Source organism: Ammospiza nelsoni, chromosome 26, assembly GCF_027579445.1.
Source record: "Ammospiza nelsoni isolate bAmmNel1 chromosome 26, bAmmNel1.pri, whole genome shotgun sequence".
Classification (NCBI taxonomy): Eukaryota; Metazoa; Chordata; class Aves; order Passeriformes; family Passerellidae; genus Ammospiza; species Ammospiza nelsoni.
In genome coordinates, this window is record NC_080658.1 from 4,240,294 (window position 1) to 4,372,292 (window position 131,999).

At 46.5% G+C, this 131,999-nt stretch overlaps 3 protein-coding genes across 5 annotated transcripts; 2 read left to right on the forward strand and 1 right to left on the reverse strand.

Moving 5' to 3' along the window:
- The first annotated feature begins 317 nt into the window (after window positions 1-317).
- WNT3 (Wnt family member 3) lies at window positions 318-28,921 on the forward strand. Of its 2 annotated transcripts, none has more exons than XM_059489381.1 (4): window positions 318-397; window positions 17,688-17,929; window positions 27,595-27,860; window positions 28,442-28,921. In XM_059489381.1, the coding sequence occupies exons 1-4, from the start codon at window positions 318-320 to the stop codon at window positions 28,919-28,921; spliced, it is 1,068 nt and encodes a 355-aa protein (XP_059345364.1). The 2 variants fall into 2 exon arrangements, with proteins under 2 accessions (XP_059345364.1, XP_059345365.1); XM_059489382.1 differs by lacking the exon at window positions 318-397 and adding an exon at window positions 17,055-17,062.
- Window positions 28,922-32,793: 3,872 nt separating this feature from the next.
- Window positions 32,794-105,953, reverse strand: NSF (N-ethylmaleimide sensitive factor, vesicle fusing ATPase). 2 transcript variants are annotated; one of them, XM_059489367.1, is made up of 21 exons: window positions 105,866-105,953; window positions 91,176-91,261; window positions 85,948-86,047; window positions 83,157-83,196; window positions 80,310-80,476; window positions 78,424-78,531; window positions 77,813-77,888; window positions 73,302-73,457; window positions 61,544-61,743; window positions 57,958-58,123; window positions 57,453-57,527; window positions 56,237-56,424; window positions 52,992-53,087; window positions 52,139-52,295; window positions 50,483-50,616; window positions 49,068-49,134; window positions 48,799-48,878; window positions 40,210-40,344; window positions 39,308-39,421; window positions 34,686-34,741; window positions 32,794-34,149 (listed from the first exon to the last, which is right to left on the reverse strand). In XM_059489367.1, exons 1-21 carry the CDS (start codon window positions 105,875-105,877, stop codon window positions 34,131-34,133), a joined length of 2,232 nt encoding a protein of 743 aa, XP_059345350.1. In that variant the 5' UTR covers window positions 105,878-105,953; the 3' UTR covers window positions 32,794-34,130. The 2 variants fall into 2 exon arrangements, with proteins under 2 accessions (XP_059345350.1, XP_059345351.1); XM_059489368.1 differs by having other exon boundaries at window positions 32,794-34,335.
- A 5,424-nt stretch (window positions 105,954-111,377) lies between these two features.
- On the forward strand, window positions 111,378-131,258 carry MEIOC (meiosis specific with coiled-coil domain). Its single transcript, XM_059489326.1, has 9 exons — window positions 111,378-111,569; window positions 113,807-113,833; window positions 113,900-114,025; window positions 118,353-118,510; window positions 118,640-118,744; window positions 120,512-122,351; window positions 124,210-124,344; window positions 126,903-127,083; window positions 129,893-131,258. The coding sequence occupies exons 1-9, from the start codon at window positions 111,378-111,380 to the stop codon at window positions 130,180-130,182; spliced, it is 3,054 nt and encodes a 1,017-aa protein (XP_059345309.1). The 3' UTR covers window positions 130,183-131,258.
- The last annotated feature ends 741 nt before the right edge of the window (window positions 131,259-131,999 follow it).

Consider the following 131,999-nt stretch of genomic DNA (forward strand, 5'->3'; position numbering starts at 1 on the left):
GCTGAGCCTCATCCCTCACCTTGGGCCATGCGGTCTGATTGGCCGCCTGCTGACATCCCCGAGCCCTGCACTTTTTAATAGAACGCTTTTGGATGATCTACGGGGGGAAAGGCTTGGAGAGGTGTTTTTCTGACAAGCCAGGAAAAGTCACCCGAGCCACCAGGGACTTGGCTTCACTCTTTTTTACCCCCCCTCTTTTTTTTTTTTTTTTTTTTTTTTTTTTTCCTTGGGAGGAGGGGGGATTTCTTCATTTTGGCACTTCATGTTTTTCTGAAAACTTCGCGGCGATTTTTTCCCCCTTGCACCAGCCTGGACTGATGGATTACCACCTGCTTGGACTAATTCTGTCTTTTCTCTTCAATGGCACAAAGGTCTTAGCCGGTTACCCAATTTGGTGGTAAGATTCCTTCCTCCCCTCGCCCTTCCTCTCCCTATGATTGATTAATGAATTCATTAATTATTAGCCATGGGAGCTGTGTGTTCCCTTCCTTTTCACCCCTCGCCCTGCGGAGCTGCATGCTGGAGTCGAAGCGTAATTTCTTCAGATTTGACCTGTAATTAATGAAATCTGTGGAAAAGTTTGGGGGTTATTTTGAAAGGGCCATGCCTGGGTTTCCCTTTGCACAAATGGAGGCTTCCCTACCACTCTTTAATTTCTCCATTTTCGGCACTGTGGCAATGGGCTCTTCGTTCAGATGTGAAAGGATGCGGTTTTATTTCCTTGTGCAATGGGAATTTTGTCTTTCCCATCACTCTGCCACAGGGATTTTCTTCCTTTCCATGAAACTGCAATTAATCCTTAAAAAAAAATAATTTAATTCTATTTTCTGTTTGGTTGCTGCGTTTTTTTGGACTTCTTTCCCTTCTTTTGTTGTATTCTGTCATGTGAATTTAGTCCGGCGAATAACGCAAATGGCACCTGAGAAAACATTCATTAGGAAAATTGCTCAAAGGTGGATTTTGTTCATTTTAATTATGGAAATGTCGTTAATTTCCTTGCACCAACGAGAAAAATAGATTTTAAAAGAACTGGTTGTATCTTGTGATGAGGCTGGTAAGTAACCTGAGTTACTTATTTTAAAAATAAATCCAACTCTATATAAATGAATACAGTAACAAAATGCAATTGGAAGCCTTTTAGAACAAGAAATATTGAATTAAACATTCCAGGTCATTTAAATCCAGCAGCCAGCAAGTTGCATAACAGAATAATTCAGTTTATTTCTGTCTTTATGTAGGATTTCTTGCTGGAATATCTCTTGTTAAGTTTCTGTATGTGCCAGGTAGGGGCTGTGAGCCTGATGATCCGTAGGGAAAAGAGGGAGATGGTGGAATTTGGTGCTGCTGAGATTCTTGGGTTATTTTCGCCTTTCCAGAAAAGTCTCTCTTCTTTATTCCTGAATTAGATCCTTTCAGTGCCAACATGGAGATGGCAAGAAGTAGGTGGGAGTGAACTTGGGAATGGACTGCCATATCTGGGAATATTTAGAATTCAGGACGGGAAAATACGAATTTTTTAAATTTTTTTTTAATAATCCATTTATTAGCGTGGACTTTGGGATGAGAATTTGCCTTTCCAGAGGAGAAAGACAGAGAGCACAATGAGAAGTCCCCGCTCAGGAAGCGTTTCAAAGCTCCGCAGGTTCATGAAATGGCTAAATCACAGCAGGTTTTCCTGGAGAATTAAATGATTTCCTCGCCCTGAGCGTGGCTGCCCAACTTCAGGCCCTCAGCCCTGGCCAGGGGAGGCTCTTGAAACACAGAGAGCAGCCCTTTGATTCCTTCCATCCCTTTTCTGCCCCACCTGGGCGCCACTGGGCACAGGTCGGGATGCCAAGGCTGGCTCTGAGCTGCCTGGGGCAGGGACACCTCACCACGGCATCAGCTCATCCCACTGAGCTGCCTCAGGCTTTGATATGAACCAGGATTTAATGCCCAAATCAAGGAGGGTTTCAAGTCTCAGAGCGTTTCAAGTCTCTTTTCTTTTCTCCGTGAAAAGGTCTCGTTTTCCCCCCGTGAAACAAAAATATCCCCCATAGAGCAAAATGTCTCCTGTGCCCGTTTCCAGGAGCAAATGCTGCTGCACACAGGTGTGTGCCCCTCCATCCCCTCCTGCCAAACCCCTCTGAGCTCACCCCAAAGGAACAATTACAGAGGATGTAGGGCACGGACAGCAGGGGCATGGCAAGCAGCATCCCTGGGAGAGGAGGGAGTGGAGCACACTCCGCACAGAATTTCCTCCACAGATCCAGGTTTTGTGTATTTTTATGTATTTTTATCGATTCTGGCAGCACCAAAGTGACAGAGAGTCTCTAGGGATGCGAGGAGTGCCCCATGTAGGGTGAGGTTGCAGATGCTGTGGGGTTTTAGGGGTTTCTTGAAGGCTGAGGGAGCAGAAGGGCAGAAATACTTGGGCCACAGTTCAGGGAGAGACAATGCTCCCAAAGCACAGAAATTCAAGATCTGCTTTGGTACCATGGAAAGATTGCAATATCTGCTCTGTGGAAATGGGGTTTATGTGGTGGATTCTAGCATGGTGATATCTATGCTCTTAAAAAAACATCATTTTCCAATTGTCTTCCTGATCCTCTGCTCCTGAGGCCGTCACAGAGGAGGCTTTGGGGGATGAGCCCAACTTGCAGGGTTCAGCACACCCCAAAACAGGGCAAGGAGAGCAAAGGTGGGGCTCAGCATCAGCGTGGTGCCCTGTGCTGGTGTCCCTGGGCTTCCTTACCCCCAGTTAAACCCATCTCTGCTAAACGCAAGACTTTCAGGGGGCATTTCATGTGGCAGAACCCCAGGCAGTGCCCTGTCCTGCTGGCACCACCTTCCTGCTGGATTTTCCTGCTGGATAGGGAATATTTTGGCAGCAACATCCAAACAGATCCTTTCTGCTGTGGGACAGAAAGGAGAAAATTTATTTATTTATTCCTGTGGTGGGGAAAAAGCGTCTGTGTGTGCCCTAAGAGAAGGAGAATGATGAGAATGGGGTCTGATCACCTTATAAATGGGTTTGGAATAATCCAAACCCATATATATATGTAATCAAAACCCATTTATATATAATATAATATAATATAATATAATATAATATAATATAATATAATATAATATAATATAATATAATATAATATAATATAATATAATATAATATAATATAATATAATATAATATAATATAATATAATATAATATAATATAATATAATATAATATAATATAATATAACATATTATATCATATCATATCATATATAAAAATATATACTATATAATGCATAATACAATTATATCATATATAATTCTATAATTATCTATTAAATAATATCTATATAATACAATAAATATATATAATAATGGCTGGAATAGTCCTGCTGCCCCACTGTGAGCCAGACAATGCCAGGAGCTGGCAGCAGTGGCAGTGCAGGGGATAAAGGCAAAGGGATGGAGCTGCTCAGGGTTTGTGGGATGTGTTTTACTGAGGGGCTGGGAAGGTCCTTGACATTGTCCAGAGAGAGGAGAGCCCAAGTGCAGCCCTGGAGCTCTTCAGGGAGGTCCTGCCCCAGCTCCCTGTGCTCCAAACCCAGAGTTTGGGCTCCAAAGCCACTGGTGCAGCAGGATGGAGAAGCCAAGAGAGGATTTCAGCCCTGCTGGGATGTTGGGAACTCCCTGACATCGCCCTGTCCCCATCCAGGCAGCTCTGAGTGAGCTCCAGGGGTGGCTCAGGCTGTGGATGCAACCTCCAGTGAGGTATTTTGACACAGCTCCAATGCTTCTTCACATGCTGCCGTCCCATCAGAGCCCTGAGAGGGGAACAAACGGGGCACAGATGGGAAAAGGTCACTGAAATGCTGCCTGTGAGTGCTGACAGGAGGAGCTGGGGCCAACAAAGCTCCCTCAGAGACGTGTCCAACGCTTTCAGTGCTGCTGAAAGAGAAGGAGGAGATGGGGAGCTGTGGTGGGGCCATGCAGAGCAGGCTGCTGCTCCTCCTGGTGTGGGCATTGAGGGGCCACGCTGGGCCCACCTGGGGCTGAAAACAGCCCTGAGTACCTGGCTGGCCACAGGTGTTCAGGATCTCATGGCTCTGAAGGGTTTTGTGGCCTTCAAGGTATTTTTCAGCATTTTTCCCAGCCAGGTTTTAGCTGGTGGGTGGGATGGGCAATCCATGCCATGGAAAGCAGAGTTTTGGAGCTGGGATTGAGGTGGATTCCAAATCCTGACCATCTCAGGAGCTTCTGTCTCTGAAGGGTTTTGTGGGCTTCAAGGTCTTCTTCAGTGTTTTTTCCAGCCAGGTTTAGGTGGTAGGAATCCATGCCATGAAAAGCTGAGTTTTAGAGCTGGGATTGAGGTGAATCCTGAGTCCTGACCAGCCCCAACCACTGCCAGAGCAGATCAGTGAATAAAACCAGCCCTGAGTACCTGGCTAGCCACAAGTGTTCAGCATCTCGTGGCTCTAAAGGGTTTTGTGGCTTCAAGGTTTTTTTCAGCGTTTTTCCCAGCCAGGTTTAGCTGGTGGGAATCCCTGTTGGGTGGGATGGGCAATCCCTGCCATGGAAAGCAGAGTTTGGGAGCTGGGATTGAGGTGGATCCCAAATCCTGAGCAGCAGGACTGCCCCAACCATTGCCAGAGCAGATCAGTGGAAAAACCAGCCCTGAGTACTTGGCTGGCCACAAGTGCTCAGGAGCTTCTGTCTCTAAAGGGTTTTGTGGGCTTCAAGGTTTTTTTCAGTGTTTTTCCCAGCCAGGTTTAGCTGGTGGGAACCCCTGTTGGGTGGGATGGGCAATCCATGCCATGGAAAGCAGAGTTTTGGAGTTGGGATTGAGGTGGATCCCAAATCCTGAGCAGCAGGACATTGCCAGAGCAGATCTCCAAGGAGCTGGCAGAGGGCTCCAGGTGACATCTCCTGCTGGTTTTGTCCCTGCCCAGTGCAGAATCCCAGCATGGTTTGGGTTGAAGCTCGTTCTGTTCCGCTCATTCCAGTGGAGTCCTGAGCCCAGCAACAGCTTCAAAATGAGCATAGCAGCACAGAGCAATGAGCAGTGTCACGCTGCTGGCCTTGAGGAGGTCTCAATCCCTCATAAATTAACCCCTTGTGTCTCCAGGACAAGGCCAGGGCAAGCCTGGAGCCACTGGAGCCACGGGAAAAGGGTTCTGCCTCACTCAAGAGCCTTTCTGCCCTTAAAACACAAATCTCTGTCCTGTAAGTAAACTCAAAACTAAATTTAAGTGGCCAGAAAGAGCTCTGAAGAAGCCACTTAATTGCAACCAGCTCCTTATTTGACTCCTTCACTAAAAGCAGTGTTTCCCACTTGCCAAAGGCACCCCAAGGATGAGCACTGGGAATTCAGGGGGGATTTTTGGCCACCACACCCTCTCAGCTGGAGGTGCTGGGATAGAGGAGGCCACAAAATAGTGATTTCCCATGTCCTGCACTGCCCCATCACCCTGCTGGGGTCAGGGAGGAGCTCACACCCTGGGACAGAGGCAGGGCAGCCCTGAGAAGGCTGAGCTGGAACAGACTGGACAGAGCTAAAGAATAAAGCTTTTCTTGAGAGCTCTAGGTGTCAGAGGTACAGACCCAAATCTGACTCCACCATGGGTTTGGGATGAACATGTTTTTATATTTTATCATTATATAACTTACATTTTAATTATTAAACTTACATTGTTCTATTGATATTACAATATCACAATACAATGTTTTATTACACTGTTCTATACATTGATTCCATCCAAGCATGGGTTTCTCATGATCCCCCTCAAACCCCTAACACAGTTTCTCATGATTAAACAATAATTATAACTAATCACATCTAACAATTATATAATTTTTCATATAATGACTACATAGGTGCAGTTTCACATGATCTAGCAAACACAAGATCATGTGAAAAATACATTTACACTTTTACATGCATTTTTTTACAAAAATACAAATACATTTCTCAGGGCCTACTAAGCCTAACTTTCTTTCTAGCTGTCCAAATTTAGTGATTTTAAAATCTTTTACTATCAACTCCATCCCCAGGGCACATTTAATGGGGGCTGTGCCATTTGTGTCTTCACTAGGATCCCCAGAATCTCCAACCCAGGTGCAGCCCAAGGCTCCAGTGGAGCCCCAGGACAAACCTGGAGGTCCCCCCTGTGTCCCCAGGGATGTCACAAACTCCAGGTCAGGAGGCTAAAAGCATCAACTTTATTGCAACTTCTTCTTTAATATTCTGATCTGATACAGACGGACCTGACTGGTCTTGTAATCAACACATTTCACATTTCATTCTCTAGCTGACACTCAGGGGGTGTTTGATTTCTCCTGTGTCACTGTCACATTTTCTTAAAAATCCCTTTGCCAGGATTTCTTCTCCTGGGAAGCTGAGAAGCCTCAGAGAAAAATGAAAACAATATTATCTCATTTGTTTCTCCTGTGTTTTGCTGATTTGGAAAGTGGCTGGAGATTGTTTATCCAACATGTGAATTGTTTTTACTTAATGACCAATCACAGCCAGCTATGTCAGACTCTGAGGAGTCAGTCACCAGTTTTTAATTATTGTATTGTTAGGCCTTCTGTAAGATCCTTTCTCTATATTTTATTATAGTTTCAATAATATAATATAATATAATATAATATAATATAATATAATATAATATAATATAATATAATATAATATAATATAATATAATATAATATAATATAATATAATATAATATAATATAATATAATATAATATAATATAATATAATATAATTCTGGTTTTATATTAATTTTTAAAATATTAATATTTCATATTATTTCCTGTAAATTAATATTATTCCAGCTTTTAAAATATTAATTCCAGCTTTTCCTGGAATAAATTTTCCCTTGGGACAGAGGGATTTTTGAGATCCCCCAGCTCTCCCACTCCATGAGCCTTCTCTTTATGGGACCATACCCAGGACTCCTCAGAAATCCCAAATTAACCCCAAACCAGGTGTTTGTTTGCACACCACGGGGTTCTTTGCAAACCCTGCTCATTGCTTTGGCTGGGATCTTTTTTACAGAGGAGTGTTTCATTTTTTAGTGGCAGTTTTGTAATTTTTTAAAACTGTTTTTTATATAAAATGAGATTTATTTTTTGATTCTGTGAAATATATATGTTAAGAATTATTATTAAAATTATATTTTGTATATAATTTTTATGTAGAATAGTAAAATGCCACCCCTGGAACATGAAAGAACCACACTCTGAAAAGCAAATTTGCCCTGATAAAGGAGCCAAAATCTCTTAATTCCATTTCTGAAGATGAGTTTCCTGATTTGCTAATTTGCTAATTTGTCTTGTTCACAATTCACTGAACCTGTCTCCTTTTAATTAATCTTACAAATCTAATCAAGTCTAACTGGCATCTTTCCCAGTGCTCATAATTTTAAATGAGAAACTTTCCCTGCTGCTCTCCAGCCCCACCCTGGCTCAGGCTCCAGATCTTCTGCCCCCTTTTCAACAAAAGGGTGATAAAACCTTCAGGGTTTTTTATTCTGATCCCATTTTTATGTCACGAAGTCACCCAAATTTCCTGCAGTTATTTTCTAGAGATTATGGAGGTTTATATCTGAGAAATTTGCAGTGAATGTCACAGGAGTTTCTTGCAGCCAGAGGCACATTTAAAAGGAATGTTTTACCTGCAGAGATCTCTTAGATGTTTTTGGGGAGGATTTCTTGTTTGTTTATTTGTTTAATTGTTGCAAAATATTTCAATTGTTGTTTTAAATTCTGATTATTGCTGAAGCCTGATTAGGTTTGGTAACAACCAACTCCCTTTAATAAACTTAAAAAAACAACTTTAAAACTAAAAGTTAAACTTAAAATTAAACTTTAAAACTTTAAAACGCTTTCAATGACATTCACCTGTTGTCTGTCTGACAGGGAGTTGATGCAGAACACTAAGCCATGGCTGTCTCTATATCTTTAATTTTCCTTTGAGTTTGCTCATTTTTACCCCTAAAAATCTAAAAATAAGCTCTTCAGATACCAAATCCTCATGTGTGGGTTTGGTGGGGCACAGGCTGCTGCTGCTGTTGGTGAAGTGAGGATGTAAAAAGAGTGTAAAAGAGTGGATATAAAGAGATTCTTTGCCTCCAGCAGTGGTGCAATGCTCAGGAGCACAGTTTTGAAGGAGAAAACCCAAAAGGAAACCCTTCCCTCGTGTGCTGGGGCTGGGGCTGTGATTTTCACATCCTTTTGGGAACAGTGACACCTTTGTGACAATTGGGAAGAGCCAGACAAGAGGGTGACAGCACCACCATGGACATGCCCAGAGGCTTTGGAGGTTGCCAAAATCAACCTTTGGTGCCCAGACGACACAGATGAGCAGCTCAGAAGTGCTGTGAGCCCGTGAAGTGGAGATGTTTCCTCCCATCACAGCCCTGCTCTGCAGGAGCTGCCTCTGTCCAGCCCAGTCCAGTAATCCTGGTTTTAATTTTAGTCCTAACACTATCCATGGTCCTTGTGTGTTGGATTTGTGCGGTGCCCTCATGGCAGGAAGGGATGATGAATGTGACTCCATGTTCTCAGAAGGCTAATTTATTATTTTATGATACTATATTATATTAAAGAATGCTATACTAAACTGTACTAAAGAATATCTAAAAAGATAATAATGAAAATTTGGGACTTTTTCCAGAGTCTTAACACAGTTTGGCCCTGATTGGCCAAAGAGTCAAAACAACTCACAGCAGAATCCAATGAAACAATCACCAAACACATTCCACATGAGCACAACACAGGAGAAGCAAATGGGACAATTATTGTTTTCATTTTTCTCTGAGGTTTCTCAGCTTCCCAGGAGAAGAATCCTGGGCGAAGGGATTTTTTCAGAGAATGTGAATGCCACACTGTCCTACCCCTGCAGGAGCCTCATGTCCTTTGCTGGCACCTCATGCTTCCCCCTGCCTGTTTGTCCCTCGTTCTGACAGAGAATTCCCTCTGCCCCCTCCTGGCGTGGAGGAATTAGTCCTGGATTAGGTCATTTCTTGTGGGGAAAAAACAAATTGAATCTTGTAGAAACTAGATCTAGAATTAGTCCTAAATTAGGTGGTTTCTTGAGGTGAAAAACCAAATTCAATCTTGTCCTAGATTGAATCTTGATATGGAATTAGTCCTGGATTAGGTGGTTTCTTATGGGGAAAAAATAGTCTTGTGGAAACCATATCTAGAATTAGTCCTGAATCAGGTGGTTTCTTATGGTGAAAAACCAAATTGAATCTTGTAGAAACCAGATCTAGAATTAGTCCTGGATCAGGTGGTTACTTGTGGCGAAAAACCAAATTGAATCTTGTAGACACCAGACCTAGAACCAGTCCTGGTGGTTTCTTGTGGTGAAAAATGAGGTGCGTTACTACTGGGTCCTGTTATTCTCTTTCCATGGCGAGCAAAGCACTTGGAGTGGAAGGTTCTGGAAAGGTGTGAGGCACAAACTGCCAGAAATATTGCAGGAAAGATGGAACCATGTGCCACCCTGGCATGGAGGGGACAGAGGGGGCAGAGAGGGCAGTGGTCAGTGGGGACAGAGATGGATGGGATGGGATGGGATGGGATGGGATGGGATGGGATGGGATGGGATGGGAATGGGATGGGAATGGGGCTGAGATTGGAGTATGGGATTGGGGATGAGAATGGAGATAGGGATGGGGATGGGATGGGGATGGAGCTGGTGCTGGGGATGGGACTGGAGCTGCTTCTCTGCAGGAATGTGAATGAAGTTGCTGCCAAGGGACTGGGAGTGCCCAGGAGCGGGTCCTGCATTGTTCTCCCCCCTCCAGATAGAAATGTTCTGTTCAGCAATGCCTGCTCAAAGCAGCGCCACTCCCGCCTGGAAAACACAATCCACTGATTTGCCATGGCTGAGGATCTATTCTGCAGAGACCGTGATAATATTATTCCACCCGGAATTTACATAAATGCATACGATTTGCATATGCAAATGCAGGCTTCCAGGCTGTGACCGCAGTAAACACAGTGAGATTTTCAGTGCTGTAAAAGCTGTCCTCCAAAGAGAGACGCTGGGGTTTGTTTGGGTCCTGGCAGGGCTGTGATCCTGCTGTCCCCTCGCTGCCACTGCCAGCCATTCCTCTCCTGCCTCCTTCCCAAAGCTGGCACTGGGGAGGGAAATGTGTCCTGCAGGGACAGGGGAGAGGACACTGGGACCAGAATGAGCATCAGAAATGCAGGGAAGGAAGGAGCAGCTCTCCACTGAGGCCAGTGAGGGTGCTGGTCATCTCCCACTGGTCAGCCAAGCCCTCCAGCCATGCCTCCAGTTTGGGGAGTACCTTTGGGGAGGCAAACTCCACTTTGGGGATGCAAACTCCAGTTTGGGGAGACAAATTCCAGTTTGGGGAGTCCCTTTGTGGTGGTGGGTGGCCTCAAGAAGTGTTCGGTGCCAACTGTGCTGAAATCACCCAGGGTGAGTCACAGTTTGGCACTGGGAAGTGGCTTCCCAACACCCAAACATGATGGAAAACACCCCGTGGGTGGGAATTGCCACATCCACTCAGCTGTGGCACAGCTGGGGGGGGGGGATCTAAGGGGGATCCCTGGGCTGCCCCTCTTTGGGGAGTCCTTCCTTGAGCCCTGAGACCAGGACTGAAATGCCTAGGCTGGTTCTGCTCCCATGAACAGCCTGGGGTTAAACAGGAAGGAGGAGCCTGGCAGGGAGGGGACAGAGGGGACAGTGGTCACTGGGGACAGTGGTCAGCTGGGCTGCCCATCCTGGGCACTGTGGCTAAGACTGAGACATGGATTCTGTCTGAGCTGGAGGAACTGGGCCTCAAAGTGTCTTGTGTCAAATCCAGAACGGAAAAACCAAACTGAATTTTGTAGAAACTAGATCTAGAACTAGTCCTGGATCAGGTGGTTTCTTGTGGGGAAAAACCAAATTGAATCTTGTGGAAACTGGGTCTAGAACCAGTCCTGGTGGTTTCTTGTGGTAAAAATTGAGGCTGCTTTACTACTGTGTTATTCTTCTTCCATGGAGAGCAAAGCACTTGGAGTGGAAGGTTCTGGGCTCTGGGAAGGCGTGAGGCATAAACTGCCATGGATTTTGCAGGAAAGATGGAACCATGTGCCACACTGGCTCTGCTCCAAAACTCAGTGTAGGTGCTGCTACCTCCTTCCCAGGAACCTCAAGGCAAGGGTAAAATTTGACTTAGCTTAGTTCAGGTGCCACCAGGGATTGGATGTGGGGTTGATGCCTCAGGTTTGAGCTTTTCTATTTTTCAGGTTCCGTGCTGCTTTAGTGTGTAGGTCTGGGTTCACATTATGGGATGGTGAGCTCTGTTCACAGAGCAGGGAGACAAAACAATTCCTGCTCCAGGTGGGGACCAAGGACAAATGATCCAAATCTTAGGCCCAAGAGCACAAACACTGTGGGCTGGAGAGAGAAAAACAAGGATGGGGCTGCATGGGCTAGAGCTGGAATTGGACAATTAGCAAATTGCTAATTTGGACAATTAGCAACGTGCAAATGGAGGAGAACTTATAAAAGCGAGAGACCCCTTGACCAGTGGGGCATTTTGTGACCATTTTGGTTCATCTTGGGTGTAGCCCTGGCTGGGCCCTTGTGCTGCCCAAGGTGGATCCACTGAGTCCTTTTAATAAATCCTTGCTTTATTCTTTAGCTCTGTCCAGCCTCTGTTCTAGTTCAGCCTGCACAAGGCATCAGTCAGGGCTAGAGCAAAACCACAGGCTGGGAGAATTAGGGCTGTTTAGCCTGGTGAAGAGAAAGTTGCATGGAGTCATAACAAGTTTTTCCCTACAGAAGCACAAAACGAAGAAGAGAAAAATAGTTCTTATCTCTACTTGCTACTCCTGTTATTTTTACACATGTGAAATGCGCTAAGGAAATTATTTACCTGAAATAATTTAGTTAATTGAACAGCAGTAAAAGTTATTTTATTGCCTTAACCAATTAAATAAAAGTTATATCCTAAATTAAACAATCACAAATTTTTCTTTAATGTATAGTATAATATGATGTGATAATAAGATTGATATGATATGATATGATATGATAGTATGTGGTAATAATATAATGTAATATAATATAATATATCTCTTTATTATCATTATAATATATCTCTTTAACATAACTATAACAAATATAAATATAATATAATTTTAATTTAAAAATTATTCAGCCTTTTAAATCAATTACCAATCATTCCCTACATCAAATGCTCCCTAAATACAGTAGGGAACCTCTGTCCTTCCTCCTCCACCACCAGGGAGCCTGAGATCCCTGTGTGCCTTCCAGTTATCACAGTTATTATTTGAAATTTGAGTTGCCTTGGACTCATGGTGTGCCCAACTCCTGTGCCCTGGCCATGCCCTGCAGAGCTCAGGTGTTTTACCAAAGGCTGCTGGAGGACTTTAACTTCTGTCAGAGAATATTGATGTATTCAGGAATATTGATAATATTGATCCCCACACACACAACAGCCCCTGTGCCGTCCTCCTCTGCTAGCACAGGCTGGATTTGGGGATACTCAGTGTAAGAAAATCTGCAACAAGTGTTGGGCACTGGTATTTATTTTGAGATTTGTGCCTTTGCACCTCCCGGTCTGAATCCCCTCTCAGCATCCATTGTCCTGCCCTCTCCTGCTGGACACAAAGTCTTAATCTTCCCCTTCTCCCCACTGTAACTAAACAATCTCTCAGAAGTCTTTCCAATAGACTGATCAAACTGTCAGCATAAGCCACTGCCTCAGCTCGCTGCTGTTGCTCCTTTGTCCCCTGCCCGTGTTTAACATCCCATTTACAACAGGGAGGAGGCTTAAAACCACCCCAGCTCCTATAACAGAGCCTGGGTGAGAGCTTAAACCACCCCAGCTTCTATAACAGTGTCTGGTGAGAGCTTAAACCACCCCAGCCCTGAAGCAGAGCCTGGGTGAGACAGCACAGCCCCAGCCACAGCTCCACAGAGCAAACAGAAGGACAGAACTACCCCGGACATGTCCAGGAGGAAAATCCAGAGCTGAGGAATCCAATTCCATCAACACCACCCTGTCCTCCTGCCCCTGGATGTCTCTGCTGGGTGTCAGGGGGTGGCTGCACTCCCCTGGAGATGCCACTGAGGCCGTGCCACGCCCTGACTGCTCCCAGAGGTGACATTTGTGGCTCTCACCCTCAGACACCTCACCAGGCTCCTCTGGCAGCATCTCCTGGGCTTTGCTCAGTGCCAGGGGGTCACGATGGCTTTTTCTGCCTGGCAGCTCAACTTGGAGCTGGTCACTCCTTCCCCAGCTCATCCTGCCCGGTGCTGGGGGAGAAGAGAGGTCCCTGCTTCCCCCAGGAGAGCATTCCTGATCCTCTGGCATCCCCCATTCCTCTTGTCCTTTCAACAGGAATTTCTGAGCCCTCCATGTCCCAAACACAATTCCAGTTCCAAGAGATGGACTCTGCAGCTCAGGGGTCCTCTGGGGGTTGGTTTGACATCTCTTCAGCTAAACTCAGCTGGTTTCCACCCAATGGGCTTTGATGCATCAAGGTCAGGGTAACAATTCCCCCTCTCAGAAGGGCTCAGACCTGCAGCTCCATCTCTGCTCCCTTTGAGGACACTCAGTGTGAGAGAATCTGCAACAAATGTCTTGGTTTGAAATCCAGGTGTCTGCTGAGGAAGGCAGGAGCCTCCCCTGAAATGGAAAATGTAAATGCCTCTCTCTGAATTATTATAATTTTTAAATTAAGGGGCTCTCAGGCAAAGGTATGGGAGTAAGAATAACAGGTGTTTATTAGGAAAATCAAAAATACAAATGCAATAGGACCAAAAAAAAACCCAAAAAAGACACACAGTCAGAGCAGGAGCTGACTCCCTGTGTGCCAGGGTGGTGTCCCAGCCCCATCCCAGGGGGGCTCAGCCCTCCTGCAGTGCCAGCTGTGGCTCTGCTGCAGCAGGGATCCTGCACAAGGGGGGAGTTTTCCTCTGCAGCTCCAGGGCTGCTGCAGATGGGCCTGGGCTCCCTCTGGCAATGCAGGCCAGCAGAAAGCTGCTCCTCTGGCAATGCAGTGGGCAAAGGCTGCTGTGGTGTCCCGAACCCCAGATTGTATCCAGGTAGGAATGCTTGAAACCTCAGATTGTATCCAGGTAGGAATGTTTGAAACCTCAGATTGTATCCAGGTAGAAATGTTTGGCTCCTCCCCTGGGCGGAACATCTCCCCATGGGATGATGGCATTTGATCAGCCATGCAGGGACACTCACTGGCCATGGACAGAAGATAATTAATAATTAATGGCCCATGAACAGAAGAGATCTCCTGGAGGGAGGATGGGTTGTGGAAGAGATAAAGAAAACTGAATTAAACATTCAAACCCCACATCCCATTCCTGCCCTTACCCTGGCTGGGCCATCAGTCTCTAATGTCCTTTTAAAAAATGAATTTTTACTCTGTTTTGCTGACCCCTGAGGACTACAGAGCTGGGTGGGGAGTCTGTGGTGACACAGGTGTCACTTCTTTGTAAAAGTTCCAACCTCCAGACACGCTCAGAGGGGGATTCCTGAGTGAAAAGCTGCTTTCCAGTCCCTCTCCTCATTGGAATTCTGTCAGGTTTGGTCTGTTCCCCAGTCAGTCAAGACCTGACATTTCCCCTCTCAGATATGAACACCCATTGCATGCTTTGACTTGCAAAATTTTCCCTGCTGCTGCAGTTGATCTTCAGGCAATCCCAAGAATTTGTGTGTTCCCCTGCCCACGAAGGGCTGCAGTCAGCAGAGCACCAGAATTAAAATAGGAGTTATAGAATTAAAATAGAATATTACAGCAGGTGTGATGTTGAGTTTCCTGGGGTCGCCAGGACAAGGTGAGATTTCTCTCTCAGCAATGTCTGCCCTGTTCCACAGCATTTCCAAGTCAGCATTTCTTGTGTCCAGGTTTGCACCCTGTGTGAGCCTTCTGCCAGGCTTGGAGAATTCCCTACAAATCCGTATCCCACGCCCCTGGGCATGGTTGGAGCAGGGTTGGGGTGATTAGCGGCACCAGGACAGGGCATGGCCAGGCATGGGGGTGTTCCCCAGCCCTGCCACTGTCCCCTATTGATGTAGGGTGATCCTAATGTAGGGAATAATGTGCTCTGACTCCATGATTGAGAAGGTTGAACAATTGCTTTATTAAGCTATAGTATATTGCACTAATACTATACTAAATTACATACTAAAGAGACACTATACTAAAGAATACTAAATACTAAATTACATACTAAAGAAAATATTATACTAAAGAATACTAAAGAATGCTGTCTGAGACAGTCAGGACACAGTTTTTTGACTCAGTTAACTAAGGAATCAAAACAACTTTCACTAGTGTCTAATCAACAAATCACTGTAGGTAAACAATCCCCATAACATATTCCACATTTGCCAAATAACAGGAGCAGTAAATAGAAATAAGAATTGCTTTCTCTTTTTCTGTGAGCTTCTCTGTAAGAGCTGAAATGAGGGATGCAGGACTCCAGGTGGCTCTTCAAAATGCAGTTTATTCCATCCAAGAGGTTCCAGCAGTCCAGGGTTGTGGCTGACAGAGCTGTGCCTACAGCTGTCAGCTCCAGAGACCCTTAGCTTAGGTTACAATGCATTCTATACTTTTCTTTTGGTTACAATGCATTCTATACTTTTCTTTGCTGAGCATCTTCATACAGTAGAACCAATCTACACTTTAACTTTTATCTCTAGCCTATCATAACTACTGTAATTACCATATTCATGTTACTGTTCTCCAATCCCTGAAAGTCAGTACATTACAGTTTAAGCTGGGAGTTGTTTTTCAGTTTTCTTGCAGTGGAAAATTCTGAGACCTTTTTTCTACTTACAACTTGTTTTGTTTGCCTGTGCTATCTTTGTGCTTGGTAAAAACATCTTCTTGTTTGGGGTGGGTTTATCCTTTGCTCTAATTCATAAAAACCCCTTCTAATTAACATACTGTTAGGAAAATTAATCTACAAATACCAGAGGTTTATGTCCAAAAAGGAGACAGAGGAGTCCTTTGACTTTATTCCAGTAAAGGGAGAGGCCATGGGGCATTTTCCTGGTATCTCTCAAATTTTTGGAGGATGCAGCTTCCTTTTGATCCCAATTTCCCACATTTCCCTCTCTCTTCCCCAATGGCTGAGGTACTTGAGAGGTAAAAAATTCCCAAAACACCTGATACCAAAGATTTCCCTCAAATATATAACCCTCCCTTTAAATTTTTAATTCTTATGGAATTTAGGGGTTTTTCTTCCCCATTATTTCTTCCATCTTTCAATGTCTAATTTCATTTATCAGCAAACCTAAAGTTTATTTGTAAAACCAAATATCTTTTTCCATTCATCAATCAGTGGAACCCTTCCCATTGTTTCTTCTATCTCCCAGTGCTAGTTTTATCTACCAGCAGACCCACAGCTTGTTTGTAAAGACAAATCTGCTGCTCCTCTCAATACCCTTTGCCTCCTTGGTTAGGGCTCTGTCACAGACACATTTTATGAAAAATCCTTTCCGTAAGATTTTTCCTCCTGAGAAGCTCAGAGGCCTCAGGAACAAAATGTAAACAATGGTTATCTGCTGCTGTGGAATGCAACAGGTGCATCTGGGATTGGTCTCATGTGGTTGTTTCTAATTAATGGCCAATCACAGTCAGCTGGCTCAGACTCTCTGTCCGAGACACAAGCTTTTGTTATTAATTCCTTTTTTTTCTATTCTTAGCCTTCTGATGAAAACTTTTATTCTATTCTTTTAGTATAGTTTTAATATAATATATATCATAAAATAATAAATCAAGCCTTCTGAAACATGGAGTCAGATCGTCATCTCTTCCCTCATCCTAAGACCCCTGTGAACACCATCACAGGGCTCAGCAATTCTTTTCTTCTATATCAAAACTTGCTTTCATTCCTATTCCTTCTTCAGATTTTACATTCCAAAATCTTTCTGCCAAGCACACACATATCTGTGATACCTTTTTGTCAAACCTTCATCCTTCCCAACTGTAGGAGCGTCGGGGGTAGGACGGTGGGGATGGATGGAGATGAGAGATCTCTGCAGCCAGGTTGTGGAATTTGGGGTTTATTTTAAAGGGTCAAGTGCAGGGCCCTGCTGGGAGCTGCCAAACACAGCTCAGAGCAGGCTGAGAGAAGAGAGGGGGAGAGAGGATGAGAGGGTGAGAAAGTAAAAGGGTAAGAGAGCAAGGTTCCCATTCCAATACAATAAATCTTCTTCTGTGTTGAATATTCTAATTCTCACTAACCAATCTAGTACAAGATACAAATCCTATAGCATTCACATACAGCCTATAAGAATCACTACATTACCATACTGTGTTACATTTTAAACCCTACAAACTCCTCTTTGGGCCCCTTCTGCCAAGCTGTAGGGTCTGCTCTGACCCTTGGGCCTGTCTGCAAGCAGAGGATGTTGTTCCATCAAAAGGGAATCACCTTCAGCCAGCCCCACCATTGTTTTCCTGTTCTTCAGTAACTGAGGGATCTCAAAGCTTGCTTTCATTTCAATCCCAATTATAGTTTCCATGTTCTCAAAATCTTTTGCCAGACAATCATATTTATAAGGCTTTTCTGTTTCATCTTCCCCAACACCCAACACTTCCTACTGCTTTCCCCTAAGAGACGCCCTTAGGACCTGGTGCCTGCTGCTCTCAGTGACGAGAGCTGTCCCTGTCCGTGTCCCTGCAGGTCCCTGGCCCTGGGCCAGCAGTACAGCTCCCTGGGCTCCCAGCCCATCCTCTGTGGCTCCATCCCCGGCCTGGTGCCCAAGCAGCTCCGCTTCTGCCGCAACTACATCGAGATCATGCCCAGCGTGGCCGAGGGGGTGAAGCTGGGCATCCAGGAGTGCCAGCACCAGTTCCGGGGCCGCCGCTGGAACTGCACCACCATCGATGACAGCCTGGCCATCTTCGGGCCTGTCCTGGACAAAGGTAAACCTGAGGGGGCAGCTGGGCTAGGGGTAGGGCTGGGACAGCTTCCCTGGGTTCTTGGGGTGCACCAGGATTGTGTACTGAGCTCCTCTGGGCTTTGGGATGCACCAGGATTGTGGATTGAATTCCCTACAGCTTCTCTGGGCTTTGGGATGCACCAGAATTGGGCATTGAGCTTCTTTGGGCTTTGGGGTCCACCAGGATTGTGTACTGAGCTCCCCTGGGCTTTGGGGTTCATCAGGGATGTGTACTGAGCTCCCCACAGCTCTTCTGGGCTTTGGGATGCACCAGGGATGTGTACTGAGCTCCCCTGGGCTTTGGGATTCACCAGGATTGTGCATTGAGCTCCTCAGGGTGTTGGGGTACACCAGGATTGTGCACTGAGCTGCCCCGGGCTTTGGGTACACAAGATTGTGATTTGAGCTCCCCTGGGCTTTGGGGTACACCAGGATTGTAGATTGAGCTCCCCTGGGCTTTACACTGGAAAAAGTGAGAAAGGGCCCCAAAACAGGTTGGAAGGAGAGGCTGGAGGAACAAATCATAGAATCACAAAATTCTCTGAGTTTGAAGGGAACATCCAGCCCAGCTCCTGCCCTGCCCAGACGCCCCAACAATCCCACCCTGGGCATCCCTGGGAGTGGTGTCCAAACCCTCCTGGAGCTCTGAAATTCCCTGGGCAGTGCCAGCACCCTCTGGGGGCAGAACCTTTCCCTGAGCTCCATCCTGACCCTCCCCAGCACAGCCCCATGATAATCTCAGATGCCCCAGAGCGCAGATGAAAAAGGCATCCCCACAAAACTGAACCAAGTGGTGAATTAAAAGCTCCCAGTGGATAAAAATCTCCATTTTCTCCCGTGGATTCTGTTCATTCTGTGCCACATTCAGCACAAGGGACATCCACAGGTGATATCTTGTTTTCACAGCTTCATAAACACAACAAAAATAATTCCCCCTCCTCTTCCTGGGTGTTGACACCACTGGGTCCCTGCAATAATTTCTTTGCTGCACAGAAATTATTGTTTGCAGTGATGCTTTGGAAATGGGAATTTTATGGTACAGACTTCAAGGAACTGGAGAAATTGGGGTGAGAGCAGAACTTTGAACTATTTCCCATCAGTCCCCTGCAGAATTCAGGAGTTCTGGTGAATCTTTCCTTCAAAGCTCCAAAATTCTGCAAAGAAACAGTTCATAAAATCCTTTTTTTTTTTTTTTTTCAAGTTTCAGCTTCCCAGTAAGAGTAGGTATCGTTTCAGATCCCAGAAATGTCAGTTGAGAATTTCAGTGAAAATTATTCCTTTGTGTTAATGTGGGATTCTTTGCAGGAGCCAGGATTGTCAAACCTTATTAAAACACTAATAGGCACCATGAGATTCATTCCCCCTCTGTTGTGCCAGGCTGTATTTTGGGGTAACTCTTATATTTACTACCAAATAACTTATCAGCAGGGCTCAATATACTCTGATTTGTTGCCTAATTAAAGCCTGTCCAAAATTTCAGCACTTAAAAGATCAGAAAGTTTTAATTTTCTTCAAAAATGGTCACTAAAAACCCGTCATAAAAATTCTAAACAAGTCATGAAAGAACTGCTCAAACATTGAGACACTGAAAATCTCTCAGCACCATTTCTGTCAGCAGGAAAGCACTTAAAGATCAGATTTGAACCATCCTCCCTGTAATGAGCAAAGTGAACTTTGAATTTATGGAGAATATTTTAAGATTCTTTTCGGCTGCAGGGGCTCGAGCAAAGCCTCAAGTGTGGACTTGCCTCAGCATCTCCACATACCCCGAGCTGACAAGGTAAAATATCACCCAGAGCTCTGAAAATCTTCTGACAGATGGAGAAAAATGAGTGAGCACGTTGGATATATCCTTATTTTCCCACTCCAGACAGCCCTGCCAGGCTCCCAGGGTGGATTTATCCTGGTGTCTCACTCACCTGTAAGTGGAGCAGTTAAAAATAAACAGCATCATCTGCAAAGGAGGACACATCAAAGCCCAGCCCATCTGATGCTGGGGATTATTCATATTTTTTTGAACCGTTCTTGTGTCTTTTCCTTGCTGCCTTCAAAATTAATGAGCAGATTGAGGATGGGACTGGTGGCACTGAGGAACACAGGGAGGCTTTGAGATTCCCAGAGTCTGCAGCAGAGAAAAACCAGAGTCTTTGTAGGGTTTGAGGGAGGAGAGAAGGGGATGTGATTGAGCTCAGAGGTTGGTGACAGAGCTGAGAGGTCCTGGCAGATGTGAGGAGGGTGGGAGCAGCTCTGCTGGTCCCTGACAAGGGCTGGAGTCTTGGAAAGGCAGGAGTCTGCTAAGGAAGGCAGGAGTCTCCCCTGAAATGGAGAATGTAAACCCTCTCCACCCCTCTGAATTGCTATAAATTTTAAATTCAGGGGCTCTCAGGCAAAAGAATATGGGGGCAGGAAATAACAGTTCTTTAATAGGGAAGGGGGAAAAAAAAGGGTAAAATAAACAATGCAGTGCACTAGAACAACACTGACAGAGTCAGAACCCAGCCTGACACCCTGTGGGTCAGGGTGTTGGTGGCAGTGCCATTGGAATTGTGGCTCAGCCCTCCTGCAGTGTCAGGGGTGGTTCTGTTGGAGCAGGGGGGATCTGCAGAGAAGGATGTATTCTGCCTCTGAAGATCCAGTGGAAGGAGAGGCAGCTGCTGTTCCTCTGGGGAATCCAGTGCAGAAAGCCGTGCTGGTGTCTCAGAACCTCTGGATTATATCTGGGCAGCAATGCTTGGCTCCTCCCCCTGGGCTCACATCTCCCAATGGGATGTTATAGTTCTTATCAGCCATGCAGGGACATTCAATAGCTGTTATCAGCAATGTCCCCTCCCGAGGGAGGTGTGAATGTGGTCACTCAAAGAGAGAGATAAAGCAAAGATAACCACTTTGATAAAGATGATCTGCCATACAGATGGTAATAGAAAACATCTTGCACTGCAATCTTCAACAGCGGGGGACACTCCTGGGCCTTCAGAGGGACAGTCTGAGCTGGAAAGGACCTTTTAAAGAGCATCTGGTGCCACTCAGCTTCTCCCTTGGATGGGACAGGAGTCACAGATGGGGTTGGGTTGTGTGGTGGTGTTCACAGGGGTCCCAGAATGAGGGAAGAGATGAGGATCTGACTCCCTGTTTCAGAAGGCTGATTTATTATTTTATTATATATTTTATATTGAAACTGTACTACAAGAATAGAAGAAAGGATTTCATCAGAAGGATGAAAGAATAGAAAAGGAATTATAACAAAGGCTTGTGACTAACTGAGGCAGTCCAGACAGCTGACTGTGATTGTCCATTAATTAGAAACAAGCACATGAGACCAATCACAGATGCACCTGTTGCATTCCACAGCAGCAGATAATTATTGTTTACATTTTGTTCCTGAGGCTTCTCAGCTTCTTGGAAGGAAAAATCCTAAGGAAAGGATTTTCCATAAAATATTATAGCTACAGGGTTGGGTTGGACAAAGCCCACCCAGTGCCACCCCTGCCATGACAGGGACACTTCCACTGTCCCAGGGGGCTCCAAACCCTGTCCAGCCTGACCTTGGGCACTGCCAGGGATCCAGGGGCAGCCACAGCTGCTCTGGGAAATCCATTCCAGGGATGGATCCCACAATTCCTAATTCCCAATATCCCATCCATCCCTGCCCTCTGGCCCTGGGAGCCATTCCCTGTGTCCTGTCCCTCCATCCCCAATCCCTCCCCAGCTCTCCTGGAGCCCCTTTAGGTGATCCTAAAACCAAGAGGTTTGGGCCCATAATCTGGATAATAATCCATAATTATGGATTCGATTCTATTCTATTCTATTCTATTCTATTCTATTCTATTCTATTCTATTCTGGATCCTGTGGCCACCATTGTCACATTCCCTTTTCCTCACCTCCAGCACACCCAAACCAAACCCAAACCCAAACCCAAACCTGGACAATCCCTGTCCCAGCTCACACCCTGCATTTGGCCAACAAAGGATTGTGGTTTCACCTCACAAACACCTGGGGGAAATCCCCTGTCAGTTCTCACTTGGATCATCTCAGCTGCTGCTCCCTCAGGTGGATTGAGGCTATTTTGGAAAAGCTTCAAAGGTGCAGCTCTCACTACAACAGCATCAAAAATTTTTCTATTAGAAATGATTTTTCAAAATCATTTCTAATAGAGGCTGAAAAGAAACTGAGGGTAATTTCATTTTAAAGGAGCTGCAAGCTTGTTAACCATGGTCACATCCAGTGGAGGAGGGCTCAGCTGAGCAGACCCTCATGTCCAAATGTGTGTCCAACCCTCCCTGGGGCATCCTCCAGGCTGTGAGCTCTGCTGCCACTGTGGGGGCTCAGGGCTGCCCTCCCTGAATGGGGCTGGGATGGAATTCCCAGAGCAGCTGGGGCTGCCCCTGGATTCCTGGCAGTGCCCAAGGCCAGGCTGGCCAAGGTTTGGAATCCCCTGGGACAGTGGAAGGTGTCCCTGCCACGGCAGGGGTGGCACTGGATGGGCTTCAAAGTCCCTCCCAACCCAAACTGTTCTGTAGTTCTGTGATTCTACATTTTCTTTTTTTGTGTCTTATTTTCTAACCCAGGCCATGAAAAAAAACCCAAAAAACCAACCCCTGAATGTTGGGTAAGCTCATGTTTTCACAAGCAGATTCTCCAGGATGATTTATACTGCAGGTGTGCGGTCTGGGATGAGGAGGGAAGAAAAACAGAAAAACCTGCTTTGCCCTTCCCTCCTTTCCCTTTTCTTTGCAAAATAAGGTCAGCTCTTATCTAAAGCCAATGGCTCCTCCAGCCAAGCCCTGTCCCAACCAGGGCTGAGCCAGCAGCCACACATTGCTCTGGGGGGAACAATCACCATTTTCTGGGTAGGAAATCCAGGATTTTGGTTAAATCTGGCCAAAAAATCTGGTTAAAAATCTGGTTAAGTAAGTGTGGCCTGAGAAGAGTAGGTTGAGGACATGAGAGAGGAGCAGCTCTGCAGACACCAAGGGCAGTGGAGGAGAGGGAGAGGGAGGGGAAGGGGAAGGGGAAGGGGAAGAGGAAGAGGAAGAGGAAGAGGAAGAGGAAGAGGAAGAGGAAGAGGAAGAGGAAGAGGAAGAGGAAGAGGAAGAGGAAGAGGAAGAGGAAGAGGAAGAGGAAGAGGAAATGCTCCAGGCAGCAAATCTGAGATTCCCCTGCAGCCTGTGGTGCAGACCATAGAAGAAGGATGAAGAAGGATGGAGGAAGGTGCAGAAGGATGGAGGAAAGTGAAGAACGATGGAGGGAGGTGAAGAAGGATGGAGAGAGGTAAAGAAGGATGGAGGAAGGTGAAGGAGGGTGAAGGAAGGTGCAGAAGGATGAGGAAGGTGAAGAAGGATGGAGGAAGTTGAAGAAGGATGAAATAGGATAAAGGAAGGATGGAGGAGGGTGAAGAAGGATGGAGGAAGGTGAAAAGGGATGAAGGAAAGTGCAGGAGTCTGGAGGAAGGTGAAGAAGGATGAAGGAAGGTGCAGACTGTAGAAGAAGGATGAAGAAGGATGGAGGAAGGTGCAGAAGGATGAAGGAGGGTGAAGAAGGATGAAGGAGGGTGAAGAAGGATGAAGGAGGATGAAGAAGGATGGAGGAAGGTGCAGAAGGATATTCCCTGCAGCCCATGGAGCACCCCAGGGATGAAGGAAGATGCAGAAGGATGGAGGAAGGATGAAGAAGGATGAGGAAGGTCACAAGGATGAGGAAGGTGCAGAAGGATGGAGGAAGGTGCAGAAGGATGAAGAAGGTCACAAGGATGAGGAAGGTGCAGAAGGATGGAGGAAGGTGCAGAAGGATGGAGGAAGGTGCAGAGGGATGAAGGAAGGATGAAGAAGGATGAAGAAGGTCACAAGGATGAGGAAGGTGCAGAAGGATGGAGGAAGGTGCAGAAGGATGAAGGAAGGATGAAGAAGGATGAGGAAGGTCACAAGGATGGAGGAAGGTGCAGAAGGACGCTCCCTGCAGCCCATGGAGCTCCCCAGGGATGCTGGTCCCCACTCCCCTGTCCCCTCTGCCCCAGGGGATGCTCCAGGCCAGGGCAGGTGCAGGGTTGGCAGCTGGGCCCGGGCTGCCCTCGGGGGTCCCGGTGAGCTGGGCTAAGCCCCTGCCACGAGCTGTGAAAAGGCAAAAGACCCGCACCACGATAACCCGGGGCTTTTCTCAGCCATGACACCCGCAGTCATTTGCATCTAAACAGGGGTGTGTGGGATCAGGGGGCCGGCTCGATATAAACTCAGCAGCTTAACGGGAGGGGGGGAGGGAAAAGCAGAGAAGGCAGAGAGAGAAAAATAAGCTTATAGCGATGAGAAAGAGCTAAGCTTCCTCCCCTACTGTGAGGCAGGGCGAGCGATACCATCGCAGCGCCGCAGTCGTTTCAAATCGCTGCCGCATTCACACGCCCTTTAGCCATTCTGGGGGGCTGGGGAGCGCCTTCAAAAGGGATTTCCCAGCCGGGCTGGCGGGATTGGAGGGTGACGGCAGGACAGGGGAACATTGCCCCGTTGCTACGAGGTGCTCCTGGGGAATGCCAGCGCTCTGTGCCGTGGGTACGCTGGCCGGCGGAAACATTCCGCATTATGCGGGTAATACAGTGTGACACCGAGGGAACAATGGCAAATTGAGTGTCCCAGCAGGTAACGGGGCTGGCTGGGAGACAGTCGCAGTGGTGCACTGTCAAGGCGGCTCTAATCCTCCCTCGCCAGCCCCTCCCCTGGTTCTGGGAACGCCGCTCCCGCCTTTCGTCTCTGGGAAATTCTCCCGGCTCCTCGCCCGGAGCCCGGCCAGGGTTTCAAGGCACCGAGCGGTTTGGGGGTGGCAGCTCGATCCCCCCCTGTGCTGGCACCGAGCGGGGACACGGGGACATGGAGGGTACGGGGGGCACGGGGGACACGAGGGGCATGGGGGGTACAGGGGGTATGGGGGATATGGAGAGCACAGGCGACACGGGGGACACAGAGAGCACGGGGGCACAGGGGACACGGTGGGTATGGGGGACATGGCGGGCACGGGGGACATGGGGACACGAGGGGTATGAGGGACACGGGGGACCTGGGGGGTATAGGGGACATAGGGGACACAGAGGACACGGAGGGCATAGGGGACACGAGGGGCATGGGGGGTACAGGGGACAAGGGGGCCATGGGGTACAGGGGGCATGGGGGACATGAGGGGCATGGGGGGTATGGGGGGACATGGGGGGTACAGGGGACACGGGAGACATGGGGGACACAGGGGACACTGGGAGTATAGGGGGCACAGGGGACACGGGGGGTACAAGGGGTACAGAGGACACGGGGGGCACGAGGGACACAGGGGTTACAGGGGGTACAGGGGACACGGGAGGCATAGGAGACAAGGAGGACACAGGGGACACGGAGCGCACAGGGGACACGGGGACATGGGGGGCACGGGGGATATAGAGGGCATAGGAGGCACAGGGGACATGGAGGACACCGGGGTCATGGGGGCTATGGGGGACACAGGGGACACCGTGGGTACAGGGGGCATGGGGGCACAGGGGACACGGGGCAGCTGCAGGAGCCGTGTCCATCGCGGCCCTGCCAGGAGGGCACTGCCAGCCCAGCCCAGCCCCGTGCCCATCCGCACCTCCCAGGGCCAGCAGAGCCACATCGCTCCCGTGTCCTCCCCCTGTCCCCCCGGGCTGTCCTGGGCTGGCTCCTCTGCTCTGCTCTGCTCTGGGCCACCCAAAGAGCCTTGGTGAGGCTGGAACGCCCCACTGGGGCAGGGACCTTCCAGCGGTGCCCACAGCCCCAGCGGTGCCCACAGCCCCAGGGATGCTGGGGAGAGATCCCTGAGGATAACCTGGCTGGTTTTCCAGGCTGGATCCCTGCTGGCACAGTGAAGGAGGGAAGAGTTGGAGCTGAAAGCACATGAAAACCTCAGCAGGGTGCTGCCAGCACAGCCAGGACTGAGCAGCCCTGCTTGGAGATGCCATTTGGGATTCCCACAGCTGGCAGCCACCCACAGCCACCTCCCCTGAGAGCCTGGCATCAGCCCAGCTTGGCAAAGCTGGCTTTTGGGTCTGCAGAGAGGCTGAGGCTGGGGCCAGGGGCCTGCTGTCCCCAGGCACAGGGCAGGGATGCAGGAGACAGCTGAGAGATTGCTCCAAGGTGATTTTCTCAGCAGAAATTTCTCCCCGTTATCTGACCACGCCAGACCCAAGAGCAGTCAGAGCCCTCCAGCCCAGACACCACAGCCCCTGAGCTCCAGCCTCTCCTGCACCCTGGCACAAGGTTGCATTGACCCCAACATCTGCTCTGGATTTAGAGAAGTCTCTATATGAGAAGTCTCCATGTTTAGGTGGGCTGAAGCAGCCTGGTGCCGCTGCCCAGGGAGCTGCAGGTCTGCAGAGCTCTGAGCCCTGGTGTCCCCAAGGGGAAAGGTGGTTCTGAGACAGAAACAGTGCTTGGGAGAGCCTGGGTGAGGCCAAGGTCAAGCCCATGTTCTCCCACAGTGTGTCTGCATCATCCAAAGCCTTTCCCCAGATCAACGAGCTCCTCCATTTCTAACCCCTGGCATGGAGCCCCTCTCTGGGTTCCCAGGCCAGGAATTACTCCAGTAACTCCCTCCTGAGGCCCCTCAAGCTGCTACTGATGCCTTGTTTACCCCTGAGCACCCATGGATCAAATCCTGGGCCCTGTGTTTGGGAAATGCTGCAGGGAGCTGGAGTCACACCCTGCCCCACCTCCTGCTCCAGGAAACCTTCATTAACAAATTAACAAAATAACTCCTTTCCAAATTAACAAAATCAACCTTTTCAGCAAGGTTTAGGGGCTGCTGGGTGGGGCTGGGAAGGAGAACACTGTTGAATTTGCAGGGTTGAAGGGAGAGAATGGTGATTTTGACTCCATATTCTTAGAAGGCTATATTATATTATATTATATTATATTATATTATATTATATTATATTATATTATATTATATTATATTATATTATATTATATTATATTATATTATATTATATTACATTATGCTATACTAAAACTATACTAAAAAAATAGAGAAAGGACACAGACAGAAGTTTTAACAAGGATGATAATGAAAACTCGTGGCTGCTTCTAGAGTCCCTGTGATGGTGTTCACAGGGGTCTGAGGGTGAGGAAAGAGATGAGGATCCGACTCCATGATTCAGAAGGCTTGATTTATTATTATATATATTCTATTAAAACTATACTAAAAGAATAGAAGAATGGATTTCATCAGAAAGCTGGCTAAGAATAGAAAAAGAAAGAATGATAACAAAGGTTTGTATCTCGGACAGAGAGTCTGAGCCAGCTGACTGTGATTGTCCATTAATTAGAAACAATCACATGAGACCAGTCACAGATGCACCTGTTGCATTCCACAGCAGCAGATAATCATTGTTTATAGTTTGTCCCTGAGGCCTCTCAGCTTCTCAGGAGGAAAAATCGTAAAGAAAGGATTTTTCAAAAAATATCATGGCTACAAGTCCCGACACAGCTGATGGTGATCGGTCATTAGCTTAAAACAATTCCCATGTTGAATAAACACATCCCAAAGCAGCAAAACACAGGAGGAGCTGAGGATTCTCTGCTTCCTAAGAGAAAATCTCGGGCAAGGGGTATTTTTGCGGGAATTATAACAGTGGCAGCCCAGCAGTGCTCTGTGTCTTGCAGCCACGCGCGAATCCGCCTTCGTGCACGCCATCGCCTCGGCCGGGGTGGCCTTCGCTGTCACCCGCTCCTGCGCCGAGGGCACCTCCACCATCTGTGGCTGTGACTCCCACCACAAGGGGCCCCCGGGGGATGGCTGGAAGTGGGGGGGCTGCAGCGAGGACGCCGACTTCGGGGTGCTGGTGTCCCGGGAGTTCGCGGACGCGCGGGAGAACCGGCCGGACGCGCGCTCCGCCATGAACCGGCACAACAACGAGGCTGGCCGGACGGTGAGTGACCACTGGGGACAGGCTGGGTGACCACTGGGACAGGCTGAGTGGGCACTGGGGACAGGCTCAAAACTGCCCCCAAAACTCAAGGTGAGGCTTCCCAGACTGAGTTTAGAGCAGACATTTAAGCTCAGGTGGCACAGGTGGGTGATGGAGAGCAAACCCTGTGACTGTGTTCACGGGGCTCTGAGGATGAGGGAAGAGATGATGTTTCATGAAGGCTTGATTTATTATTTTATGATATATATTATATTAAAACTATACTAAAAGAATAGAAGAAAGGATTTCATCAGAAGGCTGGCTAAGAATACGAAAGAAGGAATGATAATGAAGGCTTGTGGCTCGGACAGAGACTGTGATTGGCCTTTAATTAGAAACAACCACATGAGACCAATCCCAGATGCACCTGTTGCATTCCACAGCAGCAGATAACCATTGTTTACATTTTGTTCCTGAGGCCTCTCAGCTTCTCAGGAGAAAAAATCCTCAGGAAAGGATTTTTCATAAAACATGTCTATGGCAAAACCCTGTGTTCCATTCTGTGGCTGTTTCTGCTGCTGACTCTGCTCTGTCCCACACAGACCATCCTGGACCACATGCACCTCAAGTGCAAGTGCCACGGGCTCTCAGGGAGCTGCGAGGTCAAGACCTGCTGGTGGGCCCAGCCCGATTTCCGAGCCATCGGGGACTACCTGAAGGACAAATACGACAGCGCCTCGGAGATGGTGGTGGAGAAGCACCGCGAGTCGCGGGGCTGGGTGGAAACCCTCAGGGCCAAGTACGCGCTCTTCAAGCCGCCAACAGAGCGGGACCTGGTGTACTACGAGAACTCCCCCAATTTCTGTGAGCCCAACCCCGAGACGGGCTCCTTTGGGACGAGGGACAGGACGTGCAACGTCACCTCGCACGGCATCGACGGCTGCGACCTGCTGTGCTGCGGGCGCGGCCACAACACGCGGACTGAGAAGCGCAAGGAGAAATGTCACTGCATCTTCCACTGGTGCTGCTACGTCAGCTGCCAGGAGTGCACGCGGGTCTACGACGTCCACACCTGCAAGTAAAGCACAGGTGGGGCTCCACTGGTGGAGGTGGCTCCAGAGCAGGGCCCCAGGGGTCACTCAGACCCACATGTGGCCTCACACTGCTGGAGGATGGCACAAAAATCCTGGTGGCCCCAGCCAGGGCACCGAGAAGGCTCTGGGCAGCTCAAGAGGTAAGGTGGGACTGCTGGTGCCTCAGGCTGGCTGGGGAGGGCAGGGATGGGACAGGGAGGGCAGGGACAGAGAGAGCAGGGACAGGACAAAATGCCCTGGAGAGCAGGGACAAGACAGGGAGAGCAGGGACAGGACAAAAACAGGGACAGGGAGGGCAGGGATGGGACAGGGAGGGCAGGGACAGGGACAGCAGGGACATGACACAGAGAGCAGGGACAGGACAAAAGCAGGGACACAACAGGGAAGGCAGGGACAGGACAGGGACAGCAGGGACAGGGACAGCAGGGACAGGACAAGAATAGGGACAGGACAGGGACAGCAGGGACAGGACAAAAGCAGGGACAAGACAAGGAAGGCAGGGACATGACAGGGAAGGCAGGGACAGGACAGGGACAGCAGGGACAGGGAGAGCAGGGACATGACACAGAAAGCAGGGACAGGACAAAAGCAGGGACAAGACAAGGTAGGCAGGGACACGACAGGGACAGGACAGGGACAGGGACAGGACAGGGACAGCAGGGACAGCAGGGACAGCAGGGACAGGACAAGAGTAGGGTCAGGACAGGGACAGCAGGGACAGGACAAAAGCAGGGACAGGACAAAAGCAGGGACAGGACAGGAAAGGCAGGGACATGACAGGGAAGGCAGGGACAGGACAAGGAGAGCAAGGACAGGACAAAAGCAGGGAGAGCAGGACAGGACAAGAGTAGGGACAGGACAGGGAGAGCAAGGACAGGGAGAGCAGGGACAGGACAGGGAGAGCAGGGACAAGACAAGGAAGGCAGGGATAGGACAGGGAAGGCAGGGACAGGACAGGACAGGCAGCAGAGACCAGGGACAGCTGGGTCCCAGCAAGGCACAGCCCCACGAGGCAGAGCTGCTGCCACAGCAGCCCCCAAGCTCCCAGCTCTGTCCTGCCCCACAGGCCCAGCCCCTGCAGGCACCAGCACGGGGGCTCAGGTGGAAACGGATTGGGTTGGGTTGGGTTGGGAAAGCTCCCCCAGCTGCTGCTGTCCTTGCTCTCAGCACTTGCAGGGGGGACAGGAAGGAGCCCCCAGCCCAGCCCAGCTCCCTCCTCCCTGCTCTGAGGTGATGGTGGAGAACCAAACCTGAGCAGACTAACAGAGCCCAGGGGTCCCTCTGCTCTCTCTGTTCCCCCTCCCCACATCTCCCATGGAGGATTTCAGCAAGGCAGAGCCCTGAGCTGACCCTGGGGCATCTGGCCAGGGCAGGAGCAGGGCACAGGGCACTGCTGCCACCTCCCACAGGCGACCACACTGTCCCATCACCTCCTCACCGTGCAGCTGCCCAGGAGAGGATTTAAGGATCATTGACTGAGCATTCCCTAACATGACTTCACATCCCAGGGGGAGCTCAGGGTCTCTCTGGGGACAGGTTACCTGCCAGGTGAACAGGAGAGACTTCAGGGAGAGAGGAAATCTCTGTCCCAGCCTCCTTGTGAGCCTTGTCAGTGCCACAGCACAAAGCCAGGCAGAGCCTTCCCCTGCCAGGATTTACTGAGCTCTCAGCAATCATCCAGAAAGTTCCATGAGCAGGGATTTAGGCTCCCCCTCATCCCATGGAGCAGAACCAGTGTTTGTCTCCTCCTGCTCCCCAGGCCATCCCCTGTTTACCTTCTCCAGGACTGACCTATGAAATTAATAAAATAAATATTCCCTCTGTCCTGGTGGGCTCCAGCACCAAGAGCCAGGCTCAAACCCACCCCAGGCAGTGAATTCCAGGGAATGGTGGTCCCTGGGGCTGGGGCTGCTGCTCCAATCTCTCTTTTCCTGGGAATGAGCAGCCCCTGGAGCTGCACAGAGCAATAAAGGGGAGAGACAGAGCCTGACAGAACCCCAGGTCCCTCCCGTGCAGAGTTCCCTGCAGAGGAGCCTTTGCTCCCAAAAATTCAAACCCCAGAGAGCTTCAAAAGCCTCCCCAGCCAGAGCCACGCCATCCTCTGATATGCATCTATTTAAAATATATATTAAAGACTCCCAGGACCCGACTTTAAACAAAATCCCTTCTTTGTTTGTTTGTTTTTTAATCAAGAAAAGGTATTTAATATTAAATAGAACATTTATTGCCTTGTAATTATTTTACTGTAGCCAGGTATTCTAGCACTGAATGGAAGATCTTTTTTCCATCAATCTGCTGTATCCAAAGTTTTGTATAAAGTTGTAGAGGTCGATTTTTTTTTATTTTATATTCAGAAAATTTCTCTTTTTATAAGCATTATTTATTATACAATGTATATACTTGAGTTAACTAAGATTATATATTATATAAATATATATATTTGGAGAAAAATATATTTCAACTTCCATTTTTTTTTGTGGTACATCATTAAAGAAAAGGTAAAAAATTCAAAAATATGCACTTGCCAGCTTGTGTGGTTTGGCTCTGAGGGACAGCCATGGAATCATGGAATCCCAGGGTGGTTTGGGTTGGGAGAGACCTAATCAATGGATTAAGATCAAATTAATGAATGGATCAAGATCAAATTAAGCAATAGATCAAGATCAAATTAAGCAATGGATCAAGATCAAATTAAGGAATGGATCAAGATCAAATTAATGAATACATCAAGATCAAATTAATGAACAGATCAAGATCAAATTAATCAATGGATGAAGACCAAATTAAGGAATGGATCAAAATCAAATTAAGCAATGAATCAAGATAAAATTAATCAATGGATAAAGATCAAATTAATCAATGGATCCAAGCAGGCTCCAGACTTTGCACACTCCCCACATGTCACAGGCTGTCTCTGAATCCCCTTCCAACACTTTGGGCAGACCAAACTCCACATTTTCTCATATAAAAACCTGTTCTCCTGTCCATGAATAGTTCTGTGGGTGTTTCTGCAGCATCTCCCTTGCATCAGCAATGCTTTTAAGTGCACACAATTTTCCACTGCACTGGCCTCAAATGTACCTGTCTGAAGGGCAAAATAAATATGGCATCACTCAAATTCTTGCCCTGATCCCCAAATTACTCACAAAGCCATCCCATGGATCCACCTGCATGGCCAGGGTGTCTCTGCAGGTGCCACCATCCCTGGCATGTCCTACCTCACCAGAGCACCTGGCCCATGGAAGGTTCTGGACTCCACAGCTCTGGGGGTGAAGCTCTCCCCGTGTGCCCACCTGCCCCAAACCTCTCTCCACCCCTCACTGTGCCCCCAAAACCCATCCCTGCACCTTCCAATCTGCCTCTGGCCAACAACTCCCCTTCAGGGACACATTTCTGCAAAGTTCAAGATGAAACAGGGTAAGGAAGGGGGTGAAGAATCCAATACACTGAAAGCAATATTGTGTATTTATTATAGATTTTAAAGGAGGAGCCACACAGGTGGTGAGAAGGTGCTGCCCTTCCCTTGTGCCACCTGCAGGGAACATCTCAGATCTTGGAGCAAAGCTTGGAGTGGCTCAGGTGTCACACCCAGCAGCCCAGCCTGGTTTTCCAGCCTTCCCCAGGGGTGGGATACTTTCCATGAATCATGGAAATTAATAATTTCCATGGATATCCCCACCCCACACACACCCAGAGCCTCCTCAGCCCTGCAGAGCCCACACATCTCCAGAATGGGCTGGAGCAGAATCCTCTCACTAATTTCTGTCAGAGTAAGAGCTGCTCAGGGTGGGCTAAATTCAATCCATCCACACTCTGAGCACCCCTCTGGCTGCACACACACCAGGAGCAGACACAGATCATCACAAGGAGTTGTGCTTTTTATTGAATCCATTGAATGTGCAATTAAACCAGATATTTATTATTCATCCATATAGTTCTGGACACAGACACGATAATGTTTACATCATTTACTCTGAAATATAAGTTACTGTGTGCTGCTGTCACCTGGACTGGCAGAGGGGAAGGGAGGAACAAATAAATTCACAAGATCCTACACAAAAAAATGAGAGGGAGCCACCACTGGGACTCACAAGAGCATCACAACACAACAGCACTGCCAGAGGAGCAGAGTGGAGTGCCCTGAGCACCCCAACTGCTGTGAGCACACTGAGGACAACAGGACCTGGAAGGACATGGGGACCCTCTGGGAACACCCCCTGCACACCCTGCCAGCCCTTGCAGTGGGGCTGCTCGAGGTTGGGGAGCTACACTGACTAACATCTGCTAAATGGCTTTGATTTCATGCCCCACCACGCTGAGGTATGTTCCAGGAACCTTCTGGAAGGAGTGGAGCCTCAGCATCTCCCTGAGGCCAGGGGAGCAGGGGAAGGAGCGTGGAGCAAAGGTTTGATACATTCCTTTATTTCAGTGCAAAAACATGGCAACACTCATCTCCTGCACCTGCAGAGCTTGGCCTCCTCTCTGTCTCTAAAGGAGGAATTTCAACCTTTGGTAACATGGCAGGAAAAAGGGATAAAATGAGGCTGGAGGATACCAAAGCTGCCAACTACAGAACTCAGGAAGAGCTGGAGGTTGGAACCAGCATTGCTAAAAGTGTTGTTGGATGAACAACAAGGTTTGATGCCTTAAATACTGGATTTGGAAATTTCCTCAACTCTGATCAACACTTCCCTGCCCTCTTTCAGTGCCCAATCCCACCAGGCCCCAAAACACCTGGATTTAAATGAAGAGGGTGCAGCATCCAGGCCCTGCTGGAGCTCTGTGTGTGGGCATGGGGCTGGCTCCACAAAAAGCCTCCACCTGACCAGGATCACACAGAGCAGTGCTTCAGCTTCCCTCCACCAGACTGGCAGGTTTATTAGGAGCCAGGATCTCTTTCCTACTGCAGGAATGCTGGACACAAGTGAGGGTCAGCCCCAAAGCTCCCAGCACATTCCCCCTGCTCACCCCAAAATACAGAGACAGAAGCACAGGGCTCCAGGGGACACTTCCATGTGACATCAGGGTATGAGAGACAAAGATAAAGAATAAAGTATTGCACTACACATGCAGGTTCCACATGGGGCTCTGGGGATCAGGGGAGCATTTTCACTTTTGTCCAGAAGAGTAAAGATCCCAGTGTTTGTTCTCCAGGTTGGTCACTTTTCCAGCTGTTGATCTTGCACTTGGTCCACCTTCAGTCTAGGGTAGGGACTCTTGCAAAAGAAGCCAAATCCATCAGGAAAGCATCATGCACATGTATAAAGCATCAAGCACACACTGGAACCCACTCACATGGAGCCAGGATAGATAGTTTGGTGTGAGTTTCCCCAGCACAGGTACTGCCCTACATGATTAGAAAGTCATTCTGTCCCACTGGGCTCAACTACTCCCTGTGGCACCTATGGGGAAAGAGTAGGACATCCTTCTCTCAGACAGCAGACACAAGAAACCAAAATTCCAAATTTTTTTACTCAAGCAGAATCTCTTTTGATTTACTTAAATTAAATTTTGGCCCAATATCTCATGGATAGTTTAAAAGTTAAGGGTAAATTCAGAAAAGCAGAGAATTCAGGCATGCAGCTTCCCAAACTTTCAGGAGCTCCCCCCTCCCAAACTGCTCTAAGAACTGATCAGATGCAGCTCTGACAATACAGAGGGGCCAACAAGGAGAGCAGATCCACCCCACTGCAGGCTCATTTCTGAGCAGAAAAGGAGAATTCAAGAACTGCTTTAAAATAAAAGTACTTACGTTCCTTCTTCTCTCAGAAGAGCCAAGAACTTCTTCACCCGATACTCAGGATCCATCTAAACACCAAAGAGATCCCAAAAAAAGGAAAACACACAATCAGGAATGTCCAGAGCTGGACAGGACCCACAAGGATCATGGAGTCCTGCAAAAATCCCACCCTGAGCATCCCTGAGAGCTCCACAGACCCGTGAGGTGAAACCTTAGGAAAGTCATCACAAGCAGGAAACAACAAAGGTCCAGCCAGAGAGTTCTGCTAAAAACCCAGTATTGACCTGACACAGTGAGACAAATCTCTTGTCATCCTTAAAAAATCTGTTCTAAAGCCATCAGTTGGAATTCCAACTTGCCAAGGCCAGTGTCCTGTTCCCAAATGGAAAATGCTGCTTCCCACCCCTCTGAGTCCATAACTGAGACCATAACCTGGGGAGACACAGCATTTACCTGCACACACAGCTCCTTGTCCAAAAGAATACAGCTGGAAACAACTGCAATTTGAAAATTTGAAAACTCAGAGTTGATCAAATCACTGATTAAAAATGCAGGCACAAAGCCCAGAGGCTGATCTGCTCAAGAGGGAGCAGAAGCTGGAGTGGAGCAGAGGTGCAGCAGGGTCAGGACTGTTGGACACAGCCTCTGTAAACAGAAATTCTGCTGCCAAACTAAGGGGGAAATTCTCTGGAACAGTAGTGTGGGGCCTGACAATGACAGAGCTCAGAGAGGTGACAAGAACATGGATGGTGCAGCATCCCCAGGACATCCAGGACCCTCCAGAAACAAAGGAACTGAAGGGAGGTTGTTAATCTCCAGTCCAGAGAAGGAGATCCTCCACCAAGATGTGATGAGCCCCCTGAAAACTTGCCATGAACCCCAAAGGTGCAGTGTTTGGTTTAAAATAAAGCAAGCAATATTCTATGGTGATCTTTCAAAGCTCCCAGTTATGAAAATTAAGATACATTAAAGACAAATAGCTTAGATTAAGTTTTATTTATGCTGATTAAGCTTTATTTATGCTAAACAGAAGTTACCAAATCAGGAAAGCCTGGAGGTGCCAGAAGGGGTTTTTGGGAACATTTCCTGACTCATCCAGGCTCAGGAGGAGATTTTGGCTTTGGGAGTGCTGCCAGCAAGGTCCAGGAGCAACAACACAGGGAGAGGAAGCAGGAGGAACCATGGAGAGAGCAGCCAGGGCAGGGTGAAGCCCAGGTGGGACCCAAGAGCACTGGAGGTGGCCCTGTCCTGCAGCCAAGGGCACTGCAAACACTTGGGGATTCACATGGCAAATCCTAAGTGGACCCAGGGATCAAAGGCACAGAATAATTCCAGGATACTCAGCGTACACAAAGCCAAGAACACCAGTAACAGAGTTTGGGGGAAATTAAAATTGTGGGGTTACACAACTCATAAACAAGATAATTCACCCAGGGCACCAAAGCAGTTCAGGTATCCCAAGAAAGGATTTTGATACTGAGGGTCTGGTTCTCTGTGAGTTTAGTGTGAAACACACTGGAATTTATTTGACCAGCTCAGGAATCCCTGCAGGGAGCTGAGGGTGGGGTCACTGCTTTAACAAAGCAAAACCCACCACTAGATTCAGAGGAAGACACAATGTGCACATTTTTTACAAATAATTCAGTCACCTGGCATCTTATCAGCTGAATTCTGAGAAATTTCATCCATCACTTGGAATTCTTAAGTGATTTCAGACTGAAATCTCCTTCTGAAAAGCTGTGGTACTGTGACTGTTCACAGGGATCTTAGGATGAGGGAAGAGATGAGGATCTGACTCCATGTTTCAAAAGGCTTGATTTATTATTTTATGATATATATTCTATTAAAACTATACTAAAAGAATAGAAGAAAGGATTTCATCACAAGGCTGGCTAAGAATAGAAAAAGAAAGAATGATAACAAAGGTTTGTGGCTCGGACAGAGAGTCTGAGCCAGCTGACTGTGATTGGCCATTAATTAGAAACAACCACATGAGACCAATCCCAGATGCACCTGTTGCATTCCACAGCAGCAGATAACCATTGTTTGCATTTTCTTCCCGAGGCCTCTCGGCTTCTCAGGAGGAAAAATCTCAAGGAAAGGATTTTCCATAAAAGATGTGTGTGACAGTGGTACAGCTCACTGAAAACAAGATGCAGTGCTGCATTTCTTACCCAGTGCAATTGTGCTTTCCTGGCAGGGCCTGGCAGATCCCAGCTCTCTGTGGGCTCAGTGCTCAGATCCCAGCTCTGCTCCCTGTATTTATAGCAGTTCAGCAGATGGAGTCATGGAAACACCTCAGACTGGAATGTAACTGGTTCATATTTAGCTGCCATATGCTGCTACCTCTGCTCTTACACAAGCACCTGAAGCCAGTGCCAGAGCAGGAACCACCCTGCTGCCAACCCTCCACAGGCAGCAAAGGGACACCCCCAGTGGCCCTGGGGACAGTGACAGCACTTCATGTGTGATGTTCAGTGTGTGGGAAAGGGCACATGTGGTGTTGTGAGGTCCCCAGGATGAGGTGAGAGATGAGAACTGACTCCAAGTTCTAAGAAGGCTGATATATTATATTATATATTATTATATATTATTATATCATATATTATTATATTATATATTATTATATTATACATTATGATATATTATATTATATTATATTATATATTATACCATATCATATTATATCATATATTATACCATATAATATTATATCATATTATGTTATATAATATTATATTATATTTTAAAACTATACTAAAGAAAGAGAAAGGAGTCATCAGAAGGTTTAACAAGAATGAATAATAAAAACTCATGACTGACTCAGAGAGTCCGACCCAGCTGGCTATGATTGGCCATTAATTAAAAACAATTCACATGCTGGGTAAACACTTCTCCAAATCACATCCCAGAGGAGCAAAACATGGAGAATCTGAAGGGTTCCCAGCTTCCCAGGAGAAGAAATCCTGGCAAAGGGATTTTTGATAAAATATCAGAGTGACAGGCATAGTCCCAGCTCTGCCTGGCTGGTCCTGCACTCACCTACACAACAATGGTCTGCTGGAAAAATTGAAACCCCAGAGCTTGGCTGCACAGCCTCAGCAGAGTGAGGATTCTGTGTCACTGGTCACAGGATCATGGAACATCCTCAGTGGGAAGGGACCCACAGGGATCATCCAGCCCAACCCTGGAACTGCACAGACACCCCAAAATCCCATCCCTGGGAGTGGTGTCCAACCCTCCTGGAGCTCTGGCAGCCTCAGGGATGGGACCATTCCCTGCCCAGCACCCTCTGGGGCAAGAACCTTTCCCTAATATCCAACCTAAATCCCCCATGCCCAGCTCCAGCCATTCCCTGGCTCCTGTCCCTGTCCCAGAGCAGAGATTGGAGCTGCAGCCCCACTGAGCTCTGCCCTCACTCGGCTCCAGCTGAACAAGGGACCTCAGCTGCTCCTCCTCTGGCCCCTCCAGACCCTTCCTCACCCTCAGCTCCCTCCTTTGGACAGTCTCTAGTTCCTTTCCATCCCTATGACACTGTGGTGCCCAGAACTGTCCCCAGGAATGGGCACAGGGCTGGGTCAGCATTGCCACCTCAGAACTGCCCATGATTTACAGAACCTCCACCTTCAGCTTTGAAAAGAACCAGCACTTCAGGAGAAAGCAGCACAAGAGCATGTCCTGAGTCAGAAGAAGGGAGCCATTGTCAGGGCTCAGGGAGCAGGGCAGCCCCTGAAGGGCAGCACCCCTTAAATCCATTTCATACATGTGAGCAATGACTTACTGACTTGCCTCCAGGTATGGAATTAAAAGCCAAGGAAGAAGAGGAAAAAGTAATCTAGATAAATGACTTTATTCCCTGAGGTGACATGCAGTCAGAGCATATCCTCAGAGCTGAGCAAGTTTTAACAGAATTGTGAGGAGTGAACAGAGGGGTACATGGCTCTGAGCTCTCAGCTACAAGTCTCTTCACTTCTGAGAGGGAGATCTGAGAACAGCTCACTCAGCTGCACTAAATCCACTTGATGGGAGCAGAGGGGGGGGCTGGGGGAGCACTGGGATGTCAGGGCAGGATTAGGGCTGCACCCTCAGCCCGTGTCAGCATGAGCAGGAGCTCCAGGCATGGGTGCTGCTGCGGGGGAGGGCTCAGAGCTGCATAGTTCTTACCCTCTGCAATTATTTTCTTTAAAGTGCTGAAAGTGGTAAATAAAGAGAAGAGCAGCTGAACAGCCTGACAGATTTATCTTCTTCAGGGAAAGAGCACATACACCTGCATAGGCACCTTCTTCTTTAAAAAAAAAAAAAAAAAACAAAAAACCTGAGGTGATTGCTATCTGCAATCTTAGCATGCTGGGTGGAGAAAAGAAATTCCATGAAAGATGAGTTAATCCAACCCCTCCCATAGCCAGATGCTCTGTAAGTGCAGCTCTGAACAGCCCATGGGCACGAGGAGGGGATTTACAGATCTCTGTGGACCAAGCTGTGGTGATTTCTTTGTTCTGAACATTTCCCCTCACTGCATCTCTTTTCCAAATGAAACCAATGCAAAAGCTGCCACCAGCACCAGGGCTCTGCAGAGAAGGGAACCTCCAGGAGTGCTCTAGGAGCTCAGTCCTTCCTCCCAGAGCCATTCCTACCTGTAAGGACATTTCTATCAGCATCAGCAGCTTCTTGATCCCGATCCACACTGGCTTCCCTTTGACGTTCTGAGCAATCGTGCTGCGCTCCTTGTCTTTGAAGTTACCCAGGAGCTGGGGGGAAAATCAGTTTAAAAAATCAACAACAGGAGGCTGAGAGCAGCAATAACGGTACCTACCTTGGGCCAAAGGCAATGGGAAGCTAGAAGCATTTAGTAGCTAAGAGGGAAAATTTGTTGCAATGTATCTTAGACAAGGCAAAAGACACAAAACCAAAATATTTAATTCCCTCATGGTTTTTTCCATAATATCCTTTATCCAACAGTTAGTGCTGTGCTTTTATGCTGTACTCCAGGTCTTCTCCAGACCAGGGTCTACAAGGAAACAATGGTTCAAGCCACAGGGAGTTTCCACACCTGCTGCAGGAGTGTCTCAGGTGTGTCCCTGCGTCTCTGAGGCTTTGGTGACATCAACACTGGGACAAGTTTGCCAAAGATTTGCCTGTTCAGTTTATTTTAACAGCCTTCAGTATTCACTACAACTCCCACTAGGGCACTGAAGACAGGAATTTATAAAGAACTTGTAATTCCTCAGCACCAAACACCTTCAGTTGATGCTGTTCCAATCCACCAGAGCACCCTCTGGGCACATTCAGTTTAAGTGCCCCAATTATACTCATTACCCACTTCCCTGCCCTTGGAATGTTTTAATCCAAACCCCAAACCCTTCCCCAGACCTACTGTTCTCTAATTTTGCCTCAATTCAATTCATTAAGAAGCAAATTTAAAACCTCAGAGCTGCTCTGTTATGACACGATGACAAGCGGGATGGAGTTACCAGACACAGCTACTGCAAAATCCCTCAAGTTTGGAATCTTTTGTCATCCTTGAACTTTTGCTCACCTCTAAAGCCTCCATGAGCTGCTCCCCTGTGGCAATGTTGGGCACGTGGATGGTGGTGCTGAAGGCATTCAGCATCTCCATCTCCTGCAGGACGTCCTTGCGGCTCGTGGTGCCAATGATGAGGAGCTTCCGACCCTGTGCAGGCAAAGGAGCCACAGTGAGGAGAGGAAAACCTGCAGAGAACCAGCCTGGGGAAGGCTCAGCTAACTACAAATGATAAATGGCCATTTAAAAACCCACTTCAAACAAAGTTAATGGGATTAAATGTGTCAGTAATTGAAGGGGCCAAGAGCAGCCACAGGAGACAGGATCAGCTCTCCGAGCAATGCCACCAACAGGGTCCAGGAGTTGTGGTACACAAAGCCCCACCACACTCCCAGCTCCTTCTGAACCCAGCTTTATAAATAGCTGGATCCTCATTAAATTTAAAAGCCTGAGCAAACTCCCACTCCCAAAAGCTGAATTACAAATGACTTCTCCGGGGAACGGCCTGTCTTCAGGAATCTGTGGGTACAGTGAACTCCCTGCTCCTGCACAGGCAGTTCCAGTGGATTTCCAGCTCAGGCTGTTGAGCAGAGGCTGCTGTGAGTCCCTGAGTTCCCCCTGTAGCTGTCCAGGCCAGTTCCACTCCAGCAAGCTCCAATTCCCAATGCAGAGTGCACAGAGTCCAAATTATGAATAACAGAGCAAATTGTGGAAAAGAGCTGCAAATGCAAATCCACTGCTGTTTGTTGACCTTGCAGAGCCCTTCCCATTGCTATTTGAATTGCCCTGTGCAGGGTTTGGACACTGATCAATATTGGCTGATAGCTGGATTATCAGGCAGGATCATCAGTCCCTTTTCTATCCCAATGCATATGGGTTGGGAGGGCCTGGCTGGCCAAGGAACCCCCTCAAAAATTTGGCTGAGGCTTCAGGAGTGAAGGGAATGTCCAGTGCCCATCTAGAGGTGGCCAAGGACCTCCATTTTTTGCTGTCCAAGGAGTTTGGTGAGCTCAGGAGTGAAGGGAATGCCCAGTGCCCACCTTGAGGGTGCTGCCCTGGGCACTGCCCAGGATCCCCAAACAGCTTCACTGCCACACAGCTGAGGTACCAGGGCACAGAGGAAGCCAAGGAGAGATTCCTGACCAGAGCTGAGACCTCCAAAACACAGAACAACCCCTCCTGCAAGTGCTGGAACACTCAGACCTGTCTGCTTCACAAGACCGTGAGGACCACAAGTGGTTCTCCTAAAAACTTGTTCATTACTGGATAGAACTCTGAAAATCCTGAACAGTTGGGCAAGGGGCTGTGTTAATAACAGTTCCCCATGAACTATGAGCATCTAAGAGGGGAAAAAACTGCTCAGCTGCACCCAGGCAGTGTCTGTTCCCCAAATTTAGCTCCCAGCATGTGTACAGAGCCTGGCACACTGATCAGGCATCAATCAAGGGATAACTTCCTCAGAGAGGCTGCCTGAGGGATGCTGCCCTCAGACATTAATGAAATCTGTGCCTGATTACAATAAAAATGGAATTTAGCTTGGAGTTTCACCAGGAAAGGACACAGGAATGCCACAGTGAGGGGGGTTTTACCTGCTGGCACTTCAGGTGTCCATGACTGATGTCACTCTCAGCCTTTCCTTGCCCAGATGACACATTCCTCCTCCCAGGAAAGCTGCCCACCCTCTGGACTCACCCCAAAAAAAAAAATTCCCTAAAGCATCAGTTCAGAAAAGAATCAGTTCACTGCTAACCTGGGCAGTGCCACCCTGAGCCAGCTGCACCCAAAGGCAGCAGGGCTGGTGGCAGCACACACAGAAAGGGCTCTAAAAACACTGAGGGAACCACTGGCATTGCTCCCTGTGGGAATTCTGTGGGAACAGCAGCTCAGTCTCACTCTGTGTGTGACCACTGGGACAGATTTAGAACAGGAAAAAGAAGAAAACAGGATCATCATTGTGCCATGTGGATCCAGGAGTTCCTTCATGTTCCAAATCCAACTTCAAATCCATCATTTCTGAGCTGGGGGTGTTCACCTGGAGAAGGGAAGGGCCTGGGGACAAGGGGGAATGGATTCCCACTGCCAGAAGGCAGAAATGGATGAGATATTGGGATAAATCCTTCCCTGGGAGGGTGGGCAGGCCCTGGCACAGGGTGCCCAGAGCAGCTGGGGCAGCCCCTGGATCCCTGGCAGTGTCCAAGGCCGGGTTGGACAGGGTTTGGAATCACCTGGGACAGTGGAAGGTGTCCCTGGGGGTGGCACTGTGGCTTTAAGGTCCCTCCCAACCCAACCCAACCCATTCCATGTTTCTGTGATTCTGTTTAGTTGGAGAAATCAGAGAAAGGTCAGAAATAGGGAATAACTTCCCAAAATAGATCCTTGGTAAAAACAAGAGAGGTTTTTAAATTCATAGCTGGTGTAGAGGGGATGAGGCAGAGACTGCTGCTCATCACTACAGAAACCAGGGAGCACAAGAAGGAATCTCAACTATCAAATAAACTGAAATAAAGGGGGTTTGCTCTCACCAACAGCTCAGCTGGACTCAGGCACGCACATTGCTAAGAATGGAAAGGTTTAACAAGGTTGAAAAGCACCAGGATGAGTTTCCAGAGGGCAGATCCATCAGCAATTTTTAGATAGCTCTGTTAAAATCTATTCCCAGGTCCCTGAACCACTGACGTGGCTGGGAGCTCCTCAGAACAGATGGCTACTCCTCAAAAGTGCTTCCAATTTCTAACAGCTCCACCCAAAAGATCCTGATTTTTCCCTGTTTTCCTCAAAAGAAGCCATGCCTTCAACTCCCTGCTTTAAACCTGACCCCTGGAAAGCAGCCACAGTGACCTGACAGGGCAGGAGTCCCTCGAGCTCCTCTAAATTTCAGAAACCCAACAAACAAGTGAGAACCCCCAGGGCAGCACTGCCTGCCCTAGGAATTATGGAGGGAGCAAGGAAAGCCAGCAAAGTGAAAAAGCTGCCCTCAGCCAGCTCCTCTGTGATGATTTCCTGAGATTTGTTCTGTTCCAGGATCCCAGGGTCATCCCACAGCACACAGCACAAGGTTCATGTACTGATCATGCAGTCCCATTTTCAGAAAAATTCACTTTTTTCCTCCTTCATTTCCACAGCAGCCATGGTGAAGGCAATGTGCCACGTGTTCAGCCCACAGAAAATCAGCATTCAAGCCAAACTCCCAAAAATCAGGCAGAACATGGGAGTAAACCACCAAGGAAGGAGGAACAGCTTGAGATCATTTGGTGTCACATTCACAACCAGGGCACTTCCAGCCCAGTTCTTCCATCACCAGAGATCACACACAGGCACAACCTTAGGCTGGATTAATACTGTCCATTTTTAAGCAAAATGCCTCAATTTGGAGCCCAGGATCCCTCTGTGCTTCTAGAAGAGGATGAGCCCTCTGCTGCAGGGTTTTACCTGACTGAAGGATGCTCTCATGCACACAATTGTGGGGCTTGAAGAAGCCTCTGGAACCAACTAAATTTTCCAGGATGGATTCCCCTTCCCCACATCCCTGCCAGGGGCAACCAGACCATGACACAGTTACAGACCCTGCTGAGAGCAGCCTCAACACTCAGTGGAGTCCCCAAGTACAGAATTTCAGCAAATCCAGCCAGCCCCAGGCCAGGGGAGCCTGAGCTCTGCTGGAACCAGGCCCTGGTGACACTGAGGTGCCTCTGTCACCCACCAGCTGCTCAGGACCCTTGTACACCTTTATCCTTGTGTTTGGGGTCGTGGGAATTCCTCCACAATTCCCCAGGTTTGTGCACAAAAAAGTAACATCACCGGTGACTGGAATTGCTTCCAGTTCACCCAGAGTGATGTGGGATCAGGAATGCATCTGGGATTGCATCAAACAAGATTATCCCCCTGTAACTTCCAAAGCCTTGCGTCCCAGTAAGAAAAGGGGCTGGGGAGCAGTGGAAGGACAGCTTCAGGAGTGGGTTTCCCTTCAAGAGAAGGGCTAGGGACTCTGGGAGTGATGGAAGGACATCCCCAGGCATGCATCTGACTTTTCAAGTGGGGCTGGGGGCTCAGGGAGTGATGGAATGGCAACCCCAGGAGAGGGTTCCCTTTGAGGGAAGGGGCTGGGGGCTCTGAGGGCAGTGGAAAAGCAGCCCCAGGAGAGGATCTCCCTTCAAGGAGAAGGGTTGGGGGCTCTGGGAGTGATGGAAGCACATCCCCAGGCATGAATCTGACTTTGCAAGTGGAGCTGGGGGCTCAAGGGTAGCCCCAGGAGTGGGTGTCCCTTGGAGGAAAGGGTTGGGGCTCTGGGATCAACAGAAAGGGCAGCCCCAGGAGCGGGTGTCCCTGGAAGGAAGGGGGCCCAGGGGCACTGGGTGTCCCCTGGAGGGAAGGGGCTGGGGGCTCAAGGGGCAGCCCCAAGGGCAGTGGGTGTCCCCTGGAGGGCTCCCTGCCCGGCACACATTCCCTGAGCCTGCCCAGCCCGCTGGGGATGCCGAGGTGCCTCCCTCCCTCCCCGCAGGCCGATTGTTGGAAGCAGCAGGGAGGCACATGTGAAACCTCTCTGGGGCTGGGCAGAGCCTGCAGGCCCCGTGTGACTGTGCATGTAGATGAAGCAGCCCCGGCCCTGGGAGCTGCTGCTGCTCAGTTCTCAGGGAAGGCTTTTTCTGCTGCCTGGCTCCCTGCTGAGCCAGCCCTTTTCAGCCTTTCCATCCCCCAGTCCCTGCTCCTGCACAACTTGATTGAATTAAAGACCCAGGAGAACGTGGGTTTATTTTCTCCTCTTCAAGGCACTGCAGAAAAGATTTTTAATTGGTTTAAAAAAAAATATGCTGAACAAAATGCAATGGTTTTCAGCCCTCTTGAAGCAGCAGTAACAGATAGCACTATTTAACACTGCTGAGTGGAACCACAAGCAGGAGCTGTGACTGGCAATTTAAAGCAAGCTCAGAGTGGTTTCTGGTTTATTTAAAGCCTAAAGTGTTTACCCTCAAAAGAAAACCAGAACCTGCAAGTGTTTGCCCTTCCCACACCACGTTCCAATAATGCAGCCTGGGAGGAAGAGTGGAGCCTGGGAGGCAGCTTCAATTCAACAGAGACACGCACCTCGGTGCATAATTAATAACATTTCATCCCAGAAATGCTTCTCTTCCACACAGAGCCTGCAGTGATGGCAGGGAGCTGCTTGCACATCAAGAATATCCCTGCAAGTGACGTGTGACACCCCAGCGAATTCATAATCTGGGCCACAGCAGTGGTGACAGGACAAGGGGGAACAGCAGGGACAGATGGATATTGGAAGGAAATTCTTCCATTTTCTGCAATAGAATTCCCAGAGAAGCCCTGGATCCCTGGAAGTGCAGGGGTGGAATGAGATTGGCTGTAAGATCCCCCTCAATCCAAAGATTCTTTGAAATCAGCTCAGAATTTCAGGTGCCCCCACAAGTGAAGCAAAGGGTAAAAGGCATTGTCCCCTCAAGAATTCCTCTCAGCACATAATTTTTACATGGAATGATGCTAAATCATGATCCCAATCCCACAGAAACCCAAAGTGCTTTGTCCCCATGCAGGTCAGTGCCACTGATGCACTTAGAGCCTGTATCTGCATCCCAAATTCCAGTAACCCCTGATATCAGCCATTCCCTCCAAAAAAATTGCTCCTGAAGAAAACTTTGTAATCTCAGAGGGAACTTGGAAGGTGTTGATCAACCCTCAGGATTATTTCCTGAGGGTTAGGTTTTGATCAACCCTCAGGATTATTTCCATCATGGGTTCCTTACCTGTGTTCAAAACCCTCAAAGATTCTTTGTGTCAAAATCCAAGAATTCCTCTCAGCACATCATTTTTACATGGAATGATGCTGAACCATGATCCCAATCCCACAGAAACCCAAAGTGCTTTTCCCCATGCAGGTCAGTGCCACTGATGCACTTAGAGCCTGTATCTGCATCCCAAATTCCAGTAACCCCTGATATCAGCCATTCCCTCCAAAAAAAAAACTGCTCCTCAAGGCACCCTGTAATCTCAGAGGGGATTTGGAAGGTGTTGATCAACCCTCAGGATTATTTCCTAAGGGTTAGGTCTTGACTAACCCACTAACCCTATTTCCATCATGGGTTCCTTACCCGAGTTCAAAACGCCCAAAGAGTCTTTGTGTCCAGATCCAACATTTTTACAGTAAAGTGTCACAGCAGAAAAAGCTTTCCCTGCACAACTCAATTTCTTACACACAGCTGTGGGTTTTTAAATGCCCAAGATCCCCACATGCCATGGCTATGCCAGGCAATTCACTACAAACACACCAGGAAGAGCCAGAATTGCCAGAGCAGGGCAGCCCAAAGTCCTGATTCCCACAAAGCCAACAATGGACACTTAAAAAAGAAAAAAAAAAGCAAAAAAACTCCACATGATCAATCAACCAGTGACATTTCCTCAGCAAACTCAGTCCTCTCTACCCTCCAACAATTTATGGCTTAAGCCACCATAATATTGGCTGTCAAGGCAGAGTCTCCCAGCCCCCAGGGCATTTCAAACCTGCTGAGCACAAATCTCTGCAACAAGTGCAAACTTGGCAAACATCTGTGAGCTGCAGCCTGTGTGAGCCCCAGGTGCCACCCAAAGGGCAGGAAACTGAAAAAGCTGCCCTCAGCCAGCTCCTCTGTGATGATTTCCTGAGATTTGTTCTGTTCCAGGATCCCAGGGTCATCCCACAGCACACAGCACAGGGTTCATGTGTTGATCATGCAGTCCCTTTTTCATAAAATTCACTTTTTCCATCCCTAATTTCTACAGCAGCCATGGTGAAGGCAATGTGCCACGTGTTCAGCCCACAGAAAATCAGCATTCAAGCCAAACTCCCAAAAATCAGGCAGAACATGGGAGTAAACCACCAAGGAAGAAGGAACAGCTTGAGATCATTTGGTGTCACATTCACAACCAGGGCACTTCCAGCCCAGTTCTTCCATCACCAGAGATCACACACAGGCACAGCCTTAGGCCTGGATTAATCCTGTCCATTTTTAAGCAAAATGCCTCAATTTGGAGCCCGGGATCCCTCTGTGCTGACAGAGGGACAGAACACAGGTGTGGTCCTGCTCTTCTGCCTTCTAGAAAAGGGATGAGCCCAGAGCTGAGCCCTCTGCTGCAGGTGTTACCTGACTGAAGGATGCTCTCCTTCAGCAGCAGCAGCACACATCCAGGATGCAATGGGCAAATGGACAATTTAATACTTTAAGTTCATTTGAAATCAAGTTCTGTTTTCCCCACTGATTTTTGGGAACAGCAGGTCAGAGATTACAGGAGATGAGGGGACCAGGAATGGCTGTGCTGCTGCAAGCATGAGATAGAATTTGGATGCTGTTGTGTTACAGGCTTCACGTGGCCTAGAAACTGAGAAAATCTTTGTTCTCCCAGGCTGACACTCACACAGGCCTGTGGCATTACAATTTAGTTCAAAGTGCTGGATTTGAAAGGTCTTTTCACCAAACTCTCTAATGAAAACAACACACACACACTCCTGTGCCAGGATATTAAACATGACAAAAAAACTGACTTCACCCACACTGAGCTTCTGTGCTTTTTCCTGACACCAACTTTCAAGGTGTTCTTGTTAGGATGTTATTTATTCATGCAGATCTCTGACACACAGAGCAGAAAGGCAGTGAAGGACAGGAAAATGGCAAACAAGAAAGGAGCTGCAGAACCCTCAGCACTTGTGATGCTCCTAAATCTCATCAAGCCACAAAGTGCAAACAGACAGGATCAGCATGAGAGACAAGATCTTAAGCTCCCCTCAATCACTGTAATTAACACCTGATCATTTCAAGTTAAGAGCAAATTAAACCCCTGACAAGCACAATCACAGATTACACAGAACTCGATCTATAAATAGGGAGGGAGCACATGGCTGAGCCAGGGCTGGCACAATTCAGCTTAACATGGTGAAGGTTAAACTCCTTTCCTCAATCAGTATTTTTAGGACTAAGAGCAGAAGATCCAGCCCCCAGTAATCAGATATTTCAAGCTGAATCCCTTGTGGTTATCCTAGAAATGTCCAAGTGAATGAGGAGCAGCAGGCTGGGATTAAAGTGGCTGATTCAGACAAAGCATTAACAGCACTGGCAGCTCTGAGGCAGCCACAGAGCTCCCACTGCCCATTCCTGCAGGGACAGGGACAGGGACAGCTCCCAATGTCCATCCCTGCAGGATCAGCTCCCACTGTCCATTCCTGCAGGAACAGGAACAGGGACAGGGACAGCTCCCACTGTCCCATCCCTGCAGGATCAGGGACAGGGACAGCTCCCAATGTCCATCCCTGCAGGGACAGGGACAGGGACAGGGACAGCTCCCAATGTCCATCCCTGCAGGAACAGGGACAGGGACAGAGACAGCTCCCAATGTCCATCCCTGCAGGATCAGCTCCCACTGTCCATTCCTGCAGGGACAGGGACAGGGACAGGGACAGGGACAGGGACAGGGACAGGGACAGCTCCCACTGTCCATCCCTGCAGGAACAGGGACAGGGACAGAGACAGCTCCCAATGTCCATCCCTGCAGGATCAGCTCCCACTGCCCATTCCTGCAGGAACGGGGACAGGGACAGCTCCCACTGTCCCATCCCTGCCTTACCTGAGGTGGGGCTTTCTTCAGCAGCACCAGAAGGGCTTGCAAAACCAGGTTGGAAAATCGAGGTCCAATTGGGACATAATCTGAAAGGAAAAATTCATTTTAATATCCATGGAGCAGGTGCATATTTAATCCATTTCACTGCAGCAAAAACAGTTCAATGCTCCTGCAATAAATGGTTCCAGATAATTTCCAGTTTGCAATGTTTCAATATTGCAAATGCATCAATATTTCTGCAGCAGCCAGCACAGCTCTCCCTCCTCCTGACTCACCTAAAAGTCGCTCAATGTCGTCCACAACAACACAGCTGAGCTGGGACTTGTAGGCATCATCAAAGATCTGAAACACAGTGAAATATCTCAGAGTTAAACCTCAGCCACAGGACTGGGACAGCCACAGCTGGGCCTGCTGATGTGGGTTCAGCTGAACACAGCAGCACTGAGAGGAATAATCTGAGAATGAAACAGGTGGGGAATGAGGGATCAGGCTCCCTGCAGGCAGTAAACCACTGCCATCTCCACAAATTTGGTTTATTTATTCATTTACTGCCCTGAGGCTCACTGTAATCCAGGGAGAAACCAGCACCATTCCTGTGTTTTAGGAGCTGGGGCAACACTGATAATGTGACACACACACACAGAACCTGCCCAGCTGTGACACAGCTGTGAAGCTTTTCTCCTCAGGCTACTGGGCACTGTGCAGAGCAGCCCTGCAGGGAGAAGGGACTGACCCAGGGCTGGATCTCAGCCCCAGAACAGCCCTGCAGGGAGAAGGGACTGACCCAGGGCTGGATCTCAGCCCACTCACTCTTCCTGGAGCAGCTCTGGGTGTGAGCAGGAGGCAGCACTAAGGACAGCAGGTTTGCTTCCAGCAAACCCTGATTCCAGTGAATCCAAAGGCTCCTTTTGGAACCCAAGTCACAAACTGGATCTCCACTGCTTCTCCTAAGAACTTTACTTCCCTTACAAACTCTACAGCTCTGCACCAATGTGATCAGAGTAACATTCAGTTCACATTCAGTACCATTTCCAGGAAATGAAAATGTTCCACTCATTCATATACCCTGGGTGCCCAGGTTGTTAAACCTCGTGTTTCAATAAAAACCCCACCTCAGAGCAGGTCCCAGTCCCACTCAGGCAGGATCTGCCCTCCCCAGGTGCAGCCCTAAGCCCTTCCTGGCTCCCCATCCACAGGCAGAGCTCCAGCCCTGGTCAGCCCAGATCTGTTCTGCTGCAGTTTGGCAGGATCTCACACCAGAATTGAGAATTGAGACACTCAATGCCACAAAAACATTGGGACAGGAGTCTGGTGTGACAGGACAGGAAGGAATGCGTTAGGTGAGATATTGGGAATTAGAAATTCTTCCCTGTGAGGGTGAGGGGACCTGGCACAGCTGGGGCTGCCCCTGGATCCCTGGCAGTGCCCAAGGCCAGGTTGGACAGGGATTGGAGCCACCTGGGACAGTGGAAGGTGTCCCTGCCATGGCAGGGGTGGCACTGGGTGGCCTCCCAACCCAATCCATTCCACAATTCTATGATACATTCAACCTTATAAATAAATATATATAAATGCAGGATTTCCAGACCTAGAAAGAGCAGAAAACCATCCCAAGGATAATTCACCTTTCCCTGCAGGAGAGAACCCAGAACTGGGCTGTCACCAGGCACAGGGGGTGACACACACTTACCTTCTTCATGGCCTGGCACTTGGCTGTCTCAGAAAACCCAATCATCTTATCAGGAGAGCAGATCTTGATAAAGGGGAAGTTGGATTCCTCTGCTATTTTTGCTGCTAAAGCAGTCTTCCCACTGTGGGGGGGGCCTGCAGCAAAGGACAAACAAGGAATAAACAAGGGAGGAAACATCTCTGACAATGCTCAGTGTGAATGATACCAAGGGTATGTTTATAATTCCATCCAGAGGCATCTGCAGTGTGAAATGAATGTTTTTCCTGCTTGCAGAAGGAACACATTAACTCCTGCTGCAACCCAACCCTCCACATGAAGGCAATTAATGGAACTGCTTGAGTATATGCAGAATGATTTGCCATGACACAAAATATGGCATTACACTTTCTGTAGGAGCAGCCATGGCATCAAAATGTGTTTAGGATAAATTTCTTGAGCTTTTGTGCTGCCTCAGCATGATTTCTGCTGGCACCTTGGCAAACAAGCCAGCAGCAGGCACACTGAATTTATTATTTTACTGTTATTTGGCTGAATTCAGGATAATTCAGAGACCAAAGGCACACCTGAATCCATGCAGCCAACATGAATCAGTTGGGAAGGATGGAAAAAATTGCTGGGCAGTAACACAAGGAATTACTCAGGGTTAACTCCAAAGCTACAGAGGTAATGCATCTTTTTGGACTTTGGGAAAGGAAAAAGGGAAGGGATAAATAACAAATACTATTCCAATATAACAAATTCTCTTCCAAAACCTCTAACACAAATACTGGAAGCAGTTTCCAATATCTGAAAACTCTCCTTAGGCAGTCTGGATAGAGGAAATCACCTTTAACTGACAGAAACACCCAAATGTGGCTGCTTGAACTCAGCTAATTGCACTGATGAGCTCTCCAGTGACTTCAAAGAGAATTCAGACAACTGACTCAGCTAGAGACATCTCCACTGTAAACCAGCCAAATTCAGGTTACTCACTGGGTACATTTGGGTTATTTAGTGGGTACATTTGGGTTATTCACTGGGCACATTTTGGGTTATTTAGTTAGTACATTTTGGTTATTTAGTGGGTACATTTGGGTTCTTCACTGGGTACTTTTTGGTTTTTTAGTGGGACATTTTGGTTATTCACTGTGTACATTTGGGTTTTTCACTGGGCACATTTTGTTTATTCACTGGGCACATTTTGGGTTATTTATTGAGTACATTTGGGTTATTTAGTGGGACGCTTTGGTTATTCACTGGGTACATTTTGGTTATCTAGTGGGTACATTTGGGTTGTTCACTGGGTACATTTGGGTTGTTCACTGGGTACATTTGGGTTATCTAGTGGGACATTTTGTTTATTCACTGGGTACATTTGGGTTCTTCACTGGGCACATTTTGGTTCTTCCCAGGGCACATTTGGGTTATTTAGTGGGTACCTTTGAGTTATTCACTGGGTACATTTTGCTTATTCACTGGCCACATTCCCTTCTCCCTTGTTCCAATCAAAGGATCCCTTTAGCTGAGCAGTTTTAACACCCAAACCAATTTCACCCAAGCAAACTCAAAGAGCCCAGCTCCATTTCTCCCCCAGGGTGTTTCCTGCAGGTTCAGGGTGTCAGAGGTTGGCAGAGCAGCCTCCAGAGGCATTCCCAGGTGTTTTTTCCCCAGCTGTACCTTCCAGCAGCACGCTGACCAGGGGAGTGCGGTCGCTGTTCTTGGTCTGCTGCACCAGCAGCTCCCCATCATCCAGCACCCTCGTCACTGGGTCCCCCCACTTGATGATGCCATTCATGATGTAGCTGGCATAGTCCTCCTGGTTGGTTCCAAATGCCTGTAGAAGACAGGGAATACTTTTTTTACCACATAATTTTTCATCCCATTGAAAAATCGTGAAATAATTAAACCAAAATGACCAGGAGGAAGGTTCTGAGAAGTGAGACAGTCACAGCCCCTGGTGACTCACAGCATTCCAACATTCAGAGGGCTGAACACAGGTGGAGACCAGGCATGTTCAGAATCATCTTTTCATAGGCCCTCACAAGCAGTTCCAGTCAGTGCAAGTTGCCAGTGGGTTCTGACTCCACACTGTGCAGAGACAATTCTCAGAAATGAGGTTTAAACCTCCTCCTACAGCCCAGGGTAGAGCTGTCATTGCAGCTCCAAGAATGGCCAGGTCAGTCCCCATCCCTGCCTCCACCTGTGTGAATTCTCTCTCCCAGAGGACACCCAAAATTCCTTGGCATCCTGTGCATTGACATCCTTCCAAATGCAGATCTCCACTGGTGACCTTTGTCTTTATACCCCCAGGAAATGAAGTGGCCAAAAAGTGGACAAGGAGAAGAAACCCCCAGCTGTCCTTTACCTGTTCTAGCTCTCTTTATGACTCTCTGAGCAGCAACAGAGAGCTCAGAGCTCTTCACACGCCAGCCCATGGGTCACCACTGCTGTGTGACCCCAAGGGAAGTGTCCTTCCCTCCCATCTGACTGCTCTGGTGGCTGCTCCTGCAGCCCCACAGTCCCCACTTACTGGTTTGATGTCATTCTCCAAGGATGCAAAGAAGTCTCCTCTGGTCACTCGCAGGCTCTCTGCCTTCTCCATGTCCACCTCCACTTTGTTGCTGGCCTAGAAAGGCAATAAAGGCCACACTGTGGGGTCAATAATAAAAATCTTCCTGTGAGGGCATTTGCTGGGTCCTCCTGGAGCCACTCAGGGCAGCTGTCCCACCCCACTGTGATATTTTCTGGAAAATTTCCTTGCCAGGATTTTTCTCCTGAGAAGCTGAAAAGCCTCAGAAAAGAAATGGAAACAATAATTATCTGATTGCTTGGAATGTGGTTTGGAGGTTGCTTCCCAACAGGTTCATCTTTGATTGGTCTCATGTAAATTGTTTTTTAATTAATTACCAATCCCAGTCCAGCTGTGTCAGACTCTGGTCAGTCACAAGATTTTATTATTCATTCTTGTTTAGCCTTCTGATGTCTCCTTTCTCTTTCTTTAGTATAGTTTTAGTCTATCATTTTCATATAATATAATATCATTTCATTTCATTTAACATAATTTTGTATAATTTCATATAATTTCACATAAGATAATATAATACGATATATAATATAATATAATACGATATATAATATAATATAATACAATATAATATAATATAATATATAAATTTTAATATCATTTCATGTAATATGATATTATATATTATATATACTATAATTATATTATATTATATTATATTATATTATATTATATTATATTATATTATATTTATAATAAGTGGGGTCAGTGTGGGACTGACCTCAGCCCAGTTCAAACTTCTAGAACTTACTGGGATTACACAGATACCCTTTGGAGAAGGGAAACTAAGACAAATAAATTACATTTAACCCTCAGAGATGTGTCTCAGACATTCCCCTCCAACAGGGACCTGTAAGAACAGAGTGCACCAGAGCATGGGAAGGAAAAATAACAATAAAAATAATGACATGGGGCTTGTCTAGAGGAGCTGCATTTGCAAGCACAGGACCCCAGCCTGGGCAATCCTACTGTGCCAGAGCATGGCTGAAATGAGAATCCCTTCTCCCAAAAACACCACCAAGCACAAACACACAGCCAAATCAAAAACTGAGGGAATCTTTAGTACAGATAATCACTCTTCTGTTTTGCAGAGGGAGATGAAAGCACCTGAAACACTCAATAAATTCCTGAAGTTGTGTGCACACTTAAAACCAGGAGGGCTCTTACCTCCCCAGCCTTTAATGAGCTCATGCTTTAATTTTTCACACACACACTTTGAGAGATGATTTAAACTCTTGTTTAAATGATTCAGAAGACAATGCCCCTTCATTTTCCATTTGTGCTCTGGTTTCTCACAGGTGCTTCTGAAAACTAGGTCAGGCCTGTGATGTATATTTTAAGTTTTCAGTACTTGCAGGAAAGAATAAAGTATTTTACTGCTTCATTTAGCTAAAAGCAATTTCAGAATAAAGAACATTACCCAAAATTACTATGTCAAAGTGTCTGAAAAGCAAAACAACACGAGGCCATTTCCCATGTGGAAAACACAGGCATAACATTGCTGAGATGTGGATCACAAAGCACCCCAGAGGAGGGGACTGCTCTTTCACATTTGCACATTGCCATCTCCCCTTTTCCCACATGATTTCTGGGCACAACAGGGAATAGATCAAACACCAACGCTCCCCAAACGCACCCTAAACTCCAGCACTGAGAAAACATCAGCTATAAGCAAAATTAATTATTTAAGGAAAATGTTTTGCCTGCAAAGGGAAGAATCCAGAAGTGCTGATTTTTTTTTAAGGCAGAGCACAAGAAAATGAGAAAGTGATGATGTTTGTGGTTTTCTGCTATATGAAACAATAACTTTTAACTTGTCAAGTACTGTGGTTATACAAGACTAATTAGCAGGAAGAGTAATTTTTCCTTTCGAAAGAGCACTCCCAGGAGACACAAATGTCTAAGCAGCAAATGATTTCTCACTTAAATGAAAGTGTGATTTGCTCTCCTCACATTTGAGGCTGAGCAGATTCTTACAGTCCCTCTGCTGTGGGATTGATGTCCTGGGCTTTTCCTGCAGGAGCTGCCCCCAGTCCTGGCCAGGGGAGCAGGGCTGAGCCTCAGGCTCCTTCCTCACCACCTCATCATCTCATATTTCAACACCACTGAATACTGAGCTTTGCCTGTGCCTTCCCAGCCCTGACATTTCACGGCCCTGCAGCCAGAGGGATGGGAGGGCAGGGAGGTGTTCCCTGAGAGCTGAGGGATTTGGGAAGGCTGCATGAACCAGAGGATGTGGGGTGATCACCATGCCAGCCCTTATCTGCAGTGGAAGGTTTTGTACAAAACCCTCTGAATTGGGATTTGGAGCAGAGGATTCCTTCCAAGGCTGCAACACTTCTCCACACAAAGCACATCTCCTCTGCCTTCTGGTTCTTGCAGAGGAAACAGTGAGGAGCCATCCCCACTCCCTGATCCCAGCACACTCTCCATAACCCTTCTCCATCCTTTTTCAGGCTCAGGAATCCCAATTTAACCATTTCTCCAAAGAAAACCCTCCTGTACCTCTGACCCCTTGCTGCCATCCACACCCTGGTTCCAGCACAATCCAAGCACACCAGGGATTTCATCACAGCCTCACTTTTGCTCTTCATCTCTCCTGGTAAATTCTAACCTTGCTATTTTGCTGTTTCCACCGACAAGCACTGAGCTGGGATTTCCAGACCATTCCAGCTCCAAGAACTTGACCCCAGCTGATGGCCAGGTCAGTCCCCATCCCTTCACCTCTCTGAATTCTCTCTCCCACAGGACACCCAAAATTCACTGCCATCCTTCCAAATGCCCCCTGCACACCTCCACCTTTGTCTTTATGTCCCCAAACCAGCTCTGAGGTTGTAACCTCCCCCTCCTCACAGAACATTTATCAACACATTGAGCTGCTCAGGCTCCAGCAGAGCCTCCCTAGAAATGGCTGTTCTAATTCCCACCTCATCTCCGGGGTCCAATGCACAAACTGTGCTCAAGACTTTCAGTTTTTGGCAAAACATCCTCAAAAACCACCCCTTCAAGCTGTGCAAGAGGCACCTGGAGGGCAGGAGGGGGAAGAGGGAATTGAGAATGAAAGAAAAGCACAGGGAAAAAGTGAATTTCATCTCCTAAGGTACACAGATAGGCTCCTTTCCATTTGGAGGTAAACATTCCATATTCCAAACAGAATTATTTTCCTTTTTTTGCCCCAGTAGAAGACTGACCTTGATGTGTCTGTTCATGGCAGTGGACTGAGCAGCTCGAACCAAACCTTCCAGCTCAGCACCACTGAAGTTCTTGGTCTCCACTGCCAGCTCTGCAATGTCCACATCCTCAGCCAGCAGCTGGTGCTCCCTCATCCTCACTGTGTGGATGTGCAGGATCTGGAACCGGCCCTTCTCATCTGGCAGGCCTGGGATGGGGGGAAAAAACCACAAAAACCCTGAGAACATCACTGCAAACCCCCTGACCCTCCCCTCAGTGTCGTCACTGTCACATTTTCTGAAAAATCCCTTTGCCAGGATTTCTTCTCCTGGGAAGCTGAGAAGCCTCAGGGAAAAATGAAAACAATATTATCTGATTGATTCTCCTGTGTTTTGCTGCTTTGGAATGTGGTTGGAGAGTGTTTATCCAACAGGTGCTTGTTTGATTGGTTTCATGTGAATTGTTTTAATTTAATGACCAACCACAGCCCAGCTGTGTCAAAGCTCTGGAGACAGTCACAAATTTTTCATTGTTATCTTGTTAAGCCTTCTGTCTGTATCCTCTCTTTCTCTCCTTTAGTACAGTATAAATTCATATCATATCATATCAGCCTTCTAAGAACATGGAGTCACATTCATAATTTCCTTCCCTCGTCTGGGGACCCCAAAAATCCCACACAGTGTCCCCTCCTTCCAAGGCCCCTTCTCACCATAAGCAGCTTCACTCACAACCTTCACTGACCAAATTCTGATCTCAAATGCAAAGTCAGTGATTTGTTCTCATGAATCTAAGATGATCTGGGCTTATTTTCTTAACAAAGCCTACAAGATCAGATATTCCCTAATTTACCCTCACTGGGTGTGCACAAAGGTCCCTTTCTAGTTACTGACAGACAGCTGCTTTTCCAGTGCCAGATGAAAAGGCAAATCAAGTTCTTGGTCCACTTTTAGTTCACCCAGTGCTCTTGCCTCTCCTTCCTGCAATTTCCACCCAGGAATGATCTGTACCATTATTTGCCTCCTTTCCTTCACACAAGTATTCAGGGTCCTGCCTGCCCACCCTGCTGGGCAGAAATTCAGATCAAGTTTATCACTAGGGAAGTCCAAACTGGTGCTTTATTGGTCTGATTTAATTGATGCAGGAATTTCAGCTGAGCCATGCTGGGGATTGCTCACATTAGGATCTGTATTTGCTTTGCTGCTGTGGGTCCATGGAGCTGAGGAAAGGGGCTCTTACCAATCTCCATCTTCACCTCCAGCCTCCCTGGCCTCAGCAGGGCCTCATCAATCAGGTCAGGTCTGTTGGTCATCCCTGGAGTCAAAGATAAAACAAAACAGTTATCTGAGCTGCCTGAGTGGGTTTACAGCCCACAGAGGTAGGGAGACACTCAAAGAGTCCCAAGAAAACAGACAGAAGGCACTCCTCTTCTGGAATGCTCAGGGAGAGTCAGGGCAACAGGGATCAAACCTGTTCCTGTGGCTCTGTCTGCCTGTCCTGGGGCTCCTGCAGCAGGACAAGCACAGCAGGAGCAGCCCCAATCCCCCCCAGGCTGATAAATCAATTCTATCAATCCTTACAAGTTCCCCTAAAGCATGAAACCCTCCTTATCAAAAACTAAACAAGGAAATTGCTGAAAGCAGCAATATCTGCCAACCACAGCAGCATCTCCCTTTAAACCTGCTCCAACAGCAGCCTGAGCTGACCAAACCCCAGCCCTCAGGACAGAGCAAACCCCACCTACCAATGACCAGGATGTTGTTGAGCTGCTCCACACCATCGATTTTGGACAGCAGCTGGTTCACCACGGTGTCGTGCACGCCCGTGCTGCCAGCCATGCTGCCCCTCTGCTTGCAGATGGCATCAATCTCATCAAAAATGATGATGTGCACCCCACTGTTGGCTCCAAGCTGGGGGAGAGAGGACAGGAGTGTCACCAGATTCCAAAATCAACACCAAGCTTAGCCACACAGACACAGAGTTGTATTTGCAGGAAGAAACGATGAATCTGACTCCATGGCCTCAGAAGGATAATGTATTATTTTATGATATTACATTATATTAAAGAATGCTGTACTAAACTGTACTAAAGAATACAGAAAGGATACCTACAGTAGGCTAAAAAGATAATAATGAAAACTTGTGACTCCTTCCAGAGTCCTGACACAGCTTGGCCCTGATTGGCCAAAGAGTGAAAACAACTCACACCAGAAACCAATGAAACAATCACCTGTGGGTAAACAATCTCCAAACACATTCCACATGAGCAAAACACAGGAGAAGCAAATCAGATAATTTTTGTTTTCATTTTTCTCTGAGGCTTCTCAGCTTCCCAGGAGAAAAACCCTGGGTGAAGAGATTTTTCAGAAAATGTGAATGTGACAGACACAGCATTGAGAGTCCCTGTGTGCTCAGTATCACATCTCTGTGTGTCTCACCCCTCTCTAGGGGAACATCCTGCCCATTTCCAAATCAGGGAACTCAGGGGGCTCTGCTCAAACTCAGAACTTTGCAGCTGCACAGGTTTTAGGGAAGAGCACAAGGCTGAGCAAGCCAAGCAAAGGCCAGAGCTCAAAAGGCCCCAGCACTCAGCACCTGGGAAAGGGACAGGTACCAGGGACAGGGAACAAGGCCTGTCTGTGGAAAGAGGGAACACCCCAGGCTGCACTGAACTTGGTAAATCCCCAGCTTGCCAGAGCAGCTTTGTTGATAATGTTTTTAAGGAGCCCAGTCAGCCCCAGCACTGCCATTTCCAGGTTCACTCAGGGGTGAGGCAGTTGCAGCTGCTAAGAGAACAGGATACTTTTTGTGACTGCATTATGAAGCTTTTCCCCTTCAAATTCCACCTCTAAAACATCTTTTGTGGCCAGGGCAGCCCATGTTATCACTGGGTGCATGTGCTGGGCCTGGCAATCTGCCCCAGACACAGGCAGCACAATGCCAACCTTTGGGAGACCTTTTTAATCTCCCAGCTGTCATCGGGCCCAGCCCCTGCAGCCAATATTGAGTGGATTTTCACAGGTGTGTTACTGCCAAGGCAAAGCAGCTCCCAGAGATGCAGCAGCCACCAGGAGATTGCTCACATGGGTCTGTGTTACCACACAGAGCTGATTGACTGACTAATAAACCTTCTGCTGAAGAAATGAGATTATTTCAAGTCACCACCAAAACCTGAGTCTTGTGAGCTGATCAAAATTAAGGGATCATTTGCTAATGACTTCTAAAAAGACTTCCCTGTATTTAACTGTGACTGGCCTGACATTTGATTTTATTTATCAGAAAAATCTATCAAGATCAAGTGATCAACAGCAGAGAAAAATTACCATAGCACACATGAAAGAAGTATTTACACCAGGAAACTAAAGATTGGGGTTTTGAAAGCCAGCTAAAGCAATGGATAAAAAACATCACTGGAAAAAAACAGAATCTTTATATTCACTTCCAGTTTCAAAGATCTTTAGTTTCAAGACATTATTCTCATCCATTAGTTTTCTGCTGAGAAAAATTAACCATGTATAGGTTATAACACTTCAAGTGCTGTAACATACCAATATGCCTGCAACCCAAAAACCTGAAAGCTTATGTGCCAGCTTAATTTAGTAAGAAAAATCCAAGCAATGGATAAAAAACATCACTGGAAAAAACAGAATCTTTATATTCACTTCCAGTTTCAAAGATCTTTAGTTTCAAGACATTATTCTCATCCATTAGTTTTCTGCTGAGAAAAATTAACCATGTATAGGTTATAACACTTCAAGTGCTGTAACATACCAATATACCTGCAACCTAAAAATCTTAAGGCTTATGTGCCAGCTTAATTTAGTAAGAAAAAACCAAGCAATGGATAAAAAACATCACTGGAAAAAACCAGAATCTTTATATTCACTTCCAGTTTCAAAGATCTCTAGTTTCAAGACATTATTCTCATCCATGAGAAAAATTAACCATGTATTGATTATAGTAAGTGCTGTAACATACCAATATGCCTGCAACCTAAAAACCTCAAAGATTATGTGCTAGCTTAATTTAGTAAGAAAAATCCAATTAGATTCAATTATGTCTCTCCTACAAAAAAAAAAAAAAAAAAAGAAAAAGACTAAAAACATAGGAAAATTTGCACAATCTGAGTTTTAGGGAGCCCAGCTGCCTTTTCCAGCTTCCAAGGCTGTTTTCACAGCTGACAGTCAGTCTCTCCTGGTCTGTCACTGTTACATTTTCTGAAAAATCCCTTCACCAGGATTTTTTCTCCTGGGAACCTGAGTGGCCTCAGAGAAAAAACAATATTATCTCATTTGCTTCTCCCTGTTTTGCTGCTCTGGAATGTGGCTGAAGATTGTTTACCAACAGGTGCATGTTTGATTTGTTTAATGTGAACTGTTTTTACTTAATGACCAATCACCATCAGCTGTGTCGGACTCTGAGGAGTCAGTCACGAGTTTTTATTATTCATTCTTGTTCAGCCTTCTGTCTGTATCCTTATTCTATTTCTTTAGTATAGTTTTAATATAGTATTCTGTGATATAATGTGATAAAATATAATATAATGTGATACAGTGTGATATAGTATGATATGATATGATATGATATGATATGATATGATATGATATGATATGATATGATATAATAATGTGACGTGGTATGATATAGTCTAATGTAATGTAATACAATGTAATATAGTATAATGTAATATAGTATTATATTATATTATATTATATTATATTATATTATATTGCATTACATGATATAGTGTGATATGATATATAATATAGTATGGTATAATAATTATATATATAATAATTATAATATAATATATATATATAATATAATATAATTATAATATTATATAATACAATATGATACGATATGGTATGATATAGTATGATATGATGGAATGTAATATAAATATAATATAATATAATATAATATAATATAATATAATATAATATAATATAATATAATATAATATAATATAATATAATATAATATAATAGCTATATTATGATATATTATTGTATATATGATATATGATATATTATATATGATAGATGATATATGATATGTGATATGTGATATATGATATATGATATATGTGATATGTGATATATGATATGATAGATCATATGATGTGATGTAATATATAGTATGGTATGATATTGTATAATATAGTATTGTATAATATAGTATCATATCACATCATATCATATATCATATCATAATAAATCAGCCTTCTGAGAACATGGATTCAGATTCATCTCTTCCCTCCTCCTGGGGACCCTCACAAAGACCCCACTGCTCTCACCCCCATCGCCCCCATGGCCGTGCATCCTTACCCTCCTCTGCTCCTCCTCTGCATCAGCAAACAGCTTCCTGATGTTGGCCTCGGACTCCCCCACGTACTTGTTGAGGATCTCGGGCCCGTTGACCACCTTGGGCTCCCTGGCATTGAGCATCTTCCCGATCTGCCGCGCCATCAGCGTCTTCCCGCAGCCCGGGGGGCCGTAGAGCAGGATCCCCTTCACGTGCTTGCAGCCTGCAGGGACAGGGAAGGCATCGTGGAGAAGGCTGAGCTACAACAGAGACCAAGGAAGCCAAAGAATAAAGGAGGGTGTTGGGAAGGAGGAAAGTTTGACAAGAAAGTCTCACAGGTACGCTTGGCAGAAAGATTTTTGAATATAGAATCTGAAAATGGAATAGAGATGGAAGCAAGATTTGACACAGAAGAAAAGAATTGCTGAGCCCTAACCAAGGAGGCAAAGGATATGTTAGTTAGAACATCCTTAGAGCAAAGGATAAACCCACCTCAAACAAGAAGATGTTTTTACCAAGCACAAAGATAGCACAGGCAAACACGCCTGCCAATGGTGCAAGTAGAAAAAAGATCTCAGAATTTTCCACTGCAAGAAAACTAAAAAACAACTTCCAGCTTAAACTGTAACGTGCTTTTAGTGAGTGGAGAACAGTAACATGAATATGATAATTACAGTAGTTATGATGGGCTAGAGATAAAAGTTAAGGTATAGATTGGTTCTAATGTATGAAGATGCTCAGCAAAGAAAAGTATAGAATGCAGTGTAACCAAAAGAAAAGTCTATAATGCATTATAACCTAAACTAAGGGTCTCCAGGGCTGCCTGCAGCTGGAGCTGACAGCTGTAGGCACAGCTCTGTCACCTGAACTGCTGTGACATCTTGGATGGAATAAACTCCATTTTGGATACAATAAACTGCATTTCAAAGAGCCACCTGGAGGCCTCAGGAGTCTTGGGGAAAGGTGGAGCTCAAAGGTTTTTTTCCATTTTTTAATGACTACATGAAAATCTGATTTTACTCCATTTTTGTGGATTGACTTCTTTAAGAATGTGACCCATCCATGGTAACCTCACCCCATCCCACAGCGCCCTCAGGGCTGTCACACCTCCGGGCAATTCTGCCTGTTAAGGACAAACACACCTTATTCTCACAGATGTATTTTATGAAAAATCCTTTTGTCAGGATATTTTTTCCTGAGGAGCTGAGAAGCTTCAGCTTCTCCATGTTTTGCTGCTTCAGAATATGATTTGGAGAACTGTTTACCCAGCATGTGAATTATTTTTACTTGGTGACCAATGACAGCCACCTGTGAGCAGTCACAAGATTTTATTATCATTCCTTTCCTTTCAAGCCTTCTGATGAAAACTTCTATTATTTAGTATACTTTTAATGTAATAAAACTATTTCTTTTCATATAATATATATTATAAAATAATAAATCAGCCTTCTGAAACATGGAGTCAAGATTCTCATCTCTTCCCATGTCAGGGTTGCCTGCAAATTCCACCCCTCATCACTCTGCTGTGATTGCACTTACTCCTAAAGGTTATGGCATAAAAAATTGATTTCAGTCTGAACAACTGCTCAATATTATTTAATTCCTGTGACCCCACAGGCCCTCCTCCTTCTCTCTCTGGTTCATTCACTGCAGTGAAGCTCCAGGTCACTGCCCTGAGGAGCAGCTGATGCTCCCAAACCCCAGAGAGCAGCAGCGCTGCACTGCCTAAGCCCAGCAATAAAGCTGAGAGGGAAAATCAATCCTGCTGGGCTTTTCTGCAGATAAAAAATTTACTCCAGGAATCCAGAGCTGTGCCTAAAGAACTCATGAGTCAGCACTGTGAGTCAAAACCATAAACAACATAAACTGAAGACAAATCTCACAGGGGAGGGAGTGAGGCACAGATAAATTAAAAGTTGTTCCTGTCAAATCCCTGCCATGAGGGCATTGTGACCATGGGGGAACAGGATCTGCTCTGCAACCAAACTGCACCGGCCAGGGTGGTGCTGACAAAGTGATCTCTGCAGGGAAACCCCAGCACAGCAATGCTCCAGCTCCTGGGATCCAGCACGAGGCCACCAAAGGGCTACAGAGGCCACCAAAGAGCTACAGAGGCAACCAAAGGGTTACAGAGGCCACCAAAGACATAAAGAGGCTACCAGAGGGCTGCAGAGGCCATCAAGAGGTTACAGAGGGCACCAAAGGGTTAAAGAGGCCACCAAAGGGCTACAGAGGCCACCAAGGGGCTACTGAGGCCACCAAGGGGCTACTGAGGCTATCAAAGGCATAAAGAGGCCACCAAAGGGTTACAGAGGCCACCAAAGGGTTACAGAATCTATCAAGGAGCTACAGAGGCCACCAAAGAGGTGCAGAGGCCACTAAAGGGTTAAAGAGGCAACCAAAGGGTTACACAGGCTACCAAAGGGTCACACAGGCCACCAAATGGTTACAGAGGCCACCAAATGGTTACAGAGGCCACCAAAGGGCTGTGGCAGGTCAGGGCTGTGCTCCCAGCCCAGCCAGGCAGATCCATGGTGCTGCAGGGAGTGCCACAACACAAACACCAACACTCTGGGCCTGCTTGGTTCTTCTGGTTTTCCTCTCAGACCTGAGAGAAGTGTCTGAGGCAGCTGGGGGGGCTCAGCCTGAACCCCGAGGACATCCCTGGCCACCTGCTGCCAGACTGGGTTGCCACTGAATGGGCAACACTGAGAGCAGGGTCTCAGTCGGGTGACAGAACATTCCAGACCCCCAAAGCAATTCGTTCCTCTTCAAATCAAACTGCCACAAGCAGCTCCAGCAGACATTTCCCTTCACAGCCACGTTCACCTGGCTAAAATCAAAGTTTTAAGGACAAGCAGGACTTTATTAAAATTAGACAGGTGATGACAAATCCCAAATGTTACCTCTCAAATCACAGTGGGATCCTCTGCACCACACAGGAATTTTGATTAAGTTTATCTCTCTGCTGATTTCACCAATGTGGCCCAAATGTCAATATTATTATGAGAAAATCTTTCTAAACACAAATTACAGCTGTGCAGACATCTCCAGCCAGTTCACCATTTGATGAGCTCCAAAAAAAGGTCATTGCTGTAACCTGAGCCTTAAATTCTGCCCTTCAATGACAGTTAAAGGCTGAATAGGAACTTTAACAGAAATTAAATATGGGAAAAACAAAATCTGAGGGAAAATTCATTAAAAATGCTGAGAATGGGAGAGTTACTGGTGCTACCAATGGAAGTCATTCTGTTTTGACCCAGAACATCACCTGCCCAAAGACAAGATAAAGTTTATTTGTTCAATTCTCCCTCTTCAATTTAGTGGAGAGATCAGAAGAACTGATTTAGTATAAGAGGGATTTTCTACTTGGGAGTGTAATTCCCCTTTTTAATTAAAATCAAAGCATTCTGGTGGGATTGGATCACTCAGATGCACCACCAGGAACCTGCATGGATGGGAAGGCCCCAGCACAGCAGGGAGATTTTTATCTCTGCACATTCATCTTGGGGCAGGTTACAGGAAGTTCAGGGTTCCCAGGCTTCACCTGACACACAAAATTTCCCTACAAGTAGAGCTGGGTGGAATTTCCCTCTCATGCTGTAAGCCCAGAGTGTCTGATTTGAATTCAAAGCTGGGGCAGGGAAAGGATGACATCTGAACCAGAAATTTTATTTTCTCAGTGGTCAGGGTTTGGATTTTTCAAATTCTTTGCCACTGGAAAGAGATGACAAAGTGAAGTTCTCCATGATCTCTAGAAAGGGATTCCTCACCACATCCCACTGGCTTCAGACCACACAAGCAAAATTTCCCTACAAGTAGAGCTGGGTGGAATTTCCCTCTCATGCTGTAAACCCAGAGTGTCTGCTTTGAACTCAAAGCTGGGCCACACCTGAACCAGAATTTTTATTTTCTCAATGGTCAGAGTTTGAATTTATCAAATCCTTTGCTAGAAAGAGAAGACAAAGCGAAGTTCTCCATGGATCTTTGGAAAGGGATTCCTCACCACAGCCCACTGGCTCTGAGGAGCTCAGTGCACACATCTGTCAGGCAATAATGAGATTTATGACAAGGGCATTTATCCATTTCTGAGGGAATGTGCTAGAAATGAAAATAAATCAGCATCTCAGAGAGCCACTTCCAACAGAATGCCTCTGGCTACAAAACCAGCATCAGGACCCTCAGGAAAAGGGATTTTGGTGAGAGTATCAACAAACAAAACCAAGCACAGCAGCAAAGAGTAAACGTCTGTCAAGAGAGCTACAGAAAGATCCCAAATCCCTGAGGCAGGTTCTGTGGGAAGCTGAGCACAGCCAGGATGTTCAGAGCCCCATCTCACCTGGATTACAGCAGCACAATCCCACCAGCATTCCCTGATTCCTGGGATAGAGCTGGGTCATTCCCACCTGCTCAGAAAGCCAACACTGGGATTTGGGAATGTGCTGAACATTTCTGCCTTGTGAACACACACAGACAGCCCAGGGCATGGGGACACCCAGCTGGGCACAAACTGGGGGTGCCAGATCATGGTGATGCCACCAACCAACACCCCTGCAGCCACCTGGAGCAGGAGCAAAGCCCTCCCAGACCCCACTGATGGCTCATACAGAAATTCCCTGCTGCAGGTTTGGTGTAAAGCCCGTTCCCCTCCCTCCATCCCATTTCCACATTCCATGTTTAAAGGGAATAATTTCCTTTGGTGACTTTGCAGAATTTGCAAGTCCCATCTCTCATACCAGCACTGAAGTCCTTCAGGTTCACTCTGTGTCCAAAAGCTTTCCTGCCACCCACCCTGTTCCCTCCTCCAAAAGTTTTACAGTTTTTCTCATCCACATGAACAAATTACATCAGGAATTCTAATTAATTCATCTCCTTCACTTTCCTCCCCATCCCTGGGGGATACCAAAGCCAATCCCTGGATCCAGGTGCCTCAAGGTGAGCAGACAGGTTAAATCCCACAAGGAGGAGAAGGACAGGAATGCACTGGTCCATGCTCCAAAGTTTTCCAGTTGTACTCATCCAGCAACCCAGCACATGAACAAATTCTGTCAGAACTGTGATTAATTCAGCTCCTTCACTTTCCTCCCCATCCCTGGGGAATACCAAAGTCAATCTCTGATTTTTAGAAGGAGAGGCAAGTGACAGAGGTCAGGGACTTCCTCACCGCTCTCCCCAAAGGAATTCAGTGCCCAGACCCAGCCTGGATCCAGGTGCCTCAAGGTGAGCAGAGCACTTCAGGTGAAATCCCTTTAGGAAAGCACTGGTCCATCCTCAGCAAGGAAGAAGAGTAAACAACAGCAAATGCTGAGTTCAAGCTGTTAAATACTTATTTACAGCAGTGAGGAGTTGACATTTGCTGTGACAGCTGATATTAATAAAAGTGACAAATGGGTAGGAACAGGCAACAGAAGCAGAAAAAGAACAAGGGACACAAGAGCCCACAAGTGTTGGATATGAGCAGATCACTTGGACATGAACTTCAGCCAAGGGAGCTCAGAGTGGGTGAAATCACCTCAAAATCAGTGAGAACCTGAACAGGGTGGGTGAGAAAGCAGGGGGGAGATGGTGAATGTCATCCCTGGTGTTGCAAAGGGAAAAGGGAGAGAACTCTGGGCTTGGACTAAATTGAGAGGTCCCTTCAACCTCAGCTGTTTTCTGACTGTGTTGTACAGAGCTAGCACTAACCTGATGGCTGGAAGAAAATGTCTTTTTAAGTGGGTAGAAGAAAACAAGACTACAAGAAGTAGCCAGAACAACTTTGAGACAACTTCCCTCTAGGAAAACATGGGGTTCCCCACACAGAGGGTTTGAGGAAACAAAGAAAGCAAGAAAAGGACATTTAGACTTCTCTAAAGATATAAATATGTGTTAGACACCCTCCTAGACATGCAGGCTGAATGAAGTTAGAGGTGGATGAAAAGCAGATTAAAATTAAACCCCACAAACTTTATAACACAGCGAGAAATGATCCCTCCTGAATTTAGTGGCATGTGGTGCCTGGGAGATGGAACAGAACAGAATGCTCCAATTAAATCTGCACACTGCAAAGCCAAGAGCTACAAACACACACACAGGCAGGATTCAATTCATCTGAAATCCATGTAACCTGATGCATGAGTGTCTAATTGGGGAGGAATAATGAATTGCATGATGCAAAACACAAAAAATCATCCCAGTGAGGATTCTGCCCAGCCAGGACCTGCTGATTCACAATGGATCCATGGTTTGGGTTGGGGATCACAGTCCTGAGCAGGGAAAGGAGCAGAAATAATGATGGGTGATGTAGAGGTCATAGAAATGGCCTCAGAATCCCAAAACTGCCCTGGAGAATGCTGGAGAGACAGGAGCAGGCTGGATGCAAAGGCTGAGGTATTTCCAGCACCCCAGCTGAGGTTAAACATCCCTGACACTGATTTTTCATTAAAATGACCCTATTTCAGAATAGCTGGGTGAGAATCTTTCCATCATTATTCTTCTCTTACAGTATCTCTGAGTACTTTGAGAACATTAATGCATTAATTTTTAAGGTAGCTTAACAGACAAGCCTCCACTTCAGACAGGATCTGGGGAAGAAAATAATCTGAGTGTCTGCTCATTTCAATGTTCCTCTTGTGTTCTTGATGCCTCACTTCTCCATCATGAGCTGGACTTCAAAATTACAGAGCTCTGAGACCAAGAGTGCAGGCCAAGATGGTTCCCAGGAAACAGAAACCACCTTCAAAAAGTCTGATTTAATTTATTTATGATTTGGGTTCCTTTCAGTCTCTTAGAAGGAACACATAACACCAAACATTTCTCTACCTGTTATTAAACAACATATCCATGCACAATTTGCTCTTGGAGGCCTCCACAACAATTAATGTGCCACAGAAATCAGAGAAATTGCTTTTCTGCTGCAAGTCAAGGCTCTGTTCCAGAGCTTGGGGACACCAGAGTGTTCTTAAATAAGGAAAAGAGGGTCAGCACAAGTGTTTTGTTTTCAAAAGGGTCAGCACAAGTGTTTTGTTTGCAAGTCTGAGAAGGGACTTTAGAGGTTTGTTGCAAGTTACAGCTCCAGGCACCAAATATCAAAAATGTTGTTCCAAGTGAATAAATATCTGTGGGAGTCAGGGGGAAAGGAAGAACAACAAGAAGAGAGAACAGTGGAATGAGCTGGGTTTAAAGGCTCAGCAGAAAAACAGCACCTACCATGGATGGGAAGAAAACACAACATTTGTCAAATAATCAGAGGAGCTTCAGCTGGAGCAAGAGGATGCAGCAGAGAGTAACCCAAGGCAGATTCCCTTCAGCACAGAGTGACACACCCTGAGCTGGCACAGACATCCTGGAAGGGCTTGGAAAGGAGGAGGATTCCCTGGAAACAGAGCTAGGAAGGGCTGTCCTCAGGGAGAACTGCCTGGTGTCTCCCTCCAGCAGTGCCCCAAGGTGTGAAGTTCCTTCCTCAGAAGTGAGTGAGGCACCAAAATGTTTCCAAACATCTTCCTCAAACCTCATCCAGGTAAGGATTTAATTCCATTTGGCAGCCACAGGGTTGGCACCAGTCAATCTTCCCTTTGAGGGTGGGCAGGCCCTGGCACAGGGTGCCCAGAGCAGCTGGGGCTGCCCCTGGGTCCCTGGCAGTGCCCAAATCCCAGGGCTTGCAGCAGCCTGGGGCAGTGGAAGGTGTCCCTGCCATGACACTGGATGGGGTTTGAGGTCCCTTCCAGCCCAAACCATTGTGGGATTCTGTCACATCACACACCCAGGGAGCTGATCTAGCTGAACACTGACCCTATAAAATCTTTATTAATAGCATTTTTTATTGCCAGCTGTATTAGCTCCCCACAGAGCCATGCAAGCCCAAAACCACCAGAACAGGGCTGGGACATCACAGATGGCAAAAAACCAAACTGCCCCTTCCAGGCCAGGGTTGGTGCCCAGCTGGGGCTGATCTAACATTCCTGCTCTTGTACCAGCAGAGTTTCCCCCCTTGGATGATATGGTTAACTAACATTGATTTATGTGCTCCAAACCCAGAACATTCCATGGAAGTTAGATAAACCACACACAAATTGCAAGTAATGCTGGAAGGGTCTATAGAGCCTCTGTGTAGGTCTGGACAGAAATATTTATTGCATTTGGCATGGAAGCTGCAGTCTGGGAGCACTGGGCAAAGAACACAACTGGGTGAGCACTGCAGCACCAGGCAGCAAGCAAATTCCAGCTTTTCCTTTCCCAATAAATTATTCACAAAGGTGAACAGCTGTCACACTGACATTTCAGATCTGAAATATAGTTAAGAGCAAGTTATAACTAAGGCAAAGAAAATGAATGTCAGAAAGTTTTTGGGTTTTTTTCAAATTTCAGATAAGCTCTTTAGCCTTGGGGTTAATCAGAGCTCAGGAGCTCTGCTCCCAATCCAACTTCTTCCCTGAAAAAAGCCTCTTTGTGCAGCCTGGCTGTAAACATGCACAGCAAGAATATTTGTACTAAATGTAATTTAATGGGGCACACCTTTAATTCATTGCCCAGGGTAATCCAAATACCAGTGGTCCTTCACAGAATATTTGTCTTCTTTTATTAAACAACACCAATTATCTTTTACCTTTTTTCCTTCACACGTGGTCCCAGCCAAGGGCTCTGTGCTGCAGCCACAGAATCAGAGAATCCCAGAATGATTTGGGTTGGGAAGGGACCTTAAATCCCACCCAGTGCCACCCCTGCCATGGCAGGGACAATTTCCACTGTCCCAGGGTGCTCCCAATGTCCAACCTGGCCTTGGCACTGCCAGGGATCCAGGGGCAGGCACAGCTGCTCTGGGCACCCTCACAAGGAACAATTTATCCCAATATCTCACCCAAGTCTCTCCTCTGTTAGTTTAAAACCACGCCCATTCTTGTCCATGTCAAAAAAATCACTCTCCTCTGTTTTATAAGCCACCTTTAGGCACTGGAAAGGGCTCCAAGATCTTCCTCTTCTCCAGGCTGAACATCCTCAGCTCTCCCAGCCTGGCTCCATGGAAAGACTTTATAAATACACACAACAGCTGCTTCAAAAGGTAAAAATATTTCAAATACAGGAGGCTGAACTGGCCACCAGTGCCTCTGGGTAAAAGCTGTTCTTTCCACAGCCAGCACCATTTCTCTTCTTTCCTCTCTCTGCAGAGCAGTTAAATATTTAACAAATTTAAGCATTTTATGTTCTCAAGCAGGAGCAGAGAAAGTTTTATCTTGCCCACAGCCACAAAACCCATGAGCCAAAGGCCTCAGCTCTCACATCAAGAGGAATTAAAAGGCAGGAGAGAGAGAGAATCAGCCCTGGGGTTTCTCTATAGCTCCTCCATACGTGCCCAAATCCCCAAGGCAAGACTGAAGGCACATCCCAGGGAAGTTTATTTTGCATCAATTCCACAGGCACTGGAAGCTCCACACACCCCCACACAAACAGGATGGAGCTCCTGATGGAAATCTGGTTTGTAATCAAAATCTTGATTGCTTCATTTGTGGAGAGAGGGAAGGTGGATCAGAAACATAAACATACACAGAAATTACACAGCTATGGATTCCAAGTTCAAATAGGAGCCCACACAGATTATATTCCCAGAACAAGGAGCAGCCAGAACATCCCCAGCCACGTTCTGGGACAGAACCAGACACCTGCAGCTGCACACTGCTTACTAAAAATTCAACCCTGCACCATTTATCTGCCTGCCAGCAGATGTTTACCAAGTACTGGGACTGCCTTTCCTTCCCTTGACCCAAAAAGAGAAGTTATATTTAGAATCTGTGCTTTTATTTCACAGACTCCAGGAGGTGCCATGGCCTGCCAGCACTTCAAACCAGAGCAGCAGAGCTCACAGCCCATGCTGGGATTACTGGGCTCAGGCTGGGGAGGACAGGGCTCATGGTGCAGCTGCCAGGAGGAATAGGAGGTAAAAGAGATTATGGCAGGAGCGTTAAAACAAAATTTCCTCTGAGCTGTAGGGACAGATCATGGTCAGGCAGTCAGGAACAGGAGCACTGCTATGGATAAATGAAGATTTAAGGAGGGAGGGTTTCCCAGAACCATGGGATGGTTTGGGTTGGAAGAGACCTAAAAATCCATCTCATTCCAACCCCCTGCCATGGGAAGGGTCACCTTCTACCAGACCAGGCTGCTCAGAACCCCAGTTTCAGTTCCAGCAGAACAGGATCCAGTTAAACCATGTGTCTCATTCCTTCAGACATTCCATGTGCAGGGTTGAGCTTCAAACTTCAAACCAGAGCAGCAGAGCTCACAGCCCATACTGGGATTACTGGGCTCGTGGTGCAGCTGCCAGGAGGAATGGGAGGTAAAATAGATTATGGCAGGAGCATTAAAACAAATTTCCTCTGAGTTGCATGGACAGACATGGCCAGGCAGTCAGGAACACTGCTATGGATAAATGAAGCATAGGAGGGAGAGTTTCACAGAACCATGGGATGGTTTGGGTTGGAAGAGACCTAAAAATCCATCTCATTCCAACCCCCTGCCATGGGCAGGGACACCTTCCACCAGACCAGGCTGCTCAGAGCCCCAGTTTCAGTTCCAGCAGAACAGAATGCAGTTAAACCATGTGTCTCATTCCTTCAGACACTCCATGTGCAGGGCTGAGTGTTGGTGTTGGGTTTGTCTCTCTTCCCCAGCCAAGCAACAAGAGTGCAAAATACATTTGGGAGCAGCAGGGGAAGAAGAGGCTCTGTTGGATCCCTCAGAAACTGCTGTGCTACAGCAGCACAAGGGTGTGTCCAGCCCTCACACACCAGGGACTGCCCCCCAACCACACTTTTCCAGGTTATACCTGGAAGGGTTATCCTCAGTGTAACCTTTTCCAGGTTATGCTCAGTGTAACCTTTTCCAGGTTATCCTCAACATAACCTTTGCCAGGTTATCCTTAGTATAATCTTTTCCAGGTTATCCTCAGTGTAATCTTTCCCAGGTTATCCTCAATATAACCTTTTCCAGGTTATACTCAGTGTAATCTTTTCCAGGTTATACTCAGTGTAATCTTTTCCAGGTTATACTCAGTGTAATCTTTTCCAGGTTATCCTCAACATAATCTTTCCCAGTTTATCCTCAATGTAACCTTTCCCAGGTTATCCTCAATGTAACCTTTCCCAGGTTATTCTCAATATAATTATCTTTTCCAGGTTATCCTCAACATAACCTTTTCCAGGTTATACTCAATATAATTATCTTTTCCAGGTTATCCTCAGTGTAACCTTTTCCAGGTTATCCTCAGTGTAACCTTTTCCAGGTTATCCTCAGTGTAACCTTTTCCAGGTTATACTCAATATTACCTTTTCCAGGTTATACTCAATATTACTTTTCCAGGTTATACTCAATGTAACCTTTCTCAGGTTATCCTCAGTGTAATCTTTTCCACGTTACCCTCAGTGTAACGTTTTCCAGGTTATACTCAATATACCTTTTCCAGGTTATCCTCAGCATAACCTTTTCCAGTTTATACTCAATATAACCTTTTCCAGGTTATCCTCAGTATAACCTTTTCCAGGTTATCCTCAGCATAACCTTTTCCAGGTTATCCTCAGCATAACCTTTTCCAGGTTATCCTCAGCATAACCTTTTCCAGTTTATACTCAATATACCTTTTCCAGGTTATCCTCCATATACCCTTTTCCAGGTTATCCTCAATATACCTTTTTCAGGTTATCCTCAGCATAACCTTTTCCAGTTTATACTCAATATAACCTTTTCCAGGTTATCCTCAGTATAACCTTTTCCAGGTTATCCTCAATATAATCTTTTCCAGGTTATACTCACCCATTTGTTCCACAATCTCAGGTGGGAAAACTCTTGAAGCAAAAGCTCTTCGGAAAATATCAGAGAATTCTTTATCCAGGCCTCCAATGCCCATTTTCTCAAAATTCCAGTCAGGGTTGATGATTGACTGCCTGTTCTCCTTGGTCTTTGATTTGCCTGCAAAAGCCAAGAAATGGTTTCAAACACACAGATTCACCCTGGACCCACAGAACCTCAGCACCCAGCTCATGTGGCTGCTGCCAGAAGCAATGTCCACCCTGTTCCAAGACACCTGGGATGATGCAGGATTGTCCTGCATCCTCCTCAGTCCTGCCTTTCCCAGTGCCCAGCTCCACACTGGAACCCTTGCTCCTCTTCTCTCTTCCTCTCACACCCTCTGACAGGAGAATGGACCTGCAGGTGCTGCAGTTTGGCTGCACCTTCAGTACAGGGACAGAATGATGGATGCTCTGCTTTGTTCATATCCCTCCAGAACAAGATGTGATCATTCTTAGCAGCCCCATTTAACAGCTCCTAACAACAGGAACACACTGCAAGATGGGTGCAGCATTCATTGCCTTGATCCTGCTGTGGCATTCACATTTTCTGAAAAATCCCTTTGCCCAGGATTTTTCTCCTGGGAAGCTGAGAAGCCTCAGAGAAAAGGAAAACACTAATTATCTGATTTGCTTCTCCTCTGTTTTGCTGCTTTGGAATGTGTTTGGAGATTGTTTACCCACAGATGATTGTTTCATTGGATTCTGGTGTGAATTATTTTGACTCTTTGGCCAATTGGGGCCAAGCTGTGTCCAGACTCTGGAAAGAGTCACAAGTTTTCATTATTATTTTTTTAGCATTCTGTAAATATCCTTTCTGTATTCTTAAGTATAGTATAGTTTAGTATTCTTTGATATAATATAGTATCATAAAGTAATGATTCTTTCATTGTTAATGATTGAATCATTGTTTTGATTCAATGGCCAATTAGGGCCAAGCTGTGTCCAGACTCTGGAAAGAGCAATGAGTTTTCACTATTATTTTTTTAGCATTCTGTAAGTATCTTGTCTGTATTCTTTAGTATAGTTTAGTACAGTATTCTTTTATATAATGCAGTATTATAAAGTAATAAATTGGCCTTCTGAGAACATGGAGTCAGATTCATCATTCCTCCCTGCAAATACAATAATCCTGCCTGGGATCTGAGCCCTCTACAGCCACCAGTTCTACCCAGGTCAGGAGAGCTCTTCCTCCCACACACCATTGACAGTTCTCTGTACTGAATCTCCCATTTCCTACCTCAGTCCCTGAGCTCAGAGCCAGCCTGGGCACCTCATTGCTCCTCCAGCCCTTTCCAGCTTATTCAATAATTACAATGAGCAGCAAAGAGATTCCCATTGAACTCCACTGACATCAGCCATTTCCTCCTTCCCTTTCATCCCTCACTGACTCATGCAAGGACCTTCTCTCCCACAGATCTCTGGTTTGATTCTTTCCTAAGGAACTTTGACAAAGAACTTTGCTCGAGGAGCTTTGACAATCAGCCCATGTCAGCTCTGCTGCCAGAGCTCTCTGATTGCTGAAGGATCATGAGGCAGGACTGCCCTTAGACAAGACAGGCTGGCCCTTCCCTGTGTATCACCCTTTTCTTCTCATTTAATGCTTTATTACAGTTTCTCTTGATTTTTCTGTACAGATCTCAGGTTCTAAATCTGCACCTCTCCAAACCTTCTCCAGGAGGTTTATTCAAGCCTATAAACAAACCCATGTAGTCTCACCTTAGGTTTATTCAAGCACTGACACTTTTAGCAGTCAGATCAACCTTGCACATGGCTTTCAGCACCCTCAGCTACCAGGGAAACACACAGAGATCTGACAACCCAGAGAAAAAGCAAAGAACTTCCAATTATCCTTAATTACTGCAGAAATGGGATGTTTCCTCAGACTTGCACAGGGTTTCAGGGTTGGCTCTTAATGGTTTTTCCAATGGGGGCCACTCCCACCCTAGAACATCACAAAGATCACAAAGTCACAGGTGGCTTTGGGTTGGAAGGGATTTAAAACCCATCCAGTGCCACATGGGCAGGGACATTTTCCACTATGCCTGGTGGCTCCAAGCCCCATCCAGCCTGGCCTTGGACATTCCCAGGGATTCAGGGACACCCACAGCTGCTCTGGGCACCCTGTGCCAGGGGCTCCCCACCCTCCCAGGTCACAATTCCTAATTCCCAATATCCAATCCTAGCAAACAACCAGTGAGCATTTTGCTGCTCTGTTCCACAAGCTCTTCTAAGAGTTATTTCCACTTCAGCCAGATAATGAATGAGCAGCAAGAGTGCAGGAAGTCCAGCAAACAGCAGCTCTGTGTGAGCTCAGCTCAGACTCTTTAATCCTGGTCTAAACACATCTGGAATCAATATTTCAATTCCAAGGGCAGCAAAACAAACAAACCTCTGGGTCAGATGCCAGGGACAGCACTTGGGACACAGAGCACCTCCAGGGAGCACCAATCCACAATTCCCCTGTGTTTATTATCCCACTCCAGCTCTTAGGTCAGACCCCTCAGCCAGGGCTGTTCCTGCTCCCACAGAGCTTGGCCTACACTCCCCCCTTCTGGCTGCGCCTCAGCACAGGAAAATTCTTGCAGATTGGATTAAAAGCTCTTCCAGTGGTTTCATAACACAATTTTATGCTAAACAGAACAAACAGAATTGGCTTTTTTAAAAAATTACTACAATTCTTCTCTATTGAAATCATGCAGGCCCTTTACAGAGCTCAGTGACACTCACTTCACTTTCATCTCCTCTCTCACAATTTAATTATTCAGAACTTTACAATTCCCCAGAGACCAACAAAGCACATTAAGCAGCACTGCCTCGGATCAATGAGGAGATTAAATGAAGTAGCAATTTGACAGAAGTAAATTGAGGCACAAGAAGCTCTTTTGTCTTGTCTGAGGACAATGAAACAGAATCCTGGGGAAGGGACCCTATTCCCAGAGCAGCAGCAATCCCACACGTGCCAAGAGGGAGATGCCAGGGCATTTTATGGCTCTGAATATTAACCAGGTACAATTCCCTGTGAATATAATATATTCAGGGTTATGAACAGGGTTATTTCACACTGTCCTGGCAGCAGAGTGAAACCTGATGGGGTGTGATCCCACAGTCACAGGTGGGAACTCACTGCCCTGCCCCTGCAAGTTCCATTTGGTGCTATTAACAGCTCTATCCTCATTAGGATGCTTAATTACAGCAATCAGCCCACAGAGCTGTGTTAGTGGTACATTCACATTTCTGAAAAATCCCTTTGCCCAGGATTTTTCTCCTGGGAAGCTGAGAAGCTTCAGAGAAAAATGACACCAATAATTTTTGTTTCTCCTGTGTTGTGGAATGTGTTTGGAGATTGTTTACCCACAGGTGATTTTTAAATTGCATTCTGCTGTGAGTTGTGTTCACTCTTTGGCCAATCAGGGCCAAGCTGTGTCAGGACTCTGGAGAGAGTCACAGATTTTCATTATTATCTTTTTAGACTTCTGTCTATATCCTTTCTGTATTCTTTAGTATAGTATAGTTTAGTATTCTTTGACATAATATAGAATCATAAAGTAATGATTGTTTCATTGTTAATGACTGAATCATTGTTTTGATTCAATGGCCAATTAGTGCCAAGCTGTGTTGGGACACTGGAAAGAGTCACAAGTTTTCATTATTATCTCTTTAGCCTTCTGTAAGTATCCTTTCTGTATTATATTATATTATATTATATTATATTATATTATATTATATTATATTATATTATATTATATTATATTATATTATATTATATTATATTATATTATATTATATTATATTATTCTTTAATAAATTAGCCTTTAGTATAGTATAGTATAGTTTAGTGGAATGGAATGGAATGGAATGGAATGGAATAGAATAGAATAGAATAGAATAGAATAGAATAGAATAGAATAGAATAGAATAGAATAGAATAGAATAGAATAGAATAGAATAGAATAGAATAGAATAGAATAGAAGCGAAGCCTTCTGAGAACATGAAGTCAGATTGATCATTCCTCCCTGCCTTGATTAAATGCAATAATTTAGGGTTTCAGCACAGGCTGAGTGCTCAGACCAAAACTCTGCTGAGGTGCAAGTTGTGGTTACACAACAGCCTCACACCCTCCCACTGCCTGCACTGACTGTGGCACAAAAAGCAGCTGCAGGACACAAAATCCCAGCCCCAAATGTGGCCCCAAAATAATAAAATAAAATAAAATAAAATAAAATAAAATAAAATAAAATAAAATAAAATAAAATAAAATAAAATAAAATAAAATAAAATAAAATAAAATAAAATAAAATAAAATAAAATAAAATATTTCAAACAGTTGCTGTCTCTGGATCTACTGGTCCATCTGGCCTTGATAATCTCAGCCTAGGAGTGAGGACAAACAACAACCTGGAGGCAATGAAGTCTCCTGGGCCTGAACAGCAGCAGATCTCAAGCATTATTTCTCTGTGGGTGTAGGAACTCACCAATCAGATTGAGAGAGGAGTTCTCAGCTTTCTCAAATGCAACTTGGCTGTTTCCAAGAACCAAACCAACCTCGATCTGCAAAGGGAAGGGAAAGAAATAATTACATTAATTACCATTGAACTCAGCTTCAGACTGCTCCAGGTATCTCCAATAACATCTCAGAAGGCAGGAAAAAGCAGCAAAATCTCCATTTCCTTGAAGAATAAAAAATACCAACCCCACTTGAATGGAGAAGCTCACCAGGTAAAACAACCTGACTTTTAAAAGTTCCTGGTTTAGTTCAAACTCAGCTATTTTATTTCAGCAAGTAAAGGAGGAAATAAAATCCTGTCCTTTCTACAGAAGGAAAAATCAAAACTGGACATATCTGGAAGACAAAAAAAAACTCAAGAGAGGATGTTTCCATGACCAAAATTCCTGTATCCTCCCCAGCTCTGCAGTTTAGTGGAGGCTGCACTGAACTGCAGACAAAGCTCTTTGTCCTCTCTGATGAGGCAGATTTGTGACTTCTCCAAAGGCAGGTCACCCAAACTGCCCTTGGTGGCATTATCTGATAGGATTTTCAGCTCTGCAGTCCCCAAGGAAAGCACAGGAGTTCCTGGGAGCTCACCTTCTGCTTCTTGCTTGTTCCAGACTCCCCTTTGAGAATGCTGGGGTCCATGGCTTCCATGTCCTTCACCAAGAGCCCAAAGAGCTTGTCATTAAAGCTGAACACCAGCTGTGGAAAGGGAAAACAAATCTCATGAAAAAAAGCTAAAAAGGATTCTGACAAGATTAGTAAGATTTGAAAGGAGAGGGGCCTGAAGACTGAGTTAACCACCCTGGAGTTTTTTCCCTGTAAAGTTCTGGATTCACAGGAAAACCCTGTAAAGCTCTCGGTCTGAAGTGCTGACCATGTTCTTTCCCTGTCCCAATATCAGAGTAACAGACCTAAAGTTGCAGAACACAAAGTCAGCTGGAGAAACTCAAAGAAAAATCCTCCTTCCAAGACAATCATCTATTCCCCCCTCCCCTTCTCCCCAGCTCAGTGTTCTGGATCATCTGATGACATTTCCCTCTCACTTCAATAATTGGTGCTAGTCATGGAGAACAATTTAGCTCAAAACTTTCAGATATTTTCCATTTCAGCTTGACAGGGACACTCCAGGAGCAGTGCTAATGAGAGACAGAATGAATGTGATGACAAGTGGGGTCCATCCCACAGAAAACCAGGCTGCCTCTGCAGCCTTGCCTCCCTTTCCTTGAGTTTGTATTTTCAACTGGTTTAAGATTCAGACCCTGCAAGGTGTAAATTATTTGAGAGACCAACCCTGACCTGTTTTGAGAGCAAGGCAAAGCAGAGGTTATCACAGAGAGCCGTGCAGGGGCTGAAGCCCATGTTCTGCAGACCCCTTCTGGCTCAATTACAGGGACATCAACTTTCCAAGCTCCCCAAGAAAAATACTTCATCCCTGTTTCTCTGCTCAAGTCCCCAGAGCAGCAATAAATCATGGAATCCCAGAACAGTTCAGGCTGAAAAGGATCCTAAAGCCCATCCAGTGCCACCCCTGCCACAGCAGGGACACCTTCCACCACACCAGGCTGCTCCAAGCCCTGTCCAGCCTGGCCTGGGACAATTCCAGAATAATAAAATGCACTGCACTTGGGAGGTGCCACTGAGAATGAATTAAACCTGGAGGTTGTCTTGATCTTATACAGAAGGAGGCAAAAGTGACTTCCTAAAATATTCCAAGAGTTGCCACACTCACATCCAACACAGAGAGACCCAAACTCTCCCAAACCCTGGGATTTTCCTCACAGATTTAGGATAGATTCTAAACCCCTCTGGCCATGCTCTCAGTGAAAGTCACAAAGGTTTTACTGCTCATAAAGAAATTCCTTCTGATGCCTTGTGCAGGCTGAGCTAGAACAGAGACTGGACAGAGCTAAAGAATAAAGCAGGGATTTATTAAAAGGCCTCAATAAATCCACCTTGGGCAGCACAAGAGCCCAGCCAGGGCTGCACCAAAGGTGAACCCAAAATGGTCACAAAATGAACCCAGGATGACCCAAAATGGTCACAAAATGAACCCCAGATGAACTCAAAATGGTCACAAAATGCCCCACTGGTCACAGGGTCTCTCACTTTTATAAGCTCTGCTCCATTTGCATATTGGGGTTAATTGTCCAATTCCAGCTCCAGCCCATGCAGCCCCATCCTTGTTTTTCTCTCTCCAGCCCACGGTGTTTGTGCTCTTGGGCCTAAGATTTGGATCATTTGTCCTTGGTCCCCACCTGGAGCAGGAATTGTTTTGTCTCCCTGCTCTGTGATCAGAGATCACCATCCCATAATGTGAACCCAGACCTACACACTAAAGCAGCACGGAACCTGAAAAATAGAAAAGCTCAAACCTGAGGCATCACTTCACACGAAGAACAATTCCTGCCCCTCAGCCAGCCTTTGCAGAGCTCTTGGCACCCTCAGAGGGTCCCTCAAAGCCCCAGAGCACAGCTCACCTGCTGGCCCACAGAGAAGGCCTGGCTGTTGAACTGCTGGATGAACTCTGCAGCCATCTTGTCTGTGTCATAGGGGTTGGAGTCAATGTTCTTCTTCTGCAGGAAGTCAATCTCGATGGTCATGGTGCCAATGCACTGCTTGGTCTTGTCAAAAGTGTATAAGGAAACTGAAAAAAAAAACCCAAAAAACAGCATAATTAAGGTCTCCCCAGTGTATTAAACAAATTTGGCAATACACACTCTTCCCTTGAGAATTTCACTTGGTAAAACTGAATATATTCTTTCTTTATTTCTCTTAACCCATGTTCAACTAAAAAGTCAAAAATACAGTAAAATTGCCACTGAAAAGTCCCATTTTTCACTGAAAATGCCTACATTGCTCTAAAAACTCTTAATAAATTTTTAAAACAGCTCAAACACTACACAGACTTTGGGGAACGAGGACAATGAAAGCAAATCCAGATGTGCTATGGTCCCACACAGCTGTATCTCTACCCAAGGGTTTGGACACATCTCCAGGAAGCCCAAAAGCAATTTTAAGGGTTGCCTTGCCCAAAAGCTGTGACAAGAGGTCATCACTGGGTTTCTGTGACAAGACTGCTGAGCTGTTCTCCAGATGAGGCAGCAGAAAGTGAATTACTGCACATTTAAATGCAGAAATGCAGTGTGTCAGCCAAAAACAAAGCACATCATCAACTGCCCTTCATCCCTGACATTGAGGAGGCCCCTGAGGTGCCCTTGGGCTGACATTTCCAGGTTTCCTTCAGTGCTGCAGAATCCCCTGGACAGAAAGCCAAGGGGCAAGGAAGGTACTGCAATGTCACTGCCACCCTGATCCCACAGGGAAACAAGAGCCCACTCAGGGGGAAAGAGGATGAAGAGGATGAAGAGGATGGAAAGGAAAGAGCAGCACAACCCACAGCTCCAGGGACTGCCCAGCATGGTCAGCACCTCACAAACAGGCAGGCCCAGCAATGCAGAAAGATTCTCCAGAAGACTGAGGGACATGAAAGGTTTGCTTTGAATCTGGAGAGCAAAGAGCAGCAAGGATGAAGTAGGAGAAGGAGAATGTGGGAAAGGCTCTTCACTCCATCTGTGATTTCCTCTCCAGCCCCTGGCAGCAGAATGGCTCCAGAACAAACCTGCAGATGCTGAGGTTGATGGCAAAACAATCCCCCAGGATTGTTCACATGAAGGGAACAAGGAGAGCCTGTCCCTGCTGAGGTGTGACCAGAACACACAAAACACACCCCAAACACCCTCCCTGGGAGGAGCTGCCACAGCAAACAGGGATAAAGATGAAAACACTACTCCTGATCTGCTGCACTGAGTTCTTCCAAAAGCAGCAGGGTGATCCCTTTGGGCCTGCAAGCAAACCCCAGGAGCTCCTGTCACCTTACAGGTCACCCCTGAGCAGTTTCCTTTTCCGTGCTGAACCTCATGGCTTGGTCAAATAAAGGTTTCTGGAATATCAGTGCCTGGATTTGGTCACATCATGAGGTGTCAGGAGCTCTTACAGCATGGACTGAGTGCTGAGGGGATGCAGCAAACCCAGCAGAGACTGCACCAGCTCCAAGAGCCTGGAATGTTCCAGAGAGAAGCAGGGAACGCAGCAGGAACCTCCCTGGGGAGGGAAGGCAGCAGGGACATCCATGGGGTAGAAAGGCACAGCCTGCCCTGGCTCCAGCTGAGCTTTGCTGAGAACACAGGAGCTGGTGCAGCTGGAGTGCACAGAAATCAGGACAGACACATCCATCAGGGCACTGTGCCTTCCCACCAGGAAAATCACTCACCTGTAGAACCTTTACTGCATCATCAGGGGCTCAGCAGCACTCATCACTGCTCCACAGAGCTGTGGGCTGCATTTACACTGACATTTAAAACACAGCTTCCACATTATCAGGGGAGCAGGACAAAGCAGGAGCCTGGGAAATCACTGGCTTTGTGAGCATTCTCCCTACCTGCAGAATGTTTTTACAAATCCCTTCCACCCAGCACGGAGTCAGATGACATTTAGTCACTGTGCACAGAAGCACTGCATTATTTTTGTTAACACAGGCTCCCACGTAGCTGGGAGGTTTTACAGCAAAGCCCAGGACAGGGACAGCCACAAACTGCTCACAGAATATCAGTGCTTCTTTCCCCAAAAGATCTGAGAACTGAAAAGCACTGTAGGTGAGTTGGCACATGATCAGCCAAACAAGGGTGAGAAACAAATTAATTTATGACAAATTAATTTTCCCCTGTTATAGGTTCTTCTTCAGTTAAAACAAGACCAGCAGGCCAAAAAAAAATCACAATTAACAGAATCATCAAGTTGGGAAAGGCCTCCAGGATCAACTATCAACCCAGCACCATGATCATCACTAAATAATGTCCTCAAGTGCCACATCCACCAGCTCTTCAAACATTTCCAGGGATGGTGACCCCACCATAGTCCTGGGCAGTCTGTTCCAAGCCTTTACAACCCATTCTGTGAAGAAATTTTCCTTAATATCCAACCTACACCTCCTCTGGCACAACCTGAGACTGTTTCCTTCCATCCTGCCCCTTTTCTCCTAGGAGAAGAGACCAAGCTCCTGGCAGGTCACTGTATGGAGCAGGAAGGACACTGATATCCCACACAGGGCCAGGCTGAGATACCTGCAGGTATCTGAACTCCCAAAGCAGTCTGCCCAGGACTGGAAAACATTAAAAGCAGAAAAGCTGCAGAGAGGAGAGCAGCTCATTCACTAAGGAAGTCCTCACATCACCTGGAGAAGGACTGGAGCTCTGTGAGTTCCTAATTCAGCATGAAAACATGAATTCAGCTTTATGAACACATCCCAATTGCTCTGACTGACTCACCATCAATCTCCTGCCCGATGGAAAGGCCGGCCCATTTTCTCTGAAAAACAAGAGAAAAAGGTCAGAATATCTGTCCTGCAGAACAAAAACCTGTCCTGCAGAACACCTGGCCCTCAGAACAATCACCTGGCCCTCAGAACAAACACCTGGCCCTCAGAACAATCACCTGGCCCTCAGAACAAACACCTGGCCCTCAGAACAAACACCTGGCCCTCAGAACAAACACCTGCCCTGCAGAACATCTGCCCTCTCAAAGGCAGCCTCCTCACCCAGAGGAGCAGGATCCCCAGAGAACCTTCAGCAGCAGATAAAAGGGGCAAAATGGAATATCCCAAAGACCCCCAAATTAACAGGAAATAAGGCAAGAACATTGAATAATGCTTTTTAGGCAGCCTCCTCACCCAGAGGAGCAGGATCCCCCTGAGAACCTTCAGCAGCAGAAAAAGAAGCAGAATGGAATATCCCAAATACCCCAAATTAACAGGAAACAAGTAAAAAACATTGAATAATCTCTCCAAATGATTCTTGTGACATCAGAAGGTTGTTCTGTCCAACCTCCTTCAGGTTTCTGGTGTTCCCACCATCCTGGAGGCAGAAGTTGGGGTGCTAGATGGGGTTTTTTGTCCTTCTGCTCATTTCCTACCAAAGCCCAAGTTCTGAGCATCCACAGGTACCAGAATGGCTGTTACACACCCCATGAGCATTTGAAAAGCTTGTTCTAATGTGCTCCAAGGTACAATATTACCTGAACCAAGGGAACCAATAAAAATGAAACTGCTCAAATCTTTAGGTCCCTTGGAAATTCCTTTAAAGAGGTTTGTGCTGCATGGAACTGCAGAAGTGGGAAATGGTTCACGAATTATATGTGACACAAAAAAAATCTATAACCTTTACAATTCCAACAGTTCTGGCTTGATGACTGCAAAGTTGTGGTTTGCCCAGTGGCTGCTGCTGTGTTACAGACTGGCTGCAGTGTGTTCTCAGCCCTCATCACAGGCTGTGCCATGTTGATACCCTCAGGTATCAAATAAAAGCACCAGGCACATGTAGGGGTCATTACAAACAGCTCTGGGGACTTCACATTTGAAAAGCTGTAAGACATTTTGTGTTTGAAATTTGAAAGGCTTTATGGTTATTTGTGTTTGCCTTTTTGTCTGGGAGAAGGAACATAATGACTTTGCTTACAAAGTGAACATTTCTCCCTTTACACTCTCTCCAATAATCACAGAATATCCTGAGTGGGAAGGGACCACAAAGGATCATCCAGTGCAGCTCCTGCCCTGCACAGACACCCCAAAAATCCCACCCTGGGCATCTCCTGCAGCTCTGGCAGCCTCAGGGCTGGGACCATTCCCTGGGCAGTGCCAGCACCTCTGGGGGAAGATTTGTCAGGTTCTTCTCTGTGGATTTTCCTCTTCTTCAACCCCCACCCATGCTCACCCGGCTGGTTTCTGCTAAAGGTTTGTCATCACTGCACAGCAATTTGTGTTTTAGGCTCTCAGGATAGAAAATCTGTCCCAGCTTTCAGTGTCAGGAGTCAAGAATCAAGATTACCACAGAATAAAGGTGGTCAAGAACTCCAAGTCAAAAATCAAGATTACCACAGAATAAAGGTGGTCAAGAACAGTGAGTGTACAACAAAGAGATGTTCTGGAGGCCTCAGAGCACAGACACCCCTGAACAGGAGCAGAAAACACACAATGGGTGTCAGACTGACTGCAGCTATCCAGGGCTCTGGGAAATACTGGGAATTTTAAAATTAAAACCCAGTATCAGGAATGCCCAGTGATCAGAGGGCTGAAACAGCTCTGCTGTGGAATCAGGCTGAGGGAATGGGGGTTGTTCAGCCTGGAGGAGGTTCTGGAGGATCTCACTGTGGCCTTTCAATACTTAAAGTGGGCTTGAATCTTTTTAAGGGCACAGAATTTTTAGTAGGGATTGTAGCAAAAAAAAAAAAAAAGGGGAAGTGGCTTTAAACTGAAAGAGGGTGAATGAAGATGGTAAAACCTTGTCCAGAGAGGTTCTAGGGAACATGCAAGGTCATACATCCCCCAGCCACCCATTGGGACAGACCCAGTTCCAGCAGCACATCAAAAGGCAAAATGTCATCTGGGGGCTTGTGCCAAAATGTGCTGAGGAAAAAAATCTGCAGCACAGTGGCAGGGAGATATGAAAATACTGAATCAGAGACCACAGCTGCTGCAGGTTCATGGGATGACACTCAGTGAGAGCTGAGTGGCTTCATTTTTCAATTTAGAAGTTAATTATATTCATTATTTATTCTGACCATCATTTAACATCTGAGGATGACTTAATTAAGAAAGAGGAGACAAAGGGGTTTGGGTTGTTTGGGTGTTTTTTAATGCATTTCATTGCAGTTTTCATCTAGAAATACTAACAATGACTGAATGTGGTCAATAAAACTTCCAGCAGGTCTTAAAAATGAAAAACACAGCAAAGAAAGCCTTTAAAGCCAAGGGTTTAAAGATTCACAAGGAATGGAAGATATTGCTTAGACTTTTCCTTTTCAAATGGTTTCTTTCTGGTGTTTTTTTAAAAGGTTAAATTACACATTTTCCAGTATCTTTATCCCACCATGCACTAAAAATATATCAAAGCAACATAAGCACAGTCACTTCACTTGCAGTGTGAGTATCCTTGAACTTTTGCTGGCAGAAATCAAATTTGCAGCACACATTTATTCCAATTAGGGAACTTATCATCAATCCTCATCCTAAAAAAGAGATTTTGCTTATGGTGTAGCAGAGTAGAAAGTCATAGAAAGCCATACCTGGGGCAAGCTGAAGGCAATGCTGCCAGGGACAACAGAGGGGTGAGTTCTCAGAGTGAAGATGTACTTGTGGTTGGGAGAGGTCTTCACCACAACATGCCTGGAAAAGAAATCAGTATTTTATTTTGAAAGTATTTTATTATTATTCACCACAACATGCCTGGAAAAGAGATCAGTATTTGATTTTGAAGGGTTCTGCATTGCTCACAGGGATGTTGGAGCTCAAAAGGAACACCCAGGTTATCTCTAGGGCTACAAAGGAAAAAGAAAAGCATTGGAGGCACAGCAGGGTGACAGAGCCCACCACCCTCACTGGTACAATGTGATCTCAAAGCCCAACTGCAAGACTTTGCTCCAAAAATCAATATTTACACCCTGTCACCATGATATTTTCTGGAAAAATCACCTTGCCCAGGATCTTGAGAAGCCTCAGAGAAAAATGTAAATAAAAATTATCTGATTCCCTGCTTACAGCTTCCTCAGACTATGCCTGATAGCTCATACCATGTGATAGGCAGAGAGCTGGCTGGCATGAGAAAGCAAAACCAAAGGAGGCTGGGATTTGTGTGCTCTGGGAGCCCAAACTGGGAGCCATGGCAGCCCAAACTGGGAGCCACAACAGCCCAAACTGGGAGCCATGGCAGCCCAAACTGGGAGCTGTGACAGCCCAAACTGGGAGCTGTGGCAGCCCAAACTGGGAGCTGTGACAGCCCAAACTGGGAGCCACAACAGCCCAAACTGGGAGCCGTGGCAGCCCAAACTGGGAGTTATGGCAGCCCAAATAGGGAGCTGTGGCAGCCCAAACTGGGAGTTATGGCAGCCCAAACTGGGAGCCATGGATGCCCAAACTGGGAGCCCAAACTGGGAGTCATGGCAACCCAAACTGGGAGTCATGGCAGCCCAAACTGGGAGCTGTGGCAGCCCAAACTGGGAACTATGGAAGCCCAAACTGGGAGCATTGGCAGCTTAAACTGGGAGCCATGGCAGCCCAAACTGGGAGCTATGGTAGCTCAAACTGGGAGCCATGACAGCCCAGACTGGGAGCCACGGCAGCCCAAACTGGGCGCCATGGATGCCCAAACTGGTAGCTCAAACTGGGAGCCATGGCAACCCAAACTGGAAGCCGTGGCAGCACAAACTGGGAGCCCAAACTGGGAGCCATTGGAGCCCAAACTGGGAGCTGTGGCAGCCCAAACTGGGAGCCACAACAGCCCAAACTGGGAGCATTGGCAGCCCAAACTGGGAGCCATGGATGCTCAAACTGGGAGCAATGGCAGCCCAAACTGGGAGCCATGGATGCTCAAACTGGGAGCAATGGCAGCCCAAACTGGGAGCCACAACAGCCCAAACTGGGAACTATGGAAGCACAAACTGGGAGCTATGGTAGCTCAAACTGGGAGCCGTGGCAGCCCAAACTGGGAACTATGGAAGCACAAACTGGGAGCATTGGCAGCACTAACTGGGAGCCGTGGCAACCCAAACTGGGAGCTATGGTAGCTCAAACTGGGAGCCACAACGGCCCAGACTGGGAGCCACGGCAGCCCAAACTGGGAGCCATGGATGCCCAAACTGGGAGCAACGGATGCCCAAACTGGGAGCTGTGGCAGCGCAAACTGGGAACTATGGAAGCACAAACTGGGAGGCATGACAGCCCAAACTGGGGGCCATGGCAGTATAAACTGGGAGCCATGGCAGCCCAAACTGGGAGCCATGGAGCAGCCCAAACTGGGAGCCATGGCAGCCCAAACTATAAAAAAATAAAATAATAAAATAAAATAAAATAAAATAAAATAAAATAAAATAAAATAAAATAAAATAAAATAAAACCCAAAAATCAATTCATTTTCCTGCACTGATGTTCACCATGAAGGAGCTCAGAGAGCTCCTGGATTCACAGAGGGGAAATCTCAAACTCATTAAGAGCTTCTGCTTATACACAAACAAAAGGAACAACAAATCACCAGGGCCAGACAGCTCCCAGAGCTCTCCCAGGAGGAACTGCTGCTCTGTTCTGTGTGTAAATCCTGTCAGATCCAAACCATGTGGTGCCAGCTCCAGGAAACCAGGCCCAGGAAAGTGCTGGGAAGTTTGGTGGCCAGGCTGAGCAAACCAAGAGAAACTGCAGCAAACATGAATTAACCTGGGAGTGCATCAGATTTTCTGGTGCTGAAGCACAAGCAGGGCTCCTGTGAGGGAGGGGATGACTCAGGGATCTCATGCCATGCAGGGCATGTTTGGAAACCCACAGCAATCATTCAGCAAGGGCTCCTCAGAAACCTGAACTGGCCTAGGAGGGACGGGCTTCCCATGTGAAAGGGAACAAGAAGTTCTTAACTGGAACAAAAACCTGCCCTGACTGCTGTCCCCTCAGCCTGGCTGTGCTCAGAACTGGTTCTCTCTCCAAACTGCACCAATAATTGTTTTTCTCATCAAACTGCACCAAGAACTGGTTCTGTCTCCAAACTGCACCAAGAACTGGTTCCTCCATCCAAACTGCACCAAGAACTGGTTCTCTCTCCAAACTGCACCAATAATTGTTTTTCTCATCAAACTGCACCAAGAACTGGTTCCTCCATCCAAACTGCACCCAGAACTGTTTCTCTCTCCAAACTGCACCAAGAACTGGTTTCTCCCCAAACTGCACCCAGAACTGTTTCTCTCTCCAAACTGCACCCAGAACTGTTTCTCTCTCCAAACTGCACCAAGAACTGGTTTCTCTCCAAACTGCACCCAGAACTGTTTCTCTCTCCAAACTGCACCAAGAACTGGTTTCTCCCCAAACTGCACCCAGAACTGTTTCTCTCTCCAAACTGCACTCAAGGTAGGAGCAGGACACAGAGCTGAAGATGCTGCCACTGCCCAGACCATTACACAGCACACACTGTGTGTGCATGGCCTGCTGTGAACTCACCCCTGACTCATCCCTGCCCAGCTCAGGGGTGCAGGCAGTGAAGCATGAGAAGATCATCAGCAGCACCCTGGGGTTAAAGCATCTCCTTGATCCAAGGGCAAACTCCAGCTCTACATCCCCAGCTGCAAACAGAGCAGAACCCTTGAGGAGGTACCACCAAAAACCCTCCTGAGCAGGCAATGTGGTGAGGGACCAGAGCCAGGGGATCTGCAGCAGGGCTGGCCCAGGGATCTAATGTGACAGTGTTCACAGGGGTTCTTGGATGAGGGAAGAGATGAGGATCTGACTCCATGTTTCAGAAGGCTTGATTTATTATTTTATCATCTATATTACATTAAAACTATACTAAAAGAATAGAAGAAAGGATTTCATCAGAAGGCTGGCTAAGAATAGAAAAAGAAAGAATGATAACAAAGGTTTGTGGATTGGACAGAGAGTCTGAGCCAGCTGACTGTGATTGGCCATTAATTACAAACATCCAACATGGGTTAATCAAAGATCTACTTGTTACATTCCATTCCACAGCAGCAGATAACCATTGTTTACATTTTGTTCCTGAGGCCTCTCAGCTTCTCAGGAGGAAAAGTCCTAAGGAAAGGATTTTTCATAAAAGATGTGTGCGACAATCTAAAGTCAGGGATGGCTCCAGGGGATCTGAAGCCAGGGCTGGCCCCAGGGAGCTGCAGCAGGGCTGGCTCCAGGAGATCTAGAGCCAGGGATGGCCCCAGGGATGTGCAGGCAGGGATCTGCAGCCAGGGATGGCCCCAGGGATCTGCAATGCAGCACCAGCTCCAGCACAGCCAGCACCAGGAGCTGCCCGTGCTCCCTCTGCCACTTCACAGCATCTGCAGCATCTGCTCCTGACCAAACACTCTGCTGGTGTGTGAGCAGCACTGCTAGAAATAAACAGCTCCCAGGGGCACAGGAACAGCCAGAATCACATCCAGCCTGCTGAGGCAGCACATCCCAGGGCACTGCTCCCTGCATGCTGCCACAAATGCCAGCAGAGAAGGTTCTGGAAGCAAAAGGAGCACAGCCGGCTGCAGGGCGGGCAGCTGGGTCCCTGCAGGACATCCATTCTGGAGGAAATTAAAGTTTTTATAATGCATGAGGTACAATGCTCAGTACAGGTATTTTTGTAACTCAATTAAGTTGAAAAAAAGATCAACCTGGGGGAAACCATACTTTGAAATGACCAGGAGACTTTTCTGCCCAAGCAGACACTTTTGCCTACTTCTGACCCAAAAAGTACTGTTGGTTTAGAGGGTGGGTTTTGTTTGGGTTTGGCATTTTCTACTCCAGTTGGGCTCATGAAATCACAGCTCAGTTCATCCCTGCAGAGCCATGAGAGGTGCCAGGGCAGCAGAGCAGACAGGCAGGCAAGTCCTGAACACATCCCTGCATTGCAGCTCAGCACTGCTGAGCTCTCCACCCTCAGCAGGTATTTTATATAAAGGTGGAATATCATTCACTATCTCCTTTATCATATCATTCACTATCTCCTTTATCATATCATTCACTATCTCCTTTATAATTTTCCCCATTTTTCAAACCCAAGCCCTTGTGCTGCACGTGATATTCCCTTTCAGCCGAAATTAATGACTTCTGTCTACAACCTACATAGTAAAATCTGTCAAAACTTCCCTAGATTCTTTTTCTTCCCTAGATTCTTTGCAGCAAAGCAAAGAATCTGACTATGTGAATTGGATTCTTGCAATCCAAAACCCTTCTGTGTGGGCTGAGCTGAACAATGCAGGTGTCTTCCACCTAACAGAAGTAAACCCCAGAGTTTGGTTCCATCAGTCACCCCAAAATTGCAATTAAAGAATCCAGCTTGTGGTGCTCACACTCTGGCTGCTCCTCCTTTTGTTCCTGTGCATGAAAACCCTGAGAAAAGAGAGTTCTCCTGGCTCTGCTCAGCATTCCCATATGATGTGAAAGTGAGAGGATGCCCCAAGTTACACAATAAAATGATAAAAATGTTGTTGAAATAGTTCAAATATTCTCACTGTATAACAGGAACAACAGCAAAACCAAAACAAACAAAAATTATCACAAGAACTACTTCATTAAATAATTATTCTATTAGTTAAGCAGATGCAGTTCCCAAGAAAGAAATCCTTTAGAGAAACAGTCACTCTTGTTCCAGTATCTGCCATTTCCAGAAAGAGCCACGCTGAAAGTTCTGATCCCTAAAGACACTGAAGTTTTGTTAATCAAACTGCTGTGCTCACCTTTCCAAACCTGAAATGTCACACAAATTTTGAAAACAATTCCTTTTTGGTTAAAAGCTGAAAGAGGAACAGTGCACACTTACTGCCCAGACTGGAAGTCCTTCTCATTGACCACAGCACAGTTGGTTAAGGACAGCTCATCAGTGGGACACCTTGCTGCTTGCATAGGCTGCAAGAGAGGAGTAAATATCAATAAAATTGATTGGAAAAATTGGAGAAAATATCACATAAAATTCTATTTTTCCTTTACCAAGCCAAGCCTCAAGACTTCTGCAAAAGCACAAAGCACAGAACAGATCTCCTGACTCCTGGCACACCCTCAGAGCCCACAAGCTGCTCTCCCAGGTTCCTCCAAACATTTCCACATGGCACAGGTGTTTGTACCCCAAAGCTCTGCATTTTGGGACTATTATGTACTTTGTATTTTCTACCCCACCTACACAAACACTTTAAAATCAGCTGGGACAAAGCCTGCAAGGCAAACACTGCTAACTTGCAGGTGAACCCTGGCACAAGGCAGGAGTGATCAGCATTCCCTGGAAGGTGTTTCTTGCACAGGGCACTGGAATCTTCTGGAAGCTGCCAAGGAAAAGCAGCCTGGAGCCAGAGCATTGCCTACAACCCTGTCTCAGTGCTGGGCTGGGTCACAGAGCCCATGTGAGGAAGAAAGGAGGGATAAAGATGTGACCTTCCCTCTTCCCTGAACATCACTCAGAAAACTGGAATTTCAGTTTTTTTATCCCAAAACTGCATTTTGGGACTATTATGTACTTTGTATTTTCTACCCCACCTACACAAACACTTTAAAATCAGCTGGGACAAAGCCTGCAAGGCAAACACTGCTAACTTGCAGGTGAACCCTGGCACTGAGGCAGGAGGAATCAGCATTCCCTGGAAGATGTTTCTTGCACAGTGACACTGGGATTTTCTGGAAAATGCTAAGGAAAAGCAGCCTGGAGCCAGAGCATTGCCTACAACCCTGTCTCAGTGCTGGGTCACAGAGCCCATGTGGGGAGGAAGGGAGGGATAAAACTCCCTCAGAAAACTGGAATTTCAGCATGTCCCTTCTGCATAAACCCCTTCACCCAGTGCAGTGAGAGGCCACAGGAAGGTTTGAGCTCAGCCAGCTCCTATCCAACCCCACAATCCCTTTGTGTCACTTCTCAAAAGAAATATCACATGGAAATATTTCCCATCCCAGATCCATAACACACGGAAGAAAAACAGATAAAATAGTTAATTCCAGCCTATCACTATGAAAAAAATTACTGCAACAAATTTTGTGGGGGAGTCCTCTCTATGTTTTTATTCTCTAATGTCAGAGGACCAATCCTTTTTCAGGAGTATCTGCTCGTTTTTGCCCTTTCCACTGTTACTCATCAATCAGCAATTAAAAACTGAAATAAGTTTTTAATTTGCCAATTTTAGGTTTGCCTACCCAAGCTGCCCATCCCCATCACGAGGCAGGATGGACACACAGAGGGATCTCAGCTCCATCCTACACCCTCACCCCACCTGCTCCTGCAAAATTACACCACAAAACAAGGGCTGAACAATGAAAATTGTGATCAAAATGCCTCCAGAATGGAGAAAGGGATGGAAAAACAGGATGTTAGAAGACATTTCATTTGGGGAAAAGCTGAACTTGCTCCCCAAGGTGTCATTTGGAGAATCAAAGCACAGCTACCTCTGTCAGATACAAATTTGCAGGCAGTGCAACAGAAACTATTTGACAGCCTCAACCTACTGCAAAAAGTAATTCAGGAGGGATTTTCTCTTAAACCACCCTTAAATCCCAGCAGCAAGCACAGGAAATGCACTGATCCCAACACACACATCTGAATCATTTCCCAGGAGTTACTGCCCTGCTCTGCCCTTCTCTCCCATCCCTCTGGGACAAGAATCAGAGAAATTCCCCCCCAGAAATTCCCCCCAGCCTGCTCTAAAGTTCAGATCAACTTTAAAATCGCAATGTGATTTGTCTCAAGTATTTACTATTTACAAAAGGACCAACTCATTACTTTTACTAAATAATGCTCAATTGCCCTTGACATATGTGACAACCAAAAAAATATTCCATTTTCAGGCCTGAAGCAGATTTATCTATCTGAGTGTAATAAAAGCCTCAAATGTTCTTGTAATAAAATATGTGACATCAGTGGATTTATGACATACACAGCCTGTGTGCTGAAGCCTCTGGGCTTGGGGCACTCCACAGCAAACATTCACATTTTATCACTTCTGTTCCCATCTGCAGGGCACAGTTTTGGGAAGGACATGCCCTGATAAAAGGCATTACAGGGGATATTTCTGGAGGAAAGTGGCCACGGAGCTCCTGGATTAAATCTTTTTTACAGCACTAGTCCTCGAGTGCATTTTTAATCCTCAGTGACAAACTGCAGCCAGGCAAGCTGCTGCTCCTGTCTGCAATGGGAACAGAAACACAGAAACACAGAATCAATCACAGAACCACAGAAACACAGAATCACAGAAGCACAGAGTCACAGAATCAATGAACCACTGAAACACAAAATCACAGAATCACAGAGTCAGAGTCACAGAATCACAGAACCACAGAAACATAAAATCCCAGAATCACAAAACCACTGAATCACAGAACCACAAAATCCCAGAATCACAGACTCAGAGAATCACAGAATCACAGAACCACTGAATTCACTGAATCACAGAACCACAGAACCAGAGAATCACAGAATTCCAGAATCCCAGAACCACAGAATTCCAGAATCACTGAATCCCAGAATCACAAAATCACAGAATTACAGAATCACAGAACCGAATCACAGAATCCCAGAATGACAGAACCACAGAAACAGAGAATGACAGAAACACAGAACTACAGAATCACAGAAGCACAGAACCACTGAATCATAGAACCACTGAATCACAGAATTCACAGAATCACAGAACACAGAACCACAGAACAACAGAATCACAGAAACACAAAATCCCAGAATCACAGAACCACAGAAACACAAAATGCCAGAATCACACAATCACAGAACCACTGAATTCACAGAACCACAGAACCAGAGAATCACAGAATTCCAGAATCACAGAATCCCAGAACCCTAGAATCACAGAATTACAGAATACCAGAATCACAGAATCAATCCCAGAATCCCAGAATCAAAGAATCACTGAATTCCAGAATCCCAGAGTCAAAGGACCACTGAATCACAGACCCACAGAAACACGAAATCACAGAATCACAAAATCACAGAATAATGAGGTTGGGAGAGACCTCTAAGATCATCAAGCCCAACCTATGCCCCAACACCTCAACTAGGCCCAGTCTTTTTTACAACACATCCAGAGATGGTGATTGCACCACCTCCCTGGGAAGAGCATTCCAGTACTTTATTATTCTTTTGGTGCAAAACTTTTTCCTAATATCCAACCTATTCCTTCCCTGATGTAGGGAGGTCTATGTGTATGTAGCTTGAGACTGTGTCCTCTGGTTCTGTGAGAGACCAACCCCACCTGTCTCCAACCTCCCTCCAGGAAGGTGTAGAGAGCAAAAACACCTCTGAGCCTCCTCTTCTCCAGGTTTTGTTCTGGTTTATGCCAAGAGGAGACTCCAAGGACAGCACAGTCCTGAGGAGGTGACTGCACACTGCTAAAGCACTCCCAGCATCCAGCATCAGCCAGGCAGCACCTGCTATTAGACCCAGACCTGTTCCAGCATTCCTTCTGATTGCCAAGAGGAAAACAAGACCTGATAAATCTCACTGTGAGAGGCAAACATGCAGCACCCCACCTCTGGGTCTGTGAGAAAGCAGGAATGTTGTCTCAAAACTCAGGAGGCTTAATGAAACTGGCATATTTTATTTTTACAAAGAAAAGTTGCCCTGAAGAACAAACAGCATCTGATCTTTCAGATATCTTTTTTCCTAAATCTGCAAGGACTCGTTTTCCTCCACAGAAAATACAAAACTCACATGTTCACAAAATCACAGAATAGTTGGAAGTGCTCTCTGGAGATCATCCAGTCCAAACCCCTGCTACAGCCCAGAAAGTGATGCTGTTATTTAGATATTTTCATACATAAACCACACCTGTCATGTTTTGTCAATTCACCTCTTGTGAATCATTGAGGCTGATGGAACAGGAAGCCAAGGAAAATCATGTGGTGGCAATGACTGAAGAGCACTGCTGACAGCTGGTACTGAGAAAAGCTGAAACATTAAGTGCTAAGGCAAAGATGTTCCTCATCCAAGACAACTGAACTCATTTCATTTCCTAATGCTGAGCAAGAGATTATGAAACAGCCTCTAAAGCTGAGGCAGGTTTGGTTCTGCGCCCTGTTCTCACGTGGTTTGTACAAGATAAATATTGTTCAAGCACTGGATGTTCAAAAATCTCCTTTGTGTAAAGCAGACACAGATACACATCCCATGCACATGCAGGTGCACAGAGATGGAATTTCTGGCACTCAGGTGCTGGCAGAGCAGTGTTAGGAAACATTCTGGGTACCAGAAATTTCCATTCTTCAGCAGAGCTGCATTGAGATGGGGATCCCTGCTCCAAAAAGCACCCAAGCTTTCCTGTAACAGCTGCTGGGCACCAAAGTGTGGGAATCCACAAAATCAGAGGGTTTTGGGAAAGCTGCAAAAGGCAGGCCCCAGAGACAGCAGAACTGATTAGAGCTAAGCAGCAGCCATGAGATAGGTCAGCAGAAAAATTATTTAAACTGTAGAAAAGCAAAGACAAATAGAACAATGGTCTGTGTATTAACTCTTGGCTAGAATAACTCTCTAAGGTACAGAAAAGTTTATCTAGTGAGATATTAGGAAGGTTGAAGCTTAATAATGGAGCTCTGTGCATTGTGTTTTAAGGCTCACAAGTAGGTATTGTATTCAAAAGAAGCATTGTTTTAACTAAAGGTACGTGTGCTTATAGTGGTTGGACAGAACTACTGTCAATGTGCTTTTGCTTTGTGTGATCGGTCAAAAAACTTATAAAGTGAGTTGTAACATTAAATTCTTAGTCTGCTGCCTGGGATGTGAGCTGCTGGCATCTTCCCATTGTCATAACCATGGAATGAGACTGATGCTGGAAAATCAAACAGCTCAAAGCACGTTCTGCAGCAACCCCATTCTGTTTGTGATTTGTACAGAGGCCCTTGCCAGCATCACCAAAATCTCTCTGAGCCCAGAGTTCATCACCCAAAGAGGGCAGAGAGGTGCAGTACACCTGCAGAGCTGTAATTCCTGCTGAGCAGGGCACTGCACACCCCCCAGAGCCCCAGCAGAGTGGGTGGAACCTCAGCTAACTCCAAACCAAACACTCATCACCACGGGTCTGCCAATAAAATGAAGTTTGAATACTGACAGGAAGAATTATGATGTCAAAGGAGCTCTGAAGATAAACAGGGAACTGACACGATGAATCACAGCTCCTACACATTCTTCTGACAGGAAACACACACACAAAGCTCTGCCTGTATCTCCAGACACCAGAGGTGGACGTTACACCTGGGGACACAGGGACAAGCAGCAGCTCCAGCAGGAGGAGGAGCTGAATGCTGTGGTGTCACAGACACATTTCATGAAAAATCCTTTCCTTAGGATTTTTTCTCCTGAGAAGCTGTGAGGCCTCAGGAACAAAATGTAAACAATGGTTATCTGCTGCTGTGGAATGCAACAGGTGCATCTGGGATTGGTCTCATGTGGTTGTTTCTGATTAATGGCCAATCACATCAGACTCTCTGTCCAAGCCACAAGCCTTTGTTATCATTCCTTCTTTTTCTATTCTTAGCCAGCCTTCTGATGAAATCCTTTCTTCTGTTCTTTTAGTATTGTTTTAATATAATATATATCATAAAATAATAAATCAGCCTTCTGAAACATGGAGTCAGATCCTCATCTCTTCCCTCACCCTCAGACCCCTGTGAACACCACCGCACTGTGGTTCTGAGTAATTTTAAAAATTAACTAAGAAAGTTTATTAGCTTGCAGAGGGATTTTCTGGACATGTCAAAAAAACACTGAATAAAGCTTACACATTTCTGCAGCCACAAGAGGAAATCAACCTACAAGGAACATTTTGGACCAGCAGGCTTGGCCAGACAGACCCTTCCAGAGCTCCTGGCTGTGCCAGGATGAGCTGCTGTCCCTGGAACACACAGCCCTGCTCAGACCTGCCCACTCCACCTGCTCCCCATGACCTCTATTTATTTGCTGGAAGCTTTTATTCTCCTCAGAAAGGAGCTGGGTTTGTTGAGAGAGAATGCAGAAATACCAATTTTCTTCTCCTATTAAAGAGGACTGCATTGGGAAGCTCAAACCTCAGAAGTAATATTCCCATCTTTGACAGAGGCAGGGAACACTGAGCGAGCTGGTCCAGGGATGCCTGGGTGAGATGGATCCCTCCCTCCACCCCCCCTGAGCCACTCCCACGCTGTGAATCACCCCCCTGTGATGGTGCTGCAGCACAGAAACCCAAACAGCTCCCAGGAGCAGAGAGGGAAGAGCTCCCATCAGCTCCTCCTGCACCAGCCAGGGCTGCAAATGAAACAGGGTGTCACCATTATATTTTCTGAAAAATCCTCTTTGCCCAGGATTTCTCTCCTGGGAAGGTGAGAAGCCTCAGAGAAAAAGGAAAACAATATTATCTCATTTTTTCTCCTGTGTTTTGCTGTTTTGGAATGTGGTTTGGAGATTGTTTCATTGGTTTCATGTGAATTGTTTTTACTTATTGGCCAATCAGGGGCCAAGCTGTGTCACACTCTGGGAGATAATCACAAGTTTTTCATTAATATCTTTTAGCCTTCTGTCTGTATCTTTCTCTGTTCTTTAGTATTGTTTAGTATAGCCATCTTTAATATAATATAGTAACATAAAATAATAAATTAGCCTTCTAAGAACATAGAGTCAGATTCATCATTCATTCCTCCTTTCATTGAGGGTCTCAGAAAATACAACACAGGGAATGTTCCCCAGCACTCTCTTACCCCATGGCAGGGGCAACAACCCTGCCTGGTAAGAGCTCTCCCCCAGCACAGACAGGAGCAGGACACAGGAAAATTTCAACTTTCATATTTTCCAGATTCTGCACTGCATTAGGATAGAGCTCTGAACTTCATATAAAGTGTTAGCAAGTTCTCTTCACAGTTTAGTTGGACAAAACAATCATTTTCCAGCCCAAAAAGGCCCAAAAAGTACAAATAGCAGTGAATTGAGGAAATAACTGGGAGAATGGGTCTGAATAACCTGAAGCTGTAATTGGACAATTAACCCAAATATAGAAATGGACCAAAACTTATAAAAGTGTGAAAACTCATAACTCTGAATCCATCTTGGGTGGAGTCACAGCCAGGCTCTTGCACTGTGAAGGTCTTTTAATAAATCCCTACTTTATTTCTTTAACATTGTCCAGCCCCTGTTGCAGGGAGCCTCTCAAGGCATCACCAGACACTGCACTCCTTATCAAACACTCAGCACATTTCCAGTTTCTGTTTCTGAGAGCAGCCCTGCACCCTCTGGGTCTCAATGAGGAAATTCCTGCCTGTCCTGGCACTCCAGAGCCACTTTATCAGGGCAGAAGGGCCTCTCCCACAATTACAGAATCCTGGGTTTTATTGCTGCTTCCCTTTGTTTGCAAAGCTGAAATGAACCCAGGTGTGCAGGGCAGCTCTGTCACTCCAGCATTGTTTACCTGCAGATTCCAGGAGCTCACAGCTTTGGGCACCCAGCTCTGCCAACAGCACAAGAAAGACAATTTACAATCCCAAGAACAGAGTTCCAAAGGTTTCCCTGATCCAACAGAGCAGAACAAGAGCCCTAAAGGAGAGATTCTCCAATCAGAGCATCTACAGAATTACACAGATTGCTCTGCCCAGAGATTCCTTCTCCAGATTACAATAATCAGTAATTTTAGGAAATGCACCTACAGCTGCTGTGCCACAGCACAGGGAGCAGCTCCCTGCCAGCTCAGCAGCTTCCTATTAAGCAATAATGACCCGGGGTATGTGCATTTTAATTAACACATCCATTTTTGAGTGCATGTTGCCTCACATTCCTTCCTCAAGCCAGGATGATCAACAATTTAATTACAGGGAATTGTTGCTTGTTGTGTTGCATCTAAACATCTTTAAAACATGCCAAGGGAATGAACCAGAGTAAGTTGAGGTCCTGGGATGCAGGCCACAGGATTTTGCCACATGAGCAGTGAGGACATCTCATGGATGCAAATTTCATCCCATTTATATTTAGACAAGTTACCTGTCACACACATCTTTTATGGGAAATCCTTTCTTTAGGATTTTTCCTCCTGAGAAGCTGAGAGGCCTCAAAAACAAAATGTAAACAATGATTATCTGCTGCTGTGAATGCAACAAGTAGATCTTTGACTAACCCATGTTGAATGTTTGTAATTAATGGCCAATCACAGTCAGCTGGCTCAGACTCTCTGTCCAATCCACAAACCTTTGTTATCATTCTTTCTTTTTCTATTCTTAGCCAGCCTTCTGATGAAATCCTTTCTTCTATTCTTTTAGTATAGTTTTAATATAATATAGATCATAAAATAATAAATCAAGCCTTCTGAAACATGGAGTCAGATCCTCATCTCTTCCCATCCTCAGACCCCTGTGAACACCATCACAGTTACCCAATGGCAACAGGGCAAACGTGAATATCTGTTAATATTAAAAATATCCCCATTGGAATTTGCCCTGTGACAGCCCAGGATGCTGCTGTCCCTGGCACTGAATTCCCCAGGACTGAGGTTCCAAACACCACCCAGCTGAAGATGCAGCAGCTTGCAAGTCTTGCTCTATTTTTTACAGAAAAAAGCACATGACACAACTGCAGGGCATCAATGACTCCAGATTTTTGGATAGAAGGTCATTGCTTTATTGCATCCCAGGAGACCAGAGGAAGGTGGTAAATCTTTTCATCCTTCAAACCTTTGGCCTCCCTGAGGGCAGGATGTGCCTGCACAGGGAGGAGCAGAGGAGCTGCACATCCATTCTGCAACAGAAGCTCTTCCATTCATTTTAACAACTGTTTGGTTTTTTCTGTTCACAGAACCTTCTCCAATACAGCTCTCCAATTCCTGGGGGGTCTAAAAACCTTCTGGAGATGGTCAACATGGGAGTTTCATCACAAAACTCTGATCTCTGCTAGAGAACCTCCCTGATGTGAGACAGCATCCTGAACACACCCTGCATAGCCCACAGGCTGAACTTCATCCTCCCAAAAGTTCCCAAAATCCCTGGCCCTGCTCCAGCTCTCATCCCCTCCTACAATTGTGAGGGCACCTGAATATTTCCACCACCCCTGGATCAAAAAAAGATCACTCCATGACATGGGGACCAACATTTCAGTTGTTTTCATGTATAAAAAAAGATCACTCCATGACCAACATTTTAGCTGTTTTCATGTAAAAAATAAAGATCACTCCATGACATGGGGACCAACATTTCAGTTGTTTTCATGCATAAAAAAAGGAATCAATGGGAATTTTATTGCACTGAATCTACATCCTGCCTGGTGGGGAATTCAGTAAAACAGAAGTGCCACTATTTTCTAGCTACTGCTTTTCTGTGGGCTCAAGCAGGTCTGCTTTTATGGCAGAATTTCTTCCAAATTCAGTCAGGGTTTATCCTGAGCCTGAATGACCTCTGTGGTCAGAACCCAGAACAGGAGAGGAAAAGAAAAGATCTTGTTGTGCTCTAAGGAAAAAAAAAAATTAAAAGTAATACTTACAAAGTTCACACTTTAAATGATCCTCAAAAAGATTCTCTGACTTTTTTAAAAGATTTTTTCCTATTAAAAAATTATTAGCTAAGTTTAATTGTTCTGGCAGGTCCACATAAGAGGAGTGACACAGCAGCACCCCAAAAACCGAGCTGGAGAGGCAGCAGTGACATCTCCCTGTGGCAGTGACTTTTTAAGCACTGCTTCTGCAACACTGAGCCAAGCAAATTAATCAAAGATGACAGGGCCAGATAGGCCCACAAACATTCATATGGTCTTCAGAATTTTATTCTAAATAATTTTAGGGTTTTTAACAAATGATGTGGTTTTATTTTAAATAATTCAGCACGGTAGAAATGCTGAAAGCAGGCCACAAGCTGATTTGTGGTGATTTCACAAGACAGTTACGAGGTTGCAGAAGTGATTACAGAAACAGAGATTCACACAGTTCTCCCATTTCTTCATATTTACATGTTAGGAAATACTAAAAAAACCCAAGTGACAACAGCAGGAACAGAACCAGGCTGGGAGAAGGAGCTAAGTTGATTCACAAACCTTTCTTTCGTTGCCTGACAACCCCTGCATGTCTGAAGGCTGGTTCCATATGTTATCAGAAATCACCTTACAGATTTAACCCATCAACACAAAGCTCAGCCCCCATCATTTCAAATTTCCCTAAAAACCATCCCACCTAAAACCACACTGTCTACATTTGAAGTATTTTTAAATAATTCAAGGAAATAATGAGCCAAATGTTATTAATTGTCTAGTGCTGTTTCAGCATTACATATTATATATATATCTTATATATATTATATATATTATGCATATAACATTATGTTATTTTATACATACATTATTATATTATATTTATATATTATATACTATTTATATCTATAATATATATAATATTATAGATATATTATTATATATAAAATATATTCTATAATATATATTATATCTATTACATATTTTACATATAATACATAATACGTACATTATACATTATATATATTAAAAATAAATATAAATAAAACTAAATATATATTTATTTATAAATATATAATATTGTAAGTTATAATATAATAAATCATTATTATATAATTACATTATATCAATTATATAATAATTAATTATATAAATAATTTCTATAATTAAATTATATAAATTATATAATATTTATAATTATATATATATATAAATATATTATATATATAAATTATATATATAATGAATTATTTAAAATTATCATAAATAGATATTATATAAATATAATATATATAGGATATATATGTATATATATATATGTATTATACATTAAATGTTAGGAATTGTTCCCTGTGAGGCTGGGCAGGGTGCCCAGAGCAGCTGTGGCTGTCCCTGGGTCCCTGGCAGTGCCCAAGCATCCTGGGACAGTGGGAGGTGTCCCTGCCATGGCAGGGGTGGCACTGGGTGGGTTTAAGGTCCCTGTCCCAGTCCCATGGAGTTCTCCCCCTGTGCAGACACAGCAGAAATTCAGCTTGTGCTGGATCCACTCACTGCAACAAGGCACAGAAATCACCTGGTGTTTCTACATCCCTTTGGGAACTAATTTTTGGGAACTAATTCCTGATGTAGTTACTAATAAATTAGTTACAGACAGCCCCAGGGGTTTTCTTGGTACAAGAGGTCCATACCCTGCTCCAGACACAGCAGCTCCTCACCATTCCCTCTCCTGCAGATTCCTCTGTGGGCCTAATGATCCCCATGCAGAGATGCAGAATAAATTATTACAGAAACAGCCATTATTTCTAATCACCATAAACTGTTTTTCCTGTAAACTTCAATCACTGCTAATCACCATCTCTTCCTTGCCATGGAGAGCCCCAGTGCAATTAGGGGAGCACACCTGAAACAGCATCACACAATTAATCACATTTAGCTTATCATTCACCTGAATTATTCAAAATGTTTCAATATTTTGTCTCTCTGCTACATCAGGACAGCCATTCACTTCTCCCTGGGAGAATACACTGCACAAATCAAATCACACCAGTCCAGCAAAAGAGATTAAGCTCTAAATGACATTACAGAACAGATTCGCAGGGCAGGAGGAGTCACTAAAGCTCCTCTTCCCACCTTGCACCTGCTAAAAATGCTGAACAACAGAACAGCACCTGTGTTCCTGCACCAGCTCACCTGTTGTGCCTGGAGCTCTCACACTCCTCCATCCTCCCACCACGTGCTCTGTGTTTACCCCAAAACAGCTCTGGGTCACAGCCCAGGGTGCTGCTGCCTGCTGCCCCTGCTCTCAGCCTCCCCAGCACTGCTGCAAGGAGCAGGCAGCTCCCCTGGAAAGAATTCAAAGGATCAAACCCAGCTTGGAGAGATGGAACTCTCAGCTCAAGGATTCTCTCTGCAGCATTCAACAGCCTGGTGATTGTGCAACAACTGCATTTGTAGGCAAATCATGAAAACAGTGAAGCTTCCTGATAACCCAAGGAGAGCATCACTCATCCAAGTGCAGCTAAGCATCAATCTTCCCTTTAAATTCACATTTCCTTCACCAAGCTCCCAAGCTGGTCACATTTTTCTCACATTTTTTAGCAGCAGAAAAGCTCAAAGCAGAAGAATAAAGTTGAGGTTGATTTTTCTCCTTCCTCCCCACATTCCCAGTCCCAATTCCATGCACCAGGCTGTCACTGAGGACACAGCTGGGAGGGCCCAGGGAGCCTCAGAACCACATCCAGTGTGAGTGAAATGATCTCAGCACTGAGCAGAGCCTGTTCTGGGCAACAGAATGCTGAGAGAAACCAGTCAAGGCTCCCGGATTTCCCTGGGTGAGATGAAGAAAAGCATTTGAAGGATCAAACCCAGCTTGGAGAGAGAGATGGAACACTCAGCTTAAGGATTCTCTCTGCAGCATTCAACAGCCTGGTAATTGTGCAACAACTGCATTTGTAGGCAAATCATGAAAACACTGAACAGTGAGAAGCTTCCTGATAACCCAAGGAGAGCATCACTCATCCAAATGCCAGATCTAAGCATCAATCTTTCCTTCAAATTCACATAAATCCCCCTTTCCTTCATCAGGCTCCCAAGCTGGTCAAAATTTTCTCACATTTTTTAGCAGCAGAAAAGCTCAAAGCAGAAGAATAAAGTTGAGGTTGATTTTTCTCCTTCCTCCCCACATTCCCAGTCCCAATTCCATGCACCAGGCTGTCACTGAGGACACAGCTGGGAGGGCCCAGGGAGCCTCAGAACCACATCCAGTGTGAGTAAAATGATCTCAGCACTGAGCAGAGCCTGTTCTGGGCAACAGAATGCTGAAAAAATCCAGACAAGGCTCACAAATTCCCCTGGGTGAGATGAAGAAAAGAAGGTGCGAGGAGGAAGGTGAGACCAGCAATGTGGAGCAGAGGAGAAGCTGTTAATGAGAGATAAACCACAAAATCTTGGGTTTTTCTCAATTACTCAGCACATTTCAGGGGTGGCAGTGGATGCACAGCAGATTCCTCACCCCTGCTCTGCACCACCAGCCCAGCACAGTGCAAAAAACATTTGGAAAAGCAATTCCTGGCATTTCAAGCACTGAATGACTTGGCCAAGAATGAAAAATGTGACTTTCCCAGGCTGACACCCAGCAAAGCATGACTGAGCTCCTGGCAAAGAGCAGAGCAACCCAAACACATCCTGCAGCACCTGGACACCTGAAAAACAAGGGGATGTGCAGGCACCACAAGAAGGGATTTCACATTTTAAACCCTTTTTGGCCACTTGCTGATGTGATCAAGCACTAATAAGGGATTTTTTTATTTTTTAAATTAATACAGAATAAAACCACTGCACAACAAAAGGAGAATCCACATTATAAAACAGCACCTGGCTGTTTTATAATGTGAGAAAAATCTCCCCATATCTCACAGCAAAAAGGGGTCACCAGAGCTTCAAACACATTTAGGGGACCCTAAAATCTTGCTGCACACCCCATGGAGACAGGGGCACCCCAAACTCACAGGGGCCCTTCAAAAATTCCCAAAATCCTGCCCCACATCCCAGAGCACCAAGGGATCACATCCCCTGTCACAGCATCCCTAAAGGTCCTTGCTTACAGGGACAGGGGTCACCAGAACTTCACAGCATCTTTAGGGGACCCTAAAATCTTGCTGCACACCCTATGGAGACAGGGGCACCCCAGAGGCTCCTCAGGGAGCCTCAAAATTCTGCTCCACATCCCAGAGCACCAAGGGCTCACACCCCTTGTCACAGCATCCCTAAAGGTCACAGGGAGAGGGGTCACCAGAGCTTCACAGCACATTTAGGGGACCCTAAAACCTGACAGCAGCACTGAGACACCCCTGAGCTTCACTGCACCCCTCAATCCTGCACCCCAACTCCTGAGGGAGCCCTACACTCATCCCACAGCACCAAGGGGACACCACAACCTCTGAGCACCCCCAGGAAACCCCAAAACCCAGCTCTGCACCCCACAAGACCACTGCAACCTCACAGCATCCCTTAGGGAACCCCAAAACCCAGCTCTGCACCCCACAAGACCACGGCAACCTCAGAGCACCCCAAATGCTGCCTCACACCCACACAGAGGGGTCACCCTGCTCCTGAGGGAATCCCCAGTCCTGTCCCACACCCCACATTGCCAAGGGGCCAGCCCGAACCTGGGGGACCCTAAAATCCGGCCCCGCAATGGACAGGTTACCCTTGCCCCGGCTCCAAAGGAACCCCAGTCCTGTCCCACATGCCACATCACCAAGAGGCCACCTCAGCCTCCCGAGAGCCCCGGGGAGCACCGGGACAGGGGTGACCCCCCAGCCCCCCGCACCACCGGGGGTCTCCACACCCTCACAGCACCGCCAGGACCCCTCACAGCGCTGGGGGCGAGGGGGTCCCCGCAGCCTCACAGCGCTGCCGGGGCACCCCCAGGGCTGAACGGCCAATGGTCAGCGGGGCTGCGGGAAGCTGGCAAAGCCGCGGTGGCGCAGGGAGGAGCAGGAGCGGAGGAGGGGGCAGGGGATGGGCGAGAGCGGCCGGTCCGCGTCCCCCCCACTTACCCGCCCCGCCATGTTGCCGCAGCGCCGACCGACAGGCCCTGCCCGCCGCCGCCAGGGGGCGGCGCAGCGCAGGCGCCGCGGAGCGCCGGGGCGGGGCCAAGAGGGCGGGGAAGGCACGCCTCCTGCGCGATTCCGCCTTTCTATTGGTCGCTCTGCCCGCCGCTCAAGGCAATGATGGGTGCGTCACGCAATGCCCCGCCCATCGGATTGGCGGTGAGGGGCGGGACGTTTTGCTGTCAGTCATCAGGAGAGCTGCGGGGATTGGTCAATGGGGTGGGGTGGGCGGGGCTAGGTGTTCCGGCCGGTCGCGGTATTTCAGGGGATCCGCGGCGTCGGTCCCGGTCCCGGGATGGGCCGAGTGCCGTGGTGTGAGACTGAGCGGGGCAGGGCCGCCAGGCAACCCCTGCTTTCATTATTTAAATTATGTAATTCTATTTTCATGTAGTTTTGATTAATTATTAATGTTTATAATAGTTATTCATAATTTTGTGGTAATATTAATGTATTCATGGTAATATTTACATTATATATTGCATAGCATATTGTATTATATAACTACTATATTACATTACATTATATTACATTAGAATGTAATATATAATATATATAATATATTATATTGTATATAATATAATATGTATATTATGTATTATAACGTAAAATATAATATAATGTAATATATTGTAATGTAATATAATGTAATGTGATATTATATAATATAGTGTTGTAACATATATTGTTACATTACATTATATTACATTACATTACAGTATATTACATTATATTATTAACATATTATATAATATTAACATACAATTGTATGTTAGAACATAATACAGGATGCTATATTTATACATATAATCAAACATAATATTGATTTAATTTTTTAATTGTAAATAATTGTACAAAATTTAATTCCGTTTTCATTTATTTTTATTTATTTTCATTTCATTTTTCATCTGGCTTTGTCTCTGTTTCTGCTCCAAAGAGGCCGCACAGAAGCTGTTGCAAACCAGGCATTGTGGTCTCCTTCAATGACATCTCATGGTTTAACTTTCCCTGACAGGACTTCCCATTCAGCAGCACCTGCCTGACACCGATGGTTGTTTATATTTGATAACAACCCCAGGTGGGTGAGCCTGAGAGGCGACAATGGGAGCTCAGAGCTGTCACCCAACCCCTGGCAGGTGTCACAGCCAGCCCTGGAGGGCTCAGGGCTCCTCCACCCCATCCCCTGTAGCCCCACGTTTCTCTTCACAGAGAAAAGCAAGGCACAATTCTTCCCAAGAATATTATAATCTCATTTGCTGTGCCTGTGTTTGTGCAGAAGTTGAATGTGTGGTGGTGTTTGCAGGGGTCTCAGGATGAGGGAAGAGATGAGAATCTTGACTCCATGTTTCAGAAGGCTGATGTATTATTTTATGATATATATTAAAAGAAAATTATATACTAAAACTATACTAAAAGTATAGGATAAGGGATTTTATCAGAATGTTAGCAAGGAAAGGAATGGAATGATAATAAAATCTTGTGACTGACCAGAGAGTCTGAGCCAGCTGACTGTGATTGGCCATTAATTAAAAACAACCACATGAGACCAATCCCAGATGCACCTGTTGCATTCCACAGCAGCAGATAACCATTGTTTTTATTTTGTTCCTGAGGCCTCTCAGCTTCTCAGGAGAAAAATCTTAGTAAAAATATTTTTCCAAAATTATGTCTGTGACAGAATGCAATGTGGAGATTGTTTGCCCGCAGTGATGTTTTGTTTTCTTGGCCTGTCAGGGCCAGGTGTGTGTGTGTGTGTCAGGATTGTCACTGACAGGCACGAGATTCTGTGCAGGGAGTGCTTGTCAGATTCAGTTTAGATGTCATGTAATATAATATAGAATAATATAGTATAATAAAGTAATTAATTAGCCTGCTGATAAGATGGAGTCAGATGCATCATTTCTCACTCCCTGCAAATTCAATAATTCCATTGCTCACCACTGCAGCTCTGCTTCTCTGCTCCTGTCTGAGCACAGGGAGTTTCCAGCCTGGCTTTGGGATGGGGATCCTCATGGGATCCCCTGGAATTTGTGCTCTGGACAAGCAGTTCACACTGCAGGAGCGGTGCTGAGAGGTGACAATGGCTCCTTCACAGAGCTCATCCCCCTGGGTGATGTTCAGAGAGATGAAATCATGAAATCCCAGCCGTGCTCTGAGGTTTGTCTTCTCAGGGTGTTGATGGCAAACGCTCCGACCCCAAAGCTCAGTGGTGTCTGCAAAGCCAACCCAAACATCGTGGGAGCTTTAACACATTAGCAGCCTGTCCCAGCAGCTTTGACAGCATAATAAAATATTAATACTGATTGTAACAGCTACTTACTGCCTCGAACAGGTACCAGGCTGGTTTTTAAAATTTTAAATGTTTAATAGTAATAAAATGGTTATAAAAATAGCAATATAATTTAAATCAGCTGGGACCCAGAGGGATTGCCAGGACCATGGAAAAGTAGCACCAAGGAGAATTCACCAATCCCTGCCCCACAACTCTGTGGGTTTGGGACACGGCCTGTGTGAAAAACCCTGTGTAAATTGCTTGTTTTTAAAATTTTAAATGTTTAATAGTAATAAAATGGTTGTAAAAATAGCAATATATTTAGAGTAATTACAATTTGGATAATTTGGATTAGGACAATATGAGAAAATAAAAACAAAGAGTTATGGACAGTCTGGGTACCTCTTTCTGGGCAAAATAAACCCAAAAAAGGACCCACATTAACCAAGGGTTAACCCTTAAAAGCAATGATCTGTTGCATATTCATACACGTCATACATGATGCATAAATTCCATTCAAACACAGGATTCTGTCTGGGCAGTGCCAACTTCTTCCTCTGAATCCTAAGGTGTCTTCACACCTGAAAGGCAGGAAGAAGTTCATTTCTTCTGATAATGGAGCAATAAATTCCTTTTCTCTGAAAGATTCAGGTGTCCTGTGGCTGCTATCTCAGTGTGAGTCCTTTCTTTAGAAAAAAAGTATCCTACATTGCACAGTTTCTATTTTAACATTTTGTTATAACCTAAAACTATATTTAACACAGTACTTAATACAGCATCACTTTTGAACGTAACACATATAATATTCATTTTAATATTTGCCAAAAGCCAATCATAAAGTACACATTTTTCACACCCTGGAACCAAGACCTTTACTGATGCCCCCCTCATCTCCTGGAGTGAATCCTCTGCCTTCCAGCAGACACAACATCTGTGTCTGCAGTTTCTGGATGGATTTAGGAAGGGGCTGGGCAGAGCTGGCTGCTCTCCCCATGATCCTGCAGCACACACTGAGGAAGTGGGAGATGTAAGGCAGCACAAAAAACCCCAAGATTCACAAAATAACATCTGCTTCTGTGGGCACCTACTGCCCTGAGTGGCCCAGAGAAAGGTGGCAGTAAAAATGCTGTCACAGTCATCTTCTCATGAAAAATCCTTTCCTTAGGGTTTTTTTCCTCCTGAGAAGCTGTGAGGCCTCAGGAACAAAATGTAAACAATGGTTATCTGCTGCTGTGGGATGCAACAGGTGCATCTGGGATTGGTCTCATGTGGTTGTTTGTAATTAATGGCCAATCACAGTCAGCTGGCTCTGACACTCTGTCCCAGCCACAAACCTTTGTTATCATTCTTTGCTATTCTATTCTTAGCCAGCCTTCTGATGAAACCTTTTCTTCTATTCTTTTAGTATAGTTTTAATGTAATATATATATAATAAAATAATAAATCAAGCCTTCTGAAACATGGAGTCAGATGCTCGTCTCTTCCCCAATCTGAAAACCCCTGTGAACACCGACACAAAATGCTGTCTCCAGGCTCCTTAAAAACAGCTGGAGAGCAACACAAAGTATCTCTAGAAGTGAAAACAAGCTGGGTGTGGCTTCAGAGCTTTTCTGAGTAATTTTCTGTGAGAACAGTGACGGTGGTGCGCTGGCAGAGTATCTAAAGCAGCAGCAACAGTGAAAAGTATAAACAAACGCGGGCTGTGACCCCCTGCTTGTCCCAGCTCCCCTGTGGCTTCTCTGCCAGCCGAGCTGGGACTCCTCACTTGGGGACAGCTGTGTCACCCATGAGTGACAGAGGGCTCCTCTTGCTCCTGTGGGAGATGAGCAGGGCTGAGGAGAGGAAACCCAGTCAGGGCTGCCATGGAAGGGCTGTCCCGCCATCCAGGAGCCACTCTGGGTGTCACTGTCACCACATGAGCTGCCGCCCTCACAGCAGAGTCTCAGCCATCTCAACCCAGGTTATCTAATCTTGGTGCAATAATTAAACAGCAAAATTACAGCTCAAACTGAGCAAATCCTTGGTTTGTGTACCTTTGCAGGTGTGTGCAGTCTGGGGTCACAGCTCCTGGGTGGCAGTCCCCTGGCTGGGCCACAGTCCCCAGGCCCAGCCGCTGAGGGTGGCTGAGGGACAGGGACAGGGGTGACAGGGTTGGGGGGTGACAGAGCCCAAGGCAGCGATGGGGTGTGAGGGGGAGTGACAGGCTTGGTGGGGTGACAGGGTCTGGAGGTGATTGGAACCAGGGGTGACAGGGCCTGGGGGATGACAAGACCCAGAGGTGACATGACCCAGGAGTGACAGGGCTGGGGGGTACAGGGCCCAGGGGTGACAGGGGACAGGGCCCAGAGGGGTGGCAGGGTCTGGAGGTGACAGGCTCGGTACGGTGACAAGGTCAGAGAGGTGACAGGGCCCGAGGGTGACAGGGCTTGGTGGTGACAGGGTCGGGAAGGTGACAGGGTCTGGGGCTGACAGGGTTGGGGAGGTGACAGGGTCCAGGGTGTGACAGGGTCTGTGTGGGTGATAGAGCCTGGGGGTGACAGGGTTGAGGAGGTGATAGGGTTGGGATGGGTGACAGGGCCCGGTGGTGACAGGGTCGGGGAGGTGACAGGCCTTGAGGGTGAAAGGGTCCGGAGGTGACAGAGTCTGGGGGTGACAGAGCTCAGTGGTAACAGGGCCCGGGGGTGACAGGGTCGGGAAGGTGACAGAGTTGGGAAGGTGACAGAGTCTAGCGGTGACAGGGTCGGGACGGTGACAGAGTCTGGAGGTGACAGGGTCCGGTGACAGGGCCCGGAGGTGACAGGGTCGGGACGGTGACAAGGTAGGGACGGTGACAGGTCCGAGGGGGCGCTCAGGGCGCTGTCTCCGGGCGAGCGGCGCCTCCGCGGCCGCTCATTGGCGGGAGGCACGAGCGAGCCGTTTTCCCATTGGCTGCGCGCCGGCGGGCGGGGCCAATCGCTGCGCAGCGCCGCGCTCGCCGGGCGGCTGTCACCGCATGGCCCGCAGAGCCGCTCACGTTGCGCGGGGAGGTGCGAGGCGGCCTCGCGGGCGCTGATTGGTCGAGCGCGTCGGGCGCTGGCCAATGGGCGGGGGCGCGCGGGGTGGGGCGGCCGTTGGGCCGGCGCGAGGACAACGGCCGGAACTCGCCTCAGGCCGCCCCGCGCGGGCCCGCGCCGAGACCGGCCCGGAGCCATGGAGGTGAGGGACGGGAACGGGACCGGGAGCGACACGGGCACCGGGGTTCGCTGTGCGCCCTCACCCGTCACACACCCAGCGGGCCGCTGCGGTTGTCTTAGGCTTGACCCCTTAGGCACCGAGGCCCGACCCCGGTGGGTGTCCGAGCCCCGTTGTCCCCTCTGGGATACGGCGCCCTCTTGTGTGGGAGTAGGTGTGAGACACGGAGCTCAGGGCTGTGGGGGAAATACCCCTCAGCATCCTGAAAAGCACCTGTTTGTGGAAAAGGGAAGAAAGTGTGGGTATGGGGGTGTCTTTGGGTTGTTTCTGGCACTACAAGTTTGCCCTTGTTCTGTGGGGTCGCCGTGTTAGGTGTCCCTGTGAATGGCAATGTCTGAGGAGAAAATATGGCACAGTAAGGTCAGGGCATAGAGCCGAGCTCTACAATAACTCAGTGTGTTCACTTATTTGGAAAATGTGCCAGAAAAACACCAAATAATACCAGAATATAAAAGTGGTGTGAACTACCATGAAGATCACTTGGGAGCTGCAGAATGATGGGTTTCTGGAGAGCAGAGCTTGTTCTGAACCCTGATCCCTGGGAAACTTTGGCTTTTCTGAATTTAGTCATCATCCCAAATGAGCTGCTGTGGTAAAATGCCAATAACTTCACTTTTTTATTTGTTGGCTAAAAGGGGGTTTAGCTCACCAGTTCAGCTTTTCCTTGTGTGCCTCACCCTTGGGAGAAGAGGAGAAGAGTGCACAGCTGTTGTTTGTCCTCAGCTCCTGCTATCCTGTGGTTTCTGGCGCCTGGAGGGGTGTCCCTCTGGTTGGAGTTGTTTCTCCCATAGTTAAAGGACAGAGCAGATTCCTCCCACAGCTCTCAGAGTTTGTATTGTAGGACATTTCCAGTTCCCAACAACTGGAAATGCGCATCCATGCCATCATGTGAGTTAAACAGTGTTTGGGAAGGGCCAGAGGTGTCCAGGAATGTGTGAAGGAAGGCTGGATAACTCCTCTGCAGCTTTGGGAGAAAGGGTTCCCTGCCCATGGCTGGAACTGGATGAGCTTTAGGGTCTCTTCCAAACCACGCCATGATTCTGTGAGCATTCCTCTGTGTCTGATGTTCCCCTGTGGTGGTGGCTCTGATGTTGGGAGAGTTCAGATTTCCTCTTGGTCTGCACCTCCTCTGTCTCTGAACGCCTTTGGAGTTTCTTGGCTTTGGCAGGTCCAGCTTTTCCCTCAGGGTAAATAGCAAAGTGTTTTACATCCATAGATAGAGCCACATCCTTGAAAACTCAGATGAAACAGAATCCAGCAGTAAATTAGAAGTGTTAGAGACATTAATATTGGTGTAAAATCCATAGCTGTCAGCTGTGTTTATAATTTTGTGTCTGAGTGTAATTATGACTGTGTGTGCTGATGTCCCTGTCCCCACAGCCCCTTGTGCCATTCTGTGTGTACTGATGTCCCTGTCCTTTCCCTGTCCCTGTCCCCACATGCCGTTCTGTGTGTCCTGATTCCCTGTCCTTTCCCTGTCCCCACAGCCTCTGATGCCATTCTGTGTGTCCTGATGTCCCTGTCCCCACAGCCCCTCATGTTGTTCTGTATGTTCTGATGTCCCTGTCCTTCTCCTGTCCCCACAGCCCCTCATGCCATTCTGTGTGTCCTGATGTCCCTGTCCTTTCTCTGTCCCCACAGCCCCTCATGCCATTCCTTGTGTTCTGATGTCCTTGTCCCCATACCCTCATGTGCCATTCTGTGTGTCCTGATGTCCCTGTCCCCACATGCCATTCTTTGTATCCTGATGTCCCTGTCCTTTCTCTGTCCCCAGAGCCCCATGCATCATTCTGTGTGTTCTGATGTCCCTGTCCTTCTCCTGTCCCTGCAGCTCCTCATCCATTCTGTGTTCTGGTGTCCCCTCATGCCGTTCTATGTGTCCTGATGTCCCTGTCCCCACAGCCCCTCATGCCATTCTGTGTTCTGATGTCCCCATATGCCTCTCTGTGTGTTTGAGGTCCCTCTCTCTGTCCCCACATGCCATTCCATGTGTCCTGATGTCCCTTTCCCTGTCCCCGCATCCCATTCTCTGTGTGTCCTGATGTCCCCACATTCCATTCCATGTGCTCTGATGTCCCTGTCCCCACAGCCCAACGTGGCGTTCTGAGCCCATTCTATGTTCTGATGTCCCCACATCTCATCTCTGTGTCCTGATGTCCCTGTGCCCACATGCCATTCTGTGTGTCCTAATGTCCCTGTCCCCTCAGCCCCTCATGCCATTCTGTATGTACTGACGTCCCTGTCCCCTCATGCCCCTTTGTGTGTTTGATGTCCCTGTCCTTCTGTCCCCGCAGCCCAACGTGGCGTTCCGAGGCCATTCTGTGTGTTCTGATGTCCCCTGATGCCATTCCGTGTGTCCTGATGTCCCTGTCCTTCTGTCCCCGCAGCCCAACGTGGCGTTCCGAGGCCATTCTGTGTGTTCTGATGTCCCCTGATGCCATTCCGTGTGTCCTGATGTCCCTGTCCTTCTGTCCCCGCAGCCCAACGTGGCGTTCCGAGGCGGCGGCCGCTGCTGGGGCAGTGCGGAAGGGGGCGGGCGGCCCACGGACGTGTTCAGCACCGCCCTGCCGGGCTCTGCCTCGCTCTATGGCTGCTACAAATCACAGGTTTGCTGCCTTATTGATTCTTTTTATAGCTCTGGAACAGTCTGGGTTGCTTGTCAACAAAATTATCAGGAGATGTTTCTAAAGTGGTTGAACATAAATCACAGATTTTGATGGAATTGTAATAAATCCTCCTTGTTGTAACTTCCATCGGGGGGACAATGGCTTTTCTAATGCAGTCACTGATGAAGCTGTGGGGATATTTGGTAAAATGATTTCACCATTGTTCTGGTGAAATGTTCATGGTAATTGTTCTTCTGTAGGCAGAGTGAGGAGCAAACAACTCTTTTAGGAAAACTGGAGAGTGGATAAGAAGGAGAACTTTAGCTATTGCCTCAGATATTCCTGTAGTCCAAGAGTTTGTATGAACCAGTTCTCAGTCTGATCAGCAGAAAGTGCCAGGACAGTTAAACATGTCAGCTCTCTCTTGGAACTTTTGCCTTTTGTAGCCATAAACTTTCACTGAGGTAAAAGACTCAAATGAAAACTCATTCCCAGTACCTTCAAGACCAGACTTGCTACTTCATCCATCCAGGACTTATTTTGTCAGACTACTCTGCTCCACAAAGGAGTCTTTAACATTTAACCCTGCAAAAACACCATTTATTGTTTCACTTACTGAGAGTTAAGAAGGCATATTATGTCTAAACCAATTAGATAAGGTAAAGCTGCTCCTTTTCACTTAATCAGGATATAAAGGTAAAGGTAAAGATGTTCCTTGTCATTTCATCAGGATATAAAGGTAAAGATGTTCCTTGTCATTTCATCAGGATATAATACCTTTCCTCAAGAAATCAGTTTGCTGTAAGTTTATTTCAGTACCTTAACACTCTGTAATGATGGGGAGAAAGGGGGTCCAGTTCCTAACTCCTGGCAGGGACCAACCAGCAGAAACTGGGGCAGATGTTTTGGGCTAACATTGTTGCTGGTTTTAAGAACTTTTTAAGTGTAGAGGAAGGGTCAAGTTGAGAAAGGAGATGCTGTTTATTCTGTGCTTGGTGCCCAGGGAAGTTTCCCACAAACCAAAAGAATGAAAAGCAAGAGAATTTAGACACTAAAGTTTGCATAAACCTGCCTGTTTAACCCACAGTTCCTGCCTAATTCAGTCACTGAGCTTGTGCAGCCTTAAATAAAACATCCCACCTGTGGTGATCCCCATCTTTCTTTGCTCATTTCATCACCTGATGGATTTCTTTAGGGTCATGGTGGATAGTAAAGAGTTTGTGCTGTTGTTTTTAGCTGCTTTAAAGTGCCTTTGCAAATTTTTACATTGTAGCAATTTCTATACCAGCACAAGGCTCATACCCATAGGGCTGGGTTGTACAGTTGAAATTAAGATATTGGTGTTTCTTAGTAGTTTAAAGGAAGCTGTTTGGGGTTGAATAGTTAGAATCTCCAAGCTGGGTAAATTTACAAATACAAAAATTAATATGTGATTTAATTATCTATTTCTATATATATATTTCTATACCCACCTTTTACTCATGTATCTGAGTATCATTTTTATATTAATCACTGGTGGAATTTCAAACTTACAGATGTTCTGTTCCATATCCAGGCAGAAATCTTGAATTTCAGTTGTATTTCCTTCTGCTGTTGTCCATGAGCTGTACAGGTGTTGACACCTGTGGTTTCTTTCTTAATGGGTCCATGCTCTGTGTCCTGTTGGCTGCATTGTGGTTCCATTATTGATCAGGTCTAGAGCAATAAAAGCATGAATAATATGTACTGTGGTTTTAAGTACAGTCAATGTTAAATAGTCAATGTTGTTTCCCTGCTTCCCTAATTCCATTCAGGCTGATTTCCCAGATTTCAGGTGCTTTGGGAGGTGTTAATGGTCAGGGGTTTCCTTTTACCTTTACTTGTATTCTATAGCCTTCTGCTACTGCTTTATCTCCTCTACCTCAGCAATATTTACCTTCATCCTCCTCATCCATCAAAGGAAATTTTAGACAGTGTGTGTTGTCAGATTCCCACCTAGTTGTATCGTTAATAATTTAAATTCTCTTCCATCCTCCTTAAACCATTGTACAATTGGTTTCCTGTTACCGTCTTTGACTGGACAAGAAAGAACAAAAGGATTACTTATGTAATTTTAATATTCAAAAAGGTTAAGGCAATTCAGGGAAACATGTCACAGTTAGAATCCTAACCAGTATAAAATTATACCAACATTACAGCAAGTTTGGCATCTGGCACTGTCTTTGCAATGCTGCTCTGTGCAATTGTGTTTGTCTAAAACAATTCCTGCAGTTGGAATTGCTGCTACCCCTTGAGGGCATTCAAGTTCTGTGGAAGACAGGCCTTCTTCCCAGGCACAGTTCAGGAAGTTACTTTTTAACTTTCTTAGTCCCAAAGGTCCAGAGGAGGTGATTTCTCACTTACCTGCTCCTGTAGTTTGTTCTGTCCTGAACGGTGCTTCCATGGCTCTAATGCTTGAAATTCCCAGCTGAGTGTGTTGTGAAATGAACCTGGTGTGGTCCTTTCCTGTGTTCCTTTAGTGCCTCATTGTTCTGTGATCTTAGACCCGATGTCCTGAACAGGAAGGTCCAGATCAGTTTGATTTCTGCAGTGAGAGTACTTGTTGATAGAGGACAAAACTCTCCTTGGGGAGATAAAATAATTACAGCAGTGTTCTTGACCCAGATATTCACAGGATGTGGATACTTGATAAGGTCTCCTGTACAGATGTCAAAAGGACTGAGTTTATCTCTGGATTGAGGTGTTATTCTGACCCTCTTTGTTTTGTCCTTTATTCATTCTATGAGACATGGAGGTTTTGATGGCAGCCCCAGCTGGATTGGTGTGGCCTCGGGTGTTCACTGATCACTAAATGCAGATCCCAATATTTGAAGGTCCCACCCCCACTGTTTCCAGTGTGGTTTTTAACACTCCACTGAACTGTTCAACTTCCCCAGAGCCTGGTGCTCCATACCCACTCCAACAAATGCTTGGATCCTTTGTTTCCAGCAAATCTGGGCAGATCTGCTGTTAACCCTTTATGTGTCAGGTTTGTTGGGTGCCTGGTTTGGGAATGGCCCCTCCCACTGAGACTCTCCAACCACACACTGATCCAATCCCTCCCCTTCCCCTCCCTGCTGTGGCACAGTGGAGAGGAGAATTGGAGGCACAAAAAGCAAAGATCCCAGGCTGAGCTAAGAGCAATTTATTGGGAGCAGCAATGAGAGAAGAAAAGGGAAGGGAACAGCAGCAACACTCATGGAGAGGGCACAGGGAGGGATTGACATGGAGAAGTTTCGTTATTCTGGATGGCTCCCTCCAGCACGTTTTATTGACTGGAAGGATCCCCAAAGAGCCCCTTTGCCCCACCCCAGGCAATGAGCTTGGGTGGTACAGAAAAATTTCTGGGTCCCCTTCCCAACTATTGCAAAAATTAACCCTGTCCTGGCCAGAAGCAGGACAGTTTGCTGACACACCTGTAGGTATTGTGTGCCTCAGCCTGGTTGGCCTGGCAGGGAAAAGCTTCAGGCCCCCAGGAAATGTATCAGCTATTACCAATAATTATTGATACCCATTCTGCCATGGCAATGAGAGAAGTCTATTTGCCAGTAATTTCCTGGTGTGTTCCCTTTTTGGATTGTCCTGGGGGAGGCTGATGCTGCATTTGTGGATGCACACTGTGGTTCATATTTCTTCACTATTCTTTTTGTGATGCCTCCCATTCCAGCCCCAAGAATAAACAGTTTTACATTATTTTCCAAAAATCTTGGGCTGTTCTTAAATCCCTGTGGATCCAGCATAATTGAGGTTTGGCCCCATGTGTGGATTCTCCCATTCACAAACAGCTCCTGGTGTCTGGTGGGATTGAAGAAAGCATCTTACAAGTCCAGTACCAATTGTTGTTGCTATGCCTGCCTGGGCCTTTTTGGGGGGTCTCTGGGTGCCTGGGAAGGTGTCCCCTACTCAGTTTCCAGCATAGCTCAGAACACACAGAACACAGAAGTTGTGATGTGCAGCTCCAGCACCTTCTTAAACAATTGCCAGGCAGGATGTAAAATACAAAACTTTCCATAAGCCTTAGGCAACACTAGCTCAGCACACCTGAGATCATCTGTTTGTGCTCAAAAGAGGGTGAAAGGTGAGAATGATCCATCAGCTTCCATCTGCAGCAGAGGGCAAGGGAAGGGACAGAGAGTTCTGCTTGAGAATTCTGCTTGAAGACATTACCATGGCCTGAAATAAGTGTGTGGTTTGCTGACTTCTCATGTGCTGGTTCCTCCCAGAGTTAGTTACAACCATGTACAATGACAAAATGATACTTTGATGTGTTTCATGTTAAACAAATGCTTTTATTGTACATTCAATGCAGAATGAAGAAAATGTGGAGTTACCTCAGGCCTACAGTTCTTCCCTTTCAACATCAGAGTACTCTGCACCCATGGACCCTTCCCTTTTGTACCCCCCTTGGTCTACGTGTACAGATGACACCAAGCAGCCTGCTGCTCCTCAGATTAACCTGAAGTCCAGGTAGTCATCCCTGACAGGGAGTGAGTGTGGGTGTGTTGGAGTAGATGGATTCTATTTTTCTGTTTAATTTAACACAGGAAGTACTTGAAATGAAGGAATTCTTTTTATTAACACCCAGTTGGTTTTCAGGATTCAGCCCGAAAGGAATGATTATGGCAGTGAAACTGATTTGTATGGACTCGTGTCAAACATCCTGGAGGAACAAGACAAACCACAGCCGTGCTTTGCTGAGGGGTGAGTGAGGTGCAGGTGACAGAAACGCCTCTCTCTGATCTCCCTGTGCTCCTGGGTCAGCTCCATCTGCTGCTGGTCAGGCCCCCTTCTCTCCCTTCCTTTCCCTTTTCTCCCTTCCTTTCCCTTCTCTCCCTTCCTTTCCCTTTTCTCCCTTCCTTTCCCTTTTCTCCCTTCCTTTCCCTTTTCTCCCTTCCTTTCCATTTTCTCCCTTCCTTTCCCTTTTCTCCCTTCCTTTCCCTTTTCTCCCTTCCTTTCCCTTTTCTCCCTTCCTTTCCCTTTTCTCCCTTCCTTTCCCTTTTCTCCCTTCCTTTCCCTTTTCTCCCTTCCTTTCCCTTTTCTCCCTTCCTTTCCCTTTTCTCCCTTCCTTTCCCTTTTCTCCCTTCCTTTCCCTTTTCTCCCTTCCTTTCCCTTTTCTCCCTTCCTTTCCCTTTTCTCCCTTCCTTTCCCTTTTCTCCCTTCCTTTCCCTTCTCTCCCTTCCTTTCCCTTCTCTCCCTTCCTTTCCCTTCTCTCCCTTCCTTTCCCTTCTCTCCCTTCCTTTCCCTTCTCTCCCTTCAGCATTTTCCTTGGGACACTTGGAAGCTTTTCCCAAAGCACTTAGATTGCATGGCAGCTCTCTGATATTTACAGAACTTGTTAATTGGCATTTTTTTAATAAGATCTTAACAAGTGTTGTGGACATGCTCTATTCAGATGAATCCCCTTGGTCTGCTTTTTTTGTTTTAATGAAGACTAAATTCAGACTTTAGGTTTCTTTCTTAATTAATGTCAATTCACAGAAAAAATACACCAAGCACAAACTCCTTCACATTTGTCTGAACTGGCAGGAGAAAATTCCATGCAAAATTAATGTTTCTTGCTGTTAGTGCTACCTAAGCAATATTTGTGTTTCTAAATGTCAGGTTTATTTTGCCTCTATTCCTGCACAGGAAGAGACAATTCCACAGTCATAACAACCTGAACTGAAGGGGGCAGGTCCAGCATCCCCATGAATTTCCAGAGCTCTCTGGCTTTTCCAGGTCTAAGAGACAAAACAGGGAGCCCAGTCTCAGGTTCCCAAACCAGGCACTGCTTTCCTTTCTGTCTTCCCAAACAATTCCAGTGATTTCATTTATGTGGCTGAAATCAGGGAAAACTTCAGAGTCAGTCTTGATACCACAAAAAAACTCATTAATTCCTTTGCTGTGGACACCAGGGCTGGTTGAGCACTCCCAGATCTGGCCTGCAATGGCTTCCAGGAACATTTCCACATTACTGAGTCTGTTTACAGCTCTTGGCAGACAGGGATTGATGGTGCTGTGTTCATTCATGGTGGGGAGTGGAAAGAAATGAGGTGTGCTGGGATGCTGCCTCTGGCTTTCCCTGCAGGAAGCACAAGGGAGCTGAGGGAGAAACATTTCCTCTGGAGTGCTGGGACATGGCTTAGGAACATTGAGGGCAGTCTGGGTGCCTGAAGTTGGTGCAGAACCAGGAGTATTTTGGTGATGATGGACAGACTGACAGACCAGGGTTTGATGTGTGCAGCTTGAAGGCCTGTCCATAGCTCCTGAGCTGTGGTGGTGTTGTTCAGACAAGGCAGAATCCGTTTTCTCAGCCAGATACGGGAAACTGAGAATGGCAGGACTGGGGAGAAGTTGAAGTCAGACATCTTGCAATCATTGGAGAGAAATTATTTGGGAATAATTTGTTTGTTAAACCTTGTTTTGTGTGTGGGAACAAAGAGCAGCAGCACAGATCAGTGTCTAACCACGTGTTTGTTGTTTTTGAAGGAGCTGCCCTCCCACCCTGAAGTCAGTGTGGCCGGTGAGCACGAGCAGAATGGAGCACCATGAGCTGCTGCCAGAGGGCAGGAGGGCAGTGGTTGGGGCAGTGCCCCAGCAGGGTTTCTATGGCTCTGAGCCCCTCCCTGGTGCTGAGAAGCAGTTCCTGCAGAGCCCCAGCCTGGTGGCACAGCAGAAAGCTGACGATTGCTACCGTGGCTTTGCCGGCGTGGACCTGGAAGAGCAGAGCTTGTACTCTGCCAGGAGTGAGCGTGCCAATGGCTGCACCTTGCAGGCTAATGAGAGTGTGAAGACAGCAGCTGTCTATCAGAACTACCCCTACCTGAAAAACACCTTTGCAGCCCAGGCTGGGTACTCAGAAGCAATCAAAGACTCGGGAGCTGATGCTTATTCTTATGGAAGGGAGAAGGTGTGTCCCAAAGGAGCAGAGGCACAGGTGCACCCAAAGCGGGCTGAACCATTCCTTCCACAGTGTCACAGATACAATGAGAACACAGATTTTACCAGGTACACTGAATATTCTCATGCTGGTAAAGCAAAGCCCAACAAGGGCACCAGTTGTAGCCTCCAAGAAAATAGAAAGCTGGTAAATGGAACCCCTGAGGCACCATCTCTGGATGCAGAGCCCTACGCTAAATTATTTCAAGTTAAATCAGGAACTCAGAAAAAATTTGAAGATACAATTTCAGATCAGCACGACTTTACATTTCCCAAGTCTGTAGGACTTGTATCAGAAAAACAATTTGCAAGCGAATCTTCCTTCGGCACTGATTTTGGGCAAAAATTTGAATATGGACTAAAATCTTTTGCAGCTTGTCCAGGCAATAATGGTGTGGAAAAGCAGCAGTTTTCCAAGGCTGATCTTCAGAATCCTGAATTCTATAAATCACTCCCACTGTTGCCCAGTGCAGCAGTCCCCTCAGCAAGCTCTAGTGCCAGGCCAGCATGGATGAACATCCAAACCAAACCCACAACCTCTGGCCCTTTCCAGAATCCAAATCCTTTGTTGAAACTGAATAATCAGTCACCTGCATTTCCAAAAAGCTCTCGTCATTCTAATGATGTTTTTCAGTTGCCATCTTCAAATTTGCCTTTAAATAGTAATTTACTTCACAAGTACTGTCAGGACAACCCATTCCTCTCCAGCCTTGACTTTGGCTACAGCACTGCAGAGCGAGCTCGGGCAGCTGCGTGCATGGAAGCCCTGGTTAGGGGTGGGGAAGAGAACCTCCTCGAGTACCTCAGTGAGAAGAAGCTGAAGCAGCCCAATGGATTCTGTGACAGTTACTTGGCTCAGCAGTTGGGGATCATTGACAATCTGAACAAGCAGCGTTTCCAGCTGAAGGCACAGAGCGAGCACTGCGATCTGGAAGGGCAGAACCAGGCAGATGGGGTGTTCCAGGACATGTACCAGGAGTTACTGGAGTCTCAGGGGCAGCTGCATCTGGGGGCAGGGAATGGGGACACCAGTGCCATCGGTGCTGGGAGCTGCCTGCAGGCTCCAGGCATTCCCAACTGCGTGGTGGGTGACTTCAGGAGGAACCGGCAGCTGGGCCCCAGCACCTTCCCCATGAGATCTGCTCACCTCCTGGGCCGCTCTGTGGTGCCCCTGGTGGAGCCTCACACCTTGTTCTCCCAGGATGATCTCAAACGCCTCTACCCCTGCTTCGCAGAGAAGATGTATGGTGACAATGCCCTTTCTGGGTTTGTGTCAGCATTTGGATTTCAAAAGCAAGTGAAAAGTCGCAGTGGGCCTGCCAGCGAGCTGCACGTGAGACTGGAGGAGTGTTATGAGCAGTGGAGAGCTTTGGAGAAAGAAAGGAAGAAGGTAAGAAAACCAAACTAGAAAAATATCCCAGATTTGGTGTAGATCTCATCCTGCTCAGTGCAGTCACAAATCATGGGTTGTTCTACTGGGAGAAGTTGAAGTGCTTGATGGGACTTCAGAGTTACACATTTGTTTTGGGACAGAAAGTGAAAGGTGTGGGGATTTGTAGCCTGGCTGGAAGCATAGCTAATGTTGTATGGAATATTGCACCAAAAGCAGGAATTGAGGGGTTTTTCCAGTCCCAGGGCTGGGGAAGGTGTGTTCATAAGGAACAAACATGTTCTATACCCTTTTTATTAACACAATAAATACAGTGCCTCTGGAACTTTGGAAGCAAAACCAGTAAATATGTTTTGAATTGAAACTAAACTTTAATTCTTTCAATTCTATTTTTTAGAAACTATACTGAATTCCTACCTCCTGTTTCCCTGAAGATTTAAACCTAAGGTCTATTTGAAGGGTTTCTTTCTTTATTTTCCCCAGGGAAGGGTCATTTAATTAAAACCCTTGCAGTAAAAGGCTCAGGTAGTGCTGTGTGGAGCCCTACTAAAAGCAGGTCTGTAGGAAAACCTGTCTTCATTTCACCAGCTGAGATGGGGTTTGAATTTCAATACCTGGGCTTGTCTGTGGGGTGAGCTGGGCCAAATGTAACCTGGCAATAGTGGGGCCTTGGGGAGTTCTTCTGTGCCAATCCCTACAAAGAAACCAATTCCAAGAAGATGTAATGTGGGGATTTTTTTGGTGGTGTTTGCTGACAAACGCCAGGAGTTGCTCTGTATAGAGGGGTTGAGGAAGAGTGAGCCCAGCTTTAGGAGGGGAGGTGGTGTCTGGGGTGCATGGAAAGAGCAAGAGAGAAAAAGCTGGCATGAGTCATGGTGGGAGAAATTCAGTTTATCACAGAATCCCAGAATGGTTTGGGCTGGGAGGGACCTTAAATCTCCTTCAGTTCCATGGGCAGAGACACCTTCCACTGTCCCAGGCTGCTCCAAACTCCATCCAGCCTGGCCTTGGGCACTGCCAGGGATGGGGCAGCCACAGCTGCTCTGGATAACTTGTGCCAGGGCCTCTCCACCCTCACAGGGAACAATTTATTTCTAATATCCAGTCCAAAGCTGCTCTCTCTGTGTGAAGCCATTCCCCCTTGTCTTGGCACTCCATGTTCTTCTTGATAGTGACCACTTATGAAACCATCCAAGAATTGCAGTTTTAAATCAGTTTTAGCAAATTCTATGTTCTTATGGGTGGTTTAGAGTGACATAACAAGGGGATGAAAGAGATGGAAACTTGGAATATTGCAAACAGTTTTCAAAATAGTTTTCTGATGGCTAAATAAAATATAGAATCCTGAAATGGTTTGGTTTGGAAGGGACCTTAAAGACCAAGACCAAAGGCAGGAACACCTTCCACTGGACCAAGGTGCTTAGGAAAAAATCTTTCTGTAGTTTAATCTGTACAAAAATTAGATTAATTGCTGACTGAAAAACAGTTTTATTTGAATTTTATATGTGAGATCCACATCTGTTTGGTCATTTTTTTTCCCTGTAATTCTGACTTGCCTCCATTTTATTTCCAGGCAAAACCAGTACAGGCTGTAGTCAGAGTGAGCAGACATAGCACTGCTGGAACACGGTGTGTTGGCTTTAGTTGAACTGCTTTGAGTAAAGCAGTTGTTCACTTAAAAGCAGGTGATTGTCTCACCAGAGGGTTAAATCCCAAATGCCTGAATCCTCATTGTCTCCTTTAAAAATCTCCAAAACCCTGATGGGAAGAAATTGAACCTGATATTTTTTCTTGTTTCTGTAATGAAGCACGCTCTGCATGTACATTCTGAGGGAGTTGTTCTTTTGTTTTCCTGCAGACTGAATCAGCTCTTGCTAAGAATTTCCAAGGGAAGAAGGTTTCCAGTACTAACAACATTCCAATTCCAAGGCTGACATCAAATCCATCAAGGGTTGATCGCTTAATTGTGGATCAGCTACGGGAACAAGCCAGAGTGAGTTGTAGGACTAAAAAAAAAAAATCTATTGAACTTAGAGTACAGTGTGAGATAGGTAAAATGATCAGAGCAGCTTTTCCCAAAATAGCTTTGTTCTTCATTGCTGTGCAGGGAATGGCATTTCAGCAGTCCTTGGTAGAGCTTCTGCAGCTCCTGGGTGCTGTTTCCAGGGAGCCACAGAGGGGCTGAGGCTCACAGTTACAGGAGGATATTGTTCCTGGTGTAGGAATGTGCAGCATCCAGTCCTGGAGCCTGTGCACAGCTCTCAGGGGTGCTGCATTCAGAGCAGCTTGGCAGGGAAATGGTCCCTGTGGATTTGGAGACATTGATAGAGGAGGTCTTTATGGAAAAAAACAGTTTTAGTTAATATTTGGAAGATTTATATTTGCTTGAGAGTCTGGTATATTTTAATGCAGAATGATTATTTGATAATTTACACCTTCAGCCTGAGTTGCTGTTACCAGTTTGATCTTTAACCCAGCAGGGCAAGGGAGTCTGAGCTCTGTGGGCAAACAGCCCCAGGGTCCTTGGGGAGGTGACAGCTGGGGCAGGAGCAGCACAAACTCTGCCATCAGAATGCTGAGGGGCTGCTGTGGCCCTCCTGAGGCCCAGAGCCCAGAGCCATGGTGCTGCAGGCAAGGAGAAGAGAAACCAAGCTGTCCTCCCTGCCAGGGGCTGTGGGGTGGAAGGGTTCTGGGAAATTCTGGGTTTGGAGGCTGCAGCAGTGCTGGGGCAGCAGGGGGGAGCAGCAGCCTGTCCTGCCTGCCTCACACAGCAGAAAGAATCCCTGGAACTGTGGCTGCTCCCTCCTGCAGGACCTGCCTGGTGCTGCCCATGGACTGCAAGACATGGATGGGCTTAGGGCACTAAAACTCCTGCTCTGTGAACCCCAAAAGAACAGCCTTACTTTCCATGTTTAGAAGGCTTGGTAATCCAAACCTGCCTCCAAAACACTGCTTAAACCTCTCCAGCCATTTGAGGAACCAAACTTCACCTCAAACCCTTGTTGGGTACTTTTAAGGATGCTCAACAGCAGAGTGGGGCTGTTAAACCTGAACTCTAACATCAGAAATCTTGGTGATGGCCAGAGAGGAACCCTGGTACAAAGATTTGAGTAGAAGCTGAGTTGGCTGAATCTGGGATTAACTCTTCATAGTTGGAGCATCCAGTTAAATCTTCTTGACAATCACATTCATTCCTTTAAGACATCAAGTGTAGCCATGGATTGAGGGACATCCCAATTTGGGGATTTTTAGTTTCTCTTTTTCTGCACACCACTAACCAGGTTCTCAGCATTATTGGCTGAGGAGTCACTCACCACTGGGAAACCCACAAATGATGTGACTGGTGTAAGATAAGACAACAAAGATGCACATTTTCAGTGGACTAAATGAACCTGAATTATTGCTGAATGTTTGTTCTCAGCTCCCTTAGTGTTGGTTTCCCTTTCTCAGTGCAGCTGTGACTGCTGCTGGCCCAAGCTGCCCTGCACAGCTCAAAGTCCCCATCTGGGTTTTCACCCTGAAATTTCAGCAGTGCTGTGAGAAGGGAGAACCTCAGTGCTCTGAATTCAGGAAAACGCAAAAAAAAAAAAATTCAGAACAAAACATTGTTCTGAAAACACCTTTTGTTCAGGGGTGTCTCAAAGCTGTACAGGTCTGGTATTAACCAGTAACCTGGGGGTCCTTACTGGGGTGTTGTAGCTTTGCTGTTGTCCTTTGCTGTACCACAGCTTTGAGTTTGGAGATCAACAAATCCTGGGTAAGAACCTAAACCTGCTTCAGCTGTAACTTCTCTGCTCTCAAAATGAAGTAATGATGATAATTAACCTGTTCTCCCTGGTTAGTTGATTTCCCTGTAAGTGTGAGCCCCTGTAAGGTGTGCATTGTTCACCAGGTGGTGACTGCTGGGATGTTGTAGCTTTGCTGTTGTCCTTTGCACACCCAGTTTTCGGTTTGGCGATAACAAATCCTGGGTAAGAACTTAAACCTCCTTCACCTGTAACTTCTCTGCTCTCAAAATGAAGTAATGATGCTCATTAATGTGTTCTCCCTGGTTAATTAATTTCCCTGTAAGTGTGAGCCCCTGTAAGGTGTGCATTGTTCCCCAGGTTGTGACTCTGCTGGGGTGTTGTAGCTTTGATCTTGTCCTTTGCACACCCAGCTGTACCACAGCTTTGGGTTTGGAGATAACAAATCCTGGGTAAGAACTTAAACCTCCTTCAGGTGTAACTTCATGAACTGCTCTCAAAACAAAGTAATGATGATCATTATTGTGTTCTCCTTGGTTAGTTGATTTCCTTGTAAGTGTGAGCCCCTGTGAGATGTGCATTGTCCATCAGGTTGTGACGCTGCTGGGGTGTTGTAGCTTTGCTGTTGTCCTTTGCACACCCAGCTGTACCACAGCTTTGGGTTTGGAGATAACAAATCCTGGGTAAGAACTTAAACCTCCTACACCTGTAACTTCATGAACTGCTCTCAAAATGAAGTAATGATGCTCATTAACCTGTTCTCCCTGTAAGTGTGAGCCCCTGTGAGATGTGCATTGTCCATCAGGTTGTGACTCTGCTGGGGAAGATGGAGCGCCTGCGCAGTTCCCCGCTCCACGCCAACATCTCCACTGCCCTGGACAAGCACCTGGAGTCCATCCACGTGGTGCAGGCTCGCAGGAAGGATGAAATTGTCAGCGCCTCCAGCCGGCAGCGGCACGGCCCCCCCAGGTGCCAGGATGAGAGAGGTACAGCTGGGCTGGTGTGCCCTGATGAGGTAGCTGGGGTGTTGAACATCTTGCAAAAATAAGTGAGGGGTTGTAATTCAAGTTTTAACTTTTCACTGTTAGGGTTTTGTCCAAGGTAGGCTGAGTGGGGTTTGGGTGAAGGTTTGAGGAGGCACTAAAACTGGGTTTTAGAGATAAATAGGTTAAATCAGTTTGGAGGTGGTAATTCAATTAATAAACTAGCAAGGAATAAAAATTAGTGGTTTTTTTTGATAACACATTCAGGGACTGGAGGTGTTACTAAGCAGTTGCCTCTTGCTTCTTGTGATGGTGTTCACAGGGGTCTTAGGATGAGGGAAGAGATGAGGATCTGACTCCATGTTTCAGAAGGCTTTATTTATTATTTTATGATATATGTTATATTAAAACTATACTAACAGAATAGAAGAAAGGATTTCATCAGAAGGCTGGCTAAGAATAGAAAAAGAAAGAATTAATAACAAAGGCTTGTGGCTCAGACTCTGACTGTGATTGGCCATTAATTAAAAACAACCACATGAGACCAATCCCAGATGCACCTGTTGCATTCCATAGCAGCAGATAACCATTGCTTACATTTTGTTCCTGAGGCCTCTCAGCTTCTCAGGAGAAAAAATCCTAAGGAAAGGATTTTTCAGAAAATGTGTCTGTGACAGCTTCTCCCTGTCCCCCCATATTCCTCTTCCTATGAACCCCCTGCTCTGTCTTTGTCTACAACTTTCTTGGTATCTCCATGCTGAATCTGCCCAAAGTGACCAACATGGCCTTAGCTTACAAATGGATTTCCTCTTCAAGCATCTTCTGTCTTAGACTGGCATAATTACAAATCATATTTTGGATGGATGCACAAAAATACAATGGGCAGAATGTTTTCATTCTTAATGGTGTCCCAAATATTCAGCTTAATCTTTCACCAGGGCACAGGCAGAGTGGCAGGTTCCCTTGTCTCTGAGATGGAGTCAGGGTAAATTCCTGCTCCCTGCAACACTCTGGCCTCTACCCTGTGTCAGAAGCTGTTTCTGAATCTTCTGATCCCTTCTGCTGCTCTTTCTCCCTCTGAATTACAGGGATTATTTTACTTTGGGGTGTCCCATCATGCAGTTCTGTAATGCTGAAGTTTACCTCAGAAAATGCACTGCAGCATTCTTTCTTTTCACCTGTTCCCCATCATTCTTGTTTTTCTTTACCTTGACTGAAGATTATGAGACTTGTTAAGGTGAAGGGGATTTTTTTGGGGTGTTGAAGCCCATGAAAATAATTGTCTTTAGAACAGAGCAGTCTGGGAAGGAGTTGTCAGGCCTGGAGATCCAGGTTCTTGTGCTGGGAAAGGAGAGGAGGCTCTGCACAGTGGGATCTCATTACTTACCTGGAGGGGGGGTGCTTTGTCCTCTGCCTCCCATGGCTCTACTGGGGGGTTGAACCTGGAGCAGCAGTTGGGGAGGATTTTTTAGAACAGTTAATTATTGGATGCAGTCACTGTGTTTGCTCTTGAGGGAAAGGCCTGAAGCTGTTCTGGTTTGTTTGGGAGCAGGTCTTGTTTCCACAGCACCTTTCTAATCCATCTGATCCAATATTAAGCATTTATTACAGAATCACAGGATGGTTTGGGTGGGAAGGATCCTTAAATCTCATCCAATTCCACCTCTACCATGGGCAGGGACACTTTCCACTATCCCAGGGTGCTCCAAGCCCTGTCCAACCTTGGCCACTTCCAGGGGTGGGCATCCCCAGCTGCTCTGGGCAGCCTGGGACCACAGCCCAGTGGTTCAACACCCATTCACAGAACATGAGCTGTGCTTCAGCCCAGTGCCCCAAACCAGCTGTTCCTTCACCCATGGTAAGGATTTCCTGACAGGACAGGGGAAGGACCCCGCTGTGACCAGAAGGGGAGGGCCCAGGTGCCATTAATGTGTGCGTACAGGAGCATCCCAACCCTGGGGTGCAGCTGCAGCAAGAAGGTTCAGAACCTTCAAACAAACTCAGCCTAAAAACCACACACCAAACTCTGAGCCTGAAAACCACACACCAGAGAAATCTGAATTTCTCTGTGAGGGCAGAGAAATTCAGATGCAGCTTTTATAAAGCTGTAAAGGGACAGAGGAGGTGTGGGGCAAGGGCAGCCCCAGCAGTGCTCAGGATTAAAGGGCCCAGGTGCCATTAGGGTGTGTGTGTACATGGAGCACTCCAACCCAGGGGTTCAGCTGCAGCAGGAAGGTTCAGAACCTTCAAACAAACTCAGCCTAAAAACCACACACCAAACAAACTGGGAACCTAAAAACCACACACCAGAGAAATCTGAATTTCTCTGTGAAGGCAGAGAAATCCAGATGCAGCTTTTATAAAGCTGTAAAGGGACAGAGGAGGTGTGTGGGGTGAGGGCAGCCCCAGCAGTGCTCAGGATTAAAGGGCCCAGGTGCCATTAATGTGTGTGTACAGGAGCACCCCAACCCTGGGGTGCAGCTGCAGCAGGAAGGCTCAGAACCTTCAAACAAACTCAGAACCTCATTCAGATGCAGCTTTTATAAACCTGTAAAGGGACAGAGGAGGTGTGGGGCAAAGGCAGCCCCAGCAGTGCTCAGGTGCCATTAATGTGTGTGTACCGGGCTGCAGCTGCAGCAGGAAGGTGCTGTAACAAACTCAGAGCCTAAAACCCGCACACCTCGCTGTGTGAGGGCAGAGAAATTCAGACCCAGCTTTTATAAACCTGCACAGGGACAGACAGACAGGGTGGGTGTGAGGGCAGCCCCGCAGCGCTCGGGACTAAAGGCAGCGCTCTTTTCCTCCCCTGCAGTGGTGCTGGCTCTGGCCGCGGCGCTCCGGGCTCTGTGCCTGGCCACCCGCAAGGTCCGCACCGTGCTCTGGTGCGCCTTCCAGATGACCCTGCCCAAACCCTCCGCTGGCAAACGGGCTCGGGAGAGACTTCCTCAGGAGGGGGCGGCGCCCGAAGAGAAACGAGCCGAGACCCCCCCGGCTGCTGCGGCCCCGAGAGGGCCAAGGGAAGGGGGGGCAGAGGGAGCCCCGGGGCCGTGCACGGACCTGCTCCGCAGTGTGTATGAGAGAGGGGACGTGAATTCCTCCTAATTTTTGGTTCTTTTTTAGTTACTTCAAAGTTTCAACTGCTAAAGTTCATATTTAAAGCTATCTCTTGATGAGAAGTGAGATTTGCCTTAAGGGCTCTCAGGTTAAGCTGTTAACGTGATGGGCAGGGTCAGAATGTTGTAAAGCCAAACTGGTGAATGTTAACTTAAAAAAATAATCAGACTAATTCATTAACAGCCAAGATATTATTTAACTCCTGTGGGTGAAGCCTGGTGTCCAACTCTCCCCATAACTCCTTTTAGTTTTGCTTTAGGAAATAGGTTTTTAAATAATGATTCTTAAAGACTGTGGTGTGACGGGGTGTGAGGTTGGTGTCAGATCAGATTGTGATGTAAAATGGTTTCCTTATTGAACTAAAACCTGGAAACAGAAAGAAAAAAGGCTAGAAATACCCAATATTCATGTAAAACTAGATATTTAAAATGCAAATATTTATGAATTTGAGATTTTAAAGTCTACGTTGGGAAAGGCAATATGCACCAGGTGCCACTAAATTACCAGTAGAGCATAATTGCTGTGTGAAACCATGAATTTAGTGAATGTGTTCAGGTATTTGGAATGCTCTTGGGAACAAATGAACTACTGTTGTAAAGTATTTAAGCATAATCAAACTACGACAGGCAGACAGGATTGTCCTGCAGAGCTGTGAAGGAGCTTCAATAATGAGCGTTGTTTTTAATTTAACTTCAGAAAAGGTCGTGCCAAGTTCTGAAATTTGGATTTTCTTAAAGTTACTAGTTTGGTTTGAAATTTGATTGTCAACTTCTAGACTTCTTAGTTCCCTTCTGCATTTGGGCAGCTCCCAGCACTGGTGTTTGCTTGCAGCTCTCAGTCTTTAGGAGCAGGAGTGATGGATTCACTCAGGACAGAGTGGCCCTGGGAAAAACTCAGTTGAACAGTGGGTTAAAGTGACTGAGCTGACCATGCCTGCACACCCTGGTACCCACATGGCTCTGTCCTTCCTGCTGCTGGGGATGCTGATCTGCAGAAGGGGTGATGGCATGAGATAAGTTGGCATGAGATGATGTGCAGAAACGACTGAGAAAGGCTCAGCAGAAGGTGGGGTGTGATCACGGCAACGACAGGAGTGCTGCCAGGGGAGAGGGGCAGAACAAGCACAGCTTCCTAACAGCCACTGCACTGGGGCTGGTTCAGTTTGACCCAGGCTGTGTTGATGTTAAAGCAAAACTGACTGTGCTGACTGGAGTTGTCTATAAAAAAATAAATTCATTTTTGTTGAAGAGATTCTGTTCTGCAAGTGTGTTTCCAGGTGAACCGGTACCAGGGGGAAGCATTGAGTCTGGTATGGAACTGAGTTCAGGAAAAAGCAGAGGGGAGGCTGAAATCCTTCCCTGGAGACAGCTCTGACCATAACATCAGACATGCCAAGGGAGCCAGAGCAGGGAATGATTCTTCCTTGCAAAGTCTCAGCTCCAAGCTCTGCACTGTCAGGGCAGGCTGATGCAGCAATTCTGTCATCTGCACTGGGAACCTTGGGGGTGAGTCCAGACTATTCCTGCTCTATAAATAACTGTACTGCCAGTGCCAGCTGTGCACTGACTGTCTTGAATGGAGCAGCAGTGCTTGGAGCTGCCTGGGCACTGATCCATGGCACAAACTGCTGGCATGGGAAGGGGGGAGCCCACAGTCCTGGGGGGCAGGGGCAGGAACATGGGTGGGCAGAGAGGGCAGCACTGCAGCCTCGTGGGCTGGGAAGCATCAGCTCACTTTCTAACACCACTGGTGCTGCTCCTGGTTCCACTCTGCCCCAGGGCAGCTGCTGGAAGCCAAAGGGCTGG

Coding starts and splice junctions, on each gene's coding strand:
- WNT3 (XM_059489381.1), top strand. CDS start 318: ATGGATTACCACCTGCTTGGACTAATTCTGTCTTTTCTCTTCAATGGC. Junction 398..17,687: donor GCCGGTTACCCAATTTGGTG/GTAAGATTCCTT, acceptor GTGTCCCTGCAG/GTCCCTGGCCCTGGGCCAGC. Junction 17,930..27,594: donor CGGGCCTGTCCTGGACAAAG/GTAAACCTGAGG, acceptor TGTGTCTTGCAG/CCACGCGCGAATCCGCCTTC.
- NSF (XM_059489367.1), bottom strand. Junction 78,532..80,309: donor CCTTCTCTGTGGGCCAGCAG/GTGAGCTGTGCT, acceptor CCCTTTCCACAG/CTGGTGTTCAGCTTTAATGA. Junction 58,124..61,543: donor CAGAGGAGGAGCAGAGGAGG/GTAAGGATGCAC, acceptor TCTCTCCCCCAG/CTTGGAGCCAACAGTGGGGT.
- MEIOC (XM_059489326.1), top strand. CDS start 111,378: ATGGAGGTGAGGGACGGGAACGGGACCGGGAGCGACACGGGCACCGGG. Junction 122,352..124,209: donor TGGAGAAAGAAAGGAAGAAG/GTAAGAAAACCA, acceptor GTTTTCCTGCAG/ACTGAATCAGCTCTTGCTAA. Junction 127,084..129,892: donor CAGGTGCCAGGATGAGAGAG/GTACAGCTGGGC, acceptor CCTCCCCTGCAG/TGGTGCTGGCTCTGGCCGCG.